Below are 118,690 nucleotides of genomic sequence, written 5' to 3' on the forward strand. Positions count from 1 at the left end.
ATATATAATTTCGTATTGTATATTAAAATTTAAGTGGAGTTTAATGACGGACACTGGTACTTTTGTGTGTGAATAGTCCTCTGGATTAAAATATATATATATATATGTACATATATATACATATGCTTGGAACAGCGGATCACAGTGAGACGAAGTAGGGGGCCGATATTGGCAAGCGCTTAAGCACTTAGAAAAGAAGAAAATTCACTGTGGCTGGGCATATGTATGTAGGTATGCACTTGGATGTATATGCATATATATATATACATATATTTATTTGGCACTTTTCACTTTTGTCGGAATCGGATGGAAAGAAAAACACGCCGTTGGAAAAAGGAATATGTCGACCACGGACGAATGGACTTTGGAAGGCGAGTCGTACTTATCTTTGGAAAAAATCCACGATGGGGCAATGGTGCGATCAGGATAGATCCGGCGATCGAAGGACCATGAAATGGGTGGGCGGATGGTGTCCAAAACTATTTAGCCGTCGTCAGCCAGTAATTCCTCGTGGTCGATGGCAGGGGTTGATTTTTGATGTTGCTGTTGTAGTTGTTCCACTTTTTGTTTTCTCCACAATAAAAAGGAGCGTAATTTGCTTCACTTTGGCTCGTTTTATTAGGCACTTCGTTTCCAATTAAAACTAAAGCCCAGCTCAAGGGCTGCTGGGATCGTGGAGTCGCCTTCGGCTACAAGACGAGAGGGAGCGAGCGACGGTCGGGAGCAGCGAGAGCGAAAGCTCGTGGTCCCACACTGCTGCTCGAAATTAAGCGCCCTTGTGGCGCGAACAATCGATAAAGTCAAGTTTATGGTCCAAGCGGACGCCCAAATCATCAACTGAATTAATTCTTTCCGAAGAGCAGCAGTTCTACGTGTAAGTTCCAAGCTAAGGAACAACACGGGAGAATATCATTAGCTTGCATTTAGAGCAGTTTAAGTTTAATAAGCTTACGCGGCACCAAGATTGAAAAAAAATATCTGTTTGTAAATCCGACTGGTAGGACTGACTGGTATTGCATACAAAGCCTTACGTCGTCAGCGTATAAGTACTCTGGAGTTAGTCAGTTAATAAATAATTGATACAAGAGAGGACCCAAATGGCTACCTTTCGGGACCTCTGGGGTCCCTTAAGAACATTGGATAAATTATTCTTAAAGATAACCTTTTTCGTGCTGATATTCAGACAACTTGAGATCCAATTAAGAAGATCACTTAGAAAACCCATTAAATCCAGTTTTCTCACGAGGAGAGAATGGTTAACAGAGTCAAATGATTTACTGAATCAGTATAGATCTCATATGTCTGACAATTATTTTGGAAGCCCTTTATAATATAGGAAGAGAGCTCCAAAAGATTTGTTGTTGTTGATCTTCGCTTAATAAAACCATGTTGACATGGAGAAATAACCGATCTACAAAGGTGCTGTAAGTGAGGGGTGATAATGATTTCAAATAATTTAGGGATGGCCTCTATAATTGCTGGCATCCAATTTGCTACCTTTTTTGTGGAGAGGAATAATAAACGATTCCTTCCAAATAATGGGAAAGTGGGAGGTTTCTAAGGACAAGGTAAACAATTTCAGAAGGGGATAGCACAATACCTGAGCACACAGCCAGGATTTCCGCCGGGACCTGGCGACCTGGCTTGACACGATGAAGATCTAAAAGGAGAGAGCTTTCTTTAGGCTAGGACAGAAAAATAAGTTGGATGTGGGTATGTCGTAGGAATAAGTCTGGTGTGAATACGAAGAGCTTGAATAGGTTGTTTGAAAAAACTGCGAAAATAGATCGGCTATTGCCTGATCATTATTTGCATTAGTATTTTGAAATGAAAGCGAGGAAGGATTTGTTTTAGGCTTACGTTTAGTGTTTACGAAATTATAAAACTGTTTTGGGTCCTGTGAGAACTGGCCCTACAACGAGTTAAATAGGTTTTATAACACTGCGCGTTCAGCACGGTAAAGTTTGACCGAGCTGATAAATAAGACGAAAGGGCAGATTGAGAGCCGGTGAATTCAAATTTAGCATACAGTCTAGATTTTTTACTTTTTAAGTCGGCTCAACTCTTTAGTAAACCACGGCGGTTTATTCGAGCTTGGCGGATAATATAACGGAACACATTCAGTAAAAAATGAATTCATGGCACTGTAAAAAATATCCACGGCAACTGGCATGTCAGTGCACATTTATAGATCGGACCAATTGAACTCGTTTATAAAATTATTCAGCCGCTCAAAGTCCGTTTTACGAAAACATAGGACTTTATTGGCTAGACGGTCAGATATATTCTGTACGTCACACCCAATATCTAGAGTCAAATCGAAAGTTGGATGATAAGGATCTTCGGGTTGCGTCAGAGGCGCCACCCTAGCTAAACTGACTTCCGCAGGATCAGAGACTAAACAAAGCTCAAGCAAGCGCTGTAGGGAATTTTGTACATGGTTGACTTGAGACAGCGAAACAAACAAGCCAGCGATAAAGTCATGTTTTGTAGGTGTATGGAGAGTATTGGTGTAAATATTTGTGCACCAAATAGCACCAGGTATATTAAAATCTCCCAGGACTACCAACTGGTCTCTATCCAAGATTTTTATGGAAACCATCTGAATGGCGGAAAAGTGATTTCAATAAATAGGAAGTTCCGACAGTGGAGGTATGTAGGAACAGGTAATAAAAATGGAGCTACCTTTGATAGATAGCTTCACACAGAGGAATTCAACATCGTTGCATTCCTCGAAGGTTAATAATTCTGACGTGAGTGAGGAGTCCACCGCTATAAGAACTCCACCCCCGCGTCTGATAGGGCGATCCTGCTGATATACTGTGAACACATCTGGAAAAACTTCAGAGCTCAGAATCTCCGGCTTTAACCAGGTTTCTGTGAGCACAATAACCTGAGATGCAAACGAAAGGCTATCAGAATACAAGTTAAGAAGCTTACTACGTAATCCTATTGTATTCTGATAGGAAATACCTATGGAGTAGGTTAGTTTTTTGGGTAGGGATTGGAAGACGTAGAAGGCGCAGTGGTATGATCAGGCCTGGGAAGAGTTATTCCTACAGGCCGCTTTTTCTTTTTCTTCGCCTAGAACTCCTTAACAACGATGTACTCTGGCCAGAAGTTGGGAGATCAAATAGTGTTAAAGAGCTCGTTAGGGACATTTATTTTGAAAGATGAAATGTCCCTTGCGTAAGAAAATTTGAACTTTTCCACCTTTATCTTAATTTTTTTCGGCTCTGGTTTAGCCTTGTATAAAGCCGAGAATATCTTCCGATGTTTGATCAGGGGAGAGCCGCTAAACAAAAATATGTCTTTTTTTATATATGGACGTTGATGCACTAAGGTCAGTACATACAAGTGGCCCGTATGACACCAGGCACGTGCCTGTTTGGGTTAGGTGTTAGTAGGCGCGATGGAAAATATAGGACAGAATACGAGGAAAATTGACTACCGGCGTGCTGCCAGATTGTTAGCTTGCATGCTTACTAAGTATGTTAATATCAAAGATTTTAATTTGGGAAGGGAATCTACGTTAGAGATTAGTGTGTACAAATCATTATAATTTGCACATAACACTCTAAAAGGTTCATGCAGTTCAAAGGAGGTCCTACAGTGGCGCAACACTAATGGGATATAGGATCTAGTGGTTCTACATGGTACATGGAAATTAAGCTGACCCAACAAGTCAGCACTTTCCACATCACCATGGATAAGGTTAAAAATAAAGGTTATCCCTAGCATCGTTCTACGATTGGCTAAGGACGGCAAGTTTATTAATAGGAGTCTACTAGAGTAGGAAGGTAATCTTTGGTTTGCATCCCAATTTAAACCGCGTAGAGCGAAAAGTAAAAAGTTCTTTTGAACCGACTCAATGCGTTTACTATGGACGCCGTACTGAGGGCTCCAAACGCAGCATCCATATTCTAGGATAGGACGAACTAAGGAAGTATATAAGGATTTAGTAACATAGGGGTCATTGAATTCCTTCGACCACCGTTTAATAAATCCAAGCACACCCCTGGCCCTATTCACCATAGACGAAATATGATCAATAAAGTCAAGTTTTGGGTCCAAGCGGACGCCCAAATCGTCAATTGTATTAATTCTTTCCAAAGAGCAGCCGTTCAGCGTGTAAGTAGCAAGCTTAGGAGCGACACGAGAGAATGTCATTAGCTTGCATTTCGAGCCATTTAAGTTTAATAAGTTTACACGGCACCAAGTTTGAAAATTATTAAGATCTGTTTGTAAATCCGACTGGCAGGCAACGTCATTGTATTGCACGCAAAGCTTGACGTCATCCGCGTACATAAGTACTCTGGAGTTAGTCAAGACTTTGGGCAGGTCATTTATGAACAATGTAAACAATAAGGGTCCCAAATGGCTTCCTTGCGGGACACCAGATGTAACCCTTAGAATATTGGATAAATTATTCTTAAAGATGACCTTTTGCGTCCTGCCATTCAAATAACTAGAAATTAAGAAGATCACTTGGAAAACCCAATGAATCGAGTTTTCTAACGAGGAGAGAATGATTAACAGAGTCAAATGCTTTACTGAAATCAGTATAGATTACATCTGTCTGACAATTATTATGGAAGCCCTTTATAATATAGGAAGAGAGCTCCAAAAGATTTGTTGTTGTTGATCTTCGCTTAATAAAACCATGTTGACATGGAGAAATAACCGATCTACAAAGGTGCTGTAAATGAGGGGTGATAATATTTTCAAATAATTTTGGGATGGCCGACAACTTAGAGATTCCTCTATAATTGCTGGCATCCAATTTGCTACCTTTTTTGTGGAGAGGAATAATAAACGATTCCTTCCAAATAATGGGAAAGTGGGAGGTTGCTAAGGACAAGGTAAACAATTTCAGAAGGGGATAGCACAGGGCGTTGGCACAATACCTGAGCACACAGCCAAGAATTCCGTCGGGACCTGGCGAATAAACTGGCTTGACACGATGAAGATCTTAAAGGAGAGAGCTTTCGTTTAGGCTAGGACAGAAAATTAAGTTCGATTTGGGTATGTCGTAGGAATAAGTCTGGTATATATACGAAGAGCTAGAATAGGTTGTTTGAAAAAACTGCGAAAATAGATCGGCTATTGCCTGATCATTATTTGCGGTAGTATTTTCAAATGAAAGCGAGGAAGGATTTGTTTTAGGTTTACGTTTAGTGTTAACGAAATTATAAAACTGTTTTGGGTCCTGTGAGAACTGGGCCCTGCAACGAGTTAAATAGTTTTTATAACACTGCGCGTTCAGCACGGAAAAGTTTGACCGAGCTGATAAATAAAATGAAAGGGCAGATTGAGAACCGGTGATTTTAAATTTAGCATAGAGTCTAGATTTTTTATTTTTAAGTCGGCTCAACTCTTTAGTAAACCACGGCGGTTTATTCGAGCTTGGCGGATAATATAACGGAACACATTCAGTAAAAAATGAATTCATGGCACTGTAAAAAATATCAACGGCAACTGCCATGTCAGTGCACATGTATAGATCGGACCAATTGAACTCGTTTATAAAATTATTCAGCCGTTCAAAGTCCGTTTTGCGAAAACATAGGACTTTATTGGCTGGACGGTCAGAAATATGCTGTACGTCACACCCAATATCAAGAGTCACATCGAAAGTTGGATGATAAGGATCTTCGGGTTGCGTCAGAGGCGCCACCCTTGCTAAACTGACTCTCGCAGGATCAGAGACGAAGCAAAGATCGAGCAAGCGCTGTAAGGAATTTCGAACATGGTTGACTTGAGACAGCGAAATGTCAAACAAGCCAGCGATAAAGTCATGTTGTGTAGGTGTATTGAGAGTATTGGTGGAATTATTCGAGCACCAAATACCACCAGGGATATTAAAATCTCCAAGAACTACCAACTGGTCTCTATCCAAAAGTCTACTGGAAACCATCTGAATAGCGGAAAGGTGATTCCAATAAATAGGAAGTTCCGACAGTGGAGGTATGTAGGAACAGGTAATAAAAATTGAGCTACCTTTGATAGATAGCTTCACACGGAGGAATTCAACATCGTTGCATTCCTCGAAGGTTAATAATTCTGACGTGAGTGAGGAGTCCACCGCTATAAGAACTCCACCCCCGCGTCTGATAGGGCGATCTAGCCGATATACCGTGAACACAGCTGGAAAAACTTCGGAGCTCAGAATCTCCGGCTTTAACCATGTTTCTGTGAGCACAATAACCTGAGATGCAAACGAAAGGCTATCAGAATACAAGTTAGGAAGCTTACTACGTAAGCCTCTTGCATTCTGATAGGAAATACCTAAGGAGTGGGTTAGTTTTTTGGGTCGGGATTGGAAGACGTAGAAGGCGCAGTGGTAACATCAGGCCTGGGAAGAGTTATTCCTACAGGCCGCTTTTTCTTTTTCTTCGCCTCGAACTCCTTAACAACTATGTACTCTGGCCAGAAGTTGGGAGAGCAAATAGTGTTAAAGAGCTCGTTAGGGACATTTATCTTGAAAGATGAAATGTCCCTTGCGTAAGAAAATTTAAACTTTTCCACCTTTATCTTAATTTTTTCGGCTCTGGTTTTGCCTTGTATAAAGGCGAGAACATCTTCCGATGTTTGATCAGGGGAGAGCCGCGAGACAAAAATATGTCTCGTTGGTGGAACAGCTATAAGGGCTTTTGGCAAGGCAGATTGGTTATCTGCCGTGCCATTGTCGGCCGGTATTCCGGGCCTAACACCCTGGGTAGATAATGGTGTGTGCACGGGACTTTGAGGGGTCAATATTTACGACCCCCCAGGGGATACAACAGAAATCACCGGCGGTACGGACACTTCCGCTGCACATTCGGATACCGAATCTTTCCTAGCGCTCGATCTCAGCACTCTTGGAATTAATGCTGAGGTCGAGGGCTGTGCCGTGGGAGGCTGCTGCTGAGAGCCTGTTGTGGGTAGTTGGGGTCCGTCTACATGCTGCCCACCAATAGCAGTTTTTTTGCGCCTAGGAGACTCATTTAATAGCGTAAGGCTATTAAATTGGGTGTCCAGCGCCAAGAACATATCAAGAGTTTTACGAAAACTCGTTAAAATGCCCTTAAAACCGCTTTTGGTTTGCCGCATGAAAGACGTCATTTCCCTTTCTACATCGCGACAGGCCTCACAGCAGTAACGCAGGCCGATGTTTTTCCTTACATCGTCCACCGTCCGAGCTGCAACTCCAATACACTTGGCGTGCATGACGTTGTCGCACAGCCAGCAGCCGATTGTAAGGTCACCTGCAGCAATTGCCTTTTTGCAGGTTTTAACAGAACAGACAATGTTTGAGGACATTATAGCGACTTACCACTGTACTTTCAATTGAAAAAAAAAAGAACAACAGAGTTATGAAGAAAGAAGCGAGAGCGAGAGAGCGGGAGAGCGTAATAGATTAGATAAGATAAGAAGTGCAGCGGCACAACTTAAGCGAGAGAGTTGGAGAGCGTGGGAGATAAATAGATGAAACGTTTAGCTGTTGCGACGGCGCAAACAAAAGCTAAACGAAGAAGGCACAAAAAGGAATTCAAAAAATGCAAAAGCTAGCACTAGCAGCACAACTAAATTGGAGAATAAAACCAATTATATACACAAAATTAGGATAGCTGCATGCACACGCGAAGTGAACGGGAAGTTATAAACACAAATTAGAAAATTTAAGTTAACCCCGGTGGTTAGATTGAAACTTTAACACAAAACGAGAGCGCAAGAAAAAAACACGTCCGTTCACTTGGAAAGATGAAAGATTATTTCGTAACCTCATTATTTCATTTAAGGCCTCTTTGTTGCATGGGGTCTTTCCTGTTAACTTTGAGCAATTAAGTTCTTCAATGCGAATACCGTCTAAGGTTCTTACACGACTAAGTGCTACATAACCTTGCTCAGGAAAATGAAAAATTTGTATTAAATTATTGCATTGACATTGGTCCATGAGAAGTATGCAAAGTTTTAAGTTTATCAGATATTTGGAAACCCTTGAAAATAGTGTTTAAAGATTCCGTTAAATACATACATACATCCCCAACTAATAAAAGCGTGTTAAAAAGTGAATTTGACAAATCTTATAGGTCATTAGTAAGAAATAGGCCAGTACAGCAAGTCACTGTAGCTAAACATACTGAAATATTAGTAGACCGCTTTTACACAGCTCGTACATTATTATACCAGAGAGACCTGCTAGACAAAAAACATTGGTCTCGAGTATCTAAGTTCTTGATCAAATTACGATCGAACTTAATAGTGTAAGAGGCAATAACTGTTCCGATTTGCTATAAATCTTTATTTCTTCCGTTCCACGTCTTTATACTTTTAGCGTCAGCAACCCAATGTCCCATTCCCCTCATTCCTATTTCTTATGCTACTTCCATTCATTTCTGTGAGCTATGCATTCAATTGTATCTCTTAATGATATTCCTTAAGTTAGACAGGAACGACTATATTACTTATATTTTTAACGGGTCTTTTATATTGCATATTGCTTTTATACAGTGGGCTCTGTAACTTAATGTCTATCGTTATGTGGTACAGTGAGTCTTGCAGCTATCTATCCTGCCACAACTTGGCCGTCCTGTCTAGCTGATCCCCTGATCGCAGCTTACAATCTTTATTAGCACTTGTACAATGATTTTAATGATTTCCTCATATTTTTACGTATTTATGTGTTTGTTAGTCGATATCATTACTATTATTTAATTATGCGTAAGTTTTTTTTTGTGGCCTAACCAATGCTTAATGTTTTGAATACACCAGACGCCTTGGTATGGGTTACATGACACCTGAAATCCTTCTACGTCCTTCAATAAGAACCTGCCCTTCCTAAATACTTTCGCAATAACGTATGGTCCCTTATACTTCGGAATCAACTTTCTAGATACTCCTGCTGTGCTGTCGAAATTCTTCACTACTACATAATCTCCTTTTTTATGGTAGGTAGGTCACAGTGGTGAGGCCCATTGCTGGGGTCTCCAATTAGAGCTAAGCTCCTTTTTGGTTCACTCCCTCTGTTTGCTGTTGTTGTTCACTATCAGTACCACCCAGAGTCACTAAGAAAACATAGGATTGCTGAAACTTTCAGCTTTCCTATACTTCCCAGTGACTCCAACTGGTAGTTACCAAAGTGGCGAAGTCTGATGTGGTTTAGCGCTGGGCAGAAGCAGAGCAGATGTTCCGGTGCCTCTTGCTCTGTAGGTTGCTTGCAGCTTCCAGAAATTGCATTGTATGGCAGTCTCAACTTCATTGCGTGCGAACCGATCGCCCAATGTCCCGTGGTGAGTGCCGTGAACCTGCTTATATCCCGCTTAATGTTGGATAGCAGTTCACTGGTTCATTTTTTGTCGTACCTCGGCCAACATTCCCTTAAACTTCTGTGATCGCTCTTGCTTCGCCATTCTTTTTTAGCTATCTGACTAAAGTGGTCATGGATCCTTGTCTGGATCGCGTTTAGGGAGATTGGTAATTCGAAGTCAGATCTTAGCCCTGCCGAGCCTGCACGGGCTAGTTCGTCTGCCTTCTCATTTCCTGGGATCTCGTTGTGTCCCGGTACCCATGTTACTTGTACCTTATTTTTGTCAGCAAGTCTATTAAGGGCCTTCTTGCATTCTGCCACTAGTCGTGAGTTCGTTTTCACGGCAGTTAGGGATTTTATAGCCGCTTGGCTGTCCGAGTAGATTCGAGCTCTGTTGCCCCTGAGGTCCTGCCTTAGGGAAAGTTCGACTGCTTCCCTTATGGCTAGTAACTCAGCCTGAAAGACCGTCGCTGAGTTAGAGAGATTGAAAGCCTTTTAAATTCCCAGGTTGCCGTTGTATCCGTGTCAGCTTCGTTCTGTTGTAAGCCCTAGTTAGTGCCGGCCACCATACTAGAGCTCTGTATGTTAGAATTGGCCGTACCACTGCAGTGTAGAGCCATAAAACTATCTTTGGGTGCAGTCCCCAATTGTCCCCAAACATTTTCCTGCAGGAGTAGAATACAATGCTTACTTTCCTTACTCTTTCTGCAATGTTTTCTTTCCATGAGAGCTTTTTATCCAGAATTACTCCTAGATACTTCACTCGCTCCGCTAGTTTTAGCTCCATGCCGCTAATACTGGGCATGTTGAAGGGTGGTATCTTAGTTCTTCATGTGAAGAGCATAAGCTCTGTCTTAGTGGGGTTGATACCTACTCCGCAGGTTTTTGCCCATTTGTTTAATCGACCTAGCGCACCCGTCATTATTTCGCTAATAACGTAAGGGCGTGGTCCTGATACTAGCAGTACTACGTCGTCTGCGTATGCAACTGCTTTAGCTTCACCCGTATTGAGATCTGTCAATATGGCGTTCATATTTGTGAGCTAGAGTAGGGGCGATAATAGCCCGCCCTGAGGTGTGCCTCTCTTCACAGTCCGCGTGAGGTGAGTGCCACTCACTGATCAGCAGTGATCGTCCTGCTCTGAGTTAGATTAGCATGATCCCGATCCACTCTCTGATGCCTCTCTCAATACCTAACAAGTTGAGGGAGCCCAGGATAGAGTCGGGGTTCACGTTATTGAACGCGCCTTCGATGTCTAGGAAGACTGCCATTGTGTATTGGTTGTGTTGTAGTGTCTTCTCGACATTATGTACAACCACGTGTAGCGCTGTTTCCGTTGATTTTCCTTTGCGGTACGCATGCTGCGCATCCGAGAGCTGATGTCCCTTTAGAGACTCCCGGATGTGGACGTCCAGAAGTCTCTCTAGTGTCTTCAGGGCGAAGGAGGTGAGACTTATTGGTCTATAATCTTTTGCTAGGATATGCCCCCTTCTGCCCGGTTTCGGTATAAAAATGACTTTTGCCTCCCTCCACAGCAGTGGGATGTGCGTCAGTCTTAAACAAGCTTTTAAATGGCTTTTAGCCATTTGTAAATGCTATCCTTGACTGATTGTAGCATTGCCGGTATTAAGCCGTCTAGGCCCGGGCTTTTATACTTATCGACATAATCTAATGCCTACTGAATTCGCTCAGTGGTAATGATAGCTTTCGTTGGCGTGTCCATTTGAGCGTTCGTTCCCTCCTCGGGTTCCGAGCTCACTCTTAGGCTCCGGTCGCAATAAAAAATCATCAAAATCTTTGGAAGTAAAACAACTTCCCCTATCTGAAATTATGCATTTAGGTTTTCTGTATGCTCTAACATAATCCATTAGAGCTGTAATAACTTCCTTTGTGTTAGTGGTTTTTGTGAAACAAAAATATGTTTTTTTTACTCTGCCGGTGTCAATCGGACCATAATGACCAATATGGATTAACTCGAATGGTTTGCTTCCTTTCTGAATACAGTGTATAAGCCTATCCTTGCCTGCTTTCGGAGAAAATGCTACACATTTTAAACAATTTTGGCTTAAACATTTATCTTTAGTGTTGGGAAACCAGTAAGTTTTTTAAATTATATCCAACATTTTATCTACCTATGTGCCCAATTTCGTTGTGATACTTATACAGAATGTTTTCTTCCATGTCGGCAGGAATATAAAATAATAATCTGCCATCGTTACATTTTCTATAGATAATTCCGTTTCTCATCTCAAAAAATTTATGTTCGTTTACCTCTAACTGTTTTTTAATATTTTGAACTTTTGGATCCTTGCCTAGACGAATTCGATTGTACTATCAAAATATTCGTGCATCTACTGAGAGCGTCGACATGCTGCATTCTTTTGCACTCTCTATGAACGAGCTTATAGTCGTAATTTTGGAGCTCTAACGCCCACCTGGCTATATGTGGATTAAGCTCAATTTTATTAAGCGATAGGGTGAGTGAATTGCAGTCAATGCGAGAATAATGGCCATAGTTTCCAGCTCGAAACTGTGATATTTAGCCTCTGCTACGGTTGTGCGCTCCGAAAAATAAAATATGGGGTGTAATTTTCCATCTTCCTTCTTTTGACATAGTACCGCGCCAAAACCGAGAGCGCTTGCATCACAGTGCTGTTCTACGTCGTCTTTGTAATTGTAAATTGCCAACACAGGGGCTTGCACCAATTTTTCCTTGAGCAATAAAAAGCAGTTAATTTCCTTCTCCTCAAACTAAAATTGTTTATCTTCTCTCAAAAGATCATATAATGGTTTCGCTAAAGTCGAGAAATCTTTTATGAACCTACGAAAATAAGAACACAAGCCCAGAAAACTTTGCACGGATTGCGTTTTGTTAGGGAACGGGAAATTCTGAATGGCTTCTATTCCTTTAGCATCCGCTTTTATGCCTACGCCATTTATAGTGAATCATAAATATTTGATATTCGACTGAAGGTACTCACACTTATCCATTCGCAATTCTAACCTGTTTTGAGCTAATCTGAGAAAGACATCCTTCAAGATGTTTCTCAATATCCCTGCTGGCGATCATAATGTCGTCCATATACACTATGTATTACTTTTTTGTCTCTGATAAGATCCTCGAAAATCTTGTTTACAAATCTCGGAAACACCGCTGACGCAGTTTTATGGCCCATTGGCATTCTGAGAAGTTCGAATTGACCTAACGGTGTAACAAAAGAGGTATGTTTTACCGATTCCTTATTGACAAAAACATGAAAATAACCATTCTTTAAGTCAAGCTTCGTGAACACTTTTTTTTATCAACTAATTTGTCTAAGAGATTATCGATGAGCGGTATTGGATAATTGTCCTTTATTAAAATCTCTTTTAGTTTTCTAAAGTCTATACACAATCTAATGTCTCCTGTCTTTTTTTTGACTTATACTATGGGTGAAGCAAACTCGGACTCGCTGGGCTGTATAATTCCCTCTTTTAAATATTCGTCTAGCAGTCGCTGTAATTTTTCCTTTTTTGAGTAAGCTAGTCGTCTTGGGGCACAGCTAAAAGGCTTAGATGTTTCTAAATGTAGTTTAATTTCACATTTAACTAATGGTTCCTTAAGCTTTTTTACGCTTAAATAGCTGCATTTAATAATTTCCTGTAATCGACAGTTTAAGGCTTGGTCATTGTTTGTGCTGCATATATAATTCACTTGTTTGCAATCTATGTTAAAAATTTCTCTAACAGCTTATTCATAATTATTGCTTGTTTCATTATTCGTTGGCTTGACCCTCCCAACAGCTTCGTTGACTGTGGACATAACTGTCGCATTAATTTTTCCACCAATCCGGGGATTAATTCTTTCTCTAAGAGTAGTACTAACTGATTCGCTAACCGCTTCACTAACTAAAGAGCTAACTGTTTCACTAACTGTTTCACTTACTAAAGTGCTAACCGTTTCACTAACTTTTTCACTAACTAATGGGCTAACCGTTTCACTTACTGTTTCACAAACTGCTTCCCTAACTGTTTCACTAACTGTTTCACTAACTGTTTCACTAACTGTTTCACTAACTAAAAGGCTAACCGTGATCATTCCCAAGGTATCTAGATCCAGTTTCAATTGGCAGGCTTCCAAAAAATTTCTTCCAAGAACTACAGCATGACTCATAGACTCGTCTGGGACCACGTATATATAGAAATAACATTTTATTTTATTTTTAAAAATGTAACACAAAATTCCAAATATATTTAGTTGGCTTTTGTTAGGCCCAAAGTAATTTTCAGTAACAGCTTTTAATTCAACTTCCTCTGATATGCTGCTCAATTTAGTTATTGTTAGAGTTTCCGTCTTTGCGTTCCGGACACTGTCCAACAAAGAGTCCAACCGTCCCACAAGCGTAGCAGGATCCGCGTTCCCTCTTTGGCTTGAAATATTCTTTAGCAAAGTGTCCCTTGGCATTGCAATTGGCACAGCGGAGATCCATATTGGCCGTCCCTCCTCCAGTTAGGTGCTTCGAAGCGATGCCTCCTGTCTTACGTTCTGGCAAGCGAACTTCCGAGAATGCCCTCAGAATCTGTATCGGTTCGGAGAAGCATTGCACGCTTGGTTACGCAATGCCGATGTCGGGACTCCCTCGATAATGTTTTCGAAGAGTTCGTCAACATCGATGTTAATACCGTTCGCTATCATGATTTTGTCATTGAAATAGGCAGCAAAATTCTCCTCCGCTTGCCATTGACGCTTCTGGAATGCGTTGCCACGGGCATCCGGCTATGCATGAGCTTTTGTTCAATCTTAAGTTTAGTTTTAATTTGGATTTGAAATAAAGAGCACCAGCTCGATCATAAAACTCCTGCCTTAGCCGTTACATTATTCTGATTATTGAATTTGGTTATCGTGCTGTAAGGGCCGTGACAACGGAGATAAGTACCTCCCACCGTATACTTCGGAAGAAGCAAAGGAGTCGAAGCGACCACCCGACTCCCCAGTGGCTGCCAACCTTGGTGGTCACTAATATTCAACCAGCGGCTCTACCCCTGCCGCGGAGGATTCGCCAGGCGGCTCGGACAACTAAATAATTGGCGCCCAACGGATTAATATTATTACTAATATTCGAATCCCACCCACATTACAAGATACTTCCATGTTCTGCGTGTTGATTTAATTTTGTTCGACCTGGATTTTTTTTAAGTGCATTATAAATAAAAGAAACCATACGTCCCAAATAACACACACTGGTGCAATCAACATTTGTATGAATTAATTATACAAAGGAATATTTTATTTCTTTGTTAAGGTTGGTCTCTATACGCATTCAGAGGTTCCAGTCGTTTTTCTCCTTGTTTTTTGCTAGAAATTTTACCCACTGTGCTTATATTGAATTTTGTACCAAAGTTATCCAGTGTGTCTGTGCTAATAATACACCCAGTCGAATTGACCTATACTTGTTGTCACCGTTCTGTATTTTAGTTTTGTTCTTGGAACAAATTAATCCAACATTTTTGTGTTTTAGGTGACGATCTATTATTTTTCGCTAAATTTTTCGGCTTTACATCACCAAAGTGGCTTGAAACCTTTTGTCTTGAACCCAATCGTCAAATCCTCGTATCTACCTCGCGCCCTTTAACTGCCAATGAGTTGGGAGTATAGAGAAGTAAAACAGGAAATTGATAGCGACGATAGCGAAGATAGCGAAGAAGTAGGATTTCGCCCCGAAGTTAGAGACACAGCTCAACCAGAAATGAACGCAGAAATGATCCAAGCGCTTGTCGCAAATGCGTAGTGCCAAACCCTGCAGTAAGATGCGATGTCAAGTTGAACATAGTAAAGTCTCTGCCGACATTCAGTGGAAGCCACGATGAGTATGTTTCGTGGAGACAGGCTGCATCAGATGCCTATGAAGTATTCAAGAAATACGACGGCAGCGAGGCACACTACGAAGCCGTGGTCATAATTAAAAACAAAATTTGCGGACCAGCTCGGTCACTACTCACGTCCCACAATACAGTGCTAAACTTCGATGCAATTATAGCCAGACTAGATTGCACATATGCGGACAAAACGTCCTTGAGAGTGCTACGGCAAAATTTAGAAATGGTTCGGCAAGGAGACTCCGACCTTATGGCATACTATGACGAGGTCGAGAGGAAACTCACGCTTGTCACTAACAAAATAGTCATGTCACATAACTCGGACACAGCAACTATCCTAAATAAGGAAGTTAGGGATGACGCCCTTCATGCATTCATTGCAGGGCTTAAAAGACCACTCAAGTCACTTGTGCTGCTGGCACAACCCAAAGACCTTCCGTCTGCACTAGCGTTAGCGCGAGAGGCCGAGAACAGCATTGAAAGAAGTGCGTTCGCGGCATCCTACGCGAATGCTATAGAAGACAAGTCTCATTTCAATGAGGGCAACAGGCGCAATAGCAAGGGTCAGGGAAAGCAATGGAGAGGCGAGGATAAAAATCCGCACTTTGTCCCTAAACAAAACCAAAGTAAATCTCACGAGGACAATCCCTGGCCAAAGCGCAGGGATCCTAAACCATTAGACCAGAATAAAGTTCAGCCCATGGAGGTAGACCCCTCAACGGCTAAATTTAGACAAGAAACAAACTGGGGAAAGCCTCAAAGTAACAACAATTACAAAAGGCAGAACTCGTCCCAGCGGCAATCAGGCCAAAGACGCCAACGCGTCAACAATATAGCCCAACCCCAACAGGAGGTGACAAATTATGCCGCCACATCTGAGGCTGAGGTTGCCACCATCGAGGAAGATAGCGACTTCGCCGAGCTTTACGACCTCCTCCATTTTTTAGAGAGCGTTCCCGACTGCCGTTCGTCGAGCGACAGTTGGCTGGCAAATCAATAAAAATTCTCATCGACACCGGGACGGCAAAAAATTACGTGAAGCCCGTAAAGGAGCTAAGAAACGTAATGCCGGTCGAAACCCCTTTTACTGTGAGCTCTATCCACGGCTCCAGTGATGTCAAATACAAGTGCATAATGCGCATTTTTGGACTAGACGTCCCATTTTTCCTCTTGGATACATTGAGCACGTTCGATGCTATAATAGGCTTCGATTCGCTAACGCGAGCAGGAGTAGCATTGGACCTAGGCAACAGCGTAATAAAATACGCAAATGTCACCGAAAAGCTCAAATTTTTTGACTGTCAAAATGTCAACTTCACAAAAATCGATGACATAGTGGTGCCAAGTTCGGCTAAAGCCGAATTCAAAAACACTATTCTGAAGAGAATTAAGGTGTTTTCAACCTCTAACGAGGCTCACCTTCAACACATCGGTCATCGCTACTATTCGAACTACGAGTGACGAACCTGTCTACTCCAAGTTATACCCCTATCCTATGGGGGCAGCAGACTTTGTAAACAATGAAATCAAAGAGCTGCTGCAAAATGGCATAATCAGGCCGTCCAGATCCCCATACAACAGCCCTGGGTAGTTGACAAAAAAGGGACTGATGATAATGGCAGTAAAAAGAAGCGATTAGTAATCGACTTCAGGAAGCTGAACGAGCGAACAGTCGCCGATCGCTATCCCATGCCGAGCATACCCATGATTCTAGCGAACTTGGGAAAGGCCAAATTTTTTACTACCCTAGACCTGAAGTCAGGGTAACACCAAATAGACCTGTCTGAAAAGGACAGAGAGAAGACCTCGTTCTCAGTTAATGGTGGGAAGTACGAATTCTGCCGACTACCCTTCGGCCTAAAAAACGCAGGGAGTATTTTCCAAAGAGCCATCGATGATGTGCTGCGGGAAGAAATCGGCAAAATATGCTACGTCTACGTTGACGATGTTATCATCTTTTCCGAAAATGAAACGAAACATGTCAAGCATATTGACACGGTGCTTAAGCGCCTATTCGATGCCAACATAAGGGTGGCACGAGAAAAAACAAAGTTCTTTAAAGAGAGCGTTGAGTTCCTAGGGTTCATTGTCAACAGAGGAGGGATAAAAACAGACCCAGAAAAGGTTAGGGCAATAAAAGAGTTCCCGGAACCAAAAAATCTGTTTAGCCTCAGGTCCTTCCTAGGCCTGGCGAGCTATTGCAGAAGCTTTTTAAAAAATTTTGCATCTATTGCTAGACCCCTAACCGCCATCCTCAAGGGGAAAACGGGACGGTCAACATGAAAATGTCGAAAAAAGTAGCTGTCAGGTTTAATGAAACCCAGCGAAATGCATTCGACCACCTTCGTAACATTTTGGCATCCGAAGATGTCATATTGACATACCCTGATTTTAAATCACCGTTTTGACTTAACCACTGACGCCTTAGCGAGTGGAATAGGCGCGGTACTATCCCAGAATAAAAGACCTATTACCATGATTTCACGCACGCTAAAAGACTGCGAGCTGAACTACGCCACCAACGAAAGAGAATTATTGGCGATAGTCTGGGCAATAGGCAAACTCCAAAATTACCTGTACGGTAACAATGAGGTACGGATCTTCACAGACCACCAGTCTCTCACGTCTCTCCGACAAAAATACCAACGCTAAAATCAAGCGATGGAAAGCATTCATTGATGAGAACAACGGGAAAGTATTTTACACATTAGGAAAACAAAACCTGGTAGCTGACGCATTATCGAGACAACCCCTGAATAACTTAGAGGCTGAAGCCCAGTCTGACGCGGCCACGGTGCATAATGAGCTATCGCTCTCGTACACCATTGAGACCACAGACAAACCTCCTAACTGCTTTAGAAACCAAATTATTTTGGAAGAAGCGGACCAACCGCTTCGGCGAGATTTCATAGTCTTCTGAAATAGAACTCGCCATATCATAAATTTTAATAACAAGGATTTGCTTGTTGAATCCGTCAAAGAGATCATCAACGCCAACGTTGTGAACGCGATTCACTGCGATTTCCCTACCCTGGCTCGCATCCAACATGCCTTGAGGCAGGAATTTCCTGCGACAAATCAATCTTAAGTTTAGTTTTAATTTGGATTTGAAATAAAGAGCACCAGCTCGATCATAAAACTCCGGCCTTAGCCGTTACATTATTCTGATTATTGAATTTGGTAATCGTGCTGTAAGGGCCGTGACAACGGAGATAAGTACCTCCCACCGTATACTTCGGAAGAAGCAAAGGAGTCGAAGCGACCACCCGACTCCCCAGTGGCTGCCAACCTTGGTGGTCACCAATATTCAACCAGCGGCAGTACCATACTGCCAGCCCCCCACGGATATATTACCTTCCGGCTCTACCCCTGCCGCGGAGGATCCGCCAGCCGGCTCGGACAACTAAATAATTTGTATGGACTTGTTTTGTTCGTCTATGGCCGTATGAATTCGCTGCAACACGGCCATGCTGGCATCTATTTCTTGTCTTATTTTCTGCAACGTGGCTTTCTCTGCGTCAACAAGCGAATGCTGCTCCAAATCACAGTCGCCCGAGGTTTCCGGCGCGTCTCTTGCCTGCGCCAATAATGATGCCGCTCCAAAAGCCTCTGCCGCGGATTTCTTCATTTGCCGTTAATATTTTATTGGACTTTTATGCACTATGGTCAGTACATTCAAGTGGCCCGTATGACACCAGGCACGTGCCTGTTTGGGTTAGGTGTTAGTAGGCGCGAAAATATAGGACAGAATACGAGGAAATCGACTACCGGCGTGCTGCCAGATTGTTAGCTTGCATGTTTACTAAGTGTGTTAGTAGAGATTTTAATTTGGGAAGGGTATCTACGTTAGAGATTAGTGTGTACAACTCATTATAATTTGCACATAATACTCTAAAAGGTTTATGCAGTTCAAAGGAGGTTCTACAGTGGCGCAACACTAATGGGATATAGGATCTAGTAGTTCTACATGGTACGTGGAAATTAAACTGACTCAACAAGTCCGCACTTTCCACATCACCATGGATAAGGTTAAAAATAAAGGTTATTCCTAGCATCGTTCTACGATTGGCTAAGGACGGTAAATTTATTAATAGGAGTCTATTAGAGTAGGAAGGTAATCTGTGGTTTGCATCCCAATTAATGCCGCGTAGAGCGAAAAGTAAAAAGTTCTTTTGAACCGACTCAATGCGTTTACTATGGACGCCGTACTGAGGGCTCCAAACGCAGCATACATATTCTAAGATAGGACGAACTATTGAAGTGTATAAGGATTTAGTTACATAGGGTTCATTGAATTCCTTGAACCACCATTTAATAAATCCAAGCACACCCCTGGCTCTATTCACCATAGACGAAATATGATCAATAAAGTCAAATTTTGGGTCCAAGCGGACGCCCAAATCATCAACAGAATTAATTCTTTCCAAAGAGTAGCAGATCAGCGTGTAAATAGCAAGGTTAGGAACGACAGGAGAGAATGTCATTACCTTGCATTTCGAGCCATTTCAGATTAATAAGATTACAGGGCACTAAGTTTGAAAATTATTCAGATCTGCTTGTAAATCCAACTCGCAGGCAACGTCATTGTACTGCACGCAAAGCTTAACGTCATCCACGTACTTAAGCAGTCTGGAGATAGTCAATACTTTGGGCAGGTCATTTATAAATAATGTAAACAATAAGGGTCCCAAATGGCTTCCTTGCGGGATGCCAGATGTAACCCTTAGAACATTGGATAAATTATTCTTAAAGAGGACCTTTTGCGTCCTGCCATTCAAATAACTTGAGATCCAATTAAGAAGATCACTGGGAAAACCCATTAAATCGAGTTTTCTAACGAGGAGAGAATGGTTAACAGAGTCAAATGCTTTACTGAAACAGATTACATCTGTCTGACAATTATTATGGAAGCCCTTTATAATATAGGAAGAGAGCTCCAAAAGATTTGTTGTTGTTGATCTTCGCTTTATAAAACCATGTTGACATGGAGAAATAACCGATCTACAAAGGTGCTGTAAGTGAGGGGTGATAATGTTTTCAACTAATTTAAGAATGGCCGACAGCTTAGAGATTCCTCTATAATTGCTGGCATTCAATGTGCTACCTTTTTTGTGGAGAGGAATAATAAACGATTCCTTCCAAATAATGGGAAAGTGGGAGGTTTCTAAGGACAAGGAAAGGAATTCCGTCGGAACCTGGCGAATAAACTGGCTTGACACGATGAAGATCTAAAAGGAAAGAGCTTTCTTTAGGCTAGGACAGAAAATTAAGTTTGATTTGGGTATGTCCTAGGAATTAGTCTGGTGTAAATTCGAAGAGCTTGAATAAGGTTTTTGAAAAAACTGCGATCAGCTTACCTGATCATTATTTGCGGTAGTATTTTCAAATGAAAGCGAGGAAGGATTTGTTTTAGGCTTACGTTTAGTGTTAACAAAATTGTAAAACTGTTTTGGGTCATATGAGAACTGGGCCCTACAACGAGTTAAATAGTTTTTATAACACTTCGCGTTCAGCACGGTAAAGTCTGACCGAGCTGATAAATAAGATGATAGGGCAGATTGAGAACCGGTGAATTTAAATTTTGCATACAGTCTAGATCTTTTACTTTTAAGTCGGCTCAACTTATTAGTAAACCACGGCGGTTTATTCGAACTTGGCGTATAATATAACGGAACACATTCAGTAAAAAATTAATTCATGGCACTGTAAAAAATATCCACGGCAACTGGCATGTCCGTGCACATGTATAGATCGGACCAATTGAACTCGTTTATAAAATTATTCAGCCGTTCAAAGTCCGTCTTGCGAAAACCTAGGACTTTATCGGCTGGACGGTCAGAAATATTCTGTACGTCACACCCGATATTGAGGGTCACATCGAAAGTTGGATGATACGGATCTTCGGGCTGCGTCAGAGGCGCCACCCTTGCTAAACTCTTGCAGGATCAGAGACGAAGCAAAGATCGATCATGCGCTGTAAGGAATTTCGAACATGGTTGACTTGAGACAGCGAAATGTCGAACAAGCCAGCGATAAAGTCATGTTGTGTAGGTGTATGGAGAGTATTGGTGGAATTATTTGAGCACCAAATAGCACCAGGGATATTAAAATCTCCTAGGACTACCAACTGGTTTCTATCCAAGAGTTTAATGGAAACCATCTGAATGGCGTAAAGGTAAATAGAAAGTTCCGACAATGGAGGTATGTAGGAACAGGTAATAAAAATGGAGCTACATTTGATAGATAGCTTCACACAGAGGAACTCGACATTGTTGCATTCCTCGAAGGTTAAAAATTCTGACGTGAGTGAGGAGTCCACCGCTATAAGAACTCGACCCCCGCGTCTGATAGGACGATCTAGCCGATATACTGTGAACACAGCTGGAAAAACTTCGGAGCTCAGAATCTCCGGCTTTAACCAGGTTTCTGTGAGCACAATAACCTGAGATGCAAACGAAAGACTATCAGAATACAAGTTAGGAAGCTTAATGTAGGTTAGTTTTTTGGGTCGGGATTGGAAGACGTAGAAGGCGCAGTGGCATGACTTACCACTGTACTTGTTCTGGAAAAAAAAGGAAAAAAATCAGCAGAGCTATGAAGATAAGAAGTGAAGAGTCACAGTGAGAGCGAGAGAGCGGTAGAGCGTGGGAGATAAATAGCAAAAACGTTTAGCTGTTGCGACGACGCAAACAAATGCTAAACGAAGAAGGCACAAAAAGAATGCAAAATATGCTAAAGCTAGCACAACTAAATTGGAAACTAATTGGAAATAAAACCAATTATAAACTCAAATTAGGATAGCTGCATGCACACGCGAAGTGAACGGGAAGTTATTAACACAAAATAGACAATTTAAGTTAGCCCCGGTGGTTATTTTCAAACTTTAACACAAAACGAGAGCGCAAGAAAAAAACACTCCCTTCACTTGGAATGATGAAATGATATGTGATCATCTCGGCTTGTCGATGCTTCAATTGGTGGGTCTCCACACGTCTCCGGCGAGATAGCATGCAATTGAGCTATTAGCTCCGCTTTAGAGCCGGATGTTTGGCGTCCTAACGCTGCCAACCATTGTTTTAGTTGGGCTACCGAAAACTGACCTAATTCTTATGCTACTTCCATTCATTTCTGTGAACTATGCTTACAATTGTATCTCTTAATGATATTCTTTAAGTTAGACAGGCCGACTATATTACTTATATTTCTAACGGGTCTTTTATATTGCGTTTTGCTTTTATACAGTGGGTTCTGTTACTTAATGTCTATCATTATGTGGTACAGTGGGCCTTCCAGCTATCTATCCTGCCACAATAGCAATAAAAGAAAGGTACAATTTAAATAATTATTTACAAAACATATTAAACACTCCATTGACCGTAGAACCTAGAGAAGAAACAAATCATTGGCACTCGATCCAACAGAGACTGATGACTCTTACTCTACAGGTCCAGAAATAGAGGAAAAATACATAAATAACCTCTTAGTCTCCGGCGTCCTCTTTCAATCTGAATTATCAGATCAGGACTTAACTAACTCAGATTCAAACGATAGCGTTATTCAAGAAAAAGAAAAAAAGATACACTTTCAAAGAATTGTAACAGCTTTGAAGTTGGTGGACTTATCTAAAGGTACACTCGAAGATTTGGCTGTTGAAGTCATTAAATCAAAAATAATAGGATCCACTCTATACAAAGTTCAAAATGAAAGTTCAATAAAGGCTATCATAAAAACACTGCATGACACTATTTTCGGTAAAACATTTGATGAAATAAATCCTAAAATGGCTAAAACAACACAGAAAGGAAAAACTGCTGAAATATTTACCAATGAAACTGATTTCCTCCGGAAGTTACTAGATGCAATATACATAGACGAGGGGTTATAGGCTCAACACGCTAATAAATTTAGCACAAAAGAAGCCAACTCTACAATGGTTAAAAATTGTGAACATGGCAGACTTAAGACAATCCTTGAATCTCGTAATTTTACAACCATGAATGAAGCTGTCATAAAGTTCATAAAATGTAGTACTGAAATGACAGATAACCCCAACACAGTAATGTATACCAGAGGCCAACAATCTAACCGAGACAATATTTACCGAGGTAATTTTCGTGGAAGATGATGTGGCCGTGGTAACAACCAATACAACGGTCAATACCGAAACAATGTTTACTACCAAAATAACGGTAACAACCAGTACTATATAATAACCAGGGCAAAAATAATAATAGAGGTCGTGGAAGTTATACAGGAAATAACCGTGGGGGAAACAATAATAACAATAATAATAAGAGAAATAATAATAATAGTAATGTCCGAACTGTAAAAAAACACCTCGGAAAACCAATAAAGACCCCTAAGATCCAAAACCCAGTAAAAAATACGGTTAACACTATCAATCTTAACTTTAATCTCTTTGTTTCACTCAAAAACGAATAAATTATATACATTACTAGTTGATACAGGTGAAGACATCTCTTTACTAAAAGAAACTTCAGACTTATTTACTAATGTTGACTATAACAATATTACCCAAATATCAGGTGTTGGTGAAGGAAAAACCAATTCAAAAGGATTAGTATCTGTTTATGGGGAAAACATCAAATTTACCACCCCTTAGCAATAATAACTTACGCACGAATAGGTCGATTATATGTCGCATTTATTTTCTTGTTTTATTGTTCTCTCGTCGGAGCTGCAACTACCGATCGAACGCTTGGCTTCAAAATAAAATCTTACAATGTAGCTTAGCTTAACAGATAAGGCGACAGAAGAAGAAGAGAGAGAAAAATAGATAACAAAGAGAAGAGCTAAGAGTGCAGTAGGTGCAGCGATACACCTTTCCGCGCATATTTTGGCACGAGCGGTCTGCTCGTGATCCTCCCCCTGTTGGAAGAGGTACTGTTTCCACGGTATCGGCATCGTTGGGCAGAACGGCTAGCTACGAATTTGTGGCCTCCAATTGGCCAATAACTTTTCCGCAATGTGGCCAGAAACGCTTGTTAATATTTCCCCTTATCGTTATCCAAGTTTGAGCTCTGAAGCCTTCCGCCAACGCGAAGTAATCCTTCGAATCCAAGCATTGGCCTCAGTGAAATCCGTTTGCTTTCCTAAGGATATCGAATTTCTCTCACCTCTTCAACTGAATTACGCGCTATCCAAATGAATTTGTCCCGTAGCAATTAGTTCGAAAAAGAGGCCAGCACCAATTAGAAGATCTATTCGTTCTGATCGGTTGAAATAAGGATCAGCAAGCGATATACATATTTTGCGAAATTTTCCATGATGTTGCATTAATATTGAAATGGGGCTGATAATTCTCCAACCGCGGAGAATGCGGCACGATACCTTCCATCCCAGGATTAAGCTTGAATGTCCACTGCCTTATCAGAATTCAAGGAAAAATTACCAATCCCAGAGACTAGTGTATGCGTCTTTCGATGATTCAAATTTAATTGGTTCGCTAGGCGTGAAGTTATAAAGTTTAAATGAGCCGCTTAGTCTAGGAGCGCTCGGCAAGGCATAAATTCACCAGTCCTATTTGTCACATATATAAAAGCGGTTGGAAGCAACACGTAATTAACGGGAAGAATATTTGTGGGTTTTGGTGGAGGGTTTTATGAATGGTGTTCAGGTTGGGATGATGAATGTAAACATGATACTAATGCTGATGAAGATAATGTTGATGGCTGAGTGTTTAGAAGTGGATCGGATGATAGTGATGAGACTTAGGTGGATGGTACGGATGGATGCCCCTTGCGCAAACAAAGAATCGGACACAAATTTAAAAATCGAGAATATTTTGCCAAATAATCATCCCTAGCATCACAAAATATATATAGCGGAAAATTTGAAATGTGTTTGAGCTATACCTATGCAGGTTTTTTTCCCGCCTGCAGGCCTGGTGTTTGGCAAGGCTTGATCCAAATTTTCCATCATCCTACACCTCCTCTGCAAGAACGAAACATGATACTAATGCTGATGAAGATGATGTTGATGGCTGAGTGTTTAGAAGTGGATCGGATGATAGTGATGAGACTTAGGTGGATGGTACGGATGGATGCCCCTTGCGCAAACAAAGAATCGGACACAAATTTAAAAATCGAGAATATTTTGCCAAATAATCATCCCTAGCATCACAAAATATATATAGCGGAAAATTTGAAATGTGTTTGAGCTATACCTATGCAGGTTTTTTTCCCGCCTGCAGGCCTGGTGTTTGGCAAGGCTTGATCCAAATTTTCCATCATCCTACACCTCCATAGAATCCCAAGTAGATAAATCGTTGATGGACAAATTCTCTTCCCATTTTTCGCGCGTTCTCTGATCCAGCTTTCGTGCGACGATGTGAATTAGCAATCCATCTAAGATTTGTTGCGTAGCGGCAAGGGTACGGTTTGCTCGCAGATGCGAATTCATGCAATCGCTTAACTCCCGAAGACCCTTGGCTGATCCCTTCTCGACACCTTTTAACACAAATAATGCCCGTACGTGTGCCTGAAAATTTAGAACTTTATTATCGAATCGATTGGTGAATAAATCCAAAGCCTTTTATAATTGGCCTTCGAGGCCTCAAGCAAACGTATGGTCTCTAGAGCCACGCCGAATTCCCTTGACCATAGATATTGTAATTTTTCAATATCGCTTAGCTCCTTATCATTTCCGTCGCAATAAAATCTGGCCAATCAGAATAGGATCCATGGAACCGAGCTATCTCCAGAATTGGCAACCGAGGCTTCCTAAATCGGAAAGAAAGATCCGAATGGTTAATAATGTCGATGGATATTAAGTTTGCAGCGATTGCAGCCAGCAATGGCGATTTGCAACGCTAAACATCCATGAACGCTGTGAAGAGTTCGATCCGATGGTCGCTCGCTATCTCCGAAAATTCGAATTTTTCCAGCGAAGTCTGATCGGGATCAAAGGCCAGGTTTAATGAATTAATTTAATCAGCTTTATCAATCTGATTTACCGCTCGGCAATTATGCAATAATTTATTGAGTTAAATTGTCGCAACTGGGATTGGATTTTGGCTCGGTAGATGTCCACGTCACTTGCGGTTCATTTTGGGGCCTGAACCGAGTTTTACGTATTAGACATATTTAGTTTTTCACGCGACAATAATTAATAAAAGGAAAATGGCTGACCGCTTCAGTAGGTATGAACCCGTTTAGTTTTCACCGCGCAAGTTTAGAGGTTAATCAGCGTCACCGAGACGCAACGGAACCTCAACAATGTTGTTGTTGTAAATTGTCTGCCTCGCAACAGCGGATAATTGGCAAACGAGCATTTAGCATGTATGTATATATGCAATAGGCGCTATTCACAAAGCTTAAACGCGAGCCACCTTTGTGTATAATGTTTGGCACAAAACAGCTTTTTTTAAACAGCGCGGTGTTAACGAAAATTAGCGGCCGTTTATGTGCACTCGGGTAGTTCTGTATGTAGGTATGTATGTGGATTTGCTTGTAAGCTTATGACCGAATGCCATTAAGCGACAGCGAAGCAAAGTGATTTGTTTAAGCAATATTAAACAGCGAACACCGGGTTGCAGACTCCGAGCCAAAGAATCACGTCGGGGTCACCAAAATGTTTATGGGGAGACAACGAATTTGCCACCCTTGAGCAATAATAACTAACGCACGGTTATATGCCGTATTTATTTTCTTGTTTTATTGTTCTCTCGTCGGAGCAGCAACTGCCGATCGAACGCATGGCTTCAATATATATACGCTTACAATGTAGCTTAGCTTAACAGATAAGGCGACAGAAGAAGAGAGAAAGAAATAGATAACAAAAAGAAGAGCTAAGAGTGCAGCAAGTGCAGCGATAAACCCAAGTGCGCATAATTAGGCGCGAGCGGTCTGCTCCGAAAAGGCTATATCTCAAATTTGATGAAAATCTGTTGAAAATTGAATTATCTCAAATATATATAATATATCTTAAATTTGATCGAATTCTGTTGAAAACTTTATAAAAAACTAAAAGAAGTAAGTTAATTAAGTTAGTAAAGTAAGTAATTTTAATTTGTGTATATACTTCTGTTTATCTTAAGGTTTAAGTATCTAATATAATATATATTATAAATATAAATTAAAAACAAGAAAGGATGCTAACCTCGGCACGTCGAAGTTTATATACCCTTGCAGATAGAACTTCTATGAATAGGAATCCATACAATATAAATTATATATATTTGTGTTAAAAAACCATGAAGTAATACCTGCCTTCATTTCATTCACCTATACATATTATATTTGCAGTTTTACATACACAAATTTGCATTTTTCCTCTACATCAAACGATCGTTTGTATGACACCTATAAGATATAGTCGTCCGATTTTCATGAAATTTGAAACAAATTTAAGACTAATATAAAATAGCTATACCTTAAATTTGATGAAAATCAGCTGAAAACTGAAAAAGTTAAAAATTTAATTGTATTAATTTCTCGATCGTTCCTATGGGAGCTATATGATATAGTAGTCCGATTTTCAGGGCAAAAATAATAATAGAGGTCGTGGAAGTTATACAGGAAATAACCGTGGGGGAAACAATAATAACAATAATAATAAGAGAAATAATAATAATAGTAATGTCCGAACTGTAAAAAAACACCTCGGAAAACCAATAAAGACCCCTAAGATCCAAAACCCAGTAAAAAATACGGTTAACACTATCAATCTTAACTTTAATCTCTTTGTTTCACTCAAAAACGAATAAATTATATACATTACTAGTTGATACAGGTGAAGACATCTCTTTACTAAAAGAAACTTCAGACTTATTTACTAATGTTGACTATAACAATATTACCCAAATATCAGGTGTTGGTGAAGGAAAAACCAATTCAAAAGGATTAGTATCTGTTTATGGGGAAAACATCAAATTTACCACCCCTTAGCAATAATAACTTACGCACGAATAGGTCGATTATATGCCGCATTTATTTTCTTGTTTTATTGTTCTCTCGTCGGAGCTGCAACTACCGATCGAACGCTTGGCTTCAAAATAAAATCTTACAATGTAGCTTAGCTTAACAGATAAGGCGACAGAAGAAGAAGAGAGAGAAAAATAGATAACAAAGAGAAGAGCTAAGAGTGCAGTAGGTGCAGCGATACACCTTTCCGCGCATATTTTGGCACGAGCGGTCTGCTCGTGATCCTCCCCCTGTTGGAAGAGGTACTGTTTCCACGGTATCGGCATCGTTGGGCAGAACGGCTAGCTACGAATTTGTGGCCTCCAATTGGCCAATAACTTTTCCGCAATGTGGCCAGAAACGCTTGTTAATATTTCCCCTTATCGTTATCCAAGTTTGAGCTCTGAAGCCTTCCGCCAACGCGAAGTAATCCTTCGAATCCAAGCATTGGCCTCAGTGAAATCCGTTTGCTTTCCTAAGGATATCGAATTTCTCTCACCTCTTCAACTGAATTACGCGCTATCCAAATGAATTTGTCCCGTAGCAATTAGTTCGAAAAAGAGGCCAGCACCAATTAGAAGATCTATTCGTTCTGATCGGTTGAAATAAGGATCAGCAAGCGATATACATATTTTGCGAAATTTTCCATGATGTTGCATTAATATTGAAATGGGGCTGATAATTCTCCAACCGCGGAGAATTCGGCACGATACCTTCCATCCCGGGATTAAGCTTGAATGTCCACTGCCTTATCAGAATTCAAGGAAAAATTACCAATCCCAGAGACTAGTGTATGCGTCTTTCGATGATTCAAATTTAATTGGTTCGCTAGGCGTGAAGTTATAAAGTTTAAATGAGCCGCTTAGTCTAGGAGCGCTCGGCAAGGCATAAATTCACCAGTCCTATTTGTCACATATATAAAAGCGGTTGGAAGCAACACGTAATTAACGGGAAGAATATTTGTGGGTTTTGGTGGAGGGTTTTATGAATGGTGTTCAGGTTGGGATGATGAATGTAAACATGATACTAATGCTGATGAAGATAATGTTGATGGCTGAGTGTTTAGAAGTGGATCGGATGATAGTGATGAGACTTAGGTGGATGGTACGGATGGATGCCCCTTGCGCAAACAAAGAATCGGACACAAATTTAAAAATCGAGAATATTTTGCCAAATAATCATCCCTAGCATCACAAAATATATATAGCGGAAAATTTGAAATGTGTTTGAGCTATACCTATGCAGGTTTTTTTCCCGCCTGCAGGCCTGGTGTTTGGCAAGGCTTGATCCAAATTTTCCATCATCCTACACCTCCTCTGCAAGAACGAAACATGATACTAATGCTGATGAAGATGATGTTGATGGCTGAGTGTTTAGAAGTGGATCGGATGATAGTGATGAGACTTAGGTGGATGGTACGGATGGATGCCCCTTGCGCAGACAAAGAATCGGACACAAATTTAAAAATCGAGAATATTTTGCCAAATAATCATCCCAAGCAAGTGAATTAGCAATCCATCTAAGATTTGTTGCGTAGCGGCAAGGGTACGGTTTGCTCGCAGATGCGAATTCATGCAATCGCTTAACTCCCGAAGACCCTTGGCTGATCCCTTCTCGACACCTTTTAACACAAATAATGCCCGTACGTGTGCCTAAAAATTTAGAACTTTATTATCGAATCGATTGGTGAATAAATCCAAAGCCTTTTATAATTGGCCTTCGAGGCCTCAAGCAAACGTATGGTCTCTAGAGCCACGCCGAATTCCCTTGACCATAGATATTGTAATTTTTCAATATCGCTTAGCTCCTTATCATTTCCGTCGCAATAAAATCTGGCCAATCAGAATAGGATCCATGGAACCGAGCTATCTCCAGAATTGGCAACCGAGGCTTCCTAAATCGGAAAGAAAGATCCGAATGGTTAATAATGTCGATGGATATTAAGTTTGCAGCGATTGCAGCCAGCAATGGCGTTTTGCAACGCTAAACATCCATGAACGCTGTGAAGAATTCGATCCGATGGTCGCTCGCTATCTCCGAAAATTCGAATTTTTCCAGCGAAGTCTGATCGGGATCAAAGGCCAGGTTTAATGAATTAATTTAATCAGCTTTATCAATCTGATTTACCGCTCGGCAATTATGCAATAATTTATTGAGTTAAATTGTCGCAACTGGGATTGGATTTTGGCTCGGTAGATGTCCACGTCACTTGCGGTTCATCTTGGGGCCTGAACCGAGTTTTACGTATTAGACATATTTAGTTTTTCACGCGACAATAATTAATAAAAGGAAAATGGCTGACCGCTTCAGTAGGTATGAACCCGTTTAGTTTTCACCGCGCAAGTTTAGAGGTTAATCAGCGTCACCGAGACGCAACGGAACCTCAACAATGTTGTTGTTGTAAATTGTCTGCCTCGCAACAGCGGATAATTGGCAAACGAGCATTTAGCATGTATGTATATATGCAATAGGCGCTATTCACAAAGCTTAAACGCGAGCCACCTTTGTGTATAATGTTTGGCACAAAACAGCTTTTTTTAAACAGCGCGGTGTTAACGAAAATTAGCGGCCGTTTATGTGCACTCGGGTAGTTCTGTATGTAGGTATGTATGTGGATTTGCTTGTAAGCTTATGACCGAATGCCATTAAGCGACAGCGAAGCAAAGTGATTTGTTTAAGCAATATTAAACAGCGAACACCGGGTTGCAGACTCCGAGCCAAAGAATCACGTCGGGGTCACCAAAATGTTTATGGGGAGACAACGAATTTGCCACCCTTGAGCAATAATAACTAACGCACGGTTATATGCCGTATTTATTTTCTTGTTTTATTGTTCTCTCGTCGGAGCAGCAACTGCCGATCGAACGCATGGCTTCAATATATATACGCTTACAATGTAGCTTAGCTTAACAGATAAGGCGACAGAAGAAGAGAGAAAGAAATAGATAACAAAAAGAAGAGCTAAGAGTGCAGCAAGTGCAGCGATAAACCCAAGTGCGCATAATTAGGCGCGAGCGGTCTGCTCCGAAAAGGCTATATCTCAAATTTGATGAAAATCTGTTGAAAATTGAATTATCTCAAATATATATAATATATCTTAAATTTGATCGAATTCTGTTGAAAACTTTATAAAAAACTAAAAGAAGTAAGTTAATTAAGTTAGTAAAGTAAGTAATTTTGAATTTGTGTATATATGTACTTCTGTTTATCTTAAGGTTTAAGTATCTAATATAATATATATTATAAATATAAATTAAAAACAAGAAAGGATGCTAACCTCGGCACGTCGAAGTTTATATACCCTTGCAGATAGAACTTCTATGAATAGGAATCCATACAATATAAATTATATATATTTGTGTTAAAAAACCATGAAGTAATACCTGCTTTCATTTCATTCACCTATACATATTATATTTGCAGTTTTACATTCACAGATTTGCATTTTTCCTCTACATCAAACGATCATTTGTATGGCACCTATATGATATAGTCGTCCGATTTTCATGAAATTTGACACAAAATTTAAGACTTATATAAAATGGCTAACCTCAAATTTGATGAAAATCTGTTGAAAACCGAAAAAGTTATAATTTTTAATTTCTCGATCGTTCCTATGGGAGCTATATGATATAGTAGTCCGATTTTCAGAAAATTTTATTCAAATTTGTAGAGTATAGTAAAATGGCTATATCTCAAATTTAATCCAATTCTATTGAAAACTGAAAAAGTTAAAATTTTTTTTGTAAAAATTTTCCGATCATTCCTATGGCAGCCATATGATATAGTCGTCCGATCCGGCCCGTTCCGACATATATACGACTGAGAGTATATAGAAGGCTAACTACAAAGTTTCATTCAGATAACTTAAAAACTGAGAGACTAGTTTGCGGAGAAACGGACAGACGGACAGAAGGACAAACGGACAGACGGACATGGCTAGATCGACTCGGCTGTTGATCCTGATCAAGAATATATATACTTTATATGGTCGGAGGTGCCTCCTTCACTGCGTTGCAAACTTCTGACTGAAATTATAATACCATGCAAGGGTATAAAAAAACAACGAAGTTGTAACCTTTATTACATTTATCTAGACGTACACATTATTCTACAGTTAGAATTATACATTGAGAGCTTCTATTTTCCTGTATATTCAAGTTTATAATGCTGCTATATCATATATAAGTCATACTTTTATTAAATTTAAGCCGAAAATCGGAAATAAAAACATTTTAGATATATGACAATATGTTATAAATTGGAGAAGTTATGTACATAATGTAGTCGTCCGATCAGGCAACGTGCCTTACTTCATATGTAGTTTTGCAATTTTTCCTTTAAATGGCTTAAAAACTGGGAGAATAGAAATGGACAGATAGACAGACAAGTGAAAATGAGTAGATCGACTTGGCTGGTCGTTCTGATAAAGATATTTATACTTTATAGGGTCGAAACTGATTCGCCATTGAATAGTAAACTTTTGACTTGCTCTGGTTCGTAGTACCCGATGGATAAACAGGTAGTGAAAGACAAACAAAGGACTTTTGTTCAGTATTTTTATAGCATAACGGACAGATCAACGTGCGAGAGTCATTATGGCATCTCCAAAAATGGAAGAGTCTCTCCTTTGATAGCGTCTGCTAACGTTAACCGCCCAAATGCCAACAGATACATTAAATTTATCGTCTCTAACAGCTATTTTAATCTCTTATAAATCAGTTATCAAATAATAAACACAAAAAACCACAATATAACCTATTACACAAAGAAATTAGACATAGCAAATTGTCTAGGAGAGATCCGACTACGCATTGGAATTCAAAAATAGAATACTAAACTTGAAACAAAACATAGATATTAAGAAAAAAGCACTCAGTGCAATTCCATAAATTAAGTTTGAAAAAAGGTGCCGCTTTTCAGTGTCAATTTCAATTTCAGTAACAAACTTAAAAAAAAAATGGGTTCCACGTATTTTGCAAGTTCTTATTATAAGGGTATCATATCTTATTACCTGATTATTATGCGTCCAAAGTACTGTAATAGGCGGATCAGGAAGATGTTTAACAACACATGTTAAGTTCACCGTTGAGCCCAAATCAATGTAAACTTCTGGACCTCCTGGAATGCTTGTAATGGGCTCTAAAATTGTAAAATATATTCGAAGCAGAGAACGTAGAACTTAGATTTAAACAAGAAAGGAAGCTTACTTCAGCACGCCGAAGTTTATATACCCTTGCAGATAGAACTTCGATGACTGGGAATCAATACAATATAAATTATATATATTCATGTTCAAAAACAATGAAGTAATAACTGTAATACCTTCATTTTACTATACATATTATTTTTACAGTTTTAAATTTACAGATTTGCATTTTTCCTCTATATCTAACTATCGTTCCTAAGGGAGCTATATGCTATAGTTGTCCGATTTTTATAAAACTTTACGCAAAATTGTTGAATATTATAAAATGGATATATCTGAAAATTTGATCAAATTCTGTTGAAAACTGAAAATGTTTTAATTTTTTTTTTCATTTTCTGACCATTCGTATGACAGCTATATGATATAATCGTCCGTTCAGGCCCGCTCCGACATATATTCGAGTTAGAGTAAATAGAATACTTAATACAAAGTTTTATTCAGATAGCTTAGTTTTAATTGTCGCATCTGGACATACTATATCTTTTTATATTCTTTATGTTATTATTCTTTATAGTATTATCCGACATATATACGAGTGAGAGTATATAGAAGACTAACTGTAAAGTTTCATTTGGATAGCTTAAAAACTGATGGACTAGTTTGCGTAGAAACGGACGGATGGACGGACGGTCGGTCATTTCTAGATCGAGAATATGCTGATCAAGAATTATACATACATTATATGGTCGGAGGTGACTCCTTTACTGCTTTGCAAACTCCTGACTGAAATTATAATACCCTTCAAGGCTATAAAAACACAACTAATAAAAGTTCGAAGACAGAGAGGTAAAGAAACGAGAGGACACATCAGCAGAAGACATAATCATTAATAATCATAATCATAGAAAAGATTCAATGGGCGATAGACTTATTTGACAAATATAAAAACCCGAGCCTTAACGGAGTCCCCTGCATGAAGGCCTCGGGCGCAAGTATCGTGGGCTTGCAGCTTGCAGAACTATGCGTTAGTTCTTAATACGCAATCAGTGACTGCTGGGCCGTCGTTGTTACATTCGACTACCACGTTGCAGGATGGTTTGGTGTGATACGGGAAAGATACGATATTTTTGCATGTAGGTCTAATATTAGGGTATGTAATTAGCACATGAATGAATACTAACGGACTGAAACACTTTGATATTGGATGCCTCTATTAGGTCTATGATAGGTACTTCTTTGCGGTCAACAATACAGACTTGTAATCATCGTGCTTAAAAATAGCTGGGTTTATAATATTATATATTATTATATATTAATATTATATTAATTTTTATTTCTACAACGTAAAAGTGTGGAGCGACAAACATATTGTTCCTAAATGTTTCCTAATTGATTTATTTGATCCCACTTGTCTCGACTCATACAATTGCAGTGCCTAAAAATTCTAAGCTCCTGGCAATCCTATGTTGTACTTTTAATACGGACAATAAATCATTATTATGGTCTGTGTCAACGTTTAACAGCTTTCGCTAATGCGACTCTGGGAATAACTCGGATAACCTAACAGTTTCTTCTATCATCGTTGAAAACTCTGTGAGATTACTTGAATGCCGCAACAAATTTCTCTGTTCCCATACCAATGCGACTTGTCTATGGCTAACATTATCAATACGATAGGGCATATATGTTTAAGTATATGTAAAGTGCCTGTAAAAATGGAAAACTTAATTCTGAGGTTGTCCTTATGGATCGCCCTACCTCTACTAAGAACACACGTTCCCTTGTCTGCTTGTGCACGTTTTTCTGTGAACAGAGCGGTTAGTTTATTTCCTTACCATTTGTTATTTTAAGCTGTACCTTTTGGCCTACCTAAAAAATTAGATTTTTACTGACTGGGTTGAACCTCTAAATTGGGCTATTGCGCCTTTTCGATACTGAGTCTTATTGCCAATTTTTGTTTATTGTTGGCTGAGTGCATGGCATCTTTAGGTTGCATGTTCGTGGCTAAGTCTTATTTTGTAAGATTGGGCTACGTACGTCCAGTATGGCCCTAATCGATAATGGCTGTACTATGGCGAACTTAGAAAGTTTGTCATTAAACCTGAAGGAATTGTTTCACATTTTCCTGAGCGGCTCTGTAAGCGCGGTTATGTTCGCTCGTAATTATTTAATTTTGCTCATTTGCATCCGTGATATATCACGAACTTTTTGCACTGCTAAAACTTGGTTGCTAGGAATTTCAGTACCAAGGCATGCTGGATGCATGCTAAAGTGCGTAGGTCGTAGTAAATGGCATTAACAACTCCGTTGATCAAACCGAGCACGAAGTCTTTATTATCGAAATGCATATTATGCCTTTTTTTGCTTCCGAAAACTATAAAGTGCCGCTGGAGAGGCTGTCCTGCTTCTTCTAGGATTCTTGGATTCCTATAGCAGTTTAAAGGTTTATCGGTAGATTTGATTTAGGTCAACAAGATTTCGCTGTGCACAGTGGCTACGTCAGAATAGGGTTCGTTTTGTATTGCATTTATGTTTTGATTTAGAATTTTACTTACCAAGTTTGTAAAAAAATTTAGCATTGTGCTCTTCGATGCTTTCCATCGCCAAATTTTCGCGTTAGTATTTCGCTCAGACACAGCGAAGGTGAGCGGTTGATGATTTGTAAATATCTGGATTTCTTTGGTGTCATATAAATAATTTTGTAATTTTCCTATGGCCCAAACAATGGCTAACAGTTCGCTTTCGTTTTGTAGCGTAGTTTAGCGCTCGACCTTTTAATGTGCGAGATTTCATAGTAATAGGCATACAATTTTGGGAAAGGGCTGTACCGATACCGCATGCTGAGGTATCGGTGGTCCAGTCGGAAGGGAGTCTGGATAGGTTAGTATGACATCTGATGATAAAATGTATCACAGATCTCGATATAAACCTTTTTTGAGCTGTGTCTACATACAGCGCCATTGAGTATAAAGTAAGTGGCCTAGCTATGGCCGCGAAGTCTTTAACAAAACTGATGCAGTAAATTTTTTTTCTGAAGGTATCTTCTACTATTGTGTTTTCTGTGGTTGTAAATACAAATTAATTTATTTTGTTAGATTTGGCCCATGTAATTGCGTATGTTATTATATTATCTATTTATTCCTTTATGAAATGAATTTTATATTTTAGGCTATTTGCCTTCTGATTTTGAATTTCTTCCGAGCTCTGAGCGACTTTTAGCATTGCATTAGTGCCGTTAGTAAGTTGGTTTATTTTTTATTAATTAATTTATTGATTACTACTTGTCTGTTATTGTTTTCTAATTGTTCACTTATCTCGTTCTATAAATATTCGTAATCGTAATGATCTGGCGAACCTGCCAGCCATTTCCACGCAGTACCTATTGCTTCTATTGCCCTATTTTGTCTTTTTCAAGTTTGGAGTCTGCGTAAATTGGTGTGCAGCTGTTTTACTTCGTTGGAATGATATGGGTGTTATTGGTGAGATGATATGATTTTTAAAGACATTCGCCTAACTCCGAAAGTGTTCCTTCGTAGTTCTGTAAATTAAAAATGTGGGTGATTTTTAAATTTCCTCCTTGTTTAGCAGCTAGTCGAGGTCCGTGGTTATCCCCAAGCATTTTGATAAAAATAGTCTGAAAAATTATGCTTGTTCACGTCAGAAGGCCCTTCGCGGCGGCCGCGGCGCCGCCTCTGTCCACCGAGCCTACAAAGCTTAGGCCGCTCTTGCACTCCCGCAAGTCGGCTCTTCGCGCACGGCTCATCGAGCTAGTATAAGCGCTCCCGCGCCCACTCTTCGATGTTCGCGAACGCCCGCTCCCGAGTGCCCGAGCTTCGCTCGCTGCTAAGCGAGCTGAGGGACGGCTAGTTCGCGCTCCACTTCTCGGGCCCGCTCTCGCACTGTTAAGCGTAGCTTATCGGTCGGGAGCGCGGCCCTTACATTTAAGCTATTTAGTACTATGTATGCAGCGAAATAAAGCTGACGAGTTGAATTGCCCACGACGCCCCCGCCTTTACTTTTCGACTTCGCTTCGACGTGGGAATTTTCACTGGGCTACATTTTCCAATACAGGATCTTCAGCGGCAGGATCGCCCCCCTCCATTACATGGTCCTTCGAGCCGGATACGGATATCCTTCCGTCCTTTCACCAGCAGTTCCCGGTGATTTTTCCGCTGAGATAAGTATATGCTTGATTCCGTCTTGTTCTCGCTGCCGGTCTTAGACAGTGGGCCGAACATTTAATTTCGGTCGCACCGCTGCAAAATTTATTGATTTGTTCGTGTCAACTCCCCGTCCGAGTTTTCCTGACACCACGGCAGTGAGAAATTCCACTTTCTATTCCACTTTCTATTTCCGAACTTCGAAATTTTCCATCCGTGTCCGTTTTGTGTGTGCCGCCATCCTCATCGCCGTCTCTTCGATTCCCCGTTGTTCAACCACTTGCCAACGGTCGAGGCCTATGTGCAGCCACATACACACACACGCATTCTAAACTTGTGCTAATATTTCCGTACAAAAAAAAGTTCTCCGTGAACAGTAAAATTGTGTTTCAAAAAGAAAGGCATTATTAATATTGGCCAGCCGGTGTGTGCTTGTTGCGGGAATTCCCCCTGCTCGCCGAACAGTCCGCCGCTTCCACGATTTTTCGCTAATTTTTGTGCTGTATCCATACACAATTTTTCTGTTCGCACAATTCAATACAGTCCACTTCTCGACGCTCCACTGTGCCAATACAAACCCTACAGTTTTTAAGAAACAAATTTCGTCAATCAAGGATTTAAAATTATCCGAATTTTATAAATCCTATTTTTATTTATATCAATTTAAAATACATACATATATTGGGCAAGCTTTGCGCTATTCTGCGCTGAGCATCGATCTCCACAATTATCTACATACATATATATTGGGCAAGATTCGCGCTATTCTGCGCTGAGCATCGATTTCCACAATTATCTACATACATATATATTGGGCAAGATTCGCGCTATTCTGCGCTGAGCATCGATTTCTACAATTATTTACATATATACATATATATTGGGCAAGCTTCGCGCTATTCTGCGCTGAGCGATCCAAGCTATTACATACATATATACACACGCCCGCATAAGGGCAAGTAATTATTTGTAATTCTTTTTGTCTCCTCTTTGTGCCTAGAGCGTGTACAGGCACCTGCACTTATATATTCCACAGCCGAACAGTGCCGACGAGACAAAATCCGCCACCTACAATTTTAAGGAAATTTCGTGAACTAAGAATTTAAAATTATCTGAATTTTATTTATCCTATTTTTCATTTTGATGAATGATATACCAATTTACACACATACCTCCATACATACAAGCTTCGCGCTATTCTGCGCTGAGCATCGATTTCCACAATCTACATACATACATATATTGGGCAAGCTTCGCACTATTCTGAGCTGAGCAGCAAAACCCAAACACAAACTAGTGTTTTTAATTGTCTTCCATTTAGCCGCCGACACGGCTGTATTGTTGTTGCCCTGTAGTTCTTTGGGTCCCCATTCATCCCTGCTTTGCCGACGACTTATCCCAGTAAGCTCTTTTCCGCGATCAAAAAAACGGATGTTTGTTTTTTAATTTCACCTTCCCGGCGCTTAAATAATAAAACATCTGCGGCTCATAGTTCAACATCCATCCAGATCCAGAATTTAAATTTGATTAATTAATTTAAGTTAATTAATTTTTAATTTAACCTTTTCAACTTAGCCGCCGCAACGGTCGTGTTGTTCTTTCCTCTTGGTTCTTTTGAGTTCCGCACTGCTTTGCCGACGGCATGACCCATTGAGTTTTCTCTCAACAAAAGCCAAGGGTTTATTTCGACCATTTCGCATCCGTGATAAATAAATTTGGCAACAATTACTTCCGACCAATACGTTCCTAAATCCGTATTTAATTTATACGGGATCCATCCACATTTCGTGACCAATTCCAAAATACAAAATAATTGTAATTTCAAATAAAAAATAAAAATTAGTACTGAATTTTAATTACGGCCGATTCCGTCAATCCGTTTGGGAAGATCCCAGTCCGCATCTCCGCGACCCTCCCCGATTAACTTAAAATCCACTGCTCGACCACAAAAATGGCTCAAACCGCCATCGACATTGCGTTGAGGAAGTTTATTGCCACGACAGACCGTGTGAGTCGATTCGAGGCAAAGATCCAACCTCTAGACGCCCCAGAAACCACCCAGCCCTCTCCTTCCACGTGTAAAGTGCGTCGCGATCAGATTCAAGCACTGTGGGAAAAGGTCGAAAGGGATTACGATATTTGTTCTGAACTTATATCGGCATCCGGTGAGAGTAACACCATCGGGCTAACGCTCCAGTCCAGATATGAGCATTGTTTCTCGGTCTACGAAAGATGTAGTGCCGACCTCCAAGAGTTGATGGAAAAGGGCGCTTTTCAGTCCGTGCCGATTTCCCCAAACTCATCCGTCCCGGAGTCGTCTGGTTGTCGCCTGCCACCGGTGGACACCGAAACTTTCGCTGGTGACTGTCTTCGGTGGCCCACATTCAGAGACCTTTTTACGGCGGTTTATATTCACAACCCTCGTGTCACCCAGGTGGAGAAATTGTTCCACCTACTCTCTAAAACAACTGGCGAAGCGCACGCCATTGTTTCCAAGGCCCCGCTCACCAATGAAGGTTTCGTCTCGGCGTGGCAAAGCCCCACCGACCGCTTCGAAAATCGAAGATTATTGGTTAGTTGAAAATCCTCTTCAACATCCAGGCTGTCCCTCAAGAATCGGGAGTCGCGCTGAAAGAGCTGCAAAGCACCCTCCAAAGCTGTCTGACCGCCCTAGAGATGTCCTCCATTCAAGTTGAGGCTTGGGATTGTCATTTGGTGTACATGGTTTCCTCAAAGCTTCCCAAAGTAACCCTTTCTCTGTGGGAACAATCCATCCACAACAAAGACAAAATTCCAACTTGGAACGAGCTAGACGCGTTTCTGACCGAACGCCATCGTACGCTGGAGGCCATCGACGACGTTACGCCTACCAACTCAAGGCATTTTCCGACAAAATTGTCGACTCCGAGGGCCCCAGCGCCCCGGCTTCATTCTTCCGACTTCAGAGTGACTCCAACACCCAGACCCAGAAGGTGTGACCTATGTTCCAGGGAAAACCACCCCCTGCGAAGATGTCCCCGTTTCCTTAAAATGTCCGTAGTCGAAACGTCAAATATTATTCGAAGAAGGCAACTCTGCTTGAATTGTTTGGCACGAGGCCATCAGCAGCAGGATTGCCCCAGTGCCCACTCCTGCCTTACATGCCGCAGACGGCATCACACCCTGCTGCATCCCAGAAGCTGTTCCTCCAGTGTTCAGATTGCTCCTGAACCTTCCAGCCCAGTAACCGCACCGGTCCACAGGATATCCGCGTTCTCCACGCAAATCACTACTCCCAACGCCGTCAATTACTGGGTACCCTACGACAACAAGAGCAGACGTTCCCGAGGTATTTTATCCTACCCATGCCGAGTCTGCAGCGGAATCCATCCGCTTCGAAAATGCCACAAGTTCCTCAGGCTTAGTGCTGAGGAGAGGCTCAGCGCGGTGTCCACCAACCGCTACTGTTCCAATTGTTTGACCCACGAACATTCCCAAGGCAAGTGCCGCAGTGGTGACCGATGCAAGACGTGCAATCAGCATCACCACACGCTCCTGCATATGCCGGGAAGTCCAGTTCCCGCACCCCGATCGCAGCATCGGATTACTCCGTGCTCCCAATTCGCTTTAATTACTGACCGCTCTTCTAAATGATACATTTTTTTTCCAGTCCGTTTCGAGAAGATGCCACCGCTTCGCACCACGCGAACGCTCTGATCAGAGGTCCAATACAACCGATTCCGAGGTTGCCACCGAACTTCATCCGCTACTGACGTCGACGTCTCCTCTACGATCCTGGGCCTCTCCCCCGCCCTCCTCAGCCACTCCACGGCCTCCGTCCACCGCTCCACTCCGGTGCGCGTAGGCAATTTCCGCCGCTACCCAGGACACCCTGCAGAACGCGGCAGTGCTTATACAGGACGAATATGTTGCAACCAAAGTTGTTGCAAGGGGGGGAGAATGTTCACGTCAGAAGGCCCTTCGCGGCGGCCGCGGCTCCGCCTCTGTCCACCGAGCCTACAAAGCTTAGGCCGCTCTTGCACTCCCGCAAGTCGGCTCTTCGCGCACGGCTCATCGAGCTAGTATAAGCGCTCCCGCGCCCACTCTTCGATGTTCGCGAACGCCCGCTCCCGAGTGCCCGAGCTTCGCTCGCTGCTAAGCGAGCTGAGGGACGGCTAGTTCGCGCTCCACTTCTCGGGCCCGCTCTCGCACTGTTAAGCGTAGCTTATCGGTCGGGAGCGCGGCCCTTACATTTAAGCTATTTAGTACTATGTATGCAGCGAAATAAAGCTGACGAGTTGAATTGCCCACGACGCCCCCGCCTTTACTTTTCGACTTCGCTTCGACGTGGGAATTTTCACTGGGCTACATTTTCCAATACAGGATCTTCAGCGGCAGGATCGCCCCCCTCCATTACAATGCTCTTTTGTATAATTTTTTCAGTTTTTGTTTCAATAGTTGTGGTTTTATTCTCTGCTACCTTCTCTGTTTTGTATTTGGGTCTAACTTTTGTTCATAGTCTTTTATATATTTTACAAGTACTGTGTCGCCTGATGAATCTTGAATCTGCTTTTTCTTTAAATTGTGATACTATAGATCTGTAATTTGTTTTTTTTTTATTTTCTGTTTGACTTCTTTCCCCTTTTTTTCAATGTCTTTTATTGAACTTGGAATTTTGCTTCTGAAAAATATGTCTGAATTCTTGAACTGCCTTAAAAAGCAAGTCTGCAAATGTCATGCTCTCGTTATCGATTTTTAGACATCGTATAATTTTTTAATCAAACCTCTCTATTTGCCCATTACTTGTCGACAAATTTTGGGGAAGTGGTTTGTACTGATACCTTAATTTGGTCCTCTAACATAAACCTTTTTGTAGCCGAGCTTAGTGCTGATTTATTATCTACTACAATTAATTTCGTCTTACCGAAAGCAATAAGCATTTCTCTTGGTGGATTCTTTATGTCTTCAGATGCTCTTGACTCTTTAATTCTTAATATTCCCAAATTAAGAGAATTTATCGAATTTATTTTTTGGCTGCAAGCTCGCTTCACTCCTTCGGCTGCAAGTGCCCGGCCACTCTTCGTTCCTCCCTCGGCTCTGTCGGCTTTCGCTCTCCCCTGCTCGCGTATCTACCCTTGTGTTGCCTCTGCCAATCTTTAGTTCTGCCGTTAAGGGACGCGTCTCTGCCGGGGTATGTCTCTACCGGGATATGGCTCTGCCGGGATATGGCTCTGCCGGTATATGGCTCTGCACGTATATGGTTCTGCCGGTCGTTGGCTCTTTGCCGTAGTGCGTGGCTCTGCCGGTATATGACTCTGCCAGTATAAGGCACTGCCGTGATGGTGTTGTCTCTGATGGTGTTGTCTCTGCTGGTATAGTGTCTACTGGTGTTGTGTGTGCGTGGACCTATTATCTAGGCGAGACCTTTTCCTAGTGTTATATCTAACTTAAATTTACTATTTACATATTATAACTAAGTTAAATGTACTATTTACATATATTTACATATGGATAGGGATTGAGACCTCGTCACAAGTTTTTCCTCCGTGTAGGATTTTTGTTTTATGATATGCCAGTGGTATGTTGGGAATAGAATTTCTAAATTATAAGAATCTGCATATGTGGTCATTAAATAAAATTGGTTTTTGAATAAGTTGATAGGTGAGATTTTGTGATCAGCTTTCAATTTTGATGGTTCAAATTGCTACCTGCTAAATATTTTACATCAAATTTTACAATTTTATTTTTTCGTTTATTCAATTTGCAGCTATTTCTGAATAGCATCTTTTGACAGGTGCTGCTGCCGCAAACATGAGCCAGGCAAACTCGACATCGCAGATTTTTTTGGTGTTCCCCGCCCCTTGACTCGCTGCACGCGAGTGAGTATTTTCAGAACGTCTTGCTGGCACCCGTATATAATAATAATAATAATAATATTAGCAGGACATATAAAATTACGGTAAAAAATTGATCGGCATTTTTTTTTCTTTTACGAATCAATAACTTTTAATTAATTGCAAATTTTAATATATCAAAAATTTGGTTTTTCAAAATTGACCTGCTAACTTGATGCACATGAGTTTTTGGTCACCAACAACAGTGAGTTATTATATTCAGTCACAGATGGTTACACTATTTTAAGAGTTTAAGAGTTAATTGCCCCGATTCTTGATTTCCTCAATGTGACCTTTGTCCTTTGTCCACTGGTCTTTGTCCTTGAGCCTAAAATTTTGCTTGTAAAAATTGTTTGTAGTTATGGATTCAGTTTCAAGACCGAAAACATCACTGTATTACACCCTTGAGGGGTACTTTAATTTCAGTCAGAAGTTTGAAACGCAGTGAAGGAGGTACTTCCGACCATATAAAGTATATATGTTCTTGATAAGCATCAACAGCCGAGTCGATCTAGGCATGTCTGCCTGTCCGTCTGTCCGTTTCTACGCAATCCAGTCTCTCAGTTTTTAAACTATCTGAACTAAACTTTGCAGTTAGTATTCTATATACTTACTCGTACGGGCCGGATCGGACGACAATATCATAAAGTTGCCATAGGAACAATCAGAAAAAAAAAAAAAAAGGAATATATAACCTTTTAAATTTTTTAACAGTTTTTCCCCAAATTTAAGTTATATTCATTATATTCATAAAAATCGGACTACTATATCATATAATTGCCATAGAAGTGATCGGAAAATATTTAGAAAAAACGGCTTACTTTTTCAATTTTTAACAGATTTTCATATAATTTCAGATATAGCCATTTTATATTATACTTAAATTTCGGTTTTAATTTAAAAAAAAAATCGGACTACTATTTTAGTTGTTACGGTCTCTATTATTTCTTTTATTATATTTTCGTCCTGTATTGTTATTATTATTCTGGTACAGTTTTTATTGTTGTAATTGTTATTTCGGTAATTACCTTTTCCGCGGTAATTACCACTGCATCCTCTGTTATTTTGCCGTCACTGATAATGCAAAACTGTGTTTGCTTGGCCAATTGTCTCAGTGCAACTATTGACATCGTTCATGCTATTGAATGTACCGGACTCTATGATAAATTAAACCTTATCAATGGTACAGCTTTTGGTCATTGCCTTTATGACAAGTGCCAAGCTATACTTTGCAGATAGGCTTTGATACTTGCAGTACTTTTGCAAGTTTTTCTACTTCTTGTACAGGGTGTGGCACGAAAACTTGCTGATTTGTTTTTGGCGCCAAGCGGCGGGGAGTGGTCGGGTAAGGGTGGGGAGTGTCTCATGTTTTAGGGGACTTCCTGACGTTTCGTCTACTCCGCAGTCAGTCGACATCATGCATTGGACGAAAGAGCAAAGCGAATTTGCCTGCGAGGCTTAGTTTTCCAACGGTCGTTTCGTAATTGCCACCCAACTCAACATTCATCCTGCAGGTCGCGTTCCTGACCGGCAGTCGATTGTTTCGTGGGTGAAAACATTCAGGGAGAGCGGGAATGTGACAAAATCCCATCCAGCTCATCGGAGAGTCACCGATGTGGTGTGCTGTTTCGAGAGTAGGGATAATTGGTCCTTACTTTTTCGAAGAAAAAGAACGCACTGTTACGGTGAGTGCAGCTCGCTATAGACATATGATTGAAGAATTTTTCATTCCAAAACTTGATGAACTGGACCTTGGTGATGTGTGGTTTCAACAAGATGGAGCCACGGCCCACACAGCACGAACGTCAATGGATCTTTTGAAGGAACATTTCCCCGGTCGTCTAATCTCCTTGAGAGGTGACCTCACGTGGCCGGCGCGCTCACCTGATTTGGCGCCGTTGCAAATTAGATTTTTAGCGTGATCCTTTAATTTGGTCTTAATCAAAATAACTGCTGTTAATTCATGCATTCCTTTAAACGAATCAAGCAACTGCAATGCATCTGTGAAACTTTGTAGATATTCTGCCCTGCTGCACTCATTGCATAGCTGGAGGCATCTGTAGTCAACTCGAACTCTTTTCCGAAATCTGGGTATGCAAGAGTTACATCTCTGGAGACGAGAGTATTTTTAAGTTTCTCGAATGCTGCTATAGCTTCTTTGCCCAAGTTTTTAGATGTTCTGCATGATTTAGTCATTGATATACAGCCTTCTCCGCCTCTTAGGAGAATAGTTAAAGGTCTTTGATGAAACTCCTGTAATAACCTGTCATGCCCAAAGCGGAACGAAGGTCCTTTAACGTTTTTGGTATTGGGAATTTCGTAATTGCTTTTAAGTCTATGTCTGCATCTATGTCGGCTTAACGCCTTTTTCTGATATTGTGTACCCCAGAAAGTCTACTTTATTTTGGAGGTTGAGAATACTTTTTCGAGGTATCGGACGTGTCCTACTTCATCTATGCTTTGCTACGTATACGTAGCAGACTTTTCCTTTGTGTTCTGTCAATATATCGTCTAAAGCTCTTTGGAAAATAAATGGAGAATTTTTTAGACCAAATGGCGAATTTAGCCAGATTTTGGGGAAATTCGTATTTTCCTCATTTACAGTGTTTTGAGGAGGGCATTAATTTATGCCACCTATTAAGCGAGTTGATTTAGCGAGGGGTTTGTTTTGTGTTGGCGTAAAATTAGTTATGTTTTAATTTGTGCGTGCTTGTGTATGGTTTTGGTTACAAAGTAAGTGAGCGAATGAATGCGAGAGAATAGATAAGCAAAACAGAAGAGCTGCGGCGGAAGAGCTTTCAAGCCGGCTTATGAGTTGGAAAGCTTCTGCCGCAGCTGATCGCTTGTTTCCATATAATGATTTTAAACATGTTGATATTAAATCTGCTGCTTCTGCTCCCGACATGCTCCCCCCGCTGGATGCGGCACGCTGCCAGATGAGGTAGTTTCCAGGGGTAGAACAGCTATTTTGCCAACAGCCCTTTTTATTAGGCCGGTGGCTGTCCGAATGACAGCGACACGGGCCACACCGTCAGCTCCATGGATGATGCTCTCCACTCTGCCAAGGCGCCATTGAAGCGGAGGGATGTTGTCCTCCTTGAGCACCACAATGCTATGTGGCAGGATGTTGGGCCTTGATGCACGCCATTTCCCACGCTCTTGTAAAAGCGAGAAGTGGCTGGTACTCCACTTCCGCCAGATGATTTGCTGAATTTGGCAAACTCGTTGCTAGCGGCTCAGCCGATCGATGCTGAGGTGCGTGATGTCGGGCTCCTCGATTGTGGCGAAAGAAGACCCAATTAAAAAGTGACCAGGTGTAAGGACATCCAAATCGTTAGGGTTTTCTGAAATTGGACAGAGCGGTCGAGAGTTAAGCATTGCTGAAATTTCATAGACCAAAGTGCGAAGCTCATTGAATGCGAGAATAGTGTTGCCAACGACCCGATGAAAGTGACATTTTGCAAATTTGACGGCAGCCTCCCATGGGCCGCCGAAATGAGGCGAACGAGGGGGAATAAATTGCCATTTGATCCCGATGGAAACGAAGGCCTGCTGAAGATCGCTGTTTTGAGGGTCGGCGAGAAAAAGTTGCCTCAGCTCCAGCAGCTCGTTTTTGGCTCCAACGAAGTTTGTAGCGTTATCGGACCATATTGTGCCAGGCTTGCCCCCTAGGCTTATGAAGCGCTTGAGGGCAGCGATAAATGAAGCCGCAGACAAATCCTCCACCAGCTCCAAATGGCAGGTTTTATTGGCGAAGCAAACAAATATTGCGATCTAGCATTTGACGGGTGGCCGGTTTCTGACTTCAGACTTGGAGTACAAAGGAGCACAGAAATCGATTCCCACTGTGACAAATGGTCGACTTGGCTGCACGCGGTTGGATGGCAAGGGCGCCATGATGTGCTCAGTTAATTTGGGCCTTAATCGAAAGCAGCGAAAGCAGACTATTTTTCAACCACCAATTGGCCAAAACCTTTGCCGTAAGGCCGCCAATAAGCTCTGCGGGCCTGAGTGAAGAAATTTCAAATGATAGTGAGCTATGATTGCTGACGTGACTGGATGATCCTTGGGAAGCAAAATTGGGTGTTTTGCATCATAATCCAATAATGAATTCTGCAGCCGACCGCCAACTCGAATAAGTCCCGATTCATCGCAGATTGGATGCAGCGAGTACAGCTTGCTTTTTGAGGAAATCTGCCTTTCGGATTGCAGGGCCTTATACTCCTCAGCAAAGTTGATGAGCTGGATTCCCTTGATGAGCAGATGCGTGCCTCCCTTGATGTCGTCTACTGTAAGAGGTCCTCGCCGTCGTGGCTCATCCTTGGCTTTTAGCATTAGGAACCGATGTATGTAGCCAAAGACTCGCTGCAGCTTTCCAAAACAATTTTGAAACTTGCAGCCATACGAAATATCCTGGCTTTGCGTCAGCACCAGCGCGAGGCGGCGGCGTTCAGGCACATCTACTAGAGTAGGCGTATGAGGCGGCCAGCAAGCTTCGTCTGTCCGCAGGAATGGTGGGCCCTCACGCCACAGCGTCGAATCCAAAAGTTCGAGCGGAGTACATCCTCTGGATAATATGTCAGCCGGGTTGTAGTGGGTCGATATATGATGCCAAGCCATATCCTTGGTCCTTTCTTGAATCTGCGCGATTCTGTTGGAGACGAAAATGTTAAAGTCTGATGGGGCCTGGCGAATCCAAGAGAGCACAATTGTTGAGTCAGACCAACAATGATATGTGCAAGGCTGAGAAATGGCATTAGCGATGTTGTGGATGAGTTCGGATAGCAATAGAGCTGCGCATAATTCAAGCTTGGGTATGGTTAGTGTTTTAAGCGGCGAGACTCTAGACTTGGAGCAAAGCAAATGTGATGAGTAGGTGCCCCCTGTTTCGGAGCGCACATAAATACAGGCACCATATGCCGCCAAGCTTGCATCACAAAATCCATGAATTTCCAAAGATGAGTCAGATTGCATGATGAAGCGAGGAAATTTTAAATGGCTGACTGCCGAGATTTGCGCGGAGTGTTCCAACCATAAGAAATGCAAAGATTGTGGCAAAGTCTCATCCCAGTCGAGCTTATCTTTCCACAGGATTTGCAAGAATATTTTGAGCCTGGTTATAATGGGCGCTATAAGACCTAGGGGATCGTAGAATTTGGCTACGGCTGATAAAATAGACCGCTTGGTAGCTGGCTTGTCTGCTACATTTCCAGAAAATCCAAAAAGCAAATTATCGGAACTTGTATCCCAGTATAGGCCAAGTGTTTTGGCGACGTCAGTCCCATCATCGAATTTTAGCATTTTCTCGCGATCAGCCTCAAGTTCTCCTTCAAGCGCTGCCGGCTCATTGGAGCACCATTTACGAATTGGAAATAGGCCTTTTGCAAGTAACGATTTAACCTGCTGCCGGATATAAGCGACCTCTTCGATCGAGTCGCCTCCAGAAATAATGTCGTCAACATAAAAGTCCATACACACGATCTTGGCTGCCACAGGAAAATCCTTCTCCTCATCATAGGAGAGCTGCTGCATAGCACGAATTGCTAGGAATGCAGCAGGCTTAGTGCCATAAGTGACGGTGTCTAGGGTGTATATTTTAATTTCTTCGCTTGGACTATCACGCCAGAGGATACATTGGAGCAGATTATCAGGTTCGGTGACACGCACACAGCGATACATTTTGCAGATGCCGCCACATAGTGCCACTTTAAAGGATCTGAACCGAACCAAAGTGTTGAAGATTTTAGGCTGAATGGAGGGACCAGAAAAGAGCAACTCGTTTAAAGAGTATCCAGACGAAGACTTGGCAGAACCATCGAAGACTACCCTGAGTTTGGTAGTCGAGCTGTCCAATTTGTGAACGCAGTGGTGGGGCAAATAATATTGCGGCAAAGCTGACTGCTTGCAAGAGAGCGACATATGGCCTAAATCGATATACTCCTTTATAAAGGCAATATATTGAGCCTTGAGATTAGGATTTCTAGCCAATTTGGATTCCAATGATTTGAATCGCTGCGAAGCATGATGGTATGAATCTCCTAGCATATCGAGACTAGTCTTTGCGGGCAATCGAACTGAATATTGGCCTGACTCAAGCCGAGAATAAGATTGAGCAAATAAATTCTCGCACAAGGCATCCTCATCAGTTGGAGCAGATGACGATTCACAATAGTTTTCAATTTCCCAAACCCGTTTGACAAGGTCCGGCAACGATTCAGGTTCCAATTGTACATCGTGCTCAACTGACAATGCGGGAAGAGAAGAGTGTTTATGGGCCGGCGAAGATATGCCATATACTACCCAACCCAATCTAGTTTTTCGCAAAGAGGGAAGGTGGTGGCCAGCCGTATCTGCCCAACGCAAAGCAGGTCGAAGAAGATTTCAGCTCCTATAAGAATGTCAATCCTTTGACTTTTATGAAAGAGCGGATCGGCGAGGAATAAATTGCTGGGGATGTTCCATTCTGAAGAGTTTAGGTCGAAATGCGGCTGATAATCTGTGATGGTGCTAGTCATTATTGCAGCGAATGATGTTTGGTAACCTTTGTTGCGAGATTGTACAATAATATCTACCGCCTTATCAGCCATGAGTGAAGACTCTCCTACACCTGAGATGCATGTATTTGAGCGACGAGTTGACAGTTGCAATTGATGAGCGAGTCGAAAAGTTATGAAATTAATTTGCGATGCAGAGTCAAGCAAGGCTCTGCAGGGCACCATTATGCCAGAACGATTTCGGACATATATGATGGCAGTGGCAAGAAGCACATAATCAGATTGATGATCTACCGAGGCTTTAAGGTGGGGGGGGGGGGGGTGAATTTGGCGAAGCAGAAATGAGCGAGGCACTATTTTGAGGAGCAGAAGTGGATGTAGGCTGCGAGGGTGATGAAGCATTTGATGATTTGACAATGCCTGCAGTTCCTAGCTTTGCACTGCTGCAGGCTGTGGCCTTTACGCAGGCAATTTAGGCAAAGATGTAGCCTTTTTGCTTCTTTGTAGCGTAATGTGGGACTCAAGGCAATAAATTGTGGACATTTCGAAATAAAGTGATCCTTAGAATCACACAAAATACATAATGAGGTGTAGGATGATGCGGTGCAAGCGTTTTGGACATTTTTATTGATAGTTTTTCCCACCTGGTTGCTAGATGTGTGGGTTACCATAGCATTTTCAATGTTTTCCATCATCCGACATCTCTTCTCCAAAAAGGCAGCCATATCCGTCCATTTTAGCAGCTTATTGGTATGCAATCCCTCTGCCCACTTCTCCTGGGTATGCTGATCCAGTTTGGAGGACACCAGGGATATGAGCATTCCATCCGCAATCTCCTGGGTGGTTGCCATTGTGTTAAGGGCTCGCAGATGAGAGTTGATGCCGTCGCTCAATTGCCGCAAATTACTTGCCGACCCTTTCACCACACTAGAAAGCCTGAAAATAGATCGTATGTGCGCCTGAAAATGCAAAGGTTTGTTATCAAACCTAGCAGTCAATAGGTCGACTGCCTTCTCATAATTGGCCTCTGTTGGCTCCAGCGAGCGAATTGTGTCTAATGCGGGGCCATCCAAACAGGAGCGTAGATGCTGGAATTTTTCCAAATTGGTCAGGTCCTCGTTGTTGCCGATGACTGTAGTGTACATAGCGTAGAAATCCGGCCAGTCATATAAGCGCCTCCAAATCGTGGCAGCTTAAACTCAGGCAGCCTAGTGGCCCGAACACCAGCCCTGGAGGTTGAAGCCTGCTCGATGTTGAAATTTGGGAGTGCAGTCGAATTTATCACTGACACTCGGCGGAGTTTTGCTAGTTCGCGAGATATTTTGGATTTCACCGCACAATAAATGTTTAGGAATTTTTCACGCACATCACTAGCCAGCTCTAGTAGATTGAGCCTTTCGACAGCTGTTTGAGACTTATCAAAATTATCTTGCATTTTTTCAATAAGCTCAAGCCTGACTTGAAGGTCGGCCTCATCAAAATGAGACGCCTCTTCTGAACCGAAAAAGTCATTTAAAGCCACTAGCTGTCGAAAAACCGAGTCCGCTTTGGCTTTATAAAAGTCCAAGTCACTATTGGCCCCGGATGGGCACGCAGTAACCGAATCATTCTCTGCCATTTTATTTTTCAAAAAGAGTATTTAAATGTCCCTTGGGTTTGCGGCCGATGCAGCTGTACCAAACGCAGAGAATAGAGAACGAAAGAATAGCGGAGCCAAGCTTGGCGTTCACTGACCGCGAGCTAACGGTTCTATCGGACCACCAAAACCAACAGCACAAACACAATTTGCACGAAAGGTATATAAAAGGGCTGCAACTGTATGCTAGTGCACAAATATATAAAGATATGCTATGTACTCGAATGTACCGATAGAGTTCAATAGCGATGCAACGATATGCAATTGTATTGTGTGAGCATACGAACTATATATAAGTACTTTTCACATTTTATTTTAACGAAAACGATTTTTTACGCGATCACGTCGGGGTCACCAAATGTTTTGAGGAGGGCATTAATTTATGCCACCTATTAAGCGAGTTGATTAAGCGAGGGGTTTGTTTTGTGTTGGCGTAAAATTAGTTATGTTTTAATTTGTGCATGCTTGTGTGTGGTTTTGGTTACAAAGTAAGTTTTTCCCTATGTCCGTGCCTTTTATTGGTATCTGATGGAAGCGACTCTTCAGATCTAACACCAAAAAATATTTGTTGTTTCCAAACTATATGATAATATCACCAATTTGGTTTTCATGACTGGCCGGACTTTTTCGTATAGTGTATAGTGGTCTTAAGTAGTTTTTCCGTTCCCTATAGCTACTTTAAAGTAAGGTAGCGATGAACGGTTTACCCTAAAACACAAAGTTCTGAAGTGTCTATATGTTCATGTTGATCGGATTCGGTTTGTCATACATATTCTTCCTGTAGTTTATTCATGTTGTTATCCTCTGCTATCTGGCCATATTCTTCTTCTGAGCGGCTTCTTCTATATCTTGCTGTGCTGCGGTACCTATGTCGATGTAAATTTGGATTTACCTTGGCATTTCGCTAACATTTTGAACATTAGCTGTGCTGAGTGGTCTTTTCCCTGCATTGTCATTGTTTCTCGGTTTCTATGACGCGATCGGATGGACTCCATAAGTACTGGTTTTGGTTGTGGTCGTGGGGGAATGTTTGGTGCGTAAACTCGTAAGGTGCAACCTGTTTTGCGAAAGTCTGGTACAATGGTCTAGGCTGGTTAAACTGGGAAAGTGGAGTTTTCCCAATTGTGGGTGTTATTTGCGAATGACTATTTGCCTTGCTTCGTGAATACTAATTGGTAAGGTTTCAAGGGTTTAGGAGGTAATAATGATAATTTTTGGAAGCTTTTTTTATCCTTTATGGTGGAGCGCCAGTTTGTTGACATTGATTTCCTCAGGGCATAATCGAGGATGCCAATCAAGGGAAACACAAAACCGACTTTGGCGCTAGGGAAATAAGCTAAAGCCAACCAATCCAATCCGCTATCGGTCAGCGCTAAGCCAGCGTGCAAGTCCGAAAGAAAGAACTGCCTCAGCGCCTCCTGAAGAAAGAGATCTTCCATCGACAAGTTCGAAGACCACACCTTGAACTGTCAATTCCCAACCATTGGTGAATGCACCTAGCAAATCTTCTCTTGCAGTAAATCCAGAGAATCCCTCCACTTTCAGAACTGAGTTCCTAAGGGTGACATGCGCAAGTAGAAAATGGCATCCTCAGGCAACCCAACGACCGCAACCCAGCCAACGGCCTCGCTTACGAATTACGGTTTCACTTCGGCGTGGGAAGCGCTGTAAGACCGTTTCCAAAATAAACGACTTCTAGTAAACAACCAACTTAAGCTCCTTTTTAACTTGAGCTCCATATCGCAAGAGTCTGGTCAGGCTCTAACGGAGCTGACCACGATGCAATGGTGTTCAACAACGTTATCACATTCCCATATATCTACTGACAACTGAGATTGTCTGCTGACCTTATAGTGCGCAAGTCATACATATATGAGAACAAATGAACTATGGGAAGAAATGACTCGGAAAGAAGAAATGACGTTAATCGACTCGGGATACGAGGCGACGTACATTTCCGACTGCCTTTTCAAGAGAGGTATAGACGATGCAAACAATTTGCAGCAAGTTGATTACTGCAATCAAATTTGCACGTAGAAACACGAGTAAAAAAATTTTGCTGCAAACAAAGAAATTGCAAAGATTTTTTTCAGCAATATTTTTTTCTTATCGTCCGTATACATTTTTTTTTACCGCTATCTTGGTTGCATCAGTTGCTTGCTTGTTTGCATGTGCTGTTTGCTTTCAGTCGCAGTATTGCAGCAAGCAAAGCACCATGTGGGATCTCGAGAACACAATAAGATTAATTGAATTGTATGAGAATCATTCCGTGGCTAAAAAACGCAATGTTAGGGCTAATCGCTCATTTGGTAGAATCGCAGAACGCATTACAGTGTCTTGTTTAGTTATGTTGTTTTTTACTTTTTCTAATAAAAAGTTGAAATCACTGACTGACATGCGAAAAAAATTGTAATAGTTTGTTTCATTGCCATTTAGTAGCTCTTTTAAAAGGTTTTGATGTACTCCTTTTTCATCTCTTTTCGAAATCCACTTTTTCACCCCACATTTTATTTTTTTGAAGATTTCAATCTTCTCACTTTTTTACGTTTAATTAAAGATACTAATATAGTAACAGCAGCAACTCTCGATACTTGTTCCAAAATAATATTAACATGTCGTTTTCCTTGATTTTCATACAACAAGCAAGCACTGCAAACAAAAAATAAAAACACGTGTAGACATTAACGCAATATATTGCACGAAATAGCCATGCAAATGTTTGGGTGCAAAACAAAAATTTATTGAAGCAAGACATTTTCTTGCAATATTTGCATAGGTGTAAACATTTGAGCAAACTTTTGCTGCAAATTAAGTTGCCAATTCCGCAACATTAAGACCCAAGTCTCCGGGCTAAACCAATCGGTTTTGACAAAGTCGACGAGACAAACCGGGTCTTCAACTAGACGTTCTTCCGGAATTAGCGAGCAAACTGCCCTCGCATTCAATTTCGAGAAATTCCCTGAAGGACCTGCCCGATCTCCAATGGGCGGACCCCAGTTTCTTTGAAAGTTCCCAGATCGACATCCTAATCGGATGCGGCTCACTTCTAGGCTAAGAAACCATCTTTGGGTGGGTGCTTACGGGGCCGATCTCCAATATGAAGCCCATGAGAGTCACATCCTTCACAACTCAGGTATTATTATTATTATTCATTAGAGACGCTTCCCAGAAAGTTCTGGGAGGATCTACCATTCAAGATGGTAGGAGAGACGGATTCCTATTTTAAAAGGAATTTTCTCCGTGATAACGCTTTAGTTCTGCGGCCCCGAACAATTTTGGATCCAATCTAGACTATTCGAGGTCTATTGCGATGAGAATCGTTTGAAATGAGACTTTCCCCTTGTTCACCTCAGGAGCACCCCTTCGCGACGGCCGCTGCGCCGCCTCTGTCCACCGAGCTTCCAAAAGCTTGGCCGCTCTTGCACTCCCGCATGTCAGCCCTTCGCGCACTGCTCATCGGCCGAATATAAGTGCTTCCGCTCTCCTCTCTTCGGTATTCGCGATCGCCCACTCCCGAGTTCCTGAGCTTCGCTCGCTGCTCAGCGAGCTGATAGACGGCTAGTTTGCGCTCCACTTCTCGGGCTCGCTCTCGCACTGTTTAGCTTAGCTTAGCTTATTGGTAGGGAGCGCGGCCTTAGGTTTAAGCTATTTGAGTACTATGTATGCAGTGAAATAAAGCTGACACACTTAAAAAAGCCGCACTTCTTTTTTAACCTCTACGGGTTATATTTCTTTGCGACTGCGTCGCGGGAGCTATTTTTTACTCCAAGGATATTTAGCTGCAGGATTGCCCCTAAACACTTCTTAAAAAGCAATATGACAGCGTGATTCAGGAATATCTGGATCTGAGTCATATGAAAGAAGTTCCACCGTTTCTTAGTTCTCCTACCTACTATCTTCCACATCACACACATCGGGTAATTAAACCCGAGAGCACCACTACAAAGCTTCGCGCTGTATTTTATGCTTCGAGTCCGTCAGCAAATGGAACCAACTTAAATGATATTCTGGTCCAGGCCAGGTTCTGTTCCGAAATAAGAAATGATATATACGAGACTTTGAGATACAGTCACCTTCGAGTGCTTTTTCGAGTGCTGCAACAGCTAACAGAGTATGTCCAAGGGCCATTTCCAATGGCCAACCCAATTATCGATTAGCATACGTACGTCTCTGATGTTCTGATGATGTTCTTCCATAAACGAAGCCCAAACCTCAATCAATGCAAGCAGCATTTAGCTCCAAGTTCATGAGCATCATGCAGAATATTCCAGCCGAGCACCTCCTTCATAGCGAGTATTCGAAGCCATCGAAGCCGAAAGTACGGCCAACACGCTCGGTGGAGGGCAAGGTCCGATAAATTTTATTTTGTCCCACCAAAAATAGCATGTAACCCTACACCAAGCTCGAGGTGTTATCCCAAATCGCAAAGTAGTTTGATCCTGCCGGATGGCTCGGTCCGTTCATCGTACGTTCCAAAGTTTGTATGCAAGTCCTGGGCTGGGTTGATACGCTTCCTAGAGAAATTAGTCAGAATTGGCGATCGTTTCTCCTTGAGTATTCCGACCTCAGCCAGGTCCGCGTTCCGAGATTGGTCCAGTACGAGTCCAGCCCAAAATCAAAGTGGAGTACCATGGGTTCTGCGATGCGTTTCAGAAGGCCTTTGGAGCGGCTATCTACGTTCGTGTTGAGCTTGGTCATGAAACCTTTCCACGCCTTCTCATAGCGTAGACACGAGTCGCTCCCGTAAAGACAGTGGCACTTCCCAGGCTAGAGGTCTGCGGTGCTGTGCTGTTAACCGAATGGTGACATCAATGTTTCCACATATGCCGACGTCCGGATTCCACAATCGGTATGGCCTGGTAAAGAAAGCCTGCTTGCAACTGGACCACGTTTGGGGCCAACAGAGCTACCAAGGTCACGCAGGCAACACCAGTCAGTTCAATATCCGCCGATTTATCTACTCGGGATTTGTCCCAACATGACTTAGCGATGGCTCGAACCTTAATGGATGCAAGGGCCACAAGAGCTCTGCATCCGAGCACAGAGCTAGAGCAGCGTGCGGTCAAGGCACATTTCAGTAAGGCTCCCTCTGATGATTTTCTGGAGCGTTTTTTCGAAGCTGGACAAAGCAATTTAATTGCTCAATCTCGCCTACTTCACTACTCACGAGTGAGGAAATCTTTTTTTCCATGATGAATGAATATTTGGTTTTGTTTCCCAAAAAATCTTTAAGCGATCGGAAAATATCTGGTAGTTTTTTTAACTCACGGAGATTGTGAGCAAACTTATTTTTTAATTTCTTTATATTTATATTTCGAGAAGTCTTTATTAGAATTAAGTTTTTCCAAACTACGGAGATTTGCCCCTAAAACAATTTTTATTTGTTCTTCATTCTCAATCTCTGTCTTAATTCGAGCGTAGAGTCGTGTTCTAGTTGTTGAGGAAGGTCCCGTGAGATTTGAGAGTCTGTCGACTAAGTCTTGTTCGGTCATAGAGATATTTGAAAAATTAATAAAAAAAATTTTGGAAGATTTGATTTTACTCAGAAGTCGAAAGTTTTATTTTAGGTAATAAGATAATGATTCAAAATGTGTATTCTTATGTTGTATGGAAAATGGTACATTTGCTAAATATTCTTTTTTTTTCTTTTTTAACGACGCTTAAAACTATTTTTACAGAAACAACATTTCTCGGCATGCTCTCTTGACGATAGATTTCACTGAGTGCTTTTTGCCCCACTCTTCGGCGATTTCTCTCTAGTGTGTGTCTATTTGGGGGATCCTCTTTACTTTTATCACGTTTTCTTGGAACGGCTACTAAAGGGTTCTCGGCGAGAACAGTCTGGTCGTTCTTTCAGGTGAAAGTCTTTTAATAGGAGTAGCGACACTTTTCGCTCTTCCGGTTTGCGGTGTTTGGTTTTCACTCTTTAATTTTTGTCGTTTGTAATTACAATTGCATTAATTTCCCAATTGACAAATGCCCTAGATAAGTTCACGTCCAGCTGAAACTGCATCTTTTTTGGCTAGTGGTAATGGAAATTCTTGTTAAGACGTTTCCTAAGTTGGTAGTAAATTGAACTCGGGTTGTTCACCCAGTTACGCATGTATTGCGCTTGTATTTTCTTAGCTAGTGATTGTGGTAACTGGATCTGAGTGCAGTTTTATTTCATTTTAAGGGTTAAATATAGCTAACACTGGTTCTAAACCTACAAATTGTCTTAATTGCATTACTGACTAAGGTGTTTGCAGGTTTGGTAGCTCACTTATTTTGTGTTAGTTTAGCTGAATTTGTCCGTTACAGACTTCACTTCACTTCTGATTTTTAGGCCATAATCAAAATATCGTCGATTTATACGTTGGCTTATGTGAATAAAACATTGCCTAATGCTTTATTTTTAGCTCGCGGGAAGACCGATGGATTGTTCTTTAAACCAAAAGGCATGGCCAAAAATTCGTATTGCCTTCCCGCAGTGACAAAGTGACAATTAAATCCGGATGTATCGGAATTCGGTTCACGTATCCTCGTAATTAGGTCTGAAAGAAAAGGCAGTGTTCAGTGTGGCGAGGAAATCAACGCAAAGGCGATCACTACCATTTTTATTTTTGACTAACATCATTGGACTAGCAAACGGTGAACAGTTAGGATGAATCATGTTGTATTTCAAAAGATCAAGGCCTTGCGAAAATCCTCCAGCTAAACCCTGTCCTGGCTGGGCAATGGACACAGTATTACCCCGTACAATGGTAATGGAGTGGCGCATGCTCTGTCCGGTGTAATGCAGTGTCTATCTAAATCTGCTTAAAAGACGGAGGAAATGAATCACTAGCCATGGCTGAAGGTGCCTGGCGGCAAGTATAAAACGCAAGTGGGTGGTTCCCCTGAAACAAACCAGGTTTTGCAGAAAATGGAGATAAAGGAAGTAACAGGTGCTGGGATGTCAGCCCAAACGTCGGTGGAAGGCGTGACTGCTACCACTAGCAGGCACTGAGGGAAGCAATCCTCTCTGCGTGTTGCTAGCGGTCACACCGCTGATTTAACGGGAGCAGGTCACGTCAGCTGTAACGCTACTACCAGAAAAACGACGCAAAGAAGGCTAAGCCGCACGGGTAACGTTGTCTATACAGAATACGACCTCGGGAGCGTGCAGCTTTCAATAGAGGAGGTCGAACGCCTTCATCGCTCGCCCTAACCAGGTACCAGTTCCCCGCGCAAGGAAGGGGACGACGCGTGAGAGCGAGGGAAAGTAAGCAAAGGCGCAGCATAAAGGTGCCCTCCGCATCCAGAGTCAACTTCAGAAAAACTGCCCTATCCGAAGAGGAGAAGGTAAAGCTCACCTGGGCCGAGCAAATGATAGAAGAGAGCACACTGCACTTCGCCAAGCTTCCCAATATGGTATCAACGGGCGGTTGATCCACAAGGTGGAGGATATGCAACGCTCCGCCGAGAGTGCCATAAAAGACACTCCGGGCAGCAAGCGGTAACACGTGCCAGAGAAAGCAGGCTCCCCCCGAAGTCGAAGAAACCCAAATACAAGGAAACGAAAATCGCGAGGATCAGAGAGTTGACCAAACGACACTTGATCGTGGCACTTATTGACAGGAGCGATGAGAATGCCAAGATGACCGAGGCGCGGTGGAAGACGTTGCATACGCGGCTCGTTGAGTCATTGATTGCACGGATGGAGAAAGACCCTATAGCGCCTATGCCCACATTTGATGGTGCCGGGTAGCTGAGTGTGGTCAAAATCGTAAAGTGTATGAATGACCCGACGAGGAAGTGGCTGACGCAAACGGTCGGCCAGATGGAAGCGCTGTAGGACGGACCCAAGCTGGAGGTGTTGGACAGGGAACTAATCCCATCCATCCCAAAAGCGAAGGTACTCCTCCCCATTGCTATTCAAGGGGACCGAGCGCTGAAGCTGCTGCAACGTCAGAATCCGGACATCCCAACCGCAGACTAGAAGGTACTGCACATCAAGAGCCCGTTACCCAAAGAGGGAGGCCAGATAAAAAAGGAGACGGAGGACATCCTGTATCTCAGATACGGGAAGATGGCGTGGGCCATGGGTAGCGTATACCTGCGCCTCAACAAGCGCTCACACCCTGAAGGCAGGCGTGATGGAGGTCTGGAAACCATCGTCGATGCCGCCCATGAACTGACGATGGCTGAGTCCGAAGAGAAGGAAGACGGTGACATGACAATTGTATTCAACCCGTTGAGTAGAGTTGAGCTCGGTACCCATGTCCCTCAGGGTGCTGCAGCTTAATCTCCATAAGAGCAAGCTCGCGTCGGCGGAAGCAAACGATAGGCCAGCTCCACCAGGAGCCTGGTAGAAACCAGCCCAAAGGACCAACAACTGCTCGTGGGTGCAAGTAACAACGCGCACCACAGCGTGTGGGGGAGCCCTCAAATAAACGACAGAGGTGAGTCACTTTTAGACTTTATACTTCCAACTTATTTATATATAGTAAACGTGGGGAAGGAACACACCTTTGTAGGCCCTACCTTGTCCAACGTGCTAGATTTAACTCTCGAAGCAGGACAAAGCACTATGGTATTAGATTGAAAAGTCCTTGAGAGACCATCCTTCTCAGACCAGTACATACAGTTCAAATACGAATTCGATCACACAAACTAACCGTCATAAGAAACCCCAGGAACACTAAATGGAAAAAGTTCAAAGAAACAACCCCTATTAATAACGCAACTTCTCTGGGAACAGTAAAATACGATGAAGATATAGAAAAGTCTATAGTGACCCTCTTAGAGGAATTAGGACCAGACCACCCTGGTGGAACAGAGACCTTTCGCTCCAACGCGATAACCTCAGAGAATTCTTCAAACTCGCCAAGCAGGCGAAGGATGATATAATCAAATAGGAATAAAAAATACTGTAAAATAATTACAAGAAGGAAATACTCTGGGTGCAAAGAAGAAAAGACGAGCTTTTGGACCTATTCATCACAAACGATGTGTTCAGATTAATGTCAAACAACCAGAATGCACACTCAAAATAGAAATCAGTGGAGACGGCGCTACACTCCTTTAAATCAACCATTGAGAGATCCCTGCACAACAAAGAATGTGCGCTCAGAGTCTTTGTTGACATATCCGGGGCATTCAATAATGTAAACACATACGCAATAATAGAGCGCCTAGGAACGACCGACACGCACCTCGCCATCAACTTTTGGATTGGAAATCTATTAGGTTGTCGACGGGTATAATCGGACTGGGGAGGTCGACGACCTATCCAGAAGGTTTGACAGGAAGGCCCCGAAGAAAACAGACTGTACTGACGACATAAGCATAAATATCACGGGAGTATGTCCATTGACCCTTAGCTCGATCATGGAATCAACACTCAGGGAGATACGTGAGTGGACTGACAAGGTAGGACTCAGTGTCAATGCGGATAAGATGGACCTCATTCTCTTCACTAAGAGTTACAAGGTACCGCCATGGGTCTCCTCAAAAATAAATACAGCCAGGCTGACCTCGAAAACACAAGTCAAATAGATTGGCTACTAGAGTGGGTGAAAAAGGCCACCATTGCGCTATATGCATCCAAGAAGATGCTCAGCCACACAAGGGGTCCCTCGCTCGCACTTATGCACTGGGTCTGTGTGTGTGGTGGCAAGCCATGGAAAAGGAGAAATACATAAAGCTTATGTAGAGAACCCAGCGGCAGGCACTGCTCTGCATATCTGGGGCGCTGAGGTCAACCCCCACAAAAGCACTAGAGGCCATATTTGGAATTAATCCCATAGATATCAACTAGCAACAGACTACGGGAAGGGCATTGCGGATCTATTGGGTTCCCAGCCACCAGGGCATTGATGAGAACGAAACTGCAGACGAACTTACAAAGGAAGGAGTCGGACTGGCTAACGATAGAGTAGAAAACGTCCCAGTCTTTCTAAGAACGCTCCAAATCGAGTTGAAGAGGCAGGCGGACTCACATGCAAAAATCAGATGGAGAAGAAACTCTGCAACCGGCAAAGCATACAAAATAATGTGCAAATAGAGCAATGCTAAACTCAACTACTACGTACTGCACCTATCCCGAATAGATTGCAGACTGTTGGTGTAAATTCTTACAGGTCACTGCCTAGCTGCCGCGCATGTGCTCAAGCTGGGCATCACCAATCTAAGGCAACCTAAACCTTGGAGCATCTCATCTGTAAGTGCCCAGCCCTAATGCAGGCAAGAGTAAAACACCAGGTGCCCCAGCATCACTACCAGATACCTCCAAGTATCAAGCCAGCTGAACTACTTGCGTTCGCAAAAACTACCGCGATCCCAAAGGATTTCAACACCGCATAACAATCTCCAGGTCCATGTGATAACAACATCCAAATAAATAAGGGCCATACTGGCCCTCTCAGGAGGGCCGTCGGGTTCAGCCTAACCTAACCTAAACGCTCATCAATGTTATCACGAACATGTTCTTTCCCTTGACCTTTGTGCCCCACTTGAGAGCATAGAAAAGCAGTCGATCTGCTATCGGCCATACGAGCTTTTATGCTAGAGTCGGCGTAGATTTCGTTAAAGACGAAAGTTTTTTGGCCGTTTTGAACTCGCCTCCGCGATATGCCCTGGCCGATGTTTCGTTGTTAATTTGAGCCCTACCTCGACGGTTAAATATGGCCACAAAGGAGAATTTTCAAACCCAAAATTCGATCCAGCATTAGCAGAAAAAATCGGAGAAAATTAGAGTAAGACAGGGTAGAAAAATCAGTTAGGTTAATTACGAACAGCTACAAATGATAATAATAAAAGTAACTTATATATAAAAAATTATTTTGAGGCAAAGAGGATAGTCAATTCGTTGCGTTCCTAACAATTTAAAAAAAATCTGGCTAAATAGCGCGACCTGAATGCAATCGCCTTTTTAGAAATTTTTTTCCGCCCTTTATATTCTCTTTTTTTGGCGTCCCTTTCGGATATGATTTTTTTTGTTGCATGTGATGTTCTATTCACCCTTTTCAGCTAGCACTTCCGAGGAAAACGCTTTCATCGGTGCATATGTTAGAATGGTGACTGTTGCAAGTGTACTGTACATAAAGCTGGCTAAGAATAAATTAAAAAAAGAAAGAAAAGCCGAAAAATTGAGTCGCTAACAAATGAAAAGTTTCTCATTCGACTTGCCTTTTAATTTCCAATACCACTTTTTCTTATGAATGTCCCAAACCGAGTTTTAAGTTGTTTATTCATTTAATATTTGTATGTTTAATTTTTTAATATTTAATTGTCTTTTCATGGGCCCTATTTTAAGAAATTATTTTATATTTTATTAGCTTTAAGTAAATTTCTTATAATGTTTTAAGTTGTCCAAGAATTGGCCGCAGCTAGCATGTCTTATAATGTAGGGTAGCACTTGTAGAAAGGGGTCGCTCAGGTAATACAGCGCTGAGGACCATAGGAAGGGTGGGCAAACTTGAGCCTCTAGAACATCAGGAGTGATGAAAAGATGCGGGTAAGCAAAGAGAACATACCCTATTTTTCTTTAACTTTTATTTGTATGTTGTGTGTATCTCTGTCCCGGTTTAAGCTTGTTGTTGCCCGCACTCAGTTGTGTTAAAATTATGTTGGCATTCCGAGGTCTGAGCAAAACCATCACTACCGTAGCCGACGAGCCGAAGCCGGAAAATACCTTGCGTGCGTTCAGATCTCGATTAAACAACTGCCTGTAATATTTTTGTGAGTGTAGCGATTCGTTACAAAGCATATTTGCTATAACCATTGTGATTAGCTATTCTACTTTACCAAACCTTCCATCTGGTGACGGTCTTGAAGTCTGTATAGATTTTATGGTGTCCATTAGGTAGCGATTATGCAATCTGTAATTATAGGCGAATCCAGTACCATTTCTGATATCGGGGGGCCCTCCATTGTAGGATTGGAACACAGATAGTTCTGTTCGTCTTCCCTGCTGAGGGTGCGCAATTCATAGCTGAATTTACATCAGAATGTGTAGAATTTTTACTAACTCTCCAACAAATATAGGTTGTTATTTTTGTTGTTGTTAACCGATTTCTCTTGGCTTGCTTTTGCATAGATCTGGTGGACACGCTGTATTTAGACCTGTAATTAACGCGATTCTTATTTCAGAGCTGCTGAACATTTTATCATATTTTCTGGTACACTGCCTGTCATCGTCAACGAGGCACTGACATCGCCCGCCATGCTGTCTTCGGATAACAATTAGAATTCCCATCATGTGTTACCTCCGTCGGCAACAATTTCAGCATCGTCAAAGAAAAGTCCCGGACCACAACATAGTGATTTCTACAGTTACGCAAAAGATAACGGCGCCTCAAACAATGTTGCCGCCCCAATTCAGGTGCTTTGGAAAATGATGTTGAGACCCATTATAGTATCAAATTGAATGTTTCTTACATATCTTCGTTTAAAATGTCACTTCTAAACACGCAATTGTTTATAAATTCGTACAAAAATCTGATTCTCGGGCATTAGGGCCGCCTCAATTCAGGTGCTTTGGAAAATGATGTTGAGACCCATTATAGTATCAAATTGAATGTTTCTTACATATCTTCGTTTCAAATGTCACTTCTAAACACGCAATTGTTTATAAATTCGTACAAAAATCCGATTCTCGGGCATTAGGGCCTTAAACTAAACGATTTATACTTCCAACATTATCAAAATGTTCAAAGTTTACTATTCAATTTCAGTAAACTTCACGTCACTTGTGTCTCCTTCGATTCTAATCTAATTGCGTTCACTGAAACCCTGCTTAACTCCTCTGTCTCTATATATCTGATATTTGTTGTTGCTCGTACTCAATTTATGATAATTTGTTTTATATCTTCCCAGGGCCAGGCTACCCTCGGCTGAAATATACCCTGCCGCTGCTTAGGGGCGAAGCTGCGGTCGACATTTTTCACAATCGAAGGCGAGCAAGGGTTAATAGAGCTCTCTTTGTTCTCGGCAAGATAGCTTAGAATGAGGCTGAGGGCAAGAGCTACCCTAGGGACGACGAAGATAAAGCAATTCCTTGCGGAGATCGCGGAATATAAGGCCTACAAAGCGGCGAACCCGTCGGCACTCCAGACCTCAAAAGCAAAGGGCAATCGGCTACAGGAAGTGAGCGAGAGCGCACCTAAGAGGGCGAAGGACCCACAAGGGAAGCCAAGAGCGACAAACCTTGTTAGCAGGTCAAAAAAGTTCAGCGAGGTGGCCAGAGACAGTCTGGCTAGGGCTCGGATGGATGAGCATGGTTAGCATTGTGACCGGCCCCATCCCCTCCTTCGACTCGTCAGACCTGGTCAGGGGACACCGGGTAATTAGGTGCGAGGCCTTCCTGGCCGAGCCGGTCGGGGAACAGGAGGAGGTCGATGACACCAACAAACTGTTGGACGACATGGTCATCGACGACTAATTCACTGACACCACCCCAACAAACATTGATGTCGAAAATCGTGGAGATTAACCTGCACGCTTCAGCGAATCTCACGATCCTTCTGAGAGAGAGGGATATTAATATCGGTATGGTACATGAGCCTGGGATCAGGGACGGGCAAATCGCTGGACTAAGGATCCCATGATACACACTACTGTGTACAAACTCGAATGGTAGGTCGAGAGCATGAATAGTAATTACGGACCTCTTTAATGTCTATCTCTCTCCCAATCTCATCACTCCTGACCTAGCTGTGGCCAGATTCGTTTCATCAGATGGGTGAGGAGTATTGATCGCATCGGCATACATGGCCAGTACTCAAGCTGCTGCAAAGGGCCAAAGAAACAAAGACGACTCTGTTGCTCGGGTGCGATCCGAATACGAGGCACACGCTCTGGGTGAAGTGAGTCACTTTTTAAAAATATTATATGCAGCAACTTTACCAACCAACCTTAATTTTGCACCAAAAATTTTCAAGGGTGGGAAGAGGTTCTAGATCTCAGTTTTCAAACCGAACACGATACAAAGTCAAATCGACACAACACTCCTTATCAGATCATACATTTTCTTCAACCTAACGTCATCGTTAAGTAAACAGGTACTAAGAAAAAACCACCGAAAGACAGATTGGAACAAATCCGGCGAAATTGTTCAATCTAAAGTAAACGGCATGAGGATTAAGATACAATCATCCTCAAGGACAAGGGGATGGAGTACCTCACGTACATCCCAAAGATACGTATATCGTGATGCGTGATATTCTCGAAGAAAGAGTACCCACCGTGGTGGAAAAAAGTACTGAGCGATCTCAGGAGGAGGCGTGAAAAGCTTTCAATGCACCAACGAAAGACACTATTACCACGGAGCAAATTCAGTGGGCTATAGATTCTTTTGAAAAATACAAAAGCCAGGGCCCGAACGGCATAATACCGGCAATGTAATAATCAGCCAAGAAAAGCATCTGTAGATAGCTAAAAGCTAATTACGAAGCTTGTATAAGACTGAAGCATATACCGATTTTGTGGGGGAAAGCGAAAGTGATCTTCATACCGAAACCAAGACCGATAGGTCCCACCACCGACGCCTTGAAGCCACTAGAGAGACTCCTGGACGACCACATCCGGGAGAGACTACATGAAAACCGACAGTCGGATGAGCAGCACGTGTACCGGAATGGCAAGTCGACAGAAACAGCATAACACGAAGTTGTTCATCATGTCGAGACACTACGACAAGAGCAATACACGATAGGTGTAGGCTTCCTAGACATGGAAGGCGCGTTCAATAACGTAAACGCCGACTCTATTCGGTGCTCCTTCATCTTGTTAGGTGTTGAAGATGGCATCAGAGAGTCGATCCGGGTTATGCTTAAAACCAGGACGATCACAGCCGAACTGAATGGCACTCACCTCACCCGGAGAGTGAAGCGAGGCTCACCTCAGGGCGGCGAATGCCATATTGGTAAAGCTCAATATGAGTGGTGTCAAAGCAGTGTCTTACGCAGATTACGTGGTACTCCTAGAATCAGGACACTATCCTGATTTTATCAGAGGAATAATGACAGGTGCGCAGGGTCACTTAAATAAATGGGCAAAAGACTGCGGACTAGGAACCCACCAACTAGGTATCAACCCCACTAAAAAAAAAACATTCTATTCACAAGGAGTACCAAGATACCAGCTTTCATGGCATGGAGTTAAAACTAGCGGAGCAGGCTAAGTATCTAGGAGGGATACTAGACTCTCATGGAAAAAACAAATCGGAAAGAGCTGGAAAGGTAAGTATTGCTTCCTACTCCTGCAGGAAAATGTTTGGAGACAAATGGGGAATACACCCCATTAGCTCCACACAGCAGTGGTACTACTATTACTAACTTATGGGGCCCTATTATGGTGACCGGCACTAACTAGGGCATACAACAGATCGTACACGGATATAACGAGCAGCGAGTGCGGGGACCATGGGAGCAATGGGCTTATACCCCGCGGCTGAGCTTAATGCTATTCTGAATATGATGCAAATAGTACTGTTCGTAAAGGACATTGCAGCGCAGAGCGCATGAAGACTGAAAGCAAGCAATTGCTGAAAGGAATACGGCGCTAGGCACGGCAAGATCCTTGAAAGCATTATAACGAACGAACGGACTACATGACCGCGGAGTTGAATTTCGGGAACGCATTCTAGACCTCATACCCATAAATGGCAGAGCAGACAGAGTGGCCGTAGAAAATGAAGTATCCCTCTACACCGATGGTTACAAGATGAGCTGTGGCGTAGGGATCTACGCTGAGAATTGGGACTCTGTGACGGTCTTTCTACTCGGATAGCCAAGCGGCTATCAACTCCGTAGCAGCCGTGAAACCCATCTAACGGCCAGTGGCAGAATGCCAGAAGCCCCTTAATAAACTTGCTGAGAACAATGAGGTTCAAGTTACCTGGATACCGGGACAAAACGAGATCCCGGTGAATGAAAAGGCAGACGAACTAGCCAGTAAGAAAGAGCGAGTACAGAAGGTCAAAGGAATGTTGGCCAAAACCCGACAAAAAACGAACCAGAGAACTGTTATCCACCATCAAACGGGATATCAGCAGGATCACGGCAATTAATATGTGACTGCCGCACAATCCTATCTGTAGAAGCTGCAAGTAAACTACAGAGAAAGAGACACCGGAACATCGGATTTTCTTCTCCCCAGTGCTATACCTCACCAGACTTCGCCACTTTGGTACCAACCAGATGGAGTCACTGGTATGCAAAGAAAAGCTGAGGCATCGGCAATTCTAGTCTTCCTTACTGGCTCAGGATTGTACTAAAAGTGATCGAGACTACAAATAGTCAACAGAAGGAGTGGAACAAAAAGGAGCTTAGCTCTAATTGGAGACTCTAGTTTTGGCCCTCACCACTTTAACCTACATACCTATCCTTAATCCTGGGCATTTATTTGACTCTCTGCGACCATCTAATTGCTTTCTGTGGCTTTAACGTACATTTTGTGTTTAAGTCCTAATTCTGGTTATCGCTCTTCGGCTTTGAGACGGTGGAGTTTTCTTATTATTACTGAGGCCAGAATTTAGCGAGCTAGCGATAAAAGAGAATTATTTTAAGCTTCAAAAGGGTTTCTTTATTTTATAATAATTTTGGGAGAGAATCCGGCTTACTTACTTCAACAAAGGAATATAAACATAACAATGTTGCTGGTTATACAAATCAGTCAGGTTAATCCAACTATGAAGATCGATGGCGTGGCGTGGTTTATTGAAAATGAATTTAGCAATCTCTAGCTTTTATTATAGAAAATACGAAATCTCATTTTCAATTCAGAAAAGCTTTCAAAAACAATTCGTATCTGAGTTTCAGCAGTGCAAATTTATGCCACTTGGACTTTATATTTTTAATGTAAATGATTCTCTACTTTGAAGCACATGCATATTCATGATTTAAACAAAGGCGAAAATAAACAAAAATTGAGGTTAACTCAAAGGCGAAGGCAACAAATACAAAAGTTTGATTGCCAAAAGAGAGATTGCAGCTTGATCAACTTCGAGAAAATATTTTATTTGCAGTCGTTATTGGAGCCGCTACAATTGGATGCCGTTACCTTATTAAAATATTCTTATTCCCACTATACCCCATGATTTAAATCACGACCTTATTTAATTATAACTATATAAGATGGGGGAAGAACGGCTAAAAGGTGATATCAATAACTTAATTAAATAAAAGTAAAAAAAACACAGAAAGCTTTACATTGGACCATCCTGATACTCTGAGTCTGACCCACATGATGCTTCATCTGCGGTGTTCACTACATATTTCCAAATTTCCATGTTATCAACGCTAGAAGAAGTATGATCTGGTCCTTTCACAAATTCAGCTTTATTCATATCTTAATCCACTTCGCTTCACCTTAATAACTGATAAACGACCAGGCTAGCTTTTTTCCAGCCACAAATTGTAATCACTATATAGCAACCCAGTGACTTTCTTTGCAATGCTTTTCCACGACTCGGATCCTATTAAAGTCTTGGGCTTGCTTAATTTGTTTCCTTGCATCTCTACACCTCTGGTTTATTTCGTTACCGTTATTGGCCATTTCTTCCTCTAGGAACGTCAAATTGTTGTCGATAGCTTTGTTGTAAATTTCTGCACTAAACAATAACTGGAATGGCGTCTTCTTCGTAGAGCTCCCTTAACATGCGCTACAAACTAATATCTCTTGGATGAATCTTCTGTGGAAAATTTATTTATCATTGAATAAATACATCCCTGTACTCGTAGTCCACACATGCTTAAATCCAGTGTAACTTACGTTCACTTGAGATTGTTTGGACGTAAAGAAGACTCCATTATCACTTATGGCACGGGCTAGGTGACCAAAGATAGCCGACCATTTCACCGACGTCTTCACTAGTACATCGCTTCTCGTGCTTTTTGTTGCAAATAAACAAATAAACTGGGTGCGTCAACGGTTCGCTTTTATGCAGTTGTTGGTGACTTGCATCCTACCGGATTTGTGTCCTTGCGGAATCCAAAATGTTAAAAGACCAGCCTTTACCTTTGAAAATATTTAGTGGGTACCGAAGCTGAAGCATCGTCTGGGCAGGTATCAGGATGGCCGAATGTAAAGCTTTCTTTTTTTTTGTTGTGTTTTAGTTCGGTTTGATACCTACTTTAAGCCGGCCTCGGCCCATCGGGAAAGCAATACCAAGGAAGGCATAGTTTTTTGAAGGGCAATAAGTTAGATCTCAAGTGATTGTTTTATTATTTCGATTTCGATTGATTTAGGGTCGACCATGACATTATTGCCATCTACTACTTTAAAAAGTATTCATCCTTTTTACTGGCAATCTTTGTATTGTTGGGACTTAGCACTTCGACAACTGCTGGAATATAAATATTGTTCTGCTGAGCTGCCTTCTTTTAACTGATATCTCTGACGTAGCTTAGAACACATTTACTGGATAGCTATACAACCTGTCGACGTTTATCATTTTATCTCCTGGACTATGTCCAAAATGAAATGTGAACTCTTGGAGATACAGAATTAATCGAGCTACTTCTCTTAGTACATAGATATATGTAAATGTTTAAAAAACCGCTGCGCAATCGGTGAGAATCTTGAACTTTATTATAACTATGGCGTTTTTAGTGAGCTGTTGAAGATTTCTTGGTCCCATATGCTACCGGATGAAGTTCACCTTCGAATCTCTGCATTATTATACCACTAAACCCGTTCATATAGTAGTTATGTTGGTGCTTATCTGCTTATCTTATTCGACAGGAAATCTTTTAGCTGGATCATTGCACTTTGTCGTCTATTTTGAAAAATTTGCTACCGGAATATTTCTGCATGCCCTCGCGGTTGTTTTCGCAAATATGATATATGTATCTTCCTAAGTCTGAATTACATCTTCTTTTTCGGTTTTCGGCGGTTTCTTTCACAGCTGATTTTCGACATGGGTGGTTTTTTCTGCTCATCAGGTTGGATCTTAATTTGCACAGCACATTCGATTCGGCTGGCTTGTAATTGTCGACTAGCCACTGAAATACCGGTTTGAACTATTAAGGACCGCTTATGTTTTTTTGCGGACTCGAAAATATAGTTAATATATAGCTAATTATGTCCATCGCGGTCTGGTCGCGCTAACCTCTTGAGGAATGTAAGTCCTTCTTCAAACAGCGTGACTTGAAACTAGGATGCGAAGTCAAAATCGAGCAAGACTTCATCTTCGATGTTTTTATTCCGTACTACGACAAACTTTGGTTCCACATCAGCTCCATCGACGTTCACGGTGTCCGTGGTTGTACCTAGCGGCTTTGGATGCACATTTCATAGGCCTCGCAATAGTGTAACATTTTTCAGGCTTTACATCGGCCAGTTTCTTTAAAACTTCATTGCAGACGATTAACACATCCGCTCCTGTGTCTACCACAAAATTTACTTCAACTCCGTTCAAGTTAATTGCTTTATGTCGCTTTGACAATTGATCCACCTGCATGGATCTGGTAAACCATCTTCCAATTCTTCCTTAGGTACTCCACCGAGCCGTATTTAAAGCAACAAGCATTTCGGTTGCTCGCATGTGATATGATTTTCTTGCCACCACAGTGAGACTTAACTCGATTGAATATGCATTTGCGTGCTTATATTTTGTACTTCTCTAGTCAAAGGAATGTTGGCCAAAACCCGACAAAAAACGAACCAGAGAACTGTTATCCACCATCAAACGGGATATCAGCAGGATCACGGCAATTAATATGTGACTGCCGCACAATCCTATCTGTAGAAGCTGCAAGTAAACTACAGAGAAAGAGACACCGGAACATCGGATTTTCTTCTCCCCAGTGCTATACCTCACCAGACTTCGCCACTTTGGTACCAACCAGATGGAGTCACTGGTATGCAAAGAAAAGCTGAGGCATCGGCAATTCTAGTCTTCCTTACTGGCTCAGGATTGTACTAAAAGTGATCGAGACTACAAATAGTCAACAGAAGGAGTGGAACAAAAAGGAGCTTAGCTCTAATTGGAGACTCTAGTTTTGGCCCTCACCACTTTAACCTACATACCTATCCTTAATCCTGGGCATTTATTTGACTCTCTGCGACCATCTAATTGCTTTCTGTGGCTTTAACGTACATTTTGTGTTTAAGTCCTAATTCTGGTTATCGCTCTTCGGCTTTGAGACGGTGGAGTTTTCTTATTATTACTGAGGCCAGAATTTAGCGAGCTAGCGATAAAAGAGAATTATTTTAAGCTTCAAAAGGGTTTCTTTATTTTATAATAATTTTGGGAGAGAATCCGGCTTACTTACTTCAACAAAGGAATATAAACATAACAATGTTGCTGGTTATACAAATCAGTCAGGTTAATCCAACTATGAAGATCGATGGCGTGGCGTGGTTTATTGAAAATGAATTTAGCAATCTCTAGCTTTTATTATAGAAAATACGAAATCTCATTTTCAATTCAGAAAAGCTTTCAAAAACAATTCGTATCTGAGTTTCAGCAGTGCAAATTTATGCCACTTGGACTTTATATTTTTAATGTAAATGATTCTCTACTTTGAAGCACATGCATATTCATGATTTAAACAAAGGCGAAAATAAACAAAAATTGAGGTTAACTCAAAGGCGAAGGCAACAAATACAAAAGTTTGATTGCCAAAAGAGAGATTGCAGCTTGATCAACTTCGAGAAAATATTTTATTTGCAGTCGTTATTGGAGCCGCTACAATTGGATGCCGTTACCTTATTAAAATATTCTTATTCCCACTATACCCCATGATTTAAATCACGACCTTATTTAATTATAACTATATAAGATGGGGGAAGAACGGCTAAAAGGTGATATCAATAACTTAATTAAATAAAAGTAAAAAAAACACAGAAAGCTTTACATTGGACCATCCTGATACTCTGAGTCTGACCCACATGATGCTTCATCTGCGGTGTTCACTACATATTTCCAAATTTCCATGTTATCAACGCTAGAAGAAGTATGATCTGGTCCTTTCACAAATTCAGCTTTATTCATATCTTAATCCACTTCGCTTCACCTTAATAACTGATAAACGACCAGGCTAGCTTTTTTCCAGCCACAAATTGTAATCACTATATAGCAACCCAGTGACTTTCTTTGCAATGCTTTTCCACGACTCGGATCCTATTAAAGTCTTGGGCTTGCTTAATTTGTTTCCTTGCATCTCTACACCTCTGGTTTATTTCGTTACCGTTATTGGCCATTTCTTCCTCTAGGAACGTCAAATTGTTGTCGATAGCTTTGTTGTAAATTTCTGCACTAAACAATAACTGGAATGGCGTCTTCTTCGTAGAGCTCCCTTAACATGCGCTACAAACTAATATCTCTTGGATGAATCTTCTGTGGAAAATTTATTTATCATTGAATAAATACATCCCTGTACTCGTAGTCCACACATGCTTAAATCCAGTGTAACTTACGTTCACTTGAGATTGTTTGGACGTAAAGAAGACTCCATTATCACTTATGGCACGGGCTAGGTGACCAAAGATAGCCGACCATTTCACCGACGTCTTCACTAGTACATCGCTTCTCGTGCTTTTTGTTGCAAATAAACAAATAAACTGGGTGCGTCAACGGTTCGCTTTTATGCAGTTGTTGGTGACTTGCATCCTACCGGATTTGTGTCCTTGCGGAATCCAAAATGTTAAAAGACCAGCCTTTACCTTTGAAAATATTTAGTGGGTACCGAAGCTGAAGCATCGTCTGGGCAGGTATCAGGATGGCCGAATGTAAAGCTTTCTTTTTTTTTGTTGTGTTTTAGTTCGGTTTGATACCTACTTTAAGCCGGCCTCGGCCCATCGGGAAAGCAATACCAAGGAAGGCATAGTTTTTTGAAGGGCAATAAGTTAGATCTCAAGTGATTGTTTTATTATTTCGATTTCGATTGATTTAGGGTCGACCATGACATTATTGCCATCTACTACTTTAAAAAGTATTCATCCTTTTTACTGGCAATCTTTGTATTGTTGGGACTTAGCACTTCGACAACTGCTGGAATATAAATATTGTTCTGCTGAGCTGCCTTCTTTTAACTGATATCTCTGACGTAGCTTAGAACACATTTACTGGATAGCTATACAACCTGTCGACGTTTATCATTTTATCTCCTGGACTATGTCCAAAATGAAATGTGAACTCTTGGAGATACAGAATTAATCGAGCTACTTCTCTTAGTACATAGATATATGTAAATGTTTAAAAAACCGCTGCGCAATCGGTGAGAATCTTGAACTTTATTATAACTATGGCGTTTTTAGTGAGCTGTTGAAGATTTCTTGGTCCCATATGCTACCGGATGAAGTTCACCTTCGAATCTCTGCATTATTATACCACTAAACCCGTTCATATAGTAGTTATGTTGGTGCTTATCTGCTTATCTTATTCGACAGGAAATCTTTTAGCTGGATCATTGCACTTTGTCGTCTATTTTGAAAAATTTGCTACCGGAATATTTCTGCATGCCCTCGCGGTTGTTTTCGCAAATATGATATATGTATCTTCCTAAGTCTGAATTACATCTTCTTTTTCGGTTTTCGGCGGTTTCTTTCACAGCTGATTTTCGACATGGGTGGTTTTTTCTGCTCATCAGGTTGGATCTTAATTTGCACAGCACATTCGATTCGGCTGGCTTGTAATTGTCGACTAGCCACTGAAATACCGGTTTGAACTATTAAGGACCGCTTATGTTTTTTTGCGGACTCGAAAATATAGTTAATATATAGCTAATTATGTCCATCGCGGTCTGGTCGCGCTAACCTCTTGAGGAATGTAAGTCCTTCTTCAAACAGCGTGACTTGAAACTAGGATGCGAAGTCAAAATCGAGCAAGACTTCATCTTCGATGTTTTTATTCCGTACTACGACAAACTTTGGTTCCACATCAGCTCCATCGACGTTCACGGTGTCCGTGGTTGTACCTAGCGGCTTTGGATGCACATTTCATAGGCCTCGCAATAGTGTAACATTTTTCAGGCTTTACATCGGCCAGTTTCTTTAAAACTTCATTGCAGACGATTAACACATCCGCTCCTGTGTCTACCACAAAATTTACTTCAACTCCGTTCAAGTTAATTGCTTTATGTCGCTTTGACAATTGATCCACCTGCATGGATCTGGTAAACCATCTTCCAATTCTTCCTTAGGTACTTCACCGAGCCGTATTTAAAGCAACAAGCATTTCGGTTGCTCGCATGTGATATGATTTTCTTGCCACCACAGTGAGACTTAACTCGATTGAATATGCATTTGCGTGCTTATATTTTGTACTTCTCTATTAGATTGTGAAATTATTTACAACTGTATAGGTTAACCCGTCCACAATATACCGAATAAGGGACTCTTCGTCGATCGATCCTGGTGCTGCAATATTTTTCATTATTAAAATATATTCTTGGAAAATATCATCTTTCTTTTAAGTGCACTTTCCCAGTATGGCATGTAAATTAGCACTTGTACGCTTAAGTTCTCCAATTAACACGTTTTTCACTTGTGCAAACGTATTAAGTACTTTCGAATCCTTTTTTTCCAACTTCCTTATCTTTCCACGCGCTCTTAAATACTTCTGTTGTTCACTCAGGCCATACATCTCAGCATTTTGCTAAAAATTATTTAACCACTTAGGATGTTTAAAATATACGGTTTCTGCTGGTGACTTCTGCTCCTAACTTGACAGACGATGGTCCCTCCGACGCACCTACTGTTATCCTCGGACTTGATATCTCGACTACTTCTTGGACTACTAGACAACTGAACTCCGCCTAGACTCTGGCTTGAACTTGCTGCCTTCCTTCTAAAGCGCTATTCCCGACGCTAAGCGCCTCCTTTCCTTTTTTGATAGAGATTAATTAATTAATACAATAAAAATTATATTTATTTATGTTAAATAACATAGAATTATTGCCTGCTTTCCGTTAATTCACCTATATATGTATATTATATGTACAGTTTTACATTCACAAAGTTGTAGAACAATAAAAAAAAAGGCTGTATCTCACATTTTATGAAAAGCTCTTGAAAAGTGAAAAGGTTGTAATTGAATAATTTCTCGATTTTTCCTATGATAGCTATATGAAATAGTAGTCCGATTCTCATATTATTTTACAGAAAATTGTACAATAATATAAAGTGGGTATATCTTAAATTTGATCAAATTCTGTTAAAAATATGTATATAGTTGATGATATGAAATAGTGGTCCGATCCGGCCCGTTCCGACACATATACGAGTGAGACTATGTTGAGGACTAACTACAAAAATTTATTCAAATTGCTTTTAAACTGAGAGACTAGTTTACGTAAAAATGGACAGACGGACATGGCTATGATCACACTGAGCTGGGGCCCGGGAAATTCGCTGGTGGTCCACTGACATCCACGTGGCAATCAGCTGTTCGAGCTTTAAGTTTTCGACCGACCGGCTTTGCATCTGTTTCATTTTTAGTAATTTCTCAACTTTATTTGGTAAAATTGTTGCTCATTGCTAAACATGGACAGAACTCATCAACAAAAATCAATCGATATGGAATCGATGAGGAATACCGGTGGAGCATCTCCTGCGGATCTACGAACTAGTCTGCATACTAGTTTCATAGAGGGCCGCTTATATTCTGCATCACAACCTGCATCGTGAGAAGAGAGCAGGTACCGTTCTCTCTTCTAAGGCCAACCATAATAAGACAAGCTACTCAGCCAATTTTGGAAATCGCTTCATAACCCTAACCGATAAGGAAGAAATAGACGTCTAGCCTTCCACTTTGCAAGCCGCGATGAACCGCATCGCAAAGTCGCTGCACCGCAACCGGCACGATCTCCCTCTGCCTTCTGCAGCGAGCTGGATGCACGAGACACTTACTTCATCAAAGCGCTGAACTCAGGTGACTGCGCCGTTCAGTGCAACTCCTCCGATACCAGACATTTCCGCGAAATAGGAACTGTTTTCAACCACCACCAGTTGCCAGAAAACCGACCCTTTCGCATAGTTATTAGAAACATTCTGCACGATTTCCCTTTGGAGGACATCATTGAGTGCCTGCAGGGAGAGGGTCACTGCGTAGGTGCTGCTTGCACTCTTACATGGCAAACTTCAGAGGATGCCAAAAATACCTGCAAGTCGCATTTAAGCAAAATCACTTATTGAAGGTCTCAGTAGCACAGAATCGAACACGATTTCTCCAACCCATCTTTCACCCAAAGTTGATAAGGAATCATTTGCTAGTGTAGCCAGATGGAAAAGACCCCACTTCCAACTCATTCCACCGTAAACGCCTTTTTTTTCTAAACTGGAACAGCTTTTTATGATGCTCGACAAGATGATGTCCCTAGTTGAGACTCTAATGCAAGCAATCCTGTAGACGCGTCCCTCCTCCTCTGCCTTTCACAATGAGTGTTTTTATAGCTCATTACATTCATTGAGCTACACGAAATTGACATCCATTTTTTTTGTCAGAAATCCGCCTCTGCTCGCGGTCCAACTTCAGGATCCCCGACGTCACCTTGCACATGGCCGATCATCCGGACGACCAGAGACACGGGGGCGCAACGATCCTCGTCAATTCAGAAATTTCTCATCAACTCACCTTTACTCTATCGGAAGAGCACATTCAACTTGTCTTCATTGAGCTATCTTCAAGAAGAGGAAGATGTAACGTTGCTTCGGTGTACTGCCCTGCTTTTATCTGGTGGACAGAAGCAAGAATCATGCCGTTTCTCTCCCAACTCGGAGTTAAGTTTCTTGCTGCAGGGTATTGGTGGCCACACAGTCGGTGGGGCAACAACGTAATATGTGCCAGAGACCGAACTCTCAGCTCTGTTCTGGCTAATGGCTGTGTCGATATTGTAGCTACTGGAGAAGCCTCCTGCTATCCCTATCATGCTAATGCCACCCCCAGTGTAATCGACTTTGGCATTTCAAAAGACATAAGACAACAGCAGGTCTCCGTTACTAACTCTGGAGGTAAGGGCATTTTTGGATCAAAAAAGGCAGTTTATTATGTTAGGCGATCCTGCAACTAACCAGCTACTATCTAGCGTTACTAGACGCTGGCTTGAACTTAACAGACTAAGCAGGATACTAGCGAAAGCCCGCGAAAGAACATCGATACTCTGCTTGAGGGAGCTGGCCCGGATAATTGCAGCAATTTCTCAATATGGAAGTTAACGAATTTAAAGACAGCTGCTTGTCCAATCCCCAATTCAGAGTCACAGTGGCCACTGGCTTAAGAATTACTCCGACAAAGCAAACGCTTTTGCTGATCATCTATCTGCTACTTTCACTCCTTGTGAACTTACAGACGAGTCACGCCGCGAAGAACTTGCAATTTTTTTTAACGATCCCATCCATCCAGCCCGCCCAGTCATGTTGCAATTAAAGGCGCTTAACCTAAAAACCTTTTCCAAGACAGTGGAAGAAGCCCGGATTATCATGATCCCAAAACCAAGGAAGCAACCAACTCTTATCGACTCCTACCGCACAATCACTTTCTCGATTGTGTTGGAGCGGATTCTTCATAGTCAACTGTTTGAACTGCCTCAAGAAGAAGGTCATATTCCTCAACACCAGTTCGGCTTTGGAAAATCTTATGGTTGGCCAGAACAAGTCCCTCGTTTAGTTAATAACATCACCCCCGGACTCGAGTACAAACTGCTCACTGTAGGCATCTTCCTGGATGCAAAACAAGCTTTGTCCTTTCCTGTACACCGTGTACACAAGCGATGTGCCAGTTCTGCTGCCCACTACAGACGCCCGTATGCTTTTGGCTACTTATCCCCCACATCACAGCTGACAGCTTTGGCTGCAGTTCAGGAGTGGCTGCGTGCGATGGATCGGTGGGCTAAGCAATGGAACATTACTTAAAATTGCAGTAAGTCGGCATGCGTCAATTTCTCCCTGAGACTTGTTATCGACATCGTCCATACATTTAATGGTGATTACATAAGAAATGCCAACTCTCACTTCTTCTTGGGTGTGCACTTAGACCATCATCTCATATGAAACAACCACATGACGGCAATTATGTGTTTGCAAACTTCAAAGGCTCGATTGGCTCCTGTGCTCCAAAAGCCTTGAGTTTTCTACAAAAGTTTTGCTTCTCAAATAAATTCTTGCGCAAACCTGGACCTATGCGAACAAGTATGGGGCACTGCATCCAAGCACCAGTTAAAAAGGTTGAGGGTGGTGCCGGCACGTCCTACTCGACGGGCATCTGGACTTCCCTGGTACGTAACTAACCTTGTCCCCGTGGGCGACCTACTAAATCAACACAGCAGACGATACTTGGACAGGTAGTGGTTCACCCAAATCCACTGGCTAGCAGGCTTGCCGACCCGGTTAAAGGTTAAAGAGATTACATCCCAGCGATCTGTCTTCCCGTTTTATACATTAATAATGTAAATAATTGTAAATAATTGTATATAATCCAGGACCATATCCCATATGTACCATATTTTCCTTCCCATAGTTTAAACGTCCGGCTCTGTTCCAATGGCTCTGAAAGATTCTGGCGAAAATAAAAAGAAAAAAACAAAACATGAACATGGCTAGATCGACTCGGCTGTTGATGCTGATCAAAAATATATATACTTCATATGGTCAGAGGTAGCTCCTTCACTGCGTTCCAAACTTCTTACTGAAATTAAAATACCCCGCAAGGGTATAAAAATATATAAATAACTAAAAAGGAAGGTAACTTCGGCACGCCGAAGTTTATATACCCTTGCAGATAGAACCTCTATGACTAGGAATCCATACAATATAAATTATATATATTTGTGTTAAAAAACAATGAAGTAATACCTGATTTCATTTCATTCACCTATACATGTTATATTTGCAGTTTTACATTCACAGATTTGCATTTTTCCTCTACATCAAACGATCATATGTATGGCACCTATATGATATAGTCGTCTGATTTTTATGAAATTTGATTTAAAGTTCAAGACTAATATAAAATGGCTATACCTCAGATTTGATGAAAAGCTGTTAAAAACTGAAAAAGTTATAATTTTTAATTGTATTAATTTCTCGATCGTTCCTATGGGTGCTATATGATATAGTAGTCCGATTTTTTTTAAATTTTGAAAAAAAATTAAGACTTATATGAAATGAATTTAGCTTGACTTTAATTAAAATCTGTTGAAAACTGAAAACCTGCTGAAATATAATCCTGAAGCATGAAATATAATCCTGAAGCATGGCTATAGGGTACCTGAGAGCAGGTTTTCACATCCTATGCAAAAAAAAAAAAAAAAAAAAATGATCCGCCATATTGGATCCGCCATTTTGAATTTTAAAAATCTGACTTCAGATTCGTAATCAGCAATCTCAAAACTATAAGAATCAGTCATTATCCATCGAGATATACTGTTTTTCATAAAGTATTTAATATATTTGTTTGCTAAGTCCACAAATACTTGTGCATTTAGAGTCACAGTAAGGACGCCATTTTGAATTTTTCAAAACGCCATTTTTCATTCGAAACGGTATGAATTGACGAAAATTTTAAGCTATAATAAGTCCATTTTCATTCAGTAGAATTTTGGGCAGAGCTCTGGGCCGGTTGACGTAAAACGTCCTATATGTGAATAGCAGTGGACCAAGGTGGCTACCTTGTGGGACGGAAGATGTGACACTGAGGGTGTTGGATATATTTAATTTTTAAAAAGAACCTTTTAAGTCTAAGTCTTAACTAAGATAACTCGAAATCTTCTTAAGAAGATAACCAGGAATCCCTATAGAGTCGAATTTCCTTACAGAGGAGAAGAATGATTAACCGAGTTTTACCAAAGTCCATGTAAATCACATCGGTTTGAAAGTTACGTTGGAAGCACCTATTAACAAATGAGATAAGTTCCAAAAGATTAAAAATGAAAGATCTGCATAAATGTTGCAAGTGACGAGTGATTACATTCTCGAAGAGTTTAGAGATTACCGATAACTAACAGTTCCCCCATAGTTACTGACATTCGAATTGCTAACTTTTTTGTGGAGAGGAATAACAAAAGATTCCTTCCAAATGATGGGAAATTCTGAGGATTCTAATGATAAGGTACAAAACTTAAGAAGCAGGTGACACAAGGCCTGAGCAAAATACCATATCACGCAGCATGGTATTCCATCGGGACCTGGGGAATATACTCGCTTAACACGTTGAAAATCAAGAATAAAAGAGTTTTCGTTTAAGATGGGACTGAAAAATAATAATTGTAAGGGCATATGTTGGAACAATGGAACTTAGATAAATGGAATGTATTTATGTTGAAAACAAGAAAACAATGTGGGATACAAAATTGATTTAAAAAAATCGAGACATCGGCGAACCGTTCGACGAGGGGAGAAGCTACCGAAACAATTACGCCTCCGATGACCAATATTGTTCACGTCAGAAGGCCCTTCGCGGCGGCCGCGGCAGCCGCGGCGCCACCTCTGTCCACCGAGCCTCCAAAGCTTTGGCCGCTCTTGCACTCCCGCAAGTCGGCTCTTCGCGCACTGCTCATCGGGCTAGTCTAAGCGCTCCCGCGCCCACTCTTCGATGTTCGCGAACGCCCGCTCCCGAGTTCCCGAGCTTCGCTCGCTGCTAAGCGAGCTGAGGGACGGCTAGTTCGCGCTCCACTTCTCGGGCCCGCTCTCGCACTGTTAAGCGTAGCTTATCGGTCGGGAGCGCAGCCCTTACATTTAAGCTATTTAGTCTTATGTATGCAACGAAATAAAGCTGACGATTTTGAATTGCGCACGACGGCCCCGCCTTTACTCTTCGACTTCGCTTGCGACGTGGGAATTTTCACTGGGCTACATTTTCCAGAATCTTTAGCGGCAGGATCGCCCCCCTACAAACATTAGTCCTTCGAGCCGGATACGCATATCCTTCCGTCCTTTCACCAGCAGTTCTCGGTGATTTTTCCGCTAGAGATAAGTATATGCTTGCTTCCGTCTTGTTCTCGCTGCCGGTCTTCAACAGTGAGCCGAACATTTAATTTCGGTCGCTCCGCTGCAAAATAAATTTTTCTGTCAACTCCCCGTCCGAGTTTTCCTGACACCACGGCAGTGAGAAATTCCACTTTCTATTCGGCTCCGAACTTCGAAATTTTTCATCCGTGTCCGTTTTGTGTGCGCCGCCATCGTCCTCGCCGTCTCTTCGATTCCCCGTTGTTCATCCACTTGCCAACGGTCGAGGCCTATGTGCAGCCACATACGCACACACGCATTCTCGGCTTGTGCTAATATTTCCGTACAAAAAAAATTCTCCGTGAACAGTGAAATTGTGTTACAAAAAGAAAGGCATAATTAATATCTGCCAGCCGGTGTGCGCTTGTTGCGGGAATTCACCCTGATCGCCGAACACATTTTTCTGTTCGCACAATTCAAAACAGTCCACTTCAAAACCCTACATATTTACATACCAACATATATTGGGCGAACATACATATATATTGGGCAAGCTTCGCGCTATTCTGCGCTGAGCATCGATCTCCACAATTATTTACATATATACATATATATTGGGCAAGCTTCACGCTATTCTGCGCTGAGCATCGATCCCCCAGCTGTTACATACATATATACACACGCCCGCATAAGGGCATATCAAGTAATTATTTGTCTTTTTTTTCGTCTCCTCTTTGTACCTAGAGCGTGTACAAGCACCTGCACTTATACATTCGACAGCCGAACAGTGTCGTCGAGACAAAATCCGGCACCTAAAATTTTTAAAGAAATAAAATTTCGTGAACCAAGGATTTAAAATTATGCGAAATTTATAAATCCTATTTTTATTTATGTATATCAATTTACAATACATACATATATATTGCGCAAGCTTCGAGCTATTCTGCGCTGAGCATCGATCTTCAAGCTGTTACATACATATATACACACGCCCGCATAAGGGCATATCAAGCGATTATTTGTCTTTTTTTTTCGTCTCCTGTTCGTGCCTAGAGCGTGTATAAGCACCTGCACTTATACATTCCACAGCCGAACAGTGCCTACGAGACAAAATCCGCCACCTACAACTTTGGAGAAATTTCGTAAACCAAGGATTTTAAATTATCCGAATTTTATTTATCCCATTATCAAAGAAATACCAATTAATGTACATACAGACATTCATACATTGGGCAAGCTTCGCACTATTCTGAGATGAGCAGCCAAACTCAAACTCAAACGAGAGTGTTTTTTTTGTTTTTAACTGTCTTCAATTTAACCGGCGCAACGGCTGTGTTGTTGTTGCCTTGTAGTTCTTTGGGTCCCCCACTTACCACTGCTTTGCCGACGGCTTATCCCAGTAAGCTCTTCTCCGCGATCAAAAAACGGATGTTTGTTTTTTAATTCTACCATCTCGGCGGTTAAATAATTAAACATCTGCGGCTCATAGTTCAACATCCATCAATAGATCCAGAATTTGAATTTGATTAATTAATTTAAGTTAATTAATTTTTAATTTAATCTTTTCAACTGAGCCGTCGCAACGGCCGTATTGTTCTTGCCGCTTTGTTGTTTTGAGTTCCGCCCATGTGCACTGCTTTGCCGACGGCATGACCCATTGAGTTTTCTCTCAAACAAAAGCGAAGGTTTTATTTCGACCATTTCGGATCCGTGATGAATAAATTTGGCAACAATTAATTACTTCCGAACAATACGTTCCTAAATCCGTATTTAATTTATTACGGGATCCATCCACAATTCGTGACCAATTTTCTGAGCAAAATATAAGCAAACCTCCACGTCCGAAATATTATATATTCTAAAATACACAAGACTTTTAATTTCGAATTAAAAGTATTCCCATAATTTAATTACGGCCGATTCCGTCAATTCGTTTGGGAAGATCCCAGTCCGCATCTCCGCGACCCTCTCCGCTTAAAGTAAAGTCCACTGCTGTCCGCTCAAGAGCAAACAGCTTTAAATACTAGCCCAGCTCCATCACTCACGGTCGACCACAAAAATGGCTCAAACCGCCATCGACATTGCGTTGAGGAAGTTTATTGCCACGACAGATCGTGTGAGTCAATTCGAGGCAAAGATCCAATCTCTAGACGCCCCAGAAACCACCCAACCCTCTCCTTCCACGTGTCAAGTGCGTCGCGACCAAATTCGGGCTTTGTGGGAAAAGGTGGAGAAGAGTTACGACAGCTGCTCCGAACTGCTCTCTGTGTCCGACGTCAGCGCGGACACTTCAACGGTGTTAGAAGCTAAGTATAGCTACTGCTACTCCGTCTATTCCAGGTGTGTGGCCCAGCTGCAGGAGATAATAGAAAGGGGCGCGGCCCAGCCAACTTTGGCTTCCAGCAGCGTCCACACACCCCCTTCCACCGGTTGTCGTTTACCACCGGTAGACACCGAGGTTTTCGCGGGCGATTATCTTCGCTGGCCCACGTTCAGAGACCTTTTCACGGCGGTATATATTCACAACCCTCGTGTCACCCAGGTGGAGAAATTGTTCCACCTACTCTCTAAAACAACTGGCGAAGCGCACGCCATTGTTTCCAAGGCCCCGCTCACCAATGAAGGTTTCGTCTCGGCGTGGCAAAGCCCCACCGACCGCTTCGAAAATCGAAGATTATTGGTTAGTTGAAAATCCTCTTCAACATCCAGGCTGTCCCTCAAGAATCGGGAGTCGCGCTGAAAGAGCTGCAAAGCACCCTCCAAAGCTGTCTGACCGCCCTAGAGATGTCCTCCATTCAAGTTGAGGCTTGGGATTGTCATTTGGTGTACATGGTTTCCTCAAAGCTTCCCAAAGTAACCCTTTCTCTGTGGGAACAATCCATCCACAACAAAGACAAAATTCCAACTTGGAACGAGCTAGACGCGTTTCTGACCGAACGCCATCGTACGCTGGAGGCCATCGACGGCATTTCCCGCCAAAGATGGCGACTCCGAGGGCCCCAGCGCCCCGGCTACATTCTTCCGACTTCAGCGTGACTCCAACACCCAGAAGGTGTGACCTGTGTTCCAGGGAAAACAACCCCCTGCGAAGATGTCCCCGTTTCCTCAAAATGACCGTAGTCGAGCGATCAAATATCGTCCGAAGAAAGCAACTCTGCTTGAATTGTTTGACACGAGGCCATCAGCAGCAGGATTGCCCCAGTGCCCACTCCTGCCTTACATGCCGCTGACGGCATCACACCCTGCTGCATCCCAGAAGCTGTTCCTCCAGTGTTCAAATTGCTCCTGAACCTTCCAGCCCAGTAACCGCACCGGTCCACAGGATATCCGCGTTCTCCACGCGAATCACTACTCCCAACTCCTTCAATTACTGGGTACCCTACGACATCAAGAGCAGACGTTCCCGACGTATTTTATCCTACCCATGCCGAGTCTGCAGCGGAATCCATCCGCTTCGAAAATGCCACAAGTTCCTCATGCTTAGTGCTAAGAAGAGGCTCAGCGCGGTGTCCACCAACCGCTACTGTTCCAACTGTTTGGCCCACGAACATTCCCAAGGCAAGTGCCGCAGTGGTGACCGATGCAAGACGTGCAATGAGCATCACCACACGCTCCTGCATATGCCGGGAAGTCCAGTTCCCGCACCCCGATCGCAGCATCGGATGACTCCGTGCTCCCAATTCGTTTTATTTACTGACCGCTTTCTAAATGATAAATTTTTTTCCAGTCCGCTTCGAGAAGATGCCACCGCTTCGCACCACGCGAACGCTCTGATCAGAGGTCCAATCCAACCGATTCCGAGGTTGCCACCGAACTTCATCCGCTACCGACGTCGACGTCTCCTCTACGATCCTGGGCTTCTCCCCCGCCCTCCTCAGCCACACCACGGCCTCCGTCCACCGCTAGCCAGGACACCCTTCAGAACGCGGCAGTGCTTATACAGGACGAATATGTTGCAACCCGAGTTGTTGCAAGGGGGGGGGAGAATGTTCACGTCAGAAGGCCATTCGCGGCGCCGCCTCTGCCTCCAAAGCTTTGGCCGCTCTTGCACTCCCGCAAGTCGGCTCTTCGCGCACTGCTCATCGGGCTAGTCTAAGCGCTCCCGCGCCCACTCTTCGATGTTCGCGAACGCCCGCTCCCGAGTTCCCGAGCTTCGCTCGCTGCTAAGCGAGCTGAGGGACGGCTAGTTCGCGCTCCACTTCTCGGGCCCGCTCTCGCACTGTTAAGCGTAGCTTATCGGTCGGGAGCGCAGCCCTTACATTTAAGCTATTTAGTCTTATGTATGCAGTGAAATAAAGCTGACGATTTGAATTGCCCACGACGCCCCGCCTTTACTCTTCGACTTCGCTTGCGACGTGGGAATTTTCACGGCTACATTTTCCAGAATCTTTAGCGGCAGGATCGCCCTCTTACAAACAAATATAAATTATTCCTTTGTTTTACATCACCTTAACTTTTTATTTGGCGCACAAGAAGCAAGCGCGTATGAGCGTATGGAAGCACCGCTATACATATAATTATGTATAATTATGTTTCATCAACAGTCAAGGGGGTGCCGTTGATTTTTCATCGATGACAGGCCATACAAACTGTTGATTTATTTAACATGGGCATGTCTTAGGCTGTCATCAATAAAAATTCATCAACAATAAATCGATGATTCATCAACAATTCCTCAAATAATTCATAAACAAATCATCATCAATTCATCGATGTTTCATCAAGAAATTTCTCAACTGCCGGGCCATGGTACTGCCGACGACTACTGTCTATACTACCGCCGTAACTGTATCGTGGGCAGAGCGTCGTAGTAGAGGTCGCAGTCGGCAGAGGGTCGACTCGGTAGAAGTCGCAGTCGGCAGAGCGTCGCCTTGGTAGAAGTCGTAGTAGGCGCGTGATGACATGTTGATGACAGTGGCCTATTGATGACACGCGGTACTGCAGGGTTGCGAACAGAAACATACACATATACACACTTGTTTGTTCTGTGTTTACTCATACATATAAACGCATTCTATTTTTAGATTTTTACGCTCTCAATTTTGTGAGAGCAGGGGAGTGCGCCATTGTCGTTTGAATCAAAAAATTATCCTCATATTGCAAAACGAATGTATTGTCGTGTGGCATCTTATAAATTGTATAGTCTTTGTTTGTACTGTGTATGAGCATTTCCACAGGAAGGTCCACCGCGGTTGTTTTAAAATATGGTTAAATTGATCTTTATTTCTTTATTGCCTTTATTTTCAAAAACTTATTTCGAATGAATCGATCGAAAACTTCCGTAAATGCAATTTTTGTTATTTTGATGAAAAAAAAGTTATAAATAAGAAAGAAAGCTAACATCGGCTTGCCAAAGTTATACCCTTGCAGATAGAATATCGATCACTAGAAATTAACACAAAGTAAATAATATATATTTATGTATAAAAACAATGAAGTAATTCCGGCTTTCATTCTATTCACCTATATATGTACATAGATATTATATTTACAGTTTTAAATTCACAGTTTTTAATTTTCCTCTGTATCTAACGATTGTTTGTATGGTAAACTGAAAAACAAACTAAAATTCTAGAACTATATTAAATTTGATGACAATCTAAGACTTGCTTTTGCTTTTTAATGCCACACAGAGACTGCAAAGATAATAATATAAAATAGGTAAAAAAAACTTTTTAAGTTAAACGGTTTTATGTTAAACATTCATAGCAATGTTTAAAATAAATGTACTAAAAACCAAAAAAGAATAAAATAGATACAGTCGTGGGAATTATAAACATATTCATAGACTAGACTAAAATAAAACCGTGGGGCAAGTCAATTGTTTACAATCGTTGATTAAAATGATTGTTTTGTTATGTTACACTATAATTCGGCAGTTGTTCAATCGACAACGATGGACGTGTGATAAGTAGGGCTAGACTGTGGAAACAAGCTAGCAAGCTCGATTATAAGCGAGTTTTAGGGTTTCATAGTGGTGAGCCGTCGATTAAAGACAAACTACGATAAGTGAAACAATTCCTCGCCAGCCAGCAGTGTGAATGTCCAACGATAAACTAGTTGAAACATCTCTTTTATTTATGGATTGTATAACTATTGGAATTTCCATGAGCAAGAAAATAGTAAGTAATTTCCTCACCGTCTGCGGGCCAACTGCTTAACGACGAATTAAACGATTCTTCTATCGCACATTAAGTCGATAATTTGTAGACAATTGACGTGCCCGACGGTTTTATTTTAGTCTAGTCTATGCATATGTTTATAATTCCCACGACTTTTATGTTTAACATAAAACCGTTTAACTTAAAAAGTTTTTTTACCTATTTTTATTTTCTAGTTTTTAGTTTTTATTTCGTCCAACTCCTCTATAGGTAGTCCCTGCAAAGATCTTACTCTACAAAGAGCCACGTAGGCTTAACCTTCTTCAAACAGTTTCGCACCTAAGTATACGACTGCGTGATCCACAGTCCTGCCCTGCATTTTATGTATTGTAGAAGCCCATGATAGTATTAAAGGCAACATTCTTCTTTCAGCCGTCCCGTAATTGTACTTAGCTGGAAACTGTATGGCTTTTGGGTGTATAAGATGTACACAGTCTCTTGCGAAATGAATTCGGACGGAATTACATCTGTTGCATACAAGGCTACGTACAACAAGATGCTCCTGAGTCTTGAGGGGAAAACGCTAACATTTTTATCCACCCTGACTTGGGTGGTGTACGACGTCTCATATTTAGCCACCCTAACGCCACACAGTCCTCAACACGATTCAAAATCTTGACTTGGTTGGTGGATTCAGGCTAGATTAATCAGACACATAAATTACAGATTCAATTTATAAATATAAATCTTATTATTATACGCCATTTAGTGGCTGCGCCCATCTTAAATCTTGAGGTTATATAGTGCACTGTATTCTTCTTGTCAAGATCTTTCATTTGATACCCATATTGGTGGGATAGATAAACAATTGATATCAGCCATCTGGTTGCGGCGGCCATCTTTGATTGCATAGATTGCATAGTAAATTGTATTCTACTTGTTGAGACCTTTCATTTGATACCCATGTTGATGGGATTGAGAAAACCTAAGTTATCCGCCATTTTGTAGCGGCGGCCATCTTGTATATTTGATAATGAATTAACACAATTGTATTGTCACCAAAATCCAAAGTGTATACAAAATTTTAGATTAATCGGTTGACAGGAAGAGGGGGAAATTTGAATTACTAAATTTGACCCAAGAATAAAGAAAACAAACGGGGTGAGCTAAATAAAACCGTTTAAAAATGCTATATGGCATTACCATTATTCGCATAGTTTTTATTTGAATTATCTCTTTCTAAAATGTCATGACTGCGATTATAATTAAATTTAAATAAAAGCCTACTTAAAATATTAAAGTCAAACAAAAAACCTTATTATTATTATTAAAATTAATTATAACAAAAGTTTTCATCACTCTTCGCTGAAATCATTGCTAGAATTAGATTTTTGCAAATGTGACTTCTGTTTATGTCGCGTGCGAATACGGTAAATTTTTGAGTATTTCTTGAAAACGAACAAGGGCTCAAAATCGATCTAAGCAACAAGTATATTTCTAAAAAGAGCTTTAAGTTTAAAACTTTGTAAAACTAAAATAAAGTCTTGGCACATGTTATTTTTAGTTCGAATTCAAACGAATGTGGCGTTTGACAGTATGGAAATGCCTATATATGATGTTATGATGTTCTTCAGAATCTCAAAACAATCTAGCACAGATCTTGTACGTAAGTTTGCTGAGAGAAATAGACTACTCTCAAAACTTTTTCAGTTATGCCTTCAGCATTCATTTTTTCCCCAATCGTAAACTACACTACACTTTTAATTTTTAAATAAAAGATCAGTCAAAGGCATCTATGATGCATGCAGCACACGAATATATATAAAAGTAAAATAATCTTTATACCAAAACCTAGCAAAAGAGGACTAATTCTAGCACAGGACTATAGGCCAATAAGCTTAACCCCCATCATATTGATGACGATGGAGGGGCTAGTAGACAAACATATAAAGGATAAGGCGGAGAGTTATCACATATCAGACGCCAAACATTCGTACTGCAAAGGTTGATCAACAGAGACACGGGCAGAGTTTTATCGCCCTTACTCTGGCTAATCAACATGTTTACAACATCACCAAGCTTACAATACTACGACGTAATTCTATACATTATGCCGATTGACCTGACGCCCAAACAGAGTGCGGTGTGACTGAAGGCGAGAGATTGCTGGAGAGGTTACTGCATTGTGCACAGCACTATTCTTAATGATGTCACATTACTAGAGGAGGAAAATACAGACTACAAAATAACCGAAATGAAATTCGGAAAGGAATACACAACCTTCTTCCCACCGAGGAGTGGGCTAGAGATGGAGTAACCAAAGGTTAAGTATAACTTTACATTGATGCCTCTAAGATGAGTTGCGGTGTGGGGGTTGTGATTTTCGCTGAGAGCCGGGAGACTGAATCGACTTTCAGCCTCCCAGCCTCAGCGACAGTCTTCTAGGCTGAGGTACTTACTATATGGGAGGCAGCAAGACTCTCAATACAGCAAGGCCTAAGGAATACCAAGGTGAGGATTTACTCTGATAGTCAAGCGGTTATCAAAGCGCTAGAGGTAGTTAGAACCAACTCGCAGTTAGTGGCCAAATGCAAAGAAGCGCTTAATGTACTCGCACAAGATAATGAGAAAGCCGACAAGCTAGCCAGAGAGTGCTCAACTGGGCGCAGCAACAGTAAGGAGATACTAACGAACAATATAAAAACATGGCCAAAAGTATGGTCAAGGATGAGTCAATACAAGAGAGCCAAGCTCTGCTGGCCAAACTTCGACAAAAACGCACACAATTACTGATATGTCAAATCAAGAAGGATATAATTAGAATCACGTCAGCCTTCACCTGTCATTGGGCGATAGGATCGCATGCAATGTAGATGGGGCTACCCCACAACACAAACTGCAGAAGTTGCAAACTACCAACGGAGCAGGAGACGCCATAGGACTTACTCTGCCAGTGCAGGACCCATATATGGGTCTACATATCGATGGTGCGTCCGACATTGCTTTAAGGAGTCTTAGTTTGGAGCCAAGCCACGGAAAAGAGGACCCACAGAAGGCTTATGGAGAGAACCCAGCGGCAGGCACTGCTCTGTATATCTGGTCCGCTGAGGTGAACCCCCACAAAAGCTCTAGAGACTATAATTGGAATTGATCCTCTCGACATCCACGCGCAACTGACCGCGGGAAATGCCACACAGCGCATACTAGCGCTAGGAAACGTGTCGAAACAAGGATACGGGCACAGTTCAATTGGTAGAACTATAAGCAGTGTATCTGACCACTTGACGCCTAGAACTTGCCCTGATGTTAAAACATCAACATTCATGGGACCTGAAGACTGGAAAACGGTTCAGGACCATGCTCTATACCTCAACATATACACTGACGACTCCAAGATGGAAGGAGGAGTTGGAGCGGGCATATACTGTACAGACCCCGAGATGAGGCAGTCGTATAAGCTACCAAGCCATTGCAGCATATTCCAGGCGGAAGTCTTCGCCATCTGGAAGGCGGCAGAGCTTGCGCAGGAAATAGCCCGCCCATGTGAGACGGTAAACCTGTTCGTAGGCAGTCAGGCGGAGATTAGATCCATGCAATCGTCAGCGGTCAGTTCCAAAAATGTTCTGGTAAGCAGGGACGCATTAGATATCCTAAGCACGACAAAGTCAGTTCGGATCTACTGGGTTCCCAGCTACCAGGGCATAGATGGAAACGAAATCGCAGACGAACTTAAAAAGGACGGAGTCGGACTGGCTATCGATAAAACATAAAACGTCCCAGTCTCTCTAAGAACACTCCAAAGCGTTTTGGAGAGGTGAGCGGACGCTCTAGCAAAAAGCAGGTGGAGAGGAAGCTCCATAACCTGCAAAACATCTAAAATCATGTGCAAAGAGCAAACAAACTCAGCCGCTACGTACTGCATCTATCTATCTATTCTTAAGGGTCATTGCCTGGCTGCCGCGCATGCAGTCAAGCTCGGCATCAACAACAACGCCAGCTGCAGGAAATGGTATGAATCTGAGGCAACCGAAACTTTGGGGCATCTCACCTGTAAGCGCCCAGCCCACATACAAGCAAAAGTAAAACACCTAGGTTCTCCAGTACTAGCATCACTTGCAGATACCTCCAAGTGGACGCCAGCTGAACTAATTGCGTTCGCAAAAACCACCGCGAAAGTCAAGGATTTCAACTCCGCGTAACATTTTCCAGGTCCATGTACACCTTTTTAAATAAATTGGGAGAAATGGTTTGAATTTAAAAGACCTCAATGGTAAGGTAAGGTCAAATAATACGAAAAAGCCATGTTTTTGTGATTTTTTTTCCTTACGACACAGTAAAATGTATTTACTCAACGAAATGTACATTAAAGTAAAACATTCGATGAATGTCTTATCAATTTTAACAAAAAAAAAAATAAAAAAAATATGGCAATGATAGCAATTGTCCGTACTTGTCTCGAAAAAAGTTTAATTAGGGTGCCCCTCATAGCTCGGTGCTGGATCATCTGAAACCCAAAAATCTAAGTTCATTCGCAAAATAATAGTTACCTCAGGTAACGCTGCCGAGTTTTTTTTTTAATAAAAAAAAAATTGTTTCGTAGACTGAAGTGAAAACACAAATTTTTGGGACAAAATCGTCTAATTTGTCATTGTGAATTCAAAATTATGAACAAAAACAAAAATCGACAGCTTTACCTCGAAAAATATGTACAGAAATAGTGTCTAAAATTTCAAATGGATTGGTGCAGGAGTTGTGAGTTGTGAGAGTTGTGGAAAAATGCTTTAAAGTTTTAAACACAAAAAAATCCAATGTAAAACTAAAATCCGGCAGATATAAAAATGCTCACAACTTTGTAAATTTTGAATTGACTTGAAATTTTTACACAATATTTTTCGGATAATATGCATTCCATTTGAAAAAAAATAACAAAAAATAAGCTTTGCAGTTAGTCGTCTATATACCTCACTTCTGCATAAGTCGGATTGGGACTGATAGAAGGTAAGTATTACTTCTCCAGTTTTCATCAAATTTGAGATATAGCCATTTGGCATTATTCTAGAATTTCGGTTGTAATTTTATGAAAATGGGGAGACAATATAATATTTCTATCTCTGAAACTATCGTTAAGATTGGAGGGAGATGTAAAACTGAAACTGTGCATATAATAAGTAAATTTGACTTAAACGAAAGTTAAAATTATTTTGTTTTTTTTTTACACAGATATCTAACTGGTTCAGATACGACCCATAGGCAGCGGCCAAAAGGCTGGTTACGTAACCTGCCACATGGCGAATTCGAACTGGGCAGTAAAGCACCAGAGTGGTCCAATAACCCGAACTATGTGATAGTTTCTGCATAGATCAGTGCCTTATCACTTGAGTATTATCACCGCAAGAAGGCGGAAAAACATTGGAAAAACATCTGGCCGGAGTCCCATCTTATTGTTTCTCAGAGCGCAGTGAATGCTGGGTGACGCTCGCTAGGATGGCCTCGTGTACACCAGCTATGTTTCTCGTTTTGTTTTGATTTTGATATTGGATCATTTTGTCAATTTATTAAAAAGTAAACTCCCCGCAGATTGACGTGAGTGTGGCATTCGTGTAGAACAGTTAAAAAAGGTTTATTTACATTTTGAACAGCAGCTCTCAATGCCAACGTGAACATGGGGCCAACTTTACACGCGTATCATGGAGTGAAAGAAATGATAAGGTCGTGAGTACTAAATAACAACAACAACAATTACCTATTATCAATTTTATAAAATGCCGCTCTACTGTCTTATTTAAATAAATATTCTGCACTTATTTAATCTAATTATTAATATTAATCATGTTCTTATTCAATGGTTAAATACTCATATCTAATTACTTGTTTTATATAAAACTAGCTGTAACCTGCTACGTTTTTCTGTGGCATATTGTGGTTGCACGCATAAGAAATAAGTCAAACAAAAAAGAATAATTTTCAAATTCATTTAATTCTGTAATACTTGTGGATATACAATATTCTTCGTTTCTCCATTCTCCGCGTAAATATAAAGACTATCTGGTTTTCGGACACGGGAACACGCAACATATAATTGTCCGTGTGAAAAACAATCTGCATCCAAATCTAGACCACACAACTCCAGAGATTGACCTTGAGCTTTATTAATGGTCATTGCGAACGCCAAACGGATGGGAAACTGCAATCTCTTGAACAGGAACGGTGTATCAGTCGGGATCAGAGGAATCCTAGGAATGAGGACATCTTCACCTTTGAAAGGACCAGTTATGTTCGTTGCTTCTACTACGTTGTTCATCAATTTCTTGACTGCGAGTCGCGTACCGTTGCAGAGTTTTGGCTGATTCATTTTTCGGAGCATGATAATCGGCACACCTATTTTTAATTTCAATATGTGCGGTGGCATTCCAGGCAGATCAAGTGAGTTTAGAAATTCCATAGGGTAATTAACTGCTTCCTCTGTCTCCACAACGGTATCTATCGACTGATATCTAATTTCGTCAGTTTCTATGCTGGATTGGATTACATGATTGAGCTGGTAGACATATTTGTTCTTGGCAGCGAGAATCGCACGTCCACTGAGCCAATCGTGATTCCTATAATTTATTCGGATATCGGTGAACACTTTTTGGATAAGTCCTTCCTTCGATGTAACTAAATTACAGAAATTCTTGAGCAATACTATTTTTCTCGACGTCTCATTGACTGGCAGCTTTCCGTTCCCGATGTCCAGTAGCTGTCGTGAGAATACGTCGGCTGAGTCATCGTTCTGTAACTGGACACGCATATTTGTCTTCAACTGTAATATACGTACATTTTGCCACAATATAGAATATTTCAGGCAAGCATTTATCTCGTCAGCTGGTGTCGATCGGGAAATCACAGGCAACCTTTGCCTGAAATCCCCTGCGAGCAATATTAGCGCATTCCCAAATGGTTGGACAGCTCCACGCAAATCCCGCAATGATCGATCGAGAGCCTCCAGCGATTTTTTGTGTGCCATCGTGCATTCATCCCAAACAATGAGTTTACATCTTTGAAATACTTTTCCAATGCCAGATGCTCTGGAAATGTTGCACGTAGGAGTCTCGATGATTTGCATTTTCAACGGCAACTTCAGCGCTGAATGAGCAGTCCTCCCACTAGGTAACAATGTCGCAGCGATTCCAGATGAAGCAAAAGCTAAAGCTATGTCCTTGTTAGCTCGAACCGTAGCCAGAATCAATGTAATGAGAAATGTTTTACCCGTTCCTCCTGGAGCATTCAAGCTTCAGCTACCCTTGCCCTGTCGCGTTCATTATATTGAGAGTGAATCGAATCGATTGCTGCAGAACGCGACTGCCTAACTCTCAATCGTTTTCTCTCAAGCCTATCTGCTCGTCTTTCTGCTGATTCCGCGTTGTGCATCTGCATTGCTCTCAGCCGCTCAGTCTCTCGGATGGAGGCCCGCTCTTCGTCAGTCATATTCGTAATCTTACGTCTTTTTGCTTCTGTATTGCGAGTACGACGACCCAAACTCGACTTCTTGGGTGGCATGACTTCGTTTCTTACTGAAACTGAACAACAAAATAAAATTTTAATCTCCAATTTCTTTTTTCAATATGTTGGGGATGTTTGACAGGAAATGCTTCGATTCAGCTGGCTGCCTGTAGAGGGCGCAGCAGTAGGGGCACGGGGAAACGCGAAAAAACTGATATATTCGCAAACGCAGATAAGCTATCAACATCAAAAGTAGACAATAACCGAGCTGGAACCTCAACGCATGTTGTGTCAAAATTTGGGCTTTATCGGTTCAGAACTTTTCAAGTCTAAAAAGGAAGTAGACACGAACAGAGCATTTTTATATATAAAGATTAAAACTTTTGAAATAGGGATATGTAGAGAATAAGATTATGTTAAGATTTAATTGTTTATAAATGAAAGTAACCTACAGCGGAAGCAATTAAATTGAGATAAATATATTTTGAAATGAAACTTTAATTTAGGAATAGTCATAATGGTTTGTCGAGTAAATATGTCGAAAGCACCCTTTAATATGTGGTAAAGATTTTGAGCCTTGGCCAAGGGCCAATGCCAAATTTTAAGTAACATTGTCACCATAGGGAGGGTAAAGATTATACTCATCTTCGCAATATCTGTCAGAAGCATTTGTTCATCTATACACGAGTCGTCGTGCATCAATATTATAAACCTTGATCCATCCTTTCCTTTAGTAACTCTTTTTGATTAAAAGATTATCATGTAATTATGTAATTAAATGTAGTAGCGTGTCGTACTATCCTAAGCTAGAAAGAACCCCGACCACGGCAAACTAGACCCGAGCATAGCAAGATTGCGCATCCCTAGCGAAGGAAGTACAAAGTCATCTCTCGTAGTATCAACACCCTCTAGTAGTATTAAATTAAATCTCTAAAAAAAATTTTTTTTTTAAATTTAATTTTCAACCTTTATTTTTATTTATTTTCTTAACTAAAAATAGATTGCAAACAAAAAAATATATATTTGATGACATGTTTTTTTATTCTATTATAATTTACTACACTGACTACTTTTTAGAAAAAATATACCTATAGTAGGGGAATTTCTAATAGATCAATCATTTCTAGACTATTAATACTTGGTTCCATATCTTTTAGAGACATAGAGAGTCGCGGCTTTTTGCTGCTTGAATTATAGACTACTTTAGCCAGGAAAAGGTGAAAATACCGGACACCTAGCAGGTAGCAATTTTCCTGTATAAGGTAATATATTTTTTATGTTATATCACCTGAAAGTAAACTAAATTCCATTTTCTTTGTATGTTGCGAAAGCAAATAAAATTTTCTGTCCGATAAGTAGTTTAGTAAATTAGTAAGTTTAAAACGATTTTGCAACAAATTTTTTTTTTTTTGCAACGGTGTTTATTCTAGATGCGCCACTGTGCGTTGTTAGTGCCGCATGGAACGGAAAGTGTAAAGTTAGTTTTTTCAAAAGCTCCCGTACCATTGGTCGTTCGCAGTTAATTGCTATACTGAAGGTCAGATTAACAACAAAAAATATTAATATGATTTTTAATCTGAAATAAACGACTTACCTACAACTGAAAATATCATGGTGTACCCAACTGGTGGTGTGGTTGATACTTGGCATTCGTATATTCCCGAATCTCTTAATTGAGGAAACTTTATCTTAAAATATATAATAAATCAAATATACATTTACTCTTAAATTTAAAATTGACAACATTTTATATTCTAATTTTTATTATTTCTAATGTCAGGAGTAGGTAGGTAAACGAAGCACTGAAAATCATGTAAAATAGTTAGTTTAATGCTTAAAATTTTTTGATAAAAATATTAAATATAAATGTACAATAAAAAGGTTATGTATCTGTAATATCTCCCACGTTAAATTCATTTTTCTGTTTCGTATTCATTATTATTTCTGATCGAGAGCGAGCATAGGTTGTAACGCTTGGATACGAATATAAGTGGCGTAATCTAGGAGTCAGTATGTGAGTTGTTAAGCGACCCCTGGTGGTAGGCATATGAGGGTTGCGAAGCGTTTTGAATTTTAAGAAAGTTTAACAGGGCCAAGGTTTCGCCTTTCACCCGAAGAACTGCTATTTTCGGGAGGGTCGATCGGCTCCTTCTCGCTTGAGGGTATAGCGGGCTGGTGCTTACCGTTCTGACCTCGCAACCGAGCAGTTGGATGCTGCAGGAGGCAAACTCTAAAATTGTTATTGACACTCAGGAAGATCAGGAAAGAGAAAAAAAAATAAACCTTTTGGAAAGCGAGAGGATTTGAAATAAGCACGGTACTAGGAATATTGAAATTTGGAATATTGGCAGCTTTAAGTTTTCTTCGCTAAATTGGGCAGCAGAAAAAACGCTTAGCCGAGAGGGCAGCAGAAGAAGCTAAGCCCATAGCAGGGAAGACGAAGAAGCGGTATTCTTCCAAGCGCGGGAGACCGGCGTCGGAAGGAGAAGGAGGAGCGATAACTTCACCCCCCCCCCCTCGCCATCGGGACTAACTAAGAAAACGGCAGTGGAGTAACCATTAGAATTTCTATTGCACTTTATATGTTTCCGTGTTCTGCCAGCTTCGAGCAGTGCTAGCTTTTCCATTTTTTTTATTCTCCGGCCAAATTTAATCAGCCTTCCGGCAAAATGTAAATCGACGGCCAAAAATAATGCCTCATTTCCCGCAATAATGCAGTTATTATATATACATGTTCAAAAGTAGGGAAAAGACCCCCGTCCGAATTGGCCTGAAAGAAGAGGGGGCAGGCACGATCGCCATTTAATTTTCAATTCACCCTTTTTTATTTTGCTACATAGTCATTTCTGAGATCCAATGTCAAAAAGCGTCAGGAAACAGTTATTGGCAGATCACCAAAGAATTTTTATTAACATTGTCTAACTAAATTTAAGTATTCAGGAAGAGGGCCAAATTTTCGGTAGGATAGGAGTAAAATTTTTCTTTACAGCCTCCTCATCAGCATCTCTACGCAGGAAAGCGCTTTCTTCAATAATTACTGGGTGAGTTAGTAAGTGTGATGGATAGTCTAACGGCCCAAAGGCGCCTATAAAGCCCACCTAGAATTTGAGTCCCAGTTCCGTATAAAAGAAAAAACCAAGAATGCAAGCTTAAATTAAGAAAGGAAAAAAAATTTAAAAGCCTAAAATTGAAACCTAATTTCTCTAAATTCACAACTCTTTGTGAGTCTCGATCTGTCCCCTAAGCTTTTGATCTCTACTACAAATGCGAATGTTTACAGAAGATACATTTTTTTTATATTTATATCGCTTCACGTTTAAAACACCATCATTGTCGCTCAATTGCTAAAAAGTTTAAGTTTTGATATACGTTTTATGGAGAATGTTTAATAAGGAGTTTAAGTTTAATAATAGAATTTTGAATTTCATAGATGTCAGTTTTAGATCGTAAGGAATACATTTTTGTAAAGAGGTAAACAGTAGTTTTCAATTTGTCTTCAGCTAGCTAACCTTCCTTAGGGATGCCTTGATCAGGACTCAGAAGGTTTCATCAAATGGTATTTAGGATGTGATGGCCACGGAAGGGAGGGCAAGCCGCTTCAACTCCATCAGAAGCGAGCTAACTGACCCGCAAGTGTGTTTACCAGTTTTTGACTCAGTGTATGTGTTTGTTTGGTTATCTATCCTATCTCGTCGTAGGACGCATTTAACTGTGAGATAGGCAACATCTAGGAAGGCAAGAATACCACCCATTAGCCAACGAGCCCGAGCCGGGACAAGAAGCGTGCGCTGATCTAGGTAGAACAACATCTGCCACGATCGATACAAGGTGTGGCCTACCAACCGAGTAGAAAGCTATTTTCCTATTGCGTTTTATTATCAAAAAGTTTTTACCATGATATTAAGTTAGTTGATGAGATCAAACTGCAAAGTTTAAACAACGACAAATTAAATAAAATAAATAAAGACAATGAAACCAAATATAAGCTAAAATGAACTAAATCGGAAATTATTATTATTTAAAACCAAATAGAAAGAACAAAAACTATAACTATGAAAAGAAAAATAAAAATATATAATTTATATACTGGAGTCAATAAATTGTTATTAGTGTTGGTTATATAACCGTCTTTGGCTTTGCTATCTGTCAAATTTCTAAGTGAATGGACGTGTTTTTTCCTTGCGCTCTTGATCTTTGTTTAACTTTTATAAACCACTGTATTTTTAATTTTTTCTATTTTGGGTTCAATAACTTCTCGTACATTTCGCGTGTGCATTCTGTTATTATTATTTGTGTATTAAATTAAGTTTATTTATTATTAATCAATCATCTTTCCAAGTGAACGAACGTTTATTTTTCTTTAAAGTTTGAAAATAACCACCGGGGCTAACTTAAATTTTCTACTTTGTGTCAAAAACTTCCCGTTCATTTCGCGTGTTCATGCAGTTATTCTGATTTGTGTTTATAATTGGTTTTATTTCCCAATTTAGTTGTGCTGCTAGTACTAGCTTTTGCATGTTTTGCGTTACTTTTTGTGCGTTCTTCGTTTAGCTTTTGTTCGCGCCGTCGAAACAGCCAAACGTTTTTGCTATTTATCTCCCAGGTTCTCCCACTCTCTCGCTCTCGCTGTGACCCTTCACTTCTCGTCTTTATAGCACTGTTGTAATTTTTTCTCTCTTTTTCTCAAGTACAAGTATAGTGGTAAGTTTTAATAATGTCCGAAAATATTGTCTGCTTCGCCGAGACCTGCAAAAAGGCTATTTCTGCAGGTTACCTTACAATCGGCTTTTGGCTGTACGACAACGTCATGCACGCCAAGTGTTGCAGCTCGACCGGTGGACGATGTAAAAAAACATCGGGCTGCGTTACTGCTGCGAGGCCTGTCGCGATGTAGAAAGATAGATGATGTCTTTCATGCGGCAAAAGAAAACCCGTTTTAAGGGCATTTTAACGAGTTTGCTCTGGAATCCGAATTTAATAGCCTTACGCTATTAAATGAGTTTACGAGGCGCAAAAAATGCTATTGGTGGGCAGCATGTAGACGGACCAAAACTACCCGCAGCGGACCCTCAGCAGCAGCCTCCCTCGGCATAGCCATCGACTTCACCTCGACCATTCGGTGCCCGAATGTGCAGAGGGAGTGCCCGTACCGCCGGTGATTTCTGTTTTGTCCCCTGGGGGGTCGCAAATATTGACCCCTCAAAGTCCCGTGTATAATGATATATCTGGCCAGGGTGTTTTTGTCTCGCGGCTCTCCCCTGATCAAACATCGGAAGATGTTCACGCCTTTATACAAGGCAACACCAGAGCCGATAAATAAAGATAAAGGTGGAAAAGTTTAAATTTTCTTACGATAGGGATATTTCATCCTTCAAAATAAATGTCCCTAACAAGCTCTTTAACAAGCTCTTTGCTCTCCCAACTTTTGGCCAGAGTACGTTGTTGTTAAGGAGTTCGAAGCGAAGAAAAAGAAAAAGCGGCCTGTAGGAATAACTCTTCCCAGGCCTGATTATACCACTGCGCCTTCTACGTCTTCATATCCCTACCCAAAAAACTAACCTACTCCGTAGGTATTTCCTATCAGAATGCAAGAGGCTTACGTAGTAAGTTTCCTAACTTGTATTCTGATAGCCTTTCGTTTGCGTCTCAGGTTATTGTGCTCACAGAAAACTGGTTAAAGCCGGAGATTCTGAGCTCCGAAGTTTTTCCAGCTGTGTTCACAGTATATCGGCTAGATCGCCATATCAGACGCGGGGGTGGAGTTCTTATAGCGGTGGACTCCCCACTCACGTCAGAATTATTAAACTTCGAGGAATGCAACGATGTTGAATGTTGACAGTTCGCTGTCTCAAGTCAACCATGTTCGAAATTACTAGCACCGCTTACTCGATCTATATTTTGCCTCAGAACCTGCGAGAGTCAGTTTAGCAAGCCTCTGACGCAGCCCGAAGATCCTCATCATCCAACTTTCGATGTGACTCTTGATATTGTGTGACGTACAGAATCTTTCTAACCATCCAGCCAAAAAAGTCCTATGTTTTCGCAAGACGGTCTTTAAACGGCTAAACAATTTTATATACGAGTTACACATTTGCAATGACATGGCAGTTGCCGTGGATATTTTTTACAATGCCATGAATTCGTTTTTTACTGAGTCTGTTTCATTATACTATCCGCCAAGCTTGAATAAACCGCCGTGGTTTACTAAAGAGTGGAGCCGACTTAAGACTAAAAAAACTAGACTGTATGCTAAATTTAAAATCACCGGTTCTCAATCTGCCCTTTCATCTTATTTATCAGCAGTGTTATAAAAACTATTTTACTCGTTGTAGGGCCCAGTTCTCATCGAACCCAAAAGAGTTTTATAATTTTGTTAACCTAAAACAAATCCCTCCTAGCGTTCATTTGAAAATACTACCGCAAATAATGATCAGGCAATAGCCGATCTATTTTCGCAGTTTTTTCAAACAACTTATTCAAACTCTTCGTGTTTACACCATACTTATTCCTACGACATACCCCAATCAAACTTAATTTTCTGTCCTAGCCTAAACGAAAGCTCTCTCCTTTTAGATCTTCGTCGGGTCAAGCCAGTTTATTCGCCAGGTCCCGACGGAATTCCTGGCTGTGTGCTCAGGTTTTGTGCTGACGCCCTGGGCTATCCCCTTCTGAAAATGTTCACCTTATCCTTAGAAACCTCCCAATTTCCCATTATTTGGAAGGAATCGTTTATTATTCCTCTCCACAAAAAAGGTAGCAAATTGGATGCAAGCAATTAAAGAGGAATCTCTAAGTTGTCGTCCATCCCTAAATTATTTGAAAACATTATCACCCCTCACTTACACCACCTTTGTAGATCAGTAATTTCTCCATGTCAACATGCTTTTATTAAGAACAACAAATCTTTTGGAGCTCTCTTCCTATTTTATAAAGGGATTGCATAATAATTTTCAGACAGATGTAATCTATACTGATTTCAGTAAAGCATTTGACTCTGTTAACCATTCTCTCCTCGTTAGAAAACTCGATTCAATGGGTTTTCCAAGTGATCTTCTTAATTGAATCTCTAGTTATCTGAATGGCAGGACGCAAAAGGTCCTCTTTAGAATCATTTATCTAATGTTCTAAGGGTTACATCTGGCATCCGGCAATGAAGCCATTTGGGACCCTTATTGTTTACATCATTTATAAATGACCTGCCCAACTTGTATTCTAATAGTCTTTCGTTTGCATCTCAGGTTATTGTGTTCACAGAAACCTGGTTAAAGCCGGAGATTGTAAGGTTCATAGTTTTTAAAGCTGTGTGGGTAGATTCCTGATAGTGGTTCACTCCTCACTCACATCAGAATTATTAACATTCGAGGAATGCAACGATGTTGAATTCCTCTCTGATCCTATCTGTTAAAGGTAGCTTAATTTCTTTAACCTGTTTCCAAATTCTTCCATTGTCGGAACTTCCTATTTGCTGGAATTACCTTTCCGCTATTCAAATGGGTCACAATAGACTTTTAGATAGGAACCATTTTATTTCCTAAGAGACTTTAATATCCCTGGAGCTATTTGGTATTTCAACTAATACCCTCCTAACTTTAACACAACATGATTTTATTGTTGGCTTGATTGACATTTCCCTATCACATGTCCTTAAAGTGCTTGCTCGATCTATGTTTTGTCTCTGATTCGGCGAGAGTCAGCTTAGCCAGGGTGGCGCCTCTGACGCAACTTGAAGATACCTATCATCCATCTCTCGATATGAATTTCGATATGGCGGGCAGCCAAAAAGGTCTTCTATTTTCGCAAGATGGACCTTGGCCGGGTGAATAATTTTGTATATGAATTTAATTGGTCTTGACCTATACATGTGCACTGACATGGCTGATGCAAGGCAGATTTTATACAAGGTGCGGCACGAAAACTTGCTGATTTGTTTTTGGCGCCCAGCGGCGGGGAATGATCGGGTAAGGGTGGGGAGTGTCTCATATTTTAGGGGACTTGCTGAAGTTTCGTCTACTCCGCAGTCAGTCGACATCATGCATTCGACGAAAGAGCAGCGCGCATTGCCTGCGAAGCTTACTTTTCCAACGGTCGTTCCGTAATTGCCACCCAACTCAACATTCATCCTGCAGGTCGCGTTCCTGACCGGCAGTCGATTGTTTCATGGGTGAAAACATTCAGGGAGAGCGGGAATGTGACAAAATCCCATCCAGCTCATCGGAGAATAACATTCGGCAAGCAATCGCAAAGATACCCGTCGATATGCATGAGAGAGTTCAGCTGAGCTTCGAAAATCGGGTATCTCAATGCATTGAAAACGGCGGCCATCACTTGTCCCATGTAATCTTCAAAACTGTGTAATGAAAACTTCAGCATGTGTGTTACAAGAATAACAAAATTTGGAATGGTATGTCAACTACTTTGTTTTTATAACCTTCTAAAATCAGCAAGTTTTCTTGCTGCACCCTTTATTATGCCATGAATTAATTTTTCAATGAATGTGTTCCGTTATACTACCTGTCAATCTCGAATAAACCTCCGTGCCTTACTAAAGTGTTAAGACAATATAAAATTACAAAATTTGTACAATTTTTAAATCAACGGTTCTTAACCTGTCCTTTCCTCCTATATATCAACTGACCTGATATTAGTTATTAGTTAACAAGTTAATTAGTTAGTTAATTAGTTAACAACCTTTATTATTACGAAAGTTGTGATCATTCGAAGTCGGCGCGGCAGGAGAGCGCACTGAGAGCAGCTGCAAGTCGTTTTTGCGTTATTTCAAGACAGTAGGCATAATAACTCAAAAACTATTCCACGACGGCAATGACCGATCGTTCGAAAGCTTGCTCCGGCCAAACAGCTGACACAGCGCCTGGCCGGAAACCCGTGCATAGCCGGGAAAGAACTGCCCATTGGTGTTGGCGCTTCGATGATTATTTATGTTATCTTTAACTTCAGTTCGTTTTTGATACCCAAGAAATAAAGAGCTTAAACTCGTATTGAATCAACTCCGGCTATCCGCCGTTATCGCTTTATTAATTTCTGAGTCCCAAGGCCAGCAGTAAAGGAGGGCAGTTACCCTTCTATTCTATTCAACCTAATCACCTTCACGAGGACACCGGCCAACTGGCCAACATCAATATTTGGACTACGGATTACGTCCGTAATTGTGAGTAAATGGCTCCCAACATAAATGACCCATTTGTATGCATATATTTCCCAGCATCTGCATTTGTCATACTTTTTATTAGACTTCCAGAATATCTTCTGCAGCTCTATATTTATATTTATATTTTAATATTAACATACTAATTAATTGACATACTCATTAATTGATTGACCATTTTATTACACAAGTTTTTATAAATATTATTTATTATTCTGTGTATTCATTTTTATTTTAAATAAATATCTTGGTGCCAAATATTATCGCTATATAAATACTATACCAAATATTATAAATATTAAATATACCAGCCGAGGCGCAAAAGCGCTGCGGTGGCATTATTTTGTTAAAATTGTGTGCATTTAATTCAGCCCTTTTACATTTTTTTCTCTTTGATTATACTTGAATTGTTCGTTTTTGGTCTATTGACTGTGTCAGTTTTTTGTTTGGCACCGCTGCTTAGGCATGCCATTCTTCGTTACGGAATTCAGGATAGCTCCACATGAGAGGCCCGTTCGTACGATATAGAAGTAGTCTGCGAATTGCGTGCGACTCAGAGTCCGGTAGCGAGGAGCCGCCAGTTGCTCCGACACCAGATTAGGCAGTTACTACCTCCCCTGCATTAGCGAACATGGCCATTATTTCAGATCAGCTAAACACCGTCATTACAGCTACCGTTGACCTAATCTTATTGGAAAAGGAAGGTGAAGCCCGTCTAAGGGATAACGAATTACGCCGGACTAGACGCTGTCAAGTGTCTACCCTGACGGCAAGCGGCATACCGCATATTTAGGGATTACTTTAATAGCTCACACCATTATCAGGCGGTTATTATCATTAGGAGTAAAATTAGGGGGATACCACAACCACAATATCCGAAGGCGCAAGAGCGAAAACAGGTTCCCCCTTAGGCCAATCCCCAAAAAGGTCCTGTCAAACATCCATACTGATGAAGCAGCACAAAATTCAAGTGCACTCTGCTCCACGCTGCGATAGGCATCATGGAAATACCCCTAAGCCCATGGACGTTGACCCTTTACTGTCCAAAATACTTAGGCCGTCTCAGGCCTCAGCATACCAAAAAGAAAGAGGGTTAACCACGTCGAGTAACAATTTCGAGGAAACATACACCACCGCGGCTTCTAGCGCTGCCCAAGAAATAAGCGACGACGCCATTTGCGAGTACGACTCGGATTTCATTAAATTTTTAGGGGAAAATCCCTGCTACCTGTCATCAGACGAAGAGAAGCGAGGGTCGACATAAAGGTCCTCGTAGAGAGGGCGCATCCGACCGATATGAAGGATTGACGGGGCGTTTGCCCCGTAGAATTGCCATTTAAGATTCATTCTGTTCATGGCGTCACCACTATTTCGAAGAAATGTTTTGTAAACCTTTTTAACTTAAAATATTGGTCTTGAACTTTTAAAAGAGGCAGGGGCATCACATCTAGCTTCCGGCCACCTCAAATGAGTCACCGAAGTATAATAAATAGAATTTCAATCGGATGTCAATTTTACTAATGTAAAAAAAAAAAAAATGTAAAGAAAAAACCATCGCGAACCCTAAGGAGGCCCAGGCTCACACATTAGTGGTAACCAACATCAAAACTGTTAGTGAGGACCCATTTATGCTAAACTCTACCCATATCCAATGGGAGCAGCATGCCGAACAAAGGAAACTTAGGCAAGGCCAAGTATTTCAGAACGCTGGACTTGAAGTTCGGGTAACATCAAATCACGGCGGCCGGGCGCGACAGCGAAAAAACATCCTTTTCCAATACGAGCTTCGCAGAGTACCAGTTGGATTATATAATGCTGCCAGCATGTTCCAAAGGATTACTTAGGATATCCTGCAAGAGCAGAACGGTAAGTTATGCTTGCTTGTGTTGTGCTTTTTGTACAATTGCAGGGTATTATAATTTCAGTCAGAACTTTGCAATGCAGTGAAGGAGACACCTCCGACCATATAAAGTATATATATTCTTGATCAGGATCAACAGCCGAGTCGATCTAGCCATGTCCTTCTGTCCGTCTGTCCGTGCGTCCGTTTCTACGCAAACTAGTCTCTCAGTTTTTAAGCTATCTGAATGAAGTTAGTTTTAGTTAGCCTTCTATATACTCTCACTCGTATATATGCCAGATCGGACGACTATATCATATAGCTGCCATAGGAATGATCGGAAAATTTTTACAAAAAAAATTATAACATTTTCAGTTTTCAACAGAATTTGATCAAATTTGAAATATAGCCATTTTAATATACTCTTTAATTTTGTGTAAAATTTTATGATCGGACTAATATATCATATAGCTCCCAAAAGAACGATCGAAAAATTAATACAATTAAAAATTATAACTTTTTCAGTTTTCAACAGATTTTCATCAAATTTGAGGTATAGCCATTTTATATTTTATAGCCATATATTATATAAAAAAGCGTAAGCTTTTTGGGTTTCATTGTCACCAAAAAAAGTGCCAATACTGAGCCAGAGAAAATTAAGGTCGATCAGGAATTCCCCGAGCATAAGAACATATTCGAGGTCAGATAATTTCTAGGTCTAGCCTGCTATTATCGATGATTTATTATAGATTTTGCATCAATAGCTACCCCACAGGGAACATGGGGTTGGTAGACACGGATTTACAAACATCCAGGTGCAATTCAGTGAGAAGCAACGGCTGGCTTTTCAATAATTGCGTAACATTCTGGCTTCCGAGGATGTCATCTTCAGACATCCTGACTAAAAAAACGTATTCGATCTAACTGCAGATGCCTCAGGGTATGGCATCATAAGAAGGACGACCGATTTCTATGATCTCGAGGACCTTAAAGAATGGGAGGCTAATTATGCTACCAAGGAAAGGGGCACAGTTTGGGCACTGGCCAAAATTGGGCTCACAAGAAGGCCCAAGTAAATGTTAAGCAGGTACTTTCGTAGTACTACTTTCCAAAGATGGCAAATTTAGCGAATGAAATCGTCACTAACTGTAAAACGTGTGCAAAATATGACAGGCACTCCAATAAGCACGAACTTGGCGAGACACCTGTCCCAGCTCATGTGTGAGAAACGGTGCAAATAGATATTTTCTCCACGGATAGGAAATACTTTCTCACATGCATAAAAATTTGTCATGGTCAAACCAATTCCTTCTAGAACCATAGAGAATTTAAAACCTGACCTTTTAAACGTTTTCCCCTTAGAAAACGTCATATATTGGACTATAACCCATCATAAGCTAAGAACCAAAGAAAATACTTCACGGCAAAATAGGGTGTTCAGAGTTGGTGACAAAGTCCTAGTGAAATCCAATAGGCGACTAGGCAATAAGAAAACTGTGGAAGCGGACATGGGGACCACATCATTAAGGACACAAGGATCTACTACATGATATCGGCTCACGTCACGGACAACTTTCAGGTCAAATATTTTAGTTAAGAAGAATTCTAAAGTATAGGCGCGTGGTGGTGTTGCTGCCACATGCGACATGTTTCCCCAGTGCATAAACTTTTGAACGTCGGTGTCGCTCACCATGCTGGAGGCATAGTAATATCCAACACTGCGATAAACGATCGTCCGTTATTATTATGAAACGGCCATGAACTGGGCCACAGGAATAGCCAGCTCGCTCTCCCTTAATATTATGGAACATGATATATGTAGCCTTCCATACCGCTTCACTTTTACCGCTTAAGTGAGCGTAACCAGGAGCACATCAAGAGATTCGGAGAAGATATCAACAACTATCGGTTACACCAGATACTTCTAATTGCAGGAGCAATATGCTGTGCGTTGATCTGCGTCAGCCTAGCTCATCGGCGAGTCACCCAGGCCCGAAAATCTGGGCCCCAGATAGAATAAGTGATCGAACAAATATGGTCGGCCAAGGGCAGCCTCATTCCTGAGGGGGGGAGTAGTTAACTAAATTAACCCGGCGACGGCAATGACCGATCGTCCGAAAGCTCGCTCCGGCCATACAGCTGACACAGCGCCTGGCCGGAAGCCCGTGCATAGCCTTCAAAGTACTGCCCATAGGCTTTGCCGCAATGGAACTTATTTATGATAGCTTTAAGTTCGGTTCGTTTTTGATATCCAAGAAATAAAGAGCTTAAGCTCGTATTGAATCAAACTCCGGCTATCCTCCGTTATAGCTTTAATTATATCACACTGTCTGAGTCCCAAGGCCCAGACAAGGAGATCTTCTAGTACCTGAAGGATCTTTTCTTTGTGCATCCAGTAATATTATTAATTTAAAGAACTTTATTAAATAAAATGTGAAATTGGAACGATCTTAATAAATCGATGATCGCCGTTGCTCATATCTCTGCCATTTTTAACAAGAAAGGAAGCTAACTTCGGCATGCCGAAGTTTATATACCCTTGCAGATAGATTTAGATGATTTTAGATGAAATTTGATGAAAATCTGTTGAAAACTGAGAAAGTTATAACTTTTATTGTATTAATTTCTCGATCATTCCTATGGGAGCTATATGATATAGTGGTCCGATTTTCATAAAATTTTGCAAAAACAACTTTAGAATAATATGAAATGGATATAACTTGAGTTTGATAAAAATCTGTTTAAAACTGAAAAAGTTATAATTTTTAATGGTATTAATTTCTCGATCGTTTCTATTGCAGCTATATGATATAGTAGTTCGATTTTCATATAACTTAACACAAAATTGTAGAATAATATGAAATGGCTATAGCTTAAGTTTGATAAAAAGCTGTTAAAAACTGAAAAAGTTATAATTTTTAATTGTATTAATTCCTCGATCGTTCCTATGGGTGCTATATGATATAGTAGTCCGATTTTTATAAAATTTTGAAAAAAAATTAAGACTTATATGAAATGAATTTAGCTTGACTTTAATTAAAATCTGTTGAAAACTGAAAAAGTTATAGTTTTTTTTTTCAAACATTCCTATGGCAGTTATATGATATAGTCTTCTGATCCGGCCCGTTCCGACATATGTACGAGTTAGACTATATAGAAGACTAACTACAAAGTTTCATTCAGATAGATTTAAGTCTGAGAGGCTTGTTTGCGTAGAAACGGACAGAGGGACAGACGGAAATGGCTAAATCGACTCGACTGTTGATATTGATCAAGAATATAAAAATATTTTATATGGTCGGAGGTGCCTCCTTCAGTGCGCTGCAAACTTCTGACTAAAATTATAATACCCTGCAAGGGTATAATAAAATAATTTTTTTTAATATTTATAAACCTCATTAGTTGTATTGAAAAAAGTGCAACAATTTTAGTTCAAATACTTTAGCCACAATAAGTTTTTGAAAAACCATCCTATTTGCACTCTATTAGGGTGTCGTAACCCCTTAATAAAACGACTTAAGGTCAGACCGTCAAAAAAAGTGAACTTGTTATTAGTTTCACATTACCGTATCTACTCCACGGTTAATGCCTCCAATTTAAATTTTCCGGCTGCATTTGACCATATTAGTCTGTATTCATCGACATCTATATCTATATTTAGATATTTAAAAGCCAAATTCCAACAAGAAAACCTCTACAAAGCGTAAGCGCTTTCGTACGAGCATTCGCGTTACCAAGTCTCAAAAGAAACGGACTGTTATTTGTTATTAACTTGTTAACTTGATATACACTTGGCAGGACCTTAATAAAAGTACGATAAAAAATTGAACGTCAATCTGTGTAAAGGACACATTGTGGCTAAATATAAATTAAGATTAAAACTCCGTGTGTGTTGGGGATCGTACCACAAATGCTTCCACCGATTCAGACAGACTTGATTTCTTCGTAACCAAATCTAACACTCAAAGACAGCCGGAGCATGCGGTTGATACCACAGATTGGAATTGAACTGGCGGATGTGTTATTTTATTATATAATTATATGTTCTGATTTTTTTATTTAATTGCTTTTCTTTCTCAATGATGCTTTTGCCCGCTTCAGCCGTTATTTGCGCCTTCATAAGCGTGCTTACTCCTACGCTCTCCCGCTTTCTTGGTGCCGCTGCACTTCTTATCTTTTTCATCGTTCTCACTTTCTCTTAAAGCGTAACAAGTACAGTGGTCCTTATAATGACTTATTCAAATAACAGTTTCGCTGAAACCTGCGAATAAGCTATATCTGCAGGTTACCTTACGATTTGCAAGTACATTTGCGACAAGTGAATTGGTGTTGCAGCTCAGACGGTAATCGATGTAAGAAAAGCATCGGTCACCTCTACTACTACCGGACCTGTCGCGATGTGGCAAGGAAAATTTTTTTATCTCTTAATGCTATTACTTGAGTTAGATTGAGACGACTATATAAGTCAAACGGGGCTTTGATCTTGTCAGCCTCTTTATCTACGTTAGAGATTAGTGTGAACAAATCATTATAATTTGAACATAAAACTTTAAAAGGTTCATATAAGGGTTCACTAAGGGCATATAGGATCTAGTGTTTCTACTTGGAACGTGGGTATTGAGCTGACTCAACAAGTCAGCACTTTCCAAGTCACCATGGATGACGTTTTAATTAAAGGTTATGCAAAGCATAATTCTATAGTTGGCTAAAGAAGGTAAGTTAATTAGAAGTAGTCTATCAGAATAGGAAGGATTTTTTGGTTTGCATCCCAATTTAATCCGCGTTAAAGTGAAAAGTAAAGAGTTGAAGTAGTACTCTACTACTCTGAAGTAGTATGAAGTTAGTAAAAACTTTGGGCAAGTCATTTATAAATAACGCCACAGAAACCCTTAATAAATTAGAAACATTTTTCTTGAAGAGGGCCTTTTGCGTCCTGCCATTCAGATACCTAGAGATCCAGCTAAAATTATTAACTTGAAAACCCATTATATCCAGTTTCCTAAATAAGGAGAGAATGCTTAACAGAATCAAATGCAGTATTGAAATCAGTATCAGAACAAATCTTGGATTTTAATATTTGGTACCCCTTAAAGAATTACTACCGATAAAGGAGCTGCGTTTACATCACATGCATTTGAAGAATTTTGCATTAACAACAAAACTGAGCACATCTAAACTACAGCAGGTGTGCCAAGGGTCAAATCAACGGGTCAGCTGAGTTAACATTTCCGTATTCTTGAATATGTCAGCAAATGTTGTACTACACATCCCAAGTGCACCAGGCTATAACAACACAACAGAACAATAATTAGAAACAGAATAACAAACATAAAACATAAAACCCGAAGTTTACAGCAGTATGGGATTAAATACAATTATTTTCTTCCGAACAAGGTAGAAGACAAAAACTAAAAGGAAGAAATAGGCGAGGAATTTCGGAAGTGGCAGGCCATCAGAATCTGAACTTCAGTTCCGAGCGGCAGTGTGGGGGCTAGTACTTTCGCTCTAGTTTTCGCTCTTGCTCGCTTACTTCTTTCAACCGGCAATGTAACCACTCCTCGGTCCCAGCAGCCCTGTTACCTTAGACAGAGTAGTTAACATTGTAAAGAAAATAAATAAACTTGAATGCTTCAGTGCGTCTTCGTTTTTCGTAGTGCAAGGTTGTGTGCGGACAAAATGTTGTCAAACATTAACCCTTATGCTTCAAAAAAAATTATCTTTTTTTTAGCTTAGAGTGTATTTTAGACACAAAAACCAAAATAATGTCTCATTTGCATCTCAAAATTGTTTAAAATTAATATATAACAAGAACGGAAGCTAACTTCGGCACGCCGAAGTTTATATACCCTTGCAGATAGAACTTTAATGACTGGGAATCCATACAATATAAAATATATATGTTATATTAATATCAAAAAATAATGAAGTAATACCTGCTTTCATTTCATTCACCTATACATATTATATTTTCAGTTTTATATTCACAGACTTGCATTTTTGCTCCACATCAAACGATCAAACGTTTGTATGGCACCTATAAGATATAGTCGTCCGATTTTCATGAAATTTGACACACAATTTAAGACTAATATAAAATAGCTATACCTTAAATTTGATGAAAATCAGCTGAAAACTGAAAAAGTTATAAATTTAATTGTATTAATTTCTCGATCGTTCCTATGGGAGCTATATGATATAGTAGTCCGATTTTCATAAAATTTTACACAAAATTGCAGAGTATAGTAAAATGGCTATATCTTAAATTTGATCCAATTCTATTGAAAACTGAAAAAGTTAAAAATTTTTTTTGTAAAAATTTTCCGATTATTCCTAGGGCAGCTATATGATATACTCGTCCGATCCGGCCCTTTCCGACATATATACGAGTGAGAGTATATAGAAGGCTAACTACAAAGTTTCATTTAGATAGCTTCAAAACTGAGAGACGGACAGACGGACAGACGGACATGGCTAGATCGACTCGGCTGTTGACCCTGATCAAGAATATATATACTTTATATAGTCGGAGGTGCCTCCTTCACTGCGTTGCAAACTTCTGACTGAAATTATAATACCCTGCAAGGGTATAAAAATACAATTACATTGAAGCGTTTTGTTTACCAATGCCCATATTACTAGAAAGAGATGTACTTAAACTCTTGTCAGTTCTTTTTTCTACTCAAAACTGTTATAAAAAATAAATCTCATAAATGAATTAAAAATTATCGCAATATTCAATATGTGCATCCCTTTTTAATATTAGACAGAATTTAAACAAAAACAAACTTGAAAACGAATTTGTAAACACAATTTCAGGTGTTCCAAGAATGACTGACTCTACATTATTTTATTGTGTCCATAGAAGGCTGTCATATCATGAGAGAGAAATAGTTTTCGAAACAGTTAATGATAGTTTAACCAATAGAATTATCTGACCGAGTTATAAAGAAGAAAGATGGAAATGTAAAGATGTGTGTTGAGTACCCTGGATTGTATAAGAATGCAGCTAGAGATAATTTCCGTTGCCCCTTATAGAAGATTGTTTAGAACACCTCGAAGGTAAATCCGTGTTCTCCTTTATAAACCTAACAAGTGAGTTTCATTACAAAGGCGTTGAAGCAGAATCTGTGAAATATACTGCCTTTGTGACTCCAGATGGATAGTTTGAACTTCAGAATGCTTTTCGGTCTTGTGAAAAATCGACAGCAAATATCCGGAACATTTAGTAATAAGTCGTTGCATTCCTGCCTCGGTTTATTTTCATACTTTAGGAAGTTCGTTCCAAACTTTTCGCACGTAACAATGCTTCTAACCCACCTTCTAAGAAAAGGAGGCCCATTTTCAATGTCGGGCTCTGAAAGAAATGCATTTCTGGATTTGAAGAGAGTATTTTTGAGTCCTTATGTACTATTTTTATTTTTATACCCTTGCAGGGTATTATAATTTCAGTCAGAAGTTTGCAACGCAGTGAAGGAGGCACCTCCGACTATATAAAGTATATATATTCTTGATCAGGATCAACAGCCGAGTCGATCTAGCCATGTCCGTCTGTCCGTCTGTCCGTCTCTCAGTTTTGAAGCTATCTAAATGAAACTTTGTAGTTAGCCTTCTATATACTCTCACTCGTATATATGTCGGAAAGGGCCGGATCGGACGAGTATATCATATAGCTGCCCTAGGAATAATCGGAAAATTTTTACAAAAAAAATTTTTAACTTTTTCAGTTTTCAATAGAATTGGATCAAATTTAAGATATAGCCATTTTACTATACTCTGCAATTTTGTGTAAAATTTTATGAAAATCGGACTACTATATCATATAGCTCCCATAGGAACGATCGAGAAATTAATACAATTAAATTTTTAACTTTTTCAGTTTTCAGCTGATTTTCATCAAATTTAAGGTATAGCTATTTTATATTAGTCTTAAATTTTGTGTCAAATTTCATGAAAATCGGACGACTATATCTTATAGGTGTCATACAAACGATCGTTTGATGTAGAGGAAAAATGCAAATCTGTGTATGTAAAACTGCAAATATAATATGTATAGGTGAATGAAATGAAGGCAGGTATTACTTCATGGTTTTTTAACACAAATATATATAATTTATATTGTATGGATTCCTATTCATAGAATTTCTATCTGCAAGGGTATATAAACTTCGCCGTGCTGAAGTTAGCTTTCTTTCTTGTTAATACTAATTTTGAAACTGAATTGCACACAGACGAGAGTTCCAACGGATTTGAGGATGTTTTAATGCAGCGGCAGCCTGTTAAGATACTACATCCTATTTTCTCCGAATCTCGTTATCATAGCTTTGAGTTTGAAAACCTAGCAATCATATACGTTTTGCACAGTTTTCGATTTTTTTTTATCTAAGCCCTTTTTGATTGTAACCTATTGTAGTTCCTTTGTTCAAACCCTTAATATAAAAGCTATAAGTCCCCGTCCCTTGGTCCCTTGAGCTGGAAAGTTTCAACTATTCAATAGGCCCTAGACCGGGCTCAAACATGGCCCACGTAGATGCTCTGAGTAGGAAAACAGACCTAAGAAACGTGATAAACCTTAAAATTTAAAAAAAAAACTTGAAATATCCGATAAATTTATTCCGGACGTTGATGAGATCGTTGGAATCCTAGGTGCATTCCTTTATGATATTGATTTACTCTTACAGACCGAACAGACAAGAGATCCTGAAATACGTCAAGCATGAGAGAAGCTGAAGAATGTTGAAATTGAAAGCTTTGTGTTATTAGACGGGATAGTATATGTGTGACAGGATGTTATTTTAATGGTTTTCCATTATTTGTTTCCAAATTACGAGGTGTGTTCAAAAACTAAGGTGACTTTTCAAATTTCTCGGGCAACATATTTTCGCTTATCGACTTTTTTGCTTTGTTAAGTAGTAGAATAATACGGGTTTCAGCCCACTAGGTAATAAATCATGTCAAAAAGGGGGTGGGGTGACCCTAATTAGTCACGCATGGTTGGACACAGGTGTCATAATGACCTAATTAGCATAATTAAGTAATAAATCATGTCAAAAAAGGGGGTGGGGGTGACCCTAATTAGTCACGCATGGTTGCACACAGGTGTCATAATGACCTAATTAGCATTAAAAGGTCACTTAATTAAGTTAGAAAGGGTGTGAGGATGACCCCAAAGAAATGGTGAAAGTGGGTGGGGTGTTTTGTCATGTCTTGTCATGTCTTGTCTTGTTTTTTTCTCACCCCAAAGGTGTGTGTGTGACGGGTGTTTTCTCATGCGTAAAAATATGTGGTTGTTTAGAGTGATCTTTGGCCGAATAGGGTGTGTAGGAGTGTGAGAGAGGGGTGTTTTGTGATGCGTACGAATTTGTAAAACGATATTTAGGTTGAGTAGTAGAAGAAGGAGAAGGAGGAGGAGGAGGAGGGGGAAGTTGTTTTATTATGCGTGTCCGTTTTGTTGATTCAATTAGGGTTGCAGATGATATCTGTTAGTGTGGTCTTCAGTGGTCTTGTGGTTAAAAGGTCTTAGTTTGAGGAATATTAGACCGCATACTTTTGTGGTGTGAAACAAGCGTGAGTTCGAGAACTTCCCCCTCTTTAGCGAGCATTAAAAACAAATAAAATCGTTAATTTAGTCAAATACGTTTTTATTTAATTATATTCGTGTTACATTGGTTTCCATTGACTTTTTTAAACAAATTAATGTATCATTTCATCAATTTTAAAGCATCTTCTTCTTTCTTTTCAACATGCATACACCTGCAGGTGTCAGGTCCGACTTTACAATCATCATATGCCCAAGCACAGGATGATAGATGTTCCCCATACTTGGAATGAATTATTGGGGTGGCTTCAACATCTTAGAAAAATGTATGAAATGATTTCAACTTCGAAACATGTTCCTTGAAGATCTCACTCCCATGCTCCTTTCAAAACTCTTCAATTTTTGAGGAAATCATTTTTTTTTTCTTTCAACGTAATAGGCTGAATGTTTATCTTAAACTAAAGTCTGGTAGATATAAATCTTCGTAATATACTTAGAAAACAGATGTTAAAAATGCAACAGCTGTTGATAGACCCACCCTCGAAAACAAATTCAAAACAATAGATTTTGCTTTTTTTTTCTCTTTATTGTAGAATTTCAATATATGATGAAATTAATTTTCTAACTTTATATTGTTGAATTACAAAATTAAAACAAACACACGTTTCTATATTATCATTAGAAAACTTAAATAAATTTAAATGTTCTCCAAATGTTGTTTTTATAAACTCCTTCACGTCAATACTCATGAACATCTCCCTTGACTCCAACAGTAATTTCAAGTCCTCTTTTGAAATCATATTTCCAAATGTATTAATAAATAAATTAGTTTTATTTATCAAGGAAGAATAATTCGGTATATTAGGATTGTTATTAGAATCCGACATTTCGTAAAGTTCTTTTCTCGACTCTCAAATTATAATGATATCAGCACGCAATGTACTTGAACATTTTCGATAGCGGGCTTGCTAAGTTCAATTGAAATCCTAACATCAATGGGCCCCGATTTAACCATTTCATTTTGATATGATAAGTCTATTACGATAATAGGAGCTTTAGTTTTAAAGTCTGCAGGTGATAGTAAAGGAGATTCACTTCGATTATAGTAGCTAGTTTGAAACTTGGAATACATTTCATATAGGTGAGCAAATCGTTTTTTCTCAAAGTCCAAAATCAAGTCATCGTAGGGATATGTTTCAGAGTTTAAGTAGACCTTTAGATTTCTTAAATTGTTTGTAATCAGATGGAGATCAGATCAGATTATCGTTAAATACAATTAAAGCAAATCGTGGACGTTCACGGTTAGCAGCTAATTTAACATTCCAAACATGATGTGTTCCGTTACTTAGTTTAGGATTAATGTATGTATCCCAACTGCGGAATGCAATCGGTAGATTGGATCCACTTTTTATGGTAGGTTTCAGTGGTGAGGCCCACTGCTGGGGCCTCCAATTAGAGCTAAGCTCCTTTTTGTTTCACACCCTCTGTTTTTCTTGTTGTTATTCACTATCAGTACCATCCTGAGTCAGCAAGGAAGCCTAGGATCGCTGAAACTTTCAGCTTTCCTATGCTTCTCAGTGACTCCATCTGGTAGGCACCGAAGTGGCGAAACCTGATGTGGTTTAGCGCTGGGCAGAAGCAGAGCAGATGTTCCGGTGTCTCTTGCTCTGTAGGTTGCTTACAGCTTCTACAGATTGCGTTGTATGGCAGTCCCATCTTCATTGCATGCGAACCGATCGCCCAATGTCCCGTGGTGAGTGCCGTGAACCTACTGATATCCCGCTTGCTGTTGGATAGCAGTTCCCTGGTTCGCTTCCTATCGTACCTCGGCCAACATTCCCTTGACCTTCTGTGATCGCTCTTCCTTTGCCATTCTTTACTGGCTATCTGTCTAAAGTGGTCATGGATCCTTGTCTGGATCGCGTTTAGGGAGATCGGTAACTCGAAGTCAGAGCTTAGCCCCGCCGAGCCTGCACGGGCTAGTTCGTCTGCCTTCTCATTACCTGGGATCTCGTTGTGTCCCGGTACCCATGTCACTTGTACCGTGTTTTTGTCGGCAAGTCTATTAAGGGCCTTCTTGCATTCTGCCTTTAGTCTTGAATTTGTTTTTACTGCAGATAGGGATTTTATAGCCACTTGGCTATCCGAGTAGATTCGAACTCTTTTGCCCCTGAGTTCCTGCCTTAAGGAAAGTTCAACTGCTTCCCTTATGGCTAGTAACTCAGCCTGAAAGACCGTCGCTGAGTTAGAGAGATTGAAAGCCTTTTCAATTCCCCAGTTTTCAGCGAAGATCCCAGCCCCTACGCCGCAGCTCATTTTTGAGCCATCGGTGTAGAGGGACACCTCGTTCTCCACTACTACTCTGCCCCTACTCCAGTCGTCCCTTGATGGGTATGATGTCGAGAATGCGTTCCCGAAATTCATTTCCGCGATCATATAGTCGGTCTTAACGTCTGTGTTAATGCCGCTGTTTGCAAGGATCTTTCCGTGCCCGGCGCCGTAGTCCCTCCAGCAATTGCTCGCCTTCAGTCCACTTTTTATAGTATCATTTATTTTAATTTTCGTTGAATCGCAGGGTGTTATATGAGGAATTTTCCATGTAATATTAGTCAAATTGAGATGATATTTTCCGACTCTGTGCATTCTCAATTTTATCTTCCTCAAGTACATCATTTAAATTTTTTGATATCAATAGTACTAGTTCATGTTTACAATTTAATAAAAGTTTTTTGAAATCTTCAGCAAATCCAAGTAGATTTTTAAGGTGTATTGAAAAGTTAAAGTAAGGCTTAAATTGAAATCGGATCCTCCACTCCATCCAGAATTGTAAAGTCTCTTGCTTTCCAATTGATTTAAAGAAACAAAGTTTTTTATTGTAGAAATAATACCACTAAACCTTGTTCTATCTATCTCAACACCATTTATTTCATAGCGTATTTTAACTAAAAAGTATGCCATGCAATTATTTCTCATCCTCCCAATAACATTTTGGGTTTCTACCGCTCCCCCTTCCTTAATTAGGGTAATACCTCATTGAAAATTTAGAAGACTCTCATGGGGGAGTAAATATTAATCTTGATTTTGAATTGTAATTCTTATCTCATCATTCGGTTTAAATGATTGTTGATACGGTGAATAACTGTGATATTCTTTCTCGTACTGCCAATATTTCATTCAACCCCATAACTTTAGTTTAACTCGTACTTTAAAGCCCAATGATATAAGAATTAACTTGTTTTTAGATGTAAGTGTGTGTCTTTTTACTTTCGATCCTCATCCTATAACTTTATGTTTTAAAGTGTGCTGATGAAGGTATCACCTCTTTTATTATATATAATC

General features: G+C 40.9%; 3 protein-coding genes and 1 pseudogene across 12 annotated transcripts; 2 read left to right on the forward strand and 2 right to left on the reverse strand.

Moving 5' to 3' along the window:
* Nucleotides 1-44,871: 44,871 nt before the first annotated feature.
* On the reverse strand, nt 44,872-63,293 carry LOC110182225 (uncharacterized). Of its 6 annotated transcripts, none has more exons than XM_086829467.1 (4): nt 63,150-63,288; nt 62,879-63,070; nt 57,643-57,913; nt 44,872-57,585 (listed from the first exon to the last, which is right to left on the reverse strand). In XM_086829467.1, the coding sequence occupies exon 4, from the start codon at nt 49,293-49,295 to the stop codon at nt 47,202-47,204; it is 2,094 nt and encodes a 697-aa protein (XP_086685593.1). In that variant the 5' UTR covers nt 49,296-57,585; nt 57,643-57,913; nt 62,879-63,070; nt 63,150-63,288; the 3' UTR covers nt 44,872-47,201. The 6 variants fall into 6 exon arrangements, with proteins under 6 accessions (XP_086685593.1, XP_086685595.1, XP_086685591.1 ...); XM_086829471.1 differs by having other exon boundaries at nt 47,628-50,680; nt 50,732-57,913; XM_086829469.1 differs by having other exon boundaries at nt 44,872-57,913; nt 63,155-63,293.
* Nucleotides 46,479-47,147, reverse strand: LOC147644267 (uncharacterized). The gene is made up of 2 exons (XM_086829496.1): nt 47,055-47,147; nt 46,479-46,979 (listed from the first exon to the last, which is right to left on the reverse strand). The coding sequence occupies exons 1-2, from the start codon at nt 47,145-47,147 to the stop codon at nt 46,479-46,481; spliced, it is 594 nt and encodes a 197-aa protein (XP_086685622.1).
* LOC147644268 (uncharacterized) lies at nt 58,285-59,655 on the forward strand (annotated as a pseudogene).
* A 1,569-nt stretch (nt 63,294-64,862) lies between the features above and the next one.
* Nucleotides 64,863-96,053, forward strand: LOC147644269 (uncharacterized). 5 transcript variants are annotated; one of them, XR_015270876.1, is made up of 3 exons: nt 64,863-64,979; nt 65,058-65,209; nt 92,552-96,053. XR_015270876.1 is itself a non-coding variant. In XM_086829479.1 (3 exons), the coding sequence occupies exon 1, from the start codon at nt 83,290-83,292 to the stop codon at nt 83,917-83,919; it is 630 nt and encodes a 209-aa protein (XP_086685605.1). In that variant the 3' UTR covers nt 83,920-92,083; nt 92,277-92,329; nt 92,552-96,053. The 5 variants fall into 5 exon arrangements, 4 of the variants coding, with proteins under 4 accessions (XP_086685605.1, XP_086685603.1, XP_086685602.1 ...); XM_086829479.1 differs by lacking the exons at nt 64,863-64,979; nt 65,058-65,209 and adding exons at nt 83,290-92,083; nt 92,277-92,329; XM_086829477.1 differs by lacking the exons at nt 64,863-64,979; nt 65,058-65,209 and having other exon boundaries at nt 83,290-92,914; nt 92,971-96,053.
* The last annotated feature ends 22,637 nt before the right edge of the window (nt 96,054-118,690 follow it).

This window comes from Drosophila serrata, unplaced genomic scaffold, assembly GCF_035046125.1.
Source record: "Drosophila serrata isolate PLE 108 unplaced genomic scaffold, ASM3504612v1 contig_208, whole genome shotgun sequence".
Lineage (NCBI taxonomy): Eukaryota > Metazoa > Arthropoda > Insecta > Diptera > Drosophilidae > Drosophila > Drosophila serrata.

What these genes read in the sequence shown, in the direction of transcription:
- LOC147644267 (XM_086829496.1), bottom strand. Translation starts at nt 47,147, where the DNA reads ATGGCGCCCTTGCCATCCAACCGCGTGCAGCCAAGTCGACCATTTGTC. An exon ending in CTTTGTACTCCAAGTCTGAA is followed by an intron (nt 46,980 to 47,054) that starts GTCAGAAACCGG and finishes TGCCATTTGGAG; the next exon opens with CTGGTGGAGGATTTGTCTGC.
- LOC147644269 (XM_086829477.1), top strand. Translation starts at nt 83,290, where the DNA reads ATGGCTCAAACCGCCATCGACATTGCGTTGAGGAAGTTTATTGCCACG.
- LOC110182225 (XM_086829469.1), bottom strand. Translation starts at nt 49,295, where the DNA reads ATGCTAGGAGATTCATACCATCATGCTTCGCAGCGATTCAAATCATTG.